General features: G+C 46.8%; 2 protein-coding genes across 3 annotated transcripts; both read left to right on the forward strand.

Moving 5' to 3' along the window:
• Nucleotides 1-36,614: 36,614 nt before the first annotated feature.
• On the forward strand, nucleotides 36,615-51,554 carry LOC137534304 (zinc finger protein 84-like). Its single transcript, XM_068255737.1, has 3 exons — nucleotides 36,615-36,698; nucleotides 39,487-39,592; nucleotides 49,261-51,554. Exons 2-3 carry the CDS (start codon nucleotides 39,496-39,498, stop codon nucleotides 50,709-50,711), a joined length of 1,548 nt encoding a protein of 515 aa, XP_068111838.1. The 5' UTR covers nucleotides 36,615-36,698; nucleotides 39,487-39,495; the 3' UTR covers nucleotides 50,712-51,554.
• On the forward strand, nucleotides 49,360-108,173 carry LOC137534310 (zinc finger protein OZF-like). 2 transcript variants are annotated; one of them, XM_068255749.1, is made up of 3 exons: nucleotides 49,360-49,421; nucleotides 88,952-89,054; nucleotides 106,853-108,173. In XM_068255749.1, the coding sequence occupies exons 2-3, from the start codon at nucleotides 88,961-88,963 to the stop codon at nucleotides 107,794-107,796; spliced, it is 1,038 nt and encodes a 345-aa protein (XP_068111850.1). In that variant the 5' UTR covers nucleotides 49,360-49,421; nucleotides 88,952-88,960; the 3' UTR covers nucleotides 107,797-108,173. The 2 variants fall into 2 exon arrangements, with proteins under 2 accessions (XP_068111850.1, XP_068111849.1); XM_068255748.1 differs by lacking the exon at nucleotides 49,360-49,421 and adding an exon at nucleotides 79,749-79,838.
• The last annotated feature ends 22,947 nt before the right edge of the window (nucleotides 108,174-131,120 follow it).

Consider the following 131,120-nt stretch of genomic DNA (forward strand, 5'->3'; position numbering starts at 1 on the left):
TAGGTACCCCACGTCGGCAAGCATGGCTTATATCAAACTACTTCTCAAAGCTGGCAAGGATTCCCTACTACCAGGATCATATCGGCCGATATCTCTAATTAATCAGGATATAAAAATACTATCAAAAATAATGGCAGATCGATTGGCCAACCTGCTTCCTAAGCTTGTTAGTCCAAACCAAGTGGGATTTGTCAGAAATCGATCAGCAGTGGCCAACGTTAGGAAACTACTCCTGGTCCAGGATTATGCTAAGGCCTATCCCGAAACATGTAAAAATTATGCTATTTTAATGATCGATGCGGAAAAGGCCTTTGATAATGTATCCTGGGAGTGGCTTGAGAGCGTGCTGGATAAAATGAAAATTACTGGCTCGCTACGAAATTTAATAAAAGCTATGCATATAAATCCCAGTGCCCGTATTTACACCCCAGGTTTCTTGTCTGACCCTTTTACGCTTGAGAAGGGCACGAGACGGGTGCCCTTTGTCACCTCTGCTCTTCAATCTAGCCTTGGAGCCTATGACCCGATTTCTCGAGGCAAACATAGCGGGAATCACTATCGGGGGACATAAAGTGTCGCAAGCCATGTTTGCCGACGATATTCTGTTATTCCTACAGGATCCTATGATACAATTAGAACAGGTACTGGGGAAAATTGAGGAAATAGGCAAATTAAGTGGCTTTAAAGTCAATGTATCTAAATGCGAACTAATGTACTTATCAAAATTGGCCCCGAAGATAAATATGACACACCTCCCAGTAAAAGATCTGCTCGCAGGTAACTTATTTAGGAATCAAATTTCCTAGAGACCCATCTCTCACGTAATCAAAAAATTATTACCCCCTGATACTGGATATTAAGCGCCAGCTAGCTAATTGGGAAAACCTGCCCATTAATCTGATGGGACGGGCCGCATTAATCAAATCGGTGTCTTTTGGCAGATTGCTCTACCCCCTACAGACAATACCATTGCTGCTGAGGTATTCAGATGTCAAAGATTTATATAGTGCATTTATACGCTTCCTGTGGAAGAAGGGGAAGGCAAGAATAGCTCTCTCCAAGCTACAGCTCCCTAAAATCTGGGGGGGCCTAGCTATACCCGACATAAGAAGATACAATATAGCTTGTCTAACCCGCCATGTAAGGGATTGGATTAACAACTCGAGCATTTACTCAAATTATGACCTAGAGTCCTCATATGCCGAGCCATGGTCCCTCTCTGGCTTGCTACACACATCATATAAGCATTTACCACCAAAATTTAGAAGTAGCAAAATTTTGAATGATACTATAGTGACTTGGAGAGAGCTGTGCAAAACATTTAACATGCCTTACCTGGTCTCTAAATATATGCCCCTACGCGGCTTGCCGGAGTTCCCGGCAAGTCTTGCCCATGGAGGTTTTTATGAATGGCAGGACAAAGGAATTCACCGGTTGGGGCAATTACTAGATCTGAATGCAGGCAAATTATTATCCTTTACGGGTATGAGGTCAAAATATGGCATTCTGCGCCATCATTTTCTATACTATGGCCAATTGAGATCATTTCTAGAAAGCAAGGGGAACCAATTTAAGAAAATAACTACATTAAACAAATTGGATGAATTCCTAGCCCCGCATATTCCTAAAATATCACTGTCTGCGATCCAGACGGACCTCCAGCAACTAACGGTTGCCAAAAAAGCAGCAAATAATCTAGCCAGCTGGTCTAAACATATATCAAGCGATGACCTTCCACAAAAAATCCTTGAGGGATATGGGGTAATCCATAAACTGATAGTGGGGGAAAACTGGCGAGAGTCCCATTTAAAATTCATCCATAAGGCGAAGTATGCCTTCAATATTAAATATAAGAATCCACCAGCGTATTACACACCTAAATGCCCTAAGTGTAATCAAGCGGAGGCAGATTTATACCATTGTGTGTGGAGTTGTCCAATTGTGGTAGATTTTTGGAAAAAAGTGATGCAATATATTAAACAAATGTGTAAAATCCAACTGGAACTGAGCCCTCTGTTAATGCTGTTTAACTTTGAAGAATCGCATGCAGAGTCAGAGGTCAATCCACAGGTTACCACTAAAGTCTTGAGTAAACTAGCTCATCTGATTCTAATTACAGCTCGAAAGGTGATTTTCAAGTGGATCTATACAAGTCCTCCCACATTGTGGGATGTTAAAGAGGAACTCATGCACCTCCACCAGCTGGATAAAATAGACACACTAAACCACAAGGATAAGAAAACAAAGACATTCTTTAAAAAGTGGAAACTCTTTATTGAAAGGATTTACACACAGCAGGAAATAAGAGACTAGATGGAACACTTCAAGTACACAAAATGGTACCTGACAGAACATTTGCTGGGCGCGCTTGGAAAATTAGACATTTCCTTAGGTCTTTTGGAAATGTATGGTCTGGAGTGACAGGGGAGGGAAGGGTGGAGGGAGGGGGGAGGGAGAAATGGGGGGGGGGGGGGGTGAGGGGAGAAAGGACGATCCAGTTAACCAATTCCTTTAAGCAGTGGCGTACCTAGGGCTTTTGACACCCGGTGCTTGGAATGAAATGAAACCCCCCCCCCCTCCACCAAAAAAGTAAAGCCCGCCCCGACGGGTAATGTCAGGTATGGGTGCCCCCCAGTATAGGTATCCTGGAATTATTGCCCCCAGTATAGGTATAGGTAGTGTAGTATAGCCACAATGTGCAGTGTTTCCATACAAAATACACAATGCAGCAGTGTTTTGCCAAAATATATATAATGTGGCAGCGATTAGGTAGCCAGATAATCCCCCCTTTAGCACAGGTAGCCAGATTAACCCCCCGTTTATAGTATAGGTAGCTAGATAACCCCCCCATTTAGGATAGGTAACCAACATGATACCCAATTACAATATATATAGCCAGATCTCCCTTTAGTATATAGCCAGACTTCCCCTTTAGTATATAGCCAGTGTATATATTCAGATCACCCCTGTATATAGCCAGGGTATATAGTCAGATCCCCCTGTACACAGTCATTGTATATAGTCAGATCTCCAATGGATCCCCCTTGTATATAGTTAGATCCCCCTGTATATGGCCAATGGATTTCTGGCTGAGTGACCCCCAGGTGCACACACGCATACAGACACGAGAGAGAGGAAGAGAGAGAGGACAGGAGGCAGAGACAGAGCAGAGAGAGGCAGAGAGCAGAGAGAGACAGAGCAGAGAGAGACAGAGCAGAGAGAGACAGGGGGGAGACTGAGCAGAGAGAGAGAGACCGGAGGGAAAGACGGAGCAGAGAGAGAGAGAGACCTGGAGGGAGAGACGGAGCAGAGAGAGAGAGAGAGAGACCGGAGGGAGAGACGGAGCAGAGAGAGACAGGAGGGAGAGACAGAGCAGAGAGAGAGACAGAGCAGAGAGAGACAGAGCAGAAAGAGACAGGTGGGAGAGACAGAGCAGAAAGAGAGACAGGTGGGACAGACAGAACAGAAAGAGAGACAGGTGGGACAGACAGAGCAGAGAGAGACACAGGTGGTAGAGCAGAGCGAGAGAGACACCGGAGGGAGAGACAGGAGAGAGAGAGCAGAGAGAGACAGAGCAGTGAGAGAGAGAGACATGTGTGAGAGACAGAGCAGAGACAGGTGAGAGACAGAGCAGAGAGAGAGACAGAGCAGAGAGAGAGACAGAGCAGAGAGAGAGAGAGGAGAGGGACGGGAGAGAAAGAGAAGGAAGAGAGAGACAGGTGGGAGAGGAGAGAGAGACAGGAGGGAGAGAGAGAGACAGAGCAGAGAGAGAGAAGAGAGAGAGAGAAGGAGAGAGAGAAAGAGAGCAGAGAGAGAGAGAGCAGAGAGAGAGAGACAGGAGGGAGGGACGGGAGAGAAAGAGAAGGAAGAGAGAGTGGAGAGAGACAGGTGGACAAGACAGAGGAGAGAGACAGAAGGGAGAGACAGAGGAGAGAGAGACAGGAGGGAGAGAGAGAGGAGAGAGAGACAGGAGGGAGGGTGAGAGAGAGATTGACAGAGCAGAGAGACAGAGCAGAGAGAGAGAGAGAGAGAGACAGAGCAGAGAGAGAGACAGAGCAGAGAGAGAGAGACAGGTGGGAGAGACAGAGAAGAGACAGGTGGGAGAGACAGAGCAGAGAGAGAGAGAGACAGGTGGGAGAGACAGAGCAGAGAGAGAGAGAGACAGGTGGGAGAGACAGAGCAGAGAGAGAGACAGGTGGGAGAGAGAGACAGGTGGGAGAGAGAGCAGAGGGAGAGATAGAGCAGAGAGAGAGACAGGTGGGAGAGAGAGCAGAGGGAGAGATAGAGCAGAGAGAGAGACAGATGGGAGAGAGAGACAGGTGGGAGAGAGAGCAGAGGGAGAGACAGAGCAGAGAGAGAGACAGGTGGGAGAGAGAGCAGAGGGAGAGACAGGTGGGAGAGAGAGCAGAGGGAGAGACAGGTGGGAGAGAGAGCAGAGGGAGAGACAGAGCAGAGAGAGAAACAGGTGGGAGAGAGAGCAGAGAGAGAGACAGGTGGGAGAGAGAGCAGAGGGAGAAACAGAGCAGAGAGAGAGAGACAGGAGGGAGGGACATGAGAGAGAGAGAAGGAAGAGAGACAGAGGAGAGAGAGACAGGTGGGAGAGACAGAGCGGACAGGAGAGAGAGAGAGAAGGAAGAGAGACAGAGGTGAGAGAGAGACAGGTGGGAGAGACAGAGCAGAGAGAGAGAGAGACAGGAGGTAGGGACAGGAGAGAGAGAGAAGGAAGAGAGACAGGAGAAAGAGAGAGGAGACAGGAGAGAGCGAGAGACGAAGAGAGACACTGGCAGCTGGCAGGGTTGTCCAGTGGTGTACTGACCGCAGCGGAAGGTGTCGATCCATCTGTGGTGTTTGCCGATGGTGTGCCTGGGTGGCCCAGCTGGTCGGGTGTTGAGCAGCCGAGAGGAAGCAGGGGCAGCAGTGGCTGACATGGTCTCAGCGGTGGGCCCGCCTTCCGTCTCTGGGATCCCCATGAGCCTGCCTGGAAGGGGAGTAGTGCACTGGCATCGCTTGGCAGCATCTCATTGCCCAAGGTTGCAGCAGGGCAGCCGCGGAGGCGGCGGCAGCAGCAGCATCATCAGGGTAAAATATAGGATCCTCCCCAATCGCGGCTGAAATCCCAGTGAAGCCCAGGGTGGGCCGGCTTCTGCAAAGTTGAACTAGCCGCCGAGTTGACGGAGGTGGGGCAAACGGGGTCTGAGCCAGCTATAGTCGAGCAATGAGGAGAAGGGAGGCGGAGCACTTTCTGCTGGCTTGATCTGAAATGGCTGGGCTGGCCTCTTTGACACCCCTTTCCCCGCCTGTCACCCGGTGCGCCCCGCCCCTGTGCGCTCAATGGACGGTACGCCACTGCCTTTAAGACACTACAGGGGGAGTTTCTCATTGGACTTTTTATGCTTATATAATTTGGTTTGTAAAAGTTACTTCCTGTATGTTATAATCGTTAAGCTCAATACCTCATTGAGGGAATGAAACTTTGCTAGTGTAATTTGTGAAAAGTTAAATAAAATGTTATTTAAAAAAAAAAAAAGCTTTTACTGGATTAGGCTTCCACGTTTTAAAAAAACATACACTATATGCCAGTAACTTTAAAACCTACCTGATCCTATGTTCAGCTGTGGGGTGAAGTGGGAGCAATGACACGCCTGACGAACGTTTCGCTCTACTGAGCATCCTCAGATGCTCTGTGCTGGAAGGGCGGCAGCTCCACAGATTGTGATCGGTTTCAGACTGAAATAGATTCACAATCTGTTTGCAGTAAAGGTGGCCATATGATCCCTCTCTGATCAGATTCGATCAGAGAGGGATCTATCTGTTGGTCGAATCTGATGGCAAATCGACCAGTGTATGGCCGCCTTAAGTAGCAGAAAGCTTTTTCTTTTAAGTTAGTCAATAAATGATATAATCCTGATTAAAAACTTTATGCTTTCAGTGATGGCTAACACAGTACAATACTCTACTGCTACAGGTAATTAAAAGCATCCTAAACTACATACAATGGCATAGATGTATTTGCAGACCAGGTGTTTCTGACAATATTTTCAGAACTGACAAGATTAGCTGCATGCTTGTTTCTGGTGTTATTCAGATACTACTGCAGCCAAATAGATCAGCAGGCCTGCCAGGCAACTGGTATTGTAAATATTGATATAAATATGACAGCCTCCATATTCCTCTCACTTCAGGTGTCATTTAACCCCCCCTCTAACATCCCTAACCCTAATGGCCCATACTCACGGGCTACAATTGTCGCCGCAACATGCGGCGCGCGCGTGTTGCGCGCCAGGTCGCCCGTGAGTATGAGGCGTTGCACGGGCGCGCACCCCGAACCGTCGTTGATGTCGCCAGGCGATTGGCGTGGTCAATCGCCTGGAGACAGTTGCCGCCGCAACTCCGCCGCAACTGTCGCTAGTCCGCGTGAGTATGCGGACTAGCGACAGCAACAAGCAGGGAATACCTTGAGCTTCCGGCCGGGGGGGGGGGGGAACAACAGCGACAGCTTCCGCCACATCAGTTGCCAGGTCCCTCCGCCGTGTGTATGCGGAGGGACCTGGCGACGAGCTGTCGCCGGCCTGTCGCGCACACGCTCCCGTGTGCTAGCGACAGTGCAAAAATGTTGCCCGTGATTATGGGCCATAAAACTAAAAAAAACAAAAGCATAAATATTTACTTTTGGACCCTTTTAAACTTAATCTGTTGCTCTCAGTTATAACTGAAAGAAAACTGATTTTCAAAGTAATGCCCATGTTTTCCTATGGCACAGTTCCCACTATACATGGTTTAGCTGAAAGCTTTAAACAGTGACAATTTAGTGCTTAAAACAGAAACCCAGATCTTAAAATGAGTCAGGAAAGAGTTAACTGAAACGGAGATCACTGCTGCCATAAATATCCCTGGCTAGCAAGAAAAAAAACTCATAAATTAAGGCTTAGATAAGAGGAAGTCTTTAATGGGAGTCATTCTGACAGCTTTAGGAGAGAGGGAGAAGTAACTAGCAGAGCTGAAATTCCTCTGGATGGTGTATCATCCTGATTCAAAACTTCTTGAAATTCCTCTGTAAATGTGTGCATTAAAATTGAATGCAGTTCTCTCCGCTTTACTGTAAACATACAGCCTGGGGCGGATTTGTACTTTCCAGCGCCCTAGGCCGGGTGTCACCAACCCCCCCCCCCCCCCCATTCTGTCCAACTCTGACTAGTGATCAATGGGTTAAATGGGCTCCTGTCTGTTTTGCTGCTTTGCCCTCCCTGTTCAACAAAGAAGCAGTGCATGCTCTGCCCACTCCATGTAATTTTGCACTCCAGCCTGGATGCACAGCAGCCAATAGTGTTCAGGGCTTGCATAATTCAGAAATGATGCTCATATATGAGCAGCACTTGTCAAGTACGCATACCCATAACACTCCCAGCCTCGGCTCCTGTGCACCTGCATACAGGAGTGCGAAATTACAAGAAGCCTGAGAGGACAGAGTATGCACTGCTTCTTTGTCCTCTGTGCCACTTACTGCAGTCAGAGCCACAAACAGGTGATGGCGCAGCACAAAGGAGAGAAACCCATCCAAAACAGAGAACAGGTAAGTAGAAGGATCCGACACTACACATAGATGTAGTGTAATGCTAGGTACACACGATGCAATTCTGACAGATTTACTGTCAGATCGATTATTTCCAATGTCTGATCTGATTTCCGATTAATTTTTCAATCGATTTTCCGTTCATTTCTATGAAAAAAATCATTCAGAAAATCTATCGGATAGCAGATCGGACATGTTGGAAATAGTCGATCTGACAGAAAATCTGTCAGAAAATTGCATCATGCGTACCTAGCATAAGCTCAGGTGTACTTTACACAGTGACAATTTAGCACTTGGGGCAAGTTAAGACAGATCTTAATCAGTCAGCAGGAAGCTTTTACGTTTTGTAATAGAATGATAATATTTATTGGCTAACCAAAAGAAAGCAGTGAGCCTTGGGCTAATGAGCCATCTTCAGACTTTGTTCCTGTATACAAGATGTTAGGACACAGCTATATATACAGTCAGCAGGAGAGGCATACATTGTTTTGTAAATATAAATAAATGTAATACAGTTGTCATTCTGTTTCAAAACATCCTGCTTTCACTGATGGCTAACACAGAACAATGCTTTGCTGCTTCTAAAACATGTCAGGAAAGAGTTAAACTGTAGCACAGAGAATGTTGCTGTCATTCCTTAGGAAAGAAAAACAAACCATAAATCTAACAGGTCTCAGAGGTTTTTAACAGCTCTGACCAAGTAATAAACATCAGTCAGGGGGAGAGGAGAGCTGATAATTCCTGTCCGTGAATGCGTGCATAAAGAAACTAATCTGAACTCAAAAGTTCTACTACTTGAGCCCATATATTTTTCTTCTCACAGCAGCTTGTATGTCCCCACTCATTATACTAAGGACAAGATCCACAGATGACAACAGATGCTGACTGTCATCACACACACTCTGCAGTGAGAGAGATGCAGGGATCTCTAGAATTCAGGCAGAATAGAGCAAAGCAGAAGTGATTTACTTTGACATGTGACCTCTTATATCTCCAAGTCCTGTGCCCTGCTTAACCACTTGAGGACCACAGTCTTTCCACCCCTTAAAGGGACTCTTAAGTCAAACAAAAAAAATGAGTTTTACTCACCTGGGGCTTCCAATTGCCCCCTGCAGCTGTCCGGTGCCCTCGCCGTCTCCCTCCAATCCTCCTGGCCCGGCCGGCAGCCACTTCCTGTTTCGGTGACAGGAGCTGACAGGCTGGGGACGGGATTGATTCTTCGCGTTCCTGGCCACAATAGCGCCATCTATGCTGCTATAGCATATATCATATACCATATAGCAGCATAGAGGGTGCTAATGTGTCTGGGAACGCGAAGAATCACTCGCGTCCCCAGCCTGTCAGCTTCTGTCACCGAAACAGGAAGTGGCTGCCGGTGGGGCCAGGAGGATCGGAGGGAGACGGCGAGGGCACCGGACAGCTGCAGGGGGCTATTGGAAGCCCTAGGTGAGTAAACCTCATTTTTTTTTGTTTGACTTAAGTGTCCCTTTAAAGAGAAACTCTGACCAAGAATTTAACTTTATCCCAATCAGTAGCTGATACCCCCTTTTACATGACAAATCTATTGCATTTCACAAACAGACCATCAGGGGGCGCTGTATGACTGATTTTGTGCTGAAACCCCTCCCGCAAGAGGCTCTGGTACTGTACGGTACTGTGGGCAAACTGCCACAATGTAACAATGTTCACAGACAGGAAATGGCTGTTTACAGCTGTCTGTAAGGCCAGAACAGCTAGAAACAGCTACATAACCTGCCCACAGTAAAAATGTCACCATGTAATACATGTCAGAATGTGAATCTGGGAGAGGAAAGATTTTACAATGAGCAAACACTGACTAAATCATGTATACATAATTATTGTAAAAATGAAGCACTTTTTTTATTACATTATTTTCACTGGAGTTCCTCTTTAAGGACCAGGCACTTTTTTTTTCATTCAGACCACTGCAGCTTTCACGGTTTATTGCTCAGTCATACAACCTACCACCTAAATGAATTTTACCTCCTTTTCTTGTCACTAATAAAGCTTTCTTTTGGTGCTATTTGATTGCTGCTGCGATTTTTACGTTTTATTATATTCATCAAAAAAGACATGAATTTTGTCCAAAAAAATGATTTTTTTTAACTTTCTGTGCTGACATTTTTCAAATAAAGTAAAATTTCTGTATACATGCAGCACGAAAAATGTGGACAAACATGTTTTTGATTAAAAAAAAAATCCATTCAGTGTATATTTATTGGATTGGGTAAACGTTATAGCGTTTACAATCTATGGTGCAAAAAGTGAAATTTTCCCATTTTTAAGCATCTCTGACTTTTCTGAGCACCTGTCAGGTTTCATGAGGTGCTAAAATTCCAGGATAGTATAAATACCCCCCAAATGACCCCATTTTGAAAAGAAGACATCCCAAAGTATTCACAAAGAGGCATGGTGAGTTCATAGAAGATTTCATTTTTTGTCACAAGTTAGCGGAAATGACACTTTGTGACAAAAAAAAATAAATTTCAATTTCTTCTAAATTGTGACAAAAAAAATGAAATCTGCCACGGACTCACCATAGCCCTCTCTGAATACCTTGAAGTGTCTACTTTCCAAAATGGGGTCATTTGTGGGGTGTACTTACTGTCCTGGCATTTTGGGGGGTGCTAAATTGTAAGCACCCCTGTAAAGCCTAAAGGTGCTCATTGGACGTTGGGCCCCTTAGCGCACCTAGGCTGCAAAAAGGGGTCACACATGTAGTATTGCCGTACTCAGGAGAAGTAGTATAATGTGTTTTGGGGTGTATTTTTACACATACCCATGCTGGGTGGGAAAAATATCTCTGTAAATGACAATCTTTTGATTTTTTTTTTTACACACAATTGTCCATTTACAGAGAGATTTCTCCCACCCAGCATGGGTATGTGTACAAATACACCCCAAAACACATTATACTACTTCTCCTGAGTACGGCGATACCACATGTGTGGCACTTTTTTGCACCCTAACTGCGCTAAGGGGCCCAAAGTCCAATGAGTGCCTTTAGGATTTCAAGGGTAATTTTGAGACATTTGTTTTCATTACTACTCCTCACGGTTTAGGGCCCCTAAAATGCCAGGGCAGTATAGGAACCCCACAAATGACCCCATTTTAGAAAGAAGACACCCAAAGGTATTCCGTTAGGAGTACGGTGAGTTCATAGAAGATTTTATTTTTAGTCACAAGTTAGCGGAAATTGAGTTTTATTGTTTTTTTTCACAAAGTGTCATTTTCCGCTAACTTGTGACTAAAAATAAAATCTTCTATGAACTCACCGTACTACTAACGGAATACCTTGGGGTGTCTTCTTTCTAAAATGGGGTCATTTGTGGGGTTCCTATACTGTCCTAGCATTTTAGGGGCCCTAAACCGTGAGGAGTAGTCTTGAAACGAAATTTCTCAAAATGACCTGTGAAATCCTAAAGGTACTCATTGGACTTTGGGCTCCTTAGCGCAGTTAGGGTGCAAAAAAGTGCCACACATGTGGTATCACCGCACTCGGGAGAAGTAGTTTAATATGTTTTGGGGTGTATTTTTACACATACCCATGCTGGGTGGGAGAAATATCTCTGTAAATGACAATTTTTTGCTTTTTTTACACACAATTGTCCATTTACAGAGATATTTCTCCCACCCATCCGATGTGGATGAACAAATCATTGCCAGAGTTCTTTTTTGATACAAAGTGCTTGCTGTGACGCCGGGCGACGCCCAGTCGTCCGAGGATTCGCGGCCGAGTGTCCGATCGCAACCGTGATCGGAAAACTGACATTCTTTATTTTTAAAATAGAAGTTTTTCCTTCCTGCCTTCCCCCCCCCCCCTTTTGCCATGAGGGCTGAATGGGCCTGCGTTAGCATATGGCTAAAGCAACCTGGTTTAGCAAGAAATCCTGTTAAGGCTCCCGGAAAAGCTCTGGTGACACTAATGTGCTAATTGGGCAGAGCTGAAATACCAACAGAGTCTATTCAACAGGGGAAGCTAGCACAGCATGAGGTCTATTGACACCTACATTCCTCCCAGTCTTGACGGCACCGACTAAACTGAGTATGGAATGCATGGTGTTGATAACTTTGTCACATTTTGCAAATACCATCCATGGGAGGAATATGAAAATTACATAATTTTGTTTCCCTAATTCTGTAGAATATGGTGATACTAGACATAGCCAGGTAACCCGAGCAGGGGCTGAGATATGAATAATGGGGTCCCCGTGCGCCCCAAATATTGCAAGTTTGATGTCCTATGAACGTGTATTCTCAGCCCAATCTGAATATGAAATCGGTTTGCATGTGCGACAAAACCCCGGCGGGGTATGAAATTGGACATATTTTGTGGATGGCTGGAAGTTCCTCCCCTGAGAACTCACTGCCTGACACGCCCCTGGGCTGAGCTTGAGACTCCGCCCAGAAATGTCAGTGCTCAAAACTGATTGCATGAGGACCCCCAGCCAATTCCCCCACTTTCCATCATACCGAAAAGACTGCCACTGCTTGGGGAAATAGCAGTGGCCATCTTGCAGGCGGAGCAACGGCCATGTGGTTCGGCCATATTGCGAACTAACTGCAACAAAGGAACTTTGTCTTTTCCCGAACGGACTTTCCACAGAATCATAAGTATTCGTTCTTTTTATCCCTTTTTTCTTTTATGTACTGTGTTATCACTGTCTCTCATCGTTTAATTGTTCACGATTGTCTGTATATATTAATTATTTATATTGTAACAAATAAAGGCTTTTTAAAAGGTCTTTACCTCTCAGTAAAACCTTCTATTCAGTATACACAGACGAGACCTAAACTTCCGAAGGGACGCTACTGTTTTGATAGATAGATAGGAATTGCACAGTTTTAACCGGTTGTTTGTTTCACAGGTCTATAGCCAGTTAGCAGTTATCTCTGGGCTGATAGAAAACAGAGATGGTGGCAAATCTACCCCTGGGTTGGAGTAAAAGTGTATTTTCGTAACCTCACAGGCTCCCTACTGCGTCGTGACGCTCAAACTCCGCCAATTCTACGCAGATTGCGTCCATAGCTCTCAATCTGTGTGCTAGAATCGGATCGGACGGTTTTGCGTGTTCACGGCCAGTGGGGCTCGTGTGACAGTGGTCGGCAGCGTTTGGGATCTGTGTGTGCTGATAGTATCTCAGGTAGGGCTATCGAATTAGCCCTATCGAGAAACGAACTAATTCGTTGGTAGTGACTGAGTGCAATATATTTTTCATATATACAGAGAGACTGTGTAACCAGTACCCCTCCCCTAAGTTTTCTTTTATTTGGCATGGAAATGTCCGGGAATTACAAGGTCATGGTCCTATCCGACCTGCAGAGTCTGTGCGAGGCGAGAGGCATGGACACCCGCGGCAAGAAACAGCAGGACCTGATAACGGACTTGTACCGATGGGATAGCCAGAATCTGCGGACGCTGGAGGTGTCCACTGTGGAGGACACCGGCTCATCTAACGCAAGTCGAGGGGAACCAGAGACTGAAGATCCTGTGCGTACCGAGGTTGAGCAACCCGCGGGCAATGCGGCAACAGATACGCAGGAGGCTGTCAGTGTGATCCCCGACCCCAGAACCCCTGAAAGTACTCGCCTGGAACCGGCCAGTACTGGACTGTCCAGTTATGTTGATCCAGTAATGCAGCAGGCATTGCAAAAGCTGATGGAAACTGATGTGGACAAGTACCTGCAGTACATGGCGGAGCAAAAGCGAGAGGAACGCCAATCTGCAGAGGCGCGGGAGAGACGACAGCATGAGCTGAACATGGCGAAAGTGCAGCAAGCCAGCCGGAGTTCAACGCCCAGCCTCCCTGCTGAAGGGACTGCCGCTCCAGTAAGTGCAAAATTTAAATTTGCTATTATCGAAAAAGACACTGACATTGACTTGTTTTTGAGGTCTTTCGAAAAGGCCTGCCGTCAGTATCGTCTGTCCCAAGACCAGTGGGCCAGACATCTGACACCCTTGCTGCGCTACAAAGCGCTTGATGCTTTCTCAGAGCTGCCTGTGGAAAAGGACAATGATTATACCGCTATAAAGGAGGCTATAATCACTAAGTACCAGCTGACGCCAGAAGCCTACCGGAAAAGGTTCAGGTCCTGGCAGAAAAAATCTACTGATTCTTATCAAGATGTGGTCAGCAGTCTGCTCACCACACTCCGCCAGTGGACGCTAGGCCTCACTAAAGGGTCTTACGGTGTCCTGGAGGACTTAATCGTCCTGGAGCAGTTTCTGAACATTTGCCCGGCTGATGTACGCCAGTTTGTGCTGGAGCGCCGACCGGCGTCAGCGACGGTCGCTGCAGACCTCGCTGAGACCTTTGCAACGACCAGGGTGCCGGAGACCCGCAGGACTGCCCCATCTAGCTGGAGAGGAGGTCAGTCCCACAATTTTGCAGACTCTCCTACCTCTGTGAGCCGTGCGCCCCAGAGGCCCTCCAGCGCAGCTGCTGCGTCCAGGCCTGCAGTAACAGCAAGCATCACCTGTCACTTTTGCCGCAAGCCCGGACACATGAAGTTTAACTGCCCGGAGCGGAGGCAGACCGCGCCAGCTCCTGCACCACCTACACCTCGCCCACGGCAACTGCCGCCAGCCAGCGCACCCCAGCCGGGAGCACCCAACAACGTCATGTTCGCAGGTGGGAGAGGGATCCACTCCGCTACGAGCAACCACCAGCTGGTTAGAGTGAACGACCAGCTTGTTACCGGTTTCCGCGACACTGGAGCGGATGTCACCCTGGTGCGTGCGCACCTGGTCCCGACGGAAAATATCCTCCCTGACAAATACCTTACCCTCACTGGAGTGGGGGGCACTCTTTCTCGCATTCCCCAGGCTCGGGGGTCCATCGATTGGGGGGTGGGGGTTCAAGAGAAGGTTGTTGGGGTCCTGGACCAACTGCCGGTCCCAGTTTTGTTGGGGACCGACCTGGGCAAGCTTGTGTCCTATTATGAACCTGCCCCAAGCCCCTCAGACTGCCAGGAGGGAGACGGACTCTCCGCCCACACTAAGGTACTTTGCACCAAGGGGCAAGAACAGGGGGGAGGTGGGTTGAATGTGCCCAGTCCAGGGGTACCGAGTCCAATAGTACCTGTGTCACAGGTACCTGTGTTTGATATACCGATTGTTTGTGATGAAAATGTTGTTGTACCTGTCACTGTAATTCATGCATGCAGCCAGGATGTGAGTAATGCCAGTATGTGCCAGTCTGAAGGTGTACCTGTACTGGCAGTAACACGCAGCCGCGCTGCTCAGAACCTGGGCTCAGAGCAGGTGGAAGAGGTTCCGGCCTCCTCCCCCTCCTCTGACCACAGGGATGGTAGCCTTCAGCCACTAACTGCATATGCCACGGGCCAGCTGGCTGAGAGCGAGAGTGCTGCATTTGTGCAAGCACTCCAGACTGACCCTAGCCTCGAGGCACTCAAAAGGCAGGCTTCGGAGCCCCTCACGAATGAAGATACCTTCAAGGTATATTGGGAAGGTGGTAAGCTGTACAGCGAGCCTGTACAGCCCACCGAAGGTGAAACAAGTGTGGGTACCAAGTTGCTTGTGGTACCCAGTGCCTTCCGGGGGCATGTGCTGAAGTCCGCACATGACATTCCCCTGGCAGGGCACTTGGGAATCCACAAGACACTTGACCGTATCCAGGGTCATTTCTACTGGCCCAGGATGCGGATCGATGTGACCAACTATTGCCGCTCATGTACTGTTTGCCAAAAGGTAAAACGGGCTGGGAACCCCCGCAAGGCTCCCTTGTGTCCACTGCCAATCATAGGTGAGCCCTTTCACAGAGTGGCAGTCGACATAATTGGACCATTGCCCACTCCCAGCAGCAGTGGCAAAAGGTACATCCTGACGGTGGTGGATTACGCCACCCGCTATCCTGAGGCCATGGCGCTTTCCTCCCTGAGGGCGGACAAGGTAGCAGACGCGCTACTTAACATTTTCTCCCGAGTCGGGTTCCCTGCGGAGATGCTCTCCGATCAGGGATCCCAGTTTATGTCCGAACTCATGGAGGCCCTGTGCAAAAAGATACACATGACGCACATTGTCTCCAGTCCCTACCACCCGCAGACCAATGGACTGTGTGAACGGTTCAACGGGACGCTGAAGCAAATGCTGACCACGTTTGTTGAGTCGCAAGGTGGGGACTGGGAACGATACCTGCCTCATCTGTTGTTTGCGTACAGGGAGGTGCCGCAGGAGTCAACCGGGTTTTCCCCGTTTGAACTCCTGTATGGGAGGAATGTCCGAGGACCCTTACAATTGATGCGGGAGACATGGGAGGGCAAGGGCGACCCCACTGATGTCTCCGTGGTCGATTACGTCCTCAAGTTCAGGGACAAAATGGAGTCCCTGTCCGCAGTAGTGACCAACAACCTGGCCCAGGCTCAGGCCAAACAAAAAGCATGGTACGACCGCACTGCTGGAGAGCGGTCATTTGATGTGGGTGACAAGGTATATGCCCTTCTTCCCGTGAGGCAGAACAAGCTGCAAGCAGCCTGGGAGGGGCCTTTTACTGTAGTGCAGCGGTTAAACCCTCTGACGTATCTAGTGAACATGGGGGGCAGGAAGCAGAAGAGCTTTCATGTAAACATGCTGAAGGCCCACCATGACAGGACCCAGTATGCGCTGCCAGTGTGCAGCCGGTTAGAGCAGGGAGAGGCAGACCCCCTGTTAGACCTGCTGGCTGACGTACGAGATGTGGACGGCGACCTAAACGTCAATCCACAGCTCGCCTCAGCCCAGCAAGAGCAGTTACAGAAGGTGCTGGGCCAGTACCAGCACACCTTCTCCGGTATCCCGGGGCGGACCAGTATGGCGGTGCATGGGGTAGATACAGGTACCCATCCCCCCATCAGGCAATCCGCTTACCGTGTCTCTCCCGAGGTACAGGCGGACATGCAGAAGGAGGTGAGGGAGATGCTGGAGTTAGGGGTGGTTCAAAAGTCCAGTAGTGCCTGGGCAGCCCCTGTTGTCCTGGTCCCCAAGAAGGACCAGACAACTCGGTTCTGCGTAGACTACAGGAAACTGAACGCCATCACCACTACAGACGCCTACCCCATGCCTCGCATTGATGAGCTGCTAGATACACTGGCATCAGCCAGGTACCTATCAATCATGGATCTGAGCCGGGGGTATTGGCAGATACCACTTGCACCTGACGCGAGGCAAAAGTCGGCCTTCATCACCCCTTTCGGCCTCTTCGAGTTCACGATGATGCCCTTTGGGATGAAGAACGCCCCCGCCACGTTTCAGCGGGCCGTGAACGACCTGCTAGAGGGAATGCAAGGGTTCGCTGTAGCGTATCTGGATGACATTGCGGTGTTCAGCCCCACCTGGGAAGAACACCTCAAACACCTGTCCCAGGTACTAGAGAGGCTGGCCATGGCCAATCTGACGGTTAAACCGAGTAAGTGTCAGATTGGCATGACCGAGGTGCAGTACTTAGGTCACCGGGTGGGGGGTAACACCCTGAAACCTGACACGGGAAAGGTGGACGCCATCCTGGCATGGCCTCGACCTATCACGAAAAAGCAGGTCCAGGCGTTCCTGGGGACCGCCGGCTACTATAGGAAATTTGTTCCCGCCTATAGTACACTGGCGAAGCCCCTGACCGATGCCACTAGCAAGAAGCACCCCAAGGTTGTTAGCTGGACCCCCGCTTGCGAGAATGCCTTCCAGGCCTTGAAGCAGGCCCTCGCAAGCGCCCCTGTGCTTCAGGCCCCAGACTTCAGTCGTCGGTTTGTGGTGCAAACCGATGCCTCTGACTACAGTCTCGGCGCAGTCCTCAGCCAGGTGGATGGAAAGGGGGATGAACACCCTATCCTCTACCTGAGCCGGAAGCTCCTGCCCCGAGAGGTAGCCTACTCCACAACTGAAAAGGAGTGCCTGGCGATCGTGTGGGCCCTACAGAAACTGCAGTCGTATCTGTACGGCCGCTCCTTCACGATCGTCACTGATCACAATCCCCTGAGTTGGCTAAACCGTACTGCTGGAACCAACGGCAAGCTCCTACGGTGGAGCCTGTCATTGCAGCAGTACGACTTTACGATCCAACACAAAGCAGGCAGCCGACACCAAAACGCTGATGGGCTGTCGCGGTGTCAGGGGGAACCCGACCCAACAGCGCCAATAGCTGCTACGGAAGGCGTCCTGTTGACACCTCCCTGAGCAGAGCTCGGGAAGGGGGAGGTGTGACGCCGGGCGACGCCCAGTCGTCCGAGGATTCGCGGCCGAGTGTCCGATCGCAACCGTGATCGGAAAACTGACATTCTTTATTTTTAAAATAGAAGTTTTTCCTTCCTGCCTTCCCCCCCCCCTTTTGCCATGAGGGCTGAATGGGCCTGCGTTAGCATATGGCTAAAGCAACCTGGTTTAGCAAGAAATCCTGTTAAGGCTCCCGGAAAAGCTCTGGTGACACTAATGTGCTAATTGGGCAGAGCTGAAATACCAACAGAGTCTATTCAACAGGGGAAGCTAGCACAGCATGAGGTCTATTGACACCTACATTCCTCCCAGTCTTGACGGCACCGACTAAACTGAGTATGGAATGCATGGTGTTGATAACTTTGTCACATTTTGCAAATACCATCCATGGGAGGAATATGAAAATTACATAATTTTGTTTCCCTAATTCTGTAGAATATGGTGATACTAGACATAGCCAGGTAACCCGAGCAGGGGCTGAGATATGAATAATGGGGTCCCCGTGCGCCCCAAATATTGCAAGTTTGATGTCCTATGAACGTGTATTCTCAGCCCAATCTGAATATGAAATCGGTTTGCATGTGCGACAAAACCCCGGCGGGGTATGAAATTGGACATATTTTGTGGATGGCTGGAAGTTCCTCCCCTGAGAACTCACTGCCTGACACGCCCCTGGGCTGAGCTTGAGACTCCGCCCAGAAATGTCAGTGCTCAAAACTGATTGCATGAGGACCCCCAGCCAATTCCCCCACTTTCCATCATACCGAAAAGACTGCCACTGCTTGGGGAAATAGCAGTGGCCATCTTGCAGGCGGAGCAACGGCCATGTGGTTCGGCCATATTGCGAACTAACTGCAACAAAGGAACTTTGTCTTTTCCCGAACGGACTTTCCACAGAATCATAAGTATTCGTTCTTTTTATCCCTTTTTTCTTTTATGTACTGTGTTATCACTGTCTCTCATCGTTTAATTGTTCACGATTGTCTGTATATATTAATTATTTATATTGTAACAAATAAAGGCTTTTTAAAAGGTCTTTACCTCTCAGTAAAACCTTCTATTCAGTATACACAGACGAGACCTAAACTTCCGAAGGGACGCTACTGTTTTGATAGATAGATAGGAATTGCACAGTTTTAACCGGTTGTTTGTTTCACAGGTCTATAGCCAGTTAGCAGTTATCTCTGGGCTGATAGAAAACAGAGATGGTGGCAAATCTACCCCTGGGTTGGAGTAAAAGTGTATTTTCGTAACCTCACAGGCTCCCTACTGCGTCGTGACGCTCAAACTCCGCCAATTCTACGCAGATTGCGTCCATAGCTCTCAATCTGTGTGCTAGAATCGGATCGGACGGTTTTGCGTGTTCACGGCCAGTGGGGCTCGTGTGACACTTGCCAAAGCATATGAAACCCCAACACCGCTCCTCGGCCCATATGCCTCGGCAAACGTATCTTTTTGACTGCGGAGGAGAACTCTCGTCCTGCAGCGCTGCATGCACCGATTTTGTGTAACCTGACAGAAGCACAATGCTTCTGTCAGGATGCATCATCAGTGCTGCAGCTGATTGGTCGGTCTGGATAGAAAAAAAGAGAGAAGAAAAAAGACAAAACAATACAAAAAGGAGGGGAAGGTGTCTGCCTGGACATAGGAGCTGCCGCCCCAAAAATCCAAACCCACCAGCTCGTATGCCCAGGCAAACCAGATTTATCCATTCACACCGATCGATGTGGATGAACAAATCATTGCCAGAGTTCTTTTTTGATACAAAGTGCTTGCCAAAGCATATGAAACCCCAACACCGCTCCTCGGCCCATATGCCTCGGCAAACGTATCTTTTTGACTGCGGAGGAGAAATCTCGTCCTGCAGCGCTGCATGCACCGACTTGTGTGTAATCTGACAGACGCGCAATGTTCTGTCAGGATGCACCATCAGTGCTGCAGCTGGTTAGTCGTTCACTCGGTCCACCTGGAAGGTTATTGGATGGAAAAAGAGAAAAAAAATACAAAAAACCCCCCAAAAAACAAGCAAGCAGCAAAGCAATTACTTCATTAACATTAATAAACTTTGAACTTTTTTAATCAAAACCTTAACACTGCGAACCAAACATTAACTTTTTTGCTTAACTGTTTTTTGTTTCTTTTTGTTTTTTTTAACTTACCTCCCGAGGACAAACCTCTCCTCCCCCATGGAACAATGTGCGAAGTGCAAATCGCACAGAGTTGTGGCGAAGTACATTCCGCATTTTGTCCCAAGTAAAAGGAGAGGTTTCTGGCAGCCCTGTGTATTAGGGTCTCTGGAAACCCGATGTTTTGTTTCACACTGCATATTGACATATCCGGTGGGTCGAGCCCGCCGCACCGTATCGTCCAAAACAGACCTTCAGGGAATACCACAAGAGTAGCATCCGGCCTAGTAATGAACTGCGTCGCCATAGACTAACATGACTTCCGGGCCAACCGAAATTGCCGCAGAAGCCACGCAGTAACGTAGGCATGCACTAGCATTGAGTCAAGCACTTCCGGCGTAGGGGAGGACCGCAAAGTGTGACTTTCGCTAGGCATTTTGCCCTAACGCATCGCAGCAGTGTGAAATAGCACTGAGAGACCCTTGTGTGCCTACCGCTGTGTATGTAGTTCCCTACTCTCTAATAGTGTACCTGCTCGTGGTACCTCTCAAAACACGCCCCTAGGCATAGGCCAGGCTGGTCAGGGCAGCGGGGACAATAAACAGTGGTGTCACGTCTTGTTCCAGCCCTGCTGCAGACACGACAACGTTTTCTTCGGGTGCGTTGACCTGGGGCACACGGAATCGGATAGGCGTAATGCCTTCCATGCAGCCGGCTAGTTGCATCTTGGGGTTGGGCCCGGACACCTCCTGGATACAGGAGTTCCATAGTGATCTGTCTCTGAAATTGAAGAAACGATCCAGTTCTCCCAGCCTTACTGTAGAGAGCAAAGCTGTTGTAAACTGCCAATTGAATTAAATAAAAAGACACTTTCTTATATCAGCGCCTTGTTTTGCGGGAAAGTAAATAGGGCGCTAACCTCTGGTCATTGAAGTCCACCCCTCCCATGTTGGTATTATACTCGTGGACGACAAGGGGTTTTTCAATGACCTCAGTTCGCCGTTGAATTTGGACTGTCGTGTCTGCGTGAATGGTGGACAGAAACTAAACGTCCCTCTTGTCCTTCCATTTCACCGCGAGCAGGTCGTCAGCACTCAATGCGGCCATCTGCCCCCGTTGAAGTTTGGTGGTAATGAGCCGTTGGGGGAAGCCCCGGCGACTAGGCCGCACGGTGCCACAGCATCGGATTCCTTTTAAGTGCTGATAGGGGGCCACACTTGAGTAGTAATTGTCCACATAAAGATGGTACCCCTTCTGGAACAAGGGTGACGCCAAGTCCCACACAACCTTTCCACTGCTCCCCAGGTAGTCAGGGCATCCGACCGGCTCCAATTTGGAGTCTTTTCCCTCATAGACCCTAAAATAAGATGTATAGCCTGTGGCCCTTTCACAGAGCTTATACAGTTTCACCCCATACCGGGCGCGCTTGCTTGGGATGTACTGTTTGATGCAAAGGCGCCCGGTAAAACGTATGAGGGACTCGTCTACGCAGATTTGCTGTTCAGGGGTATAAGCATCTGCAAATTTTGATGACAGGTGGTCTACGAGGGGCCGAATTTTGTGGAGCCGGTCAAAAGCAGGGTGGTCACTTTGATGACAGGTTTCGTCATCATTGAAGTGCAGGAAGCGCAGGATGTTCTCAAATCGTGTCCTGGACATGGCAGCAGAGTACAAGGGAACGCGTTGTGCTGGGTCCGTAGACCAATAAGACCGCAGCACATTCTGTTTCATTAGTCCCATGTGTAAGAGAAGGCCCAAAAAAATTTTAATTTCGGAAACTTGGACTGGTTTCCACCAAAATGGCAGGGCAAGTAAGACAATCGGATTGGCGGTTAGAAATTGTGTGGCTTTACGGTTGGTCTCTGCCACGACTAGGTCTAAGAGATCCTGGGTGATGAACAGATAAAAAAAAGTCTAGGGCCGATCCTAGATTATCTGTCTCCACCTGGACTCCAGACTGGGCGGTGAAAGGGGGCAGTACGGGTGCGGCGGTATCAGGGGATTGCCAATTGGGATTTGCCAGCACCTCTGGTAAGTTAGGGGTAGTATGGGCCCGTCTACTTGGTGGCTGCAACCGGGGTGTTACTGCGCGTGCCACCGCACCAGTTTCAACTTCCATGCTGGTGCTCGCCACTTCACCAGGGTATAAGGAAGCACTGGTGCTAGGTCCAGGAGATGCTGTGCTGCTGGTGCCTGCCCCACCATGAAATCTCAGACCAGCACGAGCACCACTCTGCTGCCCTTGAGGCCGATCCTGCGCCACCTGCGGTCCAACGACATGGGGTGTGGTACGCCTGGCTCTAGCCGGGACCTCAACCTCGTCATCGCTATCGGTCAGTGAGCCACTGCTCAATTCAGGTTCAAACTCTGACCCAGAAGATTCGTCGAATGGTTCATCCCAATCGTCCTCATCCGACAGGGTCATGTACCTGAACACCTCATCATCGGAATACCCCTTTCTTGCCATGGTGGACTGCTAAATTTAGGGGGTATTCCTCTGAGACTACCCAGGAAAAAGAGCACCTACCTAGCGAAAGGGAGTATTTGAGAGGTAGAAAGCTGTGGTCACTGAGTTTTGATTAAAAAAAAAAATCAAAACTGATGTTTACAGTGCACAGCTAGTGTACAGTGGTTTTTGCAGTGATCAAAAAAAAAAATTCTGTTACTGCGGTGGGGTGGGTTGAACGCAAGTGCAGGTGAACGATCAGGCCTGATCGGGCAAACACTGCGTTTTTTTTAGTGGATCCTAGTGACCCTAATAGATCTGACTGCGATCAGTAATGATCACTTACAGATACTATGGGCTTGATTCACAAAAGAGTGCTAACTGTTAGCACGGCCGTTTTCGCGTGAATTTTCGCATTGCGCGCGATCACGAATTTTCGCGCGAAACAATAACGTTAATTTTTGCGCAAAAACGATATCGATTTCGCGGGAAAATTCGCATTTGCGCGCGAAAACGTTATCGTTTTGCGCGAAAATTCGCGAGCGCGCGCGATGCAAAAATTCGCGTTAAAAAACGGCCGTGCTAACAGTTACCACTCTTTTGTGAATCAAGCCCTATATAGTAACAATGTTGAATAGCGACAGTGATGAAGCTAATTAGTGACTGTGGTGCAGTGGGCTGAGCACTAACTGACATTAACAAAGGGGCCTAGCTAACTGGCCTAACTGCTAACACTAGTGATACTAAAAAAGTGACAGTTTTCACTGATCACTGTTTTTAGATCACTAGGATAGTAACAAGGGGGTGGTGGCGAGTGGGGAATCGGAGGCAATCAGAAACAATCACAGGACAATCAAAGCCAATCACGAGAAAACAAAGCCAATCACAGGGCAATCGCGGGATAATCAAAGCCAATCACGGGACAATCAAAGCCAATCACGGGACAATCAAAGCTAATCACAGGGCAATCAAAGCCAATCACGGGACAATCAAAGCCAATCACGGGACAATCAAAGACAATCACGGGACAATCAAAGCCAATCACAGGGCAATCAAAGCCAATCACGGGACAATCAAAGCCAATCACAGGGCAATCACGGGACAATCAAAGCCGATCACGGGACAAACAAAGCCGATCATGGGACAATCAAAGCCGATCACGGGACAATCAAATACAATGTCAGCACAATCAAATACGATGTCAGCACAATCAAATACAATGTCGGCACAATCAAATACAGTTACAGCACAATGAAATACAATTACAGTACAATCAAATACAATGCACTGGGAAGGTGATTGGGGGGGGGGGGGGGGGGGTCTGAGGGCAATCTGAGGGTGAGGGGGGTTGATTAGGTGCCCGCACCAGGCAGATTGGGTCCTGATCTGATGGGTGGCAGACACAGGGGGTGACCGATGGGAGATCACTGAGTGATTACAGGGCAGAATAGATGTAAACAATGCACTGGGGAGGTTATCAGGAGGGGGGTCTGAGGGCAATCTGAGGGTCTGGGTGGGTGATCAGGTGCCCCCAAGGGACAGTTTAGGGTCTGCTCTGATGGGTGGTGGTGACAAGGGGTGATAGACAGGTGATCAGTGGGTAAGGCAGATTGTCACGGACGATTGCGGGGACGCAGGCGCGTCCTGGAACCGCCCGTGAAGAAAAGAACGATCGCACTCGATTCCTGCATCGATTGCGCCTCAGATCAATAAAACCAAGATCTGATGTGCAGTATCCCTCTGCTTAGGAACAGCTGGGAAATCTGTCTTAGCTGAAATGACAGCCTGGGGGGAAGGTGTTAATTAGCTTGGACATATTCCCTGTGGAAGGCCCAATTTCCCTTTTGGCTCTGGGAACCAGGTGACACTTAGCTGATCTCATGGAGATGTTAATTAACCAAAGGATGCCTAGGTGCAGCCAAGCAGGCTACGATTCCACGGGAGGTCTTGACACTCTGTTCTCTGCTAAAGATCAAAGGAAAGTCAGCTGTTAGCAGCTAGAACACAACCTCAGTCTCATGGCATAATCCATAACTTCCCAGATCTGTAATATTTCTGGGGTTCCTGAGATGGCCGCTTCACCAAACATGGGGGAAGTGTAGCATGAGCCCCGGTGCTGGTTCTGAGGAAGTTTCAGAACCTTCGGAGGTAAGGACTGCCAGCTAGGCAGTTTCAAAGTGCCCTGATGATACCACAGGGGTCCCACCCCTCATGTCTGGTATCAGGGCGCTGGATAAATCGAGACAGACCTGAAAATGTTAATAAATCTGCCCTGACCTGTACGGTTCTGTGAGATAGAGCCCATATATGGGTAGATATGATTTCTAGCCCCAGTACAAGGGGAGGGCTCATCTCATCTTTGAAGGGGGTGTATGGCTCCCTGCCCTCACTCCCTCCTACTGAAGCAGGGGCATAAGAATGGCTGAGGACCCAAACTCAGTGTCCTCCACACTGAACCATCTTGCACTCATCAGATGCCAGCTTGAGGATATGCTGGCATCCACCTGGTCTGAACTCTGGACTTTGAAACCAAGAACTTTATGATTCTTCCCACAATAAGGACATCTTTCCAGGAACTAAGTATTTTTCTCCCTTCTTTTATTTTTCATACTGGCTATTACTGTTTTAATAGTTGTTGATTTTCATAATTGTCTGTATATATTAATTATTTATATTGCTGTGAATAAAAGACTTCCTCCAAGTCATTCACTGTTTCGCTACCCTGCTTATCAGCACACACAGAAATGATCCCGGGTCTCTGAAGATACGCTACTGTTTGTTTGTTGTTGGCTAGACAGAATATCGTGTGTTTAACCGTTTTATTCGCAGGATTAGTCAGTCAGTTAGTGGGCCCCACGGTCCCATAGTAACCGCGGTGGTGGCAGTTTACTCTGAACCAGTAGGTGACGTTGTAATTACCCGTGTCTCACAGGCTTCCTTCTGAGTTGTCTGCGGCTAATTCTTAACGGTTCCTGCGCATTGACTGCGACCAGAGTTCGCACGATCTGTGCGCTGGCACCGTTTAGAAGGCTAAGTGCGGTCAGCCACTAGGGTTCCTGTGACAGTGTTAGGCAGCGGTTGGGACCTGTGTTGTGCTGAAAGTATCTACGATAGCGCTAGCGCTATCGAGAAACGAACTAATTCGTTGGTGTAGCTGGAAGGCAATATATTTTTTATATATACAGAGAGACTGTGTAGCCAGTACCCCTCCCCAAAAGTTTTATTTTATTTGGCATGGAAATGTCCGGGAACTACAAGAAAATGGGCCTGGCGGACCTGCAAAATCTTTGCCAAGAGAGAGGCATTAAGGTCGGCCGCAAGAAACAACAGGACCTGGTAACGGAATTGTTTCAATGGGATACCCAGCAACTGCGGGAGCCGGGAGTGTCCGCTGAAGTGGATACCAGCCCATCTGACAATCGAGGGGAACCAGAGACTGAGACTCCTGACCGTACAGAGGTTGTGCATCCTGAGGGCCCTGCATCAACAGTTACGCCGGAGAATGTCAGTGTGGACCCCAATCCCAGAGTTTCTGAAAGTACTCGCCTGGAACCGGCCGGTACTGGACTGTCCGTTTGTACTGATCCGCTAATGCAGCAGGCGTTACAAAAGCTGATGGACACTGACCTGGACAAGTACCTGCAGTACATGCGTGAAGAGCGCCAAATGCGGGAGGAACGGGAGCGGCAAGCTGCTGCTGCTGCTGAACGCCACGCGGAGAGGGATGCCGCTGAGCGGGAACGCCAACGACAGCATGAGCTAAACATGGCAAAAGTGCACCAGGCCAGCCGGAGTTCACCGCCCAGTCTCCCTGCTGAAGGAGCTGCAGCACCCGTAAGTGCAAAATTTAAATTTGCTAATATTGAAAAAGACACAGACATTGACTTGTTTTTGCGGTCTTTTGAAAAAGCATGCCGTCAGTATCGTCTGTCCCAAGACCAGTGGGCCAGACATCTGACACCTTTGCTGCGCTACAAAGCGCTTGATGCCTTCGCAGAATTGCCTGCGGAGAAGGATAATGATTATGCTGCTATAAAAGACGCTATCATTACTAAGTACCAGCTGACGCCAGAAGTCTATCGGAAAAAGTTCAGAGCCTGGCAGAAAAAGTCTTCTGATTCGTACCGAGATGTGGCCAGCAGCTTGCTCACCACACTCCGCCAGTGGACACTAGGCCTCACCAAAGGGTCTTATGATGTCCTGGAGGACTTGATAGTCCTCGAACAATTTCTGAACATTTGCCCTGCTGATGTACGACAGTTTGTGTTAGAACGCAGGCCGGCTTCAGCCACTGTCGCTGCAGACCTTGCTGAGACTTTTGCAACTACCCGGGTGGCTGATACCCGCAGAACTGTCCCATCCAGCTGGAGAGGAGGTCAGCCCCATACCTCGGCAGACCCTCCTGCCCCTGTGAGCCGTCCGCCACAGAGGCCACCCAGCGCAGCTGCTGCACCCAGGCCTGCAGCGCCTGGAGAGGTCACCTGTCACTACTGCCGCCAGCCCGGACACATGAAATTCGACTGTCCGGAGCGGAGACAGACACCACCAGCACCTGGATCATCTGCATCACCTGCACCTCACCCACAGCAGAGGCAACCCGCCAGCGAACCACAGCCTGGATCATCAGATTTTGTCCTGTTTGCACGCGGACAGGAAATCCGCGACCGAACCGACCAGCAGCAACTTGTGAGAGTGAACGGCAAAGTTGTCACCGGATTTCGAGACACCGGAGCTGACATCACGTTAGTTCACTCACATCTTGTGCCAAAGGAGAGCATCAGCTCCAGCCGATCCCTTGCCCTTACTGGAGTAGAGGGCACCCTTTTCCACATAGCCCACGCAAGAGTGAAGCTGGATTGGGGAGTGGGAGGGGTCCACGAAAGGGTTGTTGGGGTTATGAAGGATCTCCCAGTCCCTGTGTTGCTGGGGACTGATTTGGGCAAGCTTGTGTCCTACTATGAACCTGCCACGACCGCCTTGTCGCTCACGGAAGGAGACGGACTCTCCACCCACCACCAGGTACTTTATACACTTGGGGGAGCACCAGGGGGAGGTGGGTTGAATGTGCCCAGTTCAAGGGTACCAGGTTCAATAGTGCCTGCTTCAAAGGCACCTGAGTTTGATGTACAGGCTGTCTGTTGTGATGATGCTGTAACTGTACCTGAGTTTCTTGTACAACCTGTCTGTAATGAAAAAATGTCTATACCTGTCAATGTCATTACTGCATGCAATGATGATTTGAGTAATGCCCGTCTGTGCCATTCTGATAGTGTACCTGTGCTAGCAGTACCGCGCAGCTGCACTGCTCAGAACCCGAGCTCAGAACAGGTGGAGGGGGTTCCGGCCTCCTCCCCCTCCTCTGACCGCAGGGATGAGACCTTTCAGCCGCTGGCCTCGTGTGACATGAGCCAGTTGGCTGAAACTGACAGCGCCATATTCTCAGCCGCACTACAAAGTGACCCAAGCCTGGAGGTGCTCAGGCAGCAAGCCGCTGAGCCCCTCGCAGACGGGGCCGCTTTCAAGGTGTACTGGGAAGGTGGGAGACTGTACAGTGAGTCTGTACAGCCCCCTACAGGTAGATCCCACGCGGATACCAAGTGGCTTGTGGTCCCGAGTGCGTTCAGGGGACATGTGCTGAAATCCGCACATGGTAATCCTCTGACAGGGCACTCGGGTGTCCGCAAGACACTCGCCGGTATTCGGAAACAGTTTTATTGGCCCCGGATGAACAGGGATGTAGCACACTACTGCAGGGCATGTGCCGTCTGTCAGGAGCTGGGAAGGTCCAGGGATTCCCGCGGGGTTCCCTTAGGTCCACAGCCACTCAGCAGGGGAACCCTGCGTGGGCTGGCTGTTGACCTAACCAACCCACTGCCCGTTGTCAGCAGTCCCGGCAGACACCACGTCCGACTGCAGTGGCGCAAACGCCCTGTCCAGAACGGTCCATGTTGGGTCAACCCTGAGGGTAGCAGACCGCGACCGGTCCAGGGGAACCGAGCCACAGGCTCCAATAGGTTTTCCCGCCGTACCAGCAACTCGAGGCCCGTCAGCCAGGTTAGCGGCGCCGCCACACATCTTGCGGATGAGTGGCTAAGCCACGGACAAGGGGGAGGGCTGTCACGGACGATTGCAGGGACGCAGGCGCGTCCTGGAACCGCCCGTGAAGAAAAGAACGATCGCACTCGATTCCTGCATCGATTGCGCCTCAGATCAATAAAACCAAGATCTGATGTGCAGTATCCCTCTGCTTAGGAACAGCTGGGAAATCTGTCTTAGCTGAAATGACAGCCTGGGGGGAAGGTGTTAATTAGCTTGGACATATTCCCTGTGGAAGGCCCAATTTCCCTTTTGGCTCTGGGAACCAGGTGACACTTAGCTGATCTCATGGAGATGTTAATTAACCAAAGGATGCCTAGGTGCAGCCAAGCAGGCTACGAATCCACGGGAGGTCTTGACACTCTGTTCTCTGCTAAAGATCAAAGGAAAGTCAGCTGTTAGCAGCTAGAACACAACCTCAGTCTCATGGCATAATCCATAACTTCCCAGATCTGTAATATTTCTGGGGTTCCTGAGATGGCCGCTTCACCAAACATGGGGGAAGTGTAGCATGAGCCCCGGTGCTGGTTCTGAGGAAGTTTCAGAACCTTCGGAGGTAAGGACTGCCAGCTAGGCAGTTTCAAAGTGCCCTGATGATACCACAGGGGTCCCACCCCTCATGTCTGGTATCAGGGCGCTGGGTAAATCGAGACAGACCTGAAAATGTTAATAAATCTGCCCTGACCTGTACGGTTCTGTGAGATAGAGCCCATATATGGGTAGATATGATTTCTAGCCCCAGTACAAGGGGAGGGCTCATCTCATCTTTGAAGGGGGTGTATGGCTCCCCGCCCTCACTCCCTCCTACTTAAGCAGGGGCATAAGAATGGCTGAGGACCCAAACTCAGTGTCCTCCACACTGAACCATCTTGCACTCATCAGATGCCAGCTTGAGGATATGCTGGCATCCACCTGGTCTGAACTCTGAACTCTGGACTTTGAAACCAAGAACTTTATGATTCTTCCCACAATAAGGACATCTTTCCAGGAACTAAGTATTTTTCTCCCTTCTTTTATTTTTCATACTGGCTATTACTGTTTTAATAGTTGTTGATTTTCATAATTGTCTGTATATATTAATTATTTATATTGCTGTGAATAAAAGACTTCCTCCAAGTCATTCACTGTTTCGCTACCCTGCTTATCAGCACACACAGAAATGATCCCGGGTCTCTGAAGATACGCTACTGTTTGTTTGTTGTTGGCTAGACAGAATATCGTGTGTTTAACCGTTTTATTCGCAGGATTAGTCAGTCAGTTAGTGGGCCCCACGGTCCCATAGTAACCGCGGTGGTGGCAGTTTACTCTGAACCAGTAGGTGACGTTGTAATTACCTGTGTCTCACAGGCTTCCTTCTGAGTTGTCTGCGGCTAATTCTTAACGGTTCCTGCGCATTGACTGCGACCAGAGTTCGCACGATCTGTGCGCTGGCACTGTTTAGAAGGCTAAGTGCGGTCAGCCACTAGGGTTCCTGTGACACAGATGTATACAGTAGTATACAGTATACAGGGGGGGGGGGGTCTGAGGGGATGTGAGGGTAAGGGGGGGTGATCAAGGGACCCTAGGGGGCAGTTAGGGACCTAATCTAAGTAATAGCGTCGGCAGATAGTGGCAGGGGGTGATTGATGGGTTTATTAGGGGGTGCTTGGGTGCAGATACCTGTGTGCTGGGGTGGTCAGGGGGGGTCCTGAGGGCTGAGGTGGGTGATCGGGGGGTCTGTGGGTGCAAAAACCTGTTTTGTGCTGCTCACTACAGGGCTGCCTCCTCCTCGGACGATCCGTGCGACAAAGAGTGCGGAGGAGGAGGCAGCCTGTATAATACACTTTGTCATGTCAACAAAGTGTATTATGCACTTTCATTGGCCCAGATCGTAATTTGAAACCCCGCTGGCACTGCTAATTGGCCGGCGGGGTAAAGGGGCCAGGTGGGCGGGGCTTGATCCCGGCGGCAGCGCGCGTCATAAATGACGCGATCGCTGGCCGGACACGCCTTAAGGACCCACTGCACATCGGCGTATTGCGGTCCTTAAGGAGTCCACTTTGCCGCCGCCCATCGGCTGTGGGCGGTCGGCAAGTGGTTACTTTTATCGCCCTAGGCCTTGACCTTTGTGGCCTTCCCAGAAATCCGGCCCTGCATACAGCAGCATGTACAGTGGGTTGCAAAAGTATTCGGCCCCCTTGAAGTTTTCCACATTTTGTCATATTACCGCCACAAACATGAATCAATTTTATTGGAATGCCACGTGAAAGACCAATACAAAGTGGTGTAGATGTGAAAAGTAGAAAGAAAATCATACATGATTCCAAACATTTTTTACAAATAAATAACTGCAAAGTGGTGTGTGCATAATTATTCGGCCCCCTTTGATCTGAGTGCAGTCAGTTGCCTATAGACATTGCCTGATGAGTGCTAATGACTAAATAGAGTGCACCTGTGTGTAATCTAATGTCAGTAAAAATACAGCTGCTCTGTGATGGCCTCAGAGGTTGTCTAAGAGAATATTGGGAGCAACAACACCGTGAAGTCCAAAGAACACACAAGACAGGTCCAAGACAGGTCAGGGATCAAGTTATTGAGAAATTTAAAGCAGGCTTAGGCTACAAAAAGATTTCCAAAGCCTTGAACATCCCACGGAGCATTGTTCAAGCGATCATTCAGAGATGGAAGGAGTATGGCACAACTGTAAACCTACCAAGACAAGGCCATCCACCTAAACTCACAGGCCGAACAAGGAGAGTGAAGATCAGAAATGCAGTCAAGAGGCCCATGGTGACTATGGATGAGCTGCAGAGATCTACAGCTCAGGTGGGGGAATCTGTCCATAGGACAACTATTAGTCATGCACTGTACAAAGTTGGCCTTTATGGAAGAGTGGCAAGAAGAAAGCCATTGTTAACAGAAAACTTAAGAAGTCCCATTTGCAGTTTGCCACAAGCCATGTGGGGGACACAGCAACCATGTGGAAGAAGGTGCTCTGGTCAGATGAGACCAAAATGGAACTTTTTGGCCAAAATGCAAAACGCTATGTGTGGCAGAAAACTAACACTGCACCTCCCCCCGAACTCACCATCCCCACTGTCAAATATGGTGGTACATACATCATGCTAGGGGGTGCATCTCTTCAGCAGGGACAGGGAAGCTGGTCAGAGTTGATGGGAAGATGGATGGAGCCAAATACAGGGCAAACTCGGAATAAAACCTCTTGGAGACTGCAAAAGACTTGAGACTGGGGCGGAGGTTCACCTTCCAGCAGGACAATGACCCTAAACATAAAGCCAGGGCAACAATGGAATGGTTTAAAACAAAACATATTTTTGTGTTAGAATGGCCCAGTCAAAGTCCAGATCTAAATCCAATTGAGAATCTGTGGCAAGATCTGAAAACTGCTGTTCACAAACGCTGTCCATCTAATCTGACTGAGCTGGAGCTGTTTTGCAAAGAAGAATGGGCAAGGATTTCAGTCTCTAGATGTGCAAAGCTGGTAGAGACATACCCTAAAAGACTGGCAGCTGTAATTGCAGCAAAAGGTGGTTCTACAAAGTATTGACTCAGGGGGCCGAATAATTACGCACACCCCACTTTGCAGTTATTTATTTGTAAAAAATGTTTGGAATGATGTACGATTTTCGATCAACTTCTCACATGTACACCACTTTGTATTGGTCTTTCATGTGGAATTCCAATAAAATTGATGCATGTTTGTGGCAGTAATGTGACAGAATGCGGAAAACTTCAAGGGGGCCGAATACTTTTGCAACCCACTGTATGTCCATCATACAGAGGACAGGATTATCATCAGACGCGCAGGGATTGGGGAACTCTGGAATTTAGACATCAATGCAGAGCAGGGCACTGCGCTGTGGACCAGAAGAGATGATTTACTTTAACGCCCTTGCCGTTGCAATTACTGCGGCAAGGGGGCAGCGTAGCACTTTTTTTTTTTTTTAAATCATGTAGCTAGCCTAGCGCTAGCTACATGATAGCCGCTGACAAGCGGCATCCCCCTATCTACCGTCGGGACGTCAGAGGGAATCCCGATCCACCCCTCAGCGCTGCCTGGCACTGATTGGCCAGGCTGCGCAAGGGGTCTGGGGGGGGGGGCGCGGCGCGACGGGTAGCGGCGAATCGGCGGCGATCGACTTATGCACGCAGCTAGCAAAGTGCTAGCTGCGTGTAATACATTTTTTTGGTGAAAATCGGCCCAGCGGGGCCTGAGCAATCCTCCTGCGCAGGTTACCCCGAGCAGATAGCTCAGCAGGGCTGCCAGGTAACTGGTATTGCTTAAAAGGAAATAAATATGGCAGCCTCCATATACCTCTCACTACAGCTCTCCTTTAGGCTGCTTACACACAGGGACGTTACAGGCGCACATTAGTGCAGCCTGTAACGCTCCCCCAACGCACAGCAATGTAACACAAGTGGGCTGTTCACACTGCCCACGTTGCGTTACATGTAAAGCTGCACGTTCTTCCGAAAGTGCAGCATACTCTAGCGTTACAGTGGCTTAAGCCGTGTTAGACTGTTTGCACATGCTCAGTCATGTTGGGGAGGAGCGGAGAGCGTCCAGGCACATGGCTAATTAATATTCACTGCACGTTGTGACGTGCAGTGTTTACTTCCTGGTGCGGCCGCTCTGTGCGGCGATTGGCCGGCGGGACCACGTGATGCCGCATGCGTCCAAGAGTACGCATCACGGACGCCAGAGTGAGCTGCACAACGCGACTCACTCTGACGTCCACATCTAAGAGCACCAGACCTTGCGTTAGGTGCACGTTATGCGACCTTAACGTAGCACCTAACGCAACGTCTTGGTGTGCAAGTAGCCTTAAGGGAGCCATCTAGCTACCTATACTGGAGGTAAAGGGGGGAGGGGGTCATCTAGCTACCTATACTGAAGGGGGGCGGCTGGTGACAGTGGCCTAGGGGGGTAAAGAGTACAAATCCGGACCTGGTAATGTCCACCATTCTGCCCATGCTTTTAAATGCTTGCCTTGAATGTGTGTAAACTGTAAGGGCCCGTTTCCACTATCGCGAATCTGCATGCGTTTTCTGCACGCAGATTCGCACAACCAATACAACTTAATTAGCCTGTTTCCACTTGTCAGGAAAACAGAGCGTTTTTCTGTGCAGGAAAAACCTGCACAGCAGAGCCATCAGAATTCGTACACCGCAAGGCGGTGTGTGATTACATAGTTACATAGTTATTTTGGTTGAAAAAAGACATACGTCCATCGAGTTCAACCAGTATAAAGTACAACACCAGCCTGCTCCCTCACATATCCCTGTTGATCCAGAGGAAGGCGAAAAAACTCTTACAAGGCATGGTCCAATTAGCCCCTAAAGGGAAAAATTCCTTCCCGACTCCAGATGGCAATCAGATAAAATCCCTGGATCAACATCATTAGGCATTACCTAGTAATTGTAGCCATGGATGTCTTTCAACGCAAGGAAAGCATCTAAGCCCCCTTTAAATGCAGGTATAGAGTTTGCCATAACGACTTCCTGTGGCAATGCATTCCACATCTTAATCACTCTTACTGTAAAGAACCCTTTCCTAAATAAATGGTTAAAACGTTTTTCCTCCATGCGCAGATCATGTCCTCTAGTCCTTTGAGAAGGCCTAGGGACAAAAAGCTCATCCGCCAAGGTATTATATTGCCCTTTGATGTATTTATACATGTTAATTAGATCCCCTCTAAGGCGTCTTTTCTCTAGACTAAATAAACCCAGTTTATCTAACCTTTCTCGATAAGTGAGACCTTCCATCCCACGCATCAATTTTGTTGCTCGTCTCTGCACCTGCTCTAAAACTGCAATATCTTTTTTGTAATGTGGTGCCCAGAACTGAATTCCATATTCCAGATGTGGCCTTACTAGAGAGTTAAACAGGGGCAATATTATGCTAGCATCTCGAGTTTTTATTTCCCTTTTAATGCATCCCAAAATTTTGTTAGCTTTAGCTGCAGCTGCTTGGCATTGAGTACGATTATTTAACTTGTTGTCAATGAGTACTCCTAAGTCCTTCTCCAAGTTTGATGTCCCCAACTGTATCCCATTTATTTTGTATGGTGCTAGACCATTAGTACGTCCAAAATGCATGACCTTACATTTGTCAACATTGTATTTCATCTGCCATGTATGTGCCCATATAGCCATCCTATCCAGATCCTGTTGCAATATGACACTATCTTCCTGAGAGTTGATGATTCTGCACAATTTTGTATCATCTGCAAAAATAGCAACATTGCTCACTACTGCATCTACTAGGTCATTAATAAATAAATTGAAGAGCACTGGACCCAGAACAGACCCCTGTGGGACCCCACTGCTAACAGTCTCCCATTTTGAGTACGATCCATTGACCACAACTCTTTGTTTTCTGTCCATTAGCCAGTTCCCTATCCATGAACACAGACTCTTCCCCAGTCCTTGCATCCTCAACTTTTGCACCAGACTTTTGTGGGGAACAGTGTCGAAGGCCTTTGCAAAGTCCAAGTATATCACATCTACAGCATTCCTAATATCCATATTAGCATTCACTACCTCATAAAAGCTGAGCATGTTAGTCAAACAGGACCTGTCTTTAGTAAACCCATGTTGATGCTGAGAAATAAGATTATTTTCTACTATGAAGTCATGTATAGTATCTCTTAGTAACCCCTCAAATAGTTTGCATACAACTGATGTTAAACTTACAGGTCTATAATTTCCTGGATCAGATTTTTTGCCCTTCTTAAATAATGGGAAAACGTGGGCTGTACGCCAATCCACTGGGACTCTGCCAGTTGCAAGAGAGTCACAAAAGATAAGATAAAGGGGTTTATCTATAAATGAACTTAATTCCCTTAGGACCCGAGGATGCATGCCATCCGGGCCAGGTGCCTTGTCTATTTTTAATTTATTTAGTCTTGCCTTCACTTCTTCCTGCTTTAAGTATTTAATATTACAGTTAGAAGATTGAGACTCTTCTGCCTCTGTAGTTTGCAACAGTGCTGTTTCTTTTGTGAAGACAGAAGCAAAGAAAGCATTTAATAACTCTGCCTTACCTGGGTCCTCCACCATTGAGTTCCCATCCTCATCCTTTAGGAGTCCTATACAGTCAACCTTTCTTTTTTTAGAGTTAATGTACTTGTAAAACTTTTTTGGGTTAGATTTGATATCCTTAGCGATTTGTTTTTCAGCTTCAATCTTTGCCTGCCTAATTTCTTTTTTACAATTTTTATTGCACTCCTTATAATTGCTTAGTGCAGCCTCGGTCCCCTCCGATTCACATACAATGTAATTAATAGGAAACTTGCATGCGTTTTCGGATGCAAATTTTACAGCGACTTCGTGTACGTTTTCGGCTAAAATCAACGTAAAAGCACACATGCACTGACATAGTTAAATTTGCATAGTTAAAAAAAAGTGAAACCGTATGCACATTCGCGGTAAAATTCACATCTGCATGCAAATTCGTTTTCGCGTTTTCTGCAACGAATTCGCACCGCACAAGTGGAAACGAGCCCTAAACCCATATGATAAATCAGACAAACAGGTGATGGGGAGGGGGGCATGTATTTAGAGGAAAACCTAAAAAAAAAAAAAAAAAGTAAGGTTGGGCTCTGTCACTTCAATATATTGTCACTCTAACAGAACATAAATGGAAAAAGATAAAATTAAATGGTACATATGTGCACATGCCAAAATATTATGTGCACCGAATGTACATACATCTGCAATGGCCTGCCGTCTATATATGTCTATATGTCAGAGACCAGGGTAAAAGTATACAGTAAGTATACTGCATAGATTATTTTCCACCTTTCTTACTGAATTCAATCATGACATGCAAGTTTTCTTGAGGGCAATGTCATTCCGAGTCCAAATGCTAGAGGGCGCCAACTCCAAACCCATAATACAATAGCCAGGTACCTGAAAGGCAAACTAACATAATATCTGCTAATGTACCATAATAACACATAGGTAGGCAAGTATTTTTAGCAAATTTTTTGATGTTAATGCGACTAATAATATATATTGCTTATGTCACTGAAATTAACATAATATAGCTATAGAATGTGTCCTCAGCGCAGGAGGCGGCCATTTTGCTGTAGACTAGAGGAAGCGAGAGAGGGCTTCTTGTGCTCTAAGCTGAACAGGAAGTCCTGGCAGGGTGTGAAACTGGACAATAGGAGAGCTGCTGCATATAGGTGACTGCAGGCTTGTAGATTCATACTCTCTCCAGATCACATCCAGGTGAGCAATGAGTGTGGGAGATGGGTATACTGCAATTTATATTACATATGCATGCATGCATGCATGCATACATACATAATATATAGTAAATAAAAAAAAATCTTGCTGCAATTGTGGAAGGATACTAGATGGCAGACTTTAGGGAACCCAGCAGGAAACATCATAGAGAATACACTCACAGCACCCTCTACAGCACAGAGTTGTGAATGACTAAATAGTGTGAGTGTAGTGTACTACAACTTATTGAAAACCTAGCAGAGAGGGTGCTAGTTTCTACACCAGGGGTATCCACACTTTTTCAGCTTACAAGCTACTTTAAAGTTTGCCGCAGCCAAGAGATCTTCAAGTATAGGTAGCTAAGTAAAGGTGCCTAGTATAGGTAGCTAAGTATAGGTGCCCAGTATAGATAGCTAAGTATAGGTGCTTAGTATAGGTGCCCAATATATGTAGCTAAGTATAGGTGCTCAGGCAGTACAGGTAGCTAAGTATGGGTGCCCAAGTACAGTAATCACTTACCTCCCTCCAGTTCCAGCGTTGGTGTCTGCAACCAGATCTCCCCTCCTTTAGCCTCTACAGGAGGGCGGACGAGACAGCGGCCGTTCGTTCCGGTGGAAGTCAAATGTGGCTGCGTCCCATCAGATTCTACTGTTGCTGCTCGTGGCCAATCAGGGAAGGGATGGGGAGATGCGCGGCTGAATAGAGAGGCCCTCCCCTTTAGCCACGTATCTCCCCATCCCTTCCCTGATTAGCAGCGAGCAGTGGCAGCAGAATCTGATGAGATGCGGCCAACAGCTGTGATCTACAGCAGCCGGCTGCCAAATTTGATGGGACGTGGTAATGTGGCCCTGATCTACTGGTAGATAGTGATCAACCTATTGGGCAGCCCTGGTCTACACAATCAAGTTAGCTGAATTTCGCAATGAGGTGTCTTGCTGGGTCCCCTAAAGTAGACTAGTGCTGATTAAAGAGTTGTTGTTGTTATTGATTAATAAAGCGCCAACATATTCCGTGAGTTGCTACATATCTGCCTAACTCATACATGACAAACTCCAGCCTGCGGTCTAAATCTGTCCCTGCAATTACATTTAGCCCCAACTGGTTTCCTTAATTTGGATTATGTTAAGCCCACTCTAGACCACCAGGGAAGCTATATTGTAGGTGAATCCCTAGAACCCCAGGGGAGTCAAATGGGGGAGGTGGGGAAAGCACTAAACACTAGGGAATTGTATAGCAGAGATTGGGGCCACTAGACACCAGGGAACTGTATAGGGGAGGGAGGAGGAGCACTAGACACCAGGGAACTGTATAGGGGTTGGAGGGTGGCCATTATAAAACCAGGGAACTTTATTTAACAAGGGGGTGGCCAGTAGACATTGAGGTTGGCCCGCGACTAGGTCCCAGTGTTCAATTTCGGCCCACGTTGTATTTGAGTTTGACACTCCACGCTTAACCCAATACTGATAAGACAGCTCTTTAGGGCTGATACAGGTAGAAGCAATACTGTACCAATTAAATTTATTTACAATTAGACATAAGCGGAAACTTCTGAGTCTGGGCAGCAAGCTGGTGTCACACACCAAAACTTCCCTTCCCCCGGTTTGGTGTTCAGAAGCATATTGTAATGTGGAGAGTGATTTGAAGATATGACTCCGCTCTTATCCCATACTATTGCTTTCCAAACTTAAAAGAATGCTGTAAAGGGGTAGGGGGGAAAAGATTTGAACTTACCCGGGGCTTCTAATGGTCCCCTGCAGACGTCCTGAGCCCGCGCAGCCACTCACCGATGCTCCGGTCCCCGCCGCCGGTTTTCTTTCCGGAATTTGTGATTTTAAAGTTGTAAACCACTGCGCCTGGGTGGCCGCATCCTCGGTCCCGCTGACGTCAGCAGGAGCGTACTGCACAGGGGCGACAGGTGACGGGGCGCGAAGGCCCCATTTGTGCGGTAAGCCCTGGCTCCCGAACTTACCAGGCCAGATTGCAGAGGGACAAGGCGGAGGTGGAGGATGGTGAGGGATGGATCAGCCTGAAGGGGGCTAGACGAAGCTCCAGATATGTATAAAACCTTTTATCCTTCGTAAATGTGAAGTGACTGTAAAAACGAAAGTCAGACACCCACCTATGGAGAGGGTGGGTATATACCCAGCATGGAAGCGCAATCACCCAAAAAATTGTGCAGGACCCGAATTTGACTATTGCCTGTGTCCTTGAGTGACCCTCCTTGCCCGGCTATATGCAGAGTAAGTGGTGAGCAGAGCTGCCAACTTGGTGCGCCGGGGACCTCTTCACCCTGTCGCACAGTTCCTCCGTCTCTGCTCTATAATGACTCCTAGTGGTGACTCTCAGTATGTGCACCACTGGAGGAGTCGGAGACGAGACTGTGTGACAGGGTGAAAATTCTGACAGTGCTGAGACAGGTAGCAATTCTAGCTCGCTCCGCTCCCTGATTACTCTGCATATGGTGGGAGGCTGCCTTTACTGAGGAGGTGAGGCTAATTAATTCAGGGTATACTTCTGGCTGTACTGTAGAGGCAGCTACCTAATACTGGGGCACATTTGCTAACTGTACTGGGGTGGGCACAATTTGGTGGTGGGGGGGGGGGGGCGCACTTTCAAATCTCTGCCTCCAGTGCTGAAAAACCTTGTCCCGTTCCTGCTGAATGTGGTTATGCTTGGTGAAGCATTTTCTCTGTATTCCTAGGATTCCACACTAGGACATTTTGCACCATTATCATGTTTTCATCATGAACTTAATTCTCAAAAATGTGTTTTGTGCTTTGTATGTTTTTAGTAAGAAAGGATGATTCGTGTTAAAACTAAAGAAGAAGAAGAAGAGGTGTTTGTGAGGGGAGATGAGCCATGTAAGGAGGAGGAAATTCCTGTACAGATCAGCTCAGGTGAGGGATAAGCACTAAATACAGGAAAACCTCATACTTTCCTCTTGTTAACGCACTGCAACCATCTCTACTTACCTGTTCTCTGTCAGTGAAGAAAAGTAATCAAGAGACCATATGTGCCCTCAGATAGCAAAGCAGGAGACATCAGCCCCTATTCGCAGTAATGGGGAGATAGTATGTGCCCAGTGGGGGAGTCAGGCGTCATCAGCCAATATTAGAAGTAATGGGGAGACAGTGTGTGCCCAGTGGGGTAGTCAGGAGTCATCAGCCCCTATTAGAAGTAATGGGGAGTATCTGCCCAGTGGGGGAGTTAGGAGTCATCAGCCTCTATAAAAGGAGCAATGAGTAGACAGTATGTGCCCAGTGGGGGGTGGCTAAAAGGTCAGTGAAGTCGTTTGTTAGTAGTGGTGAGCAAAAAAACCTCTACTCGCATTGAAATTGTCACTGACTCAGGCAGGGGATCACATGTAACCAATCCACCAATCAAAGCCTCTGTCTGCTAGTTAAAGGACACAGTATAAATTGCAAAATGACTGGGTCTCCACCTGGATAAGAGCAAATGCAACTTAACCTTTAACCACTTTGTCCTCCTTGACGTATAAAAACGTCAAGGAGGACAGGCGCGCTCCCGCGGCCGATCGCGCGTGTGCACGCGCACTCCCGGCCGTGGAGTCGGTAGCCACGGAATCAATGTATCGGGCTGGGGAGCCCGATCATTGATTCCTCTCCCCCGCTGAAAAAGCGACAGCTTCTCTCGGAAGCTTCGCTCTTTCTGAAGCTGTGTCCCTCTAAGCGTACATTGTACGCTTAGAGTGACGTCATGTAAAAAAAATCGAGATTGCCATCTTGTGGCCAAAAAGTAAAACTACATGTAAATGCCCAAAAACATTACAATACACAATATTTCCCCAAATAAAACACTTTTAAAACCCACCCTCCCAAAAATGCCCACATAAAATGTTTAATAAAAAAAAACAAAAAAAACATTACTATAAAAAAAACAAAAACACATAAATATTTACCTAAGGGTCTAAACTTTTTAAATATCTATGTAAAGATGAAATATTTCTCTCTATTTTTTTTTTATAAGCTTGTAAATAGTGATGTATGCAAAACGGAAAAAATACTCTTTTATTTCCAAATAAAATATTGTCGCGATACATTGTGATAGGGACATAATTTAAATGGTGAAATAACCGTGACAAATGGGCAATAACAATACGTGGGTTTTAATAATGGAGGCATGTATTATTTTAAAGCTATAATGGCTGAAAACTGACAAATAATGAATTTTTTCATTTTTTTTCTTATTCTTCCTGTTAAAATGCATTTACAGTAAAGTGGCTCTTAGCAAAATGTACCCCCCAAAGAAAGCCTAATTGGTGGCGGAAAAAACAAGATATAGATCAGTTCATTGTGATAAGTAGTGATAAAGTTATAGGCTAATGAATGGGAGGTGAACATTGCTCGGATGCATAAGCTGAAAACGACTGAGATGTTAAGTGGTTAATATACCATACTAGCAAAAACACAACGTTTCGGCCAGAGGTGTTTCCCAAGTGTAGAAAGGCCTCTGGACAGAACGTTGTGTTTTTGCTACTATGGTATATCAAAGATTAACTTGCATATGCACTAATCCAGGTGGAGACCCAGTCATTTTGCAATTTATACTGGGGACTGTATACACCCTTCAGGGATCCGGGTGTGGACTGACTGACCCCCTGGTTCTTTTAATTATGCAGCAGTTTGAGGCTCCAGGCTGTTATGCTGGGTACACACTATGAGATTTTCTGTCCGATTTACTGTCAGACCGATTATTTCCAACATGTCCGATCTGGTTTCCGATCGATGTACGAGCATTTTCCAATCGATTTCCTATTAAAGTGAACGGAAATCGATCAGAAAATGCTCGGAAAGCAGATCGGACATGTTGGAAATAATCGATCTGACAGTAAATCGGCTAGAAAATCTCATAGTGTGTACCCAGCATTACTGTCTTTTCTGCTAGTTAAAGGAAAGCTGTAGTGAGTAGACTATGCTGGCTGCCATATTTATTTCATTTTAAACAACACCAGTTGCCTGGCAGCCCTGCCTATCTATTCGGCTGCAATAGTGTCTGAATAACTCTAGAAACCTCCAGCCCCTTTCGTCCTAATTACTCCCTCGTCACCATCCTCCACCTCCGGGATCCTCCGTTATTGTTTCCGGTAACTTCGGCCAGTCGGCACCGTGCAGCCTTGCGCAATCCTGTAGTACTGCACAGATGCGGTTATGGCCGTGCCACGCATGAGCACGCAGGAGGCGAAGGACGCCGGCGAGGGACGGATAGGGCTGAAGGGGCTGGAGGAAGCCCCAGGTATGTATGAATTTGTATTTAATCTCAGGTTTACTTTAAGCCTTTTATTTTTTTTTAAATGCATAAAAAAGTAAATTTGCATTTATCAAGAATGATCGGTGTTTTATGCTTTGCACCCGTGTGTGTTGTAATAAATGTATTGAAAGTACATGACTGGCTGGGTCCTGTGATTCCTTTTCATATTAAAATTTGTGTACTCTTGCAGAACCCCCATCGCTGGATGTTGTCCACTCATCCCTTTATTCCTTCAGCAGTCATATGGGGTATTGGGGAGTAGCGGTCAGAATTGTCACCATCACTGGCCTCCACCTGACACTACCCGTCCTCTCCTGCAGCATTACCTTCCTATTGGCTAAGCCAGGCATGGGCAAACTTGGCCCTCCAGCTGTTAAGGAACTACAAATCCCACAATGCATTTGCCTTTATGAGTCATGACTGTGGCTGTCAGACTCCTGCAATGCATTGTGGGACTTGTAGTTCCTCAACAGCTGGAGGGCCAAGTTTGCCCATGCCTGGGCTAAGCTCTGGCTCCCAAATTATTCACTGGGTTCTGCTATAGCCACATTTAACATTGCAGTCTATGACAATGCCAAAATTACCAGGCACCACTCGGCACAAAAATGATGTGCCTGGATCCATGCAGCAGACAGCTTTCTGAAAGCATTCTTGGGCACACAATTTTTTTTTCCAATGTGAATTTATCTGAATTGGCTGCATCAAATATGAAAATTGTGCAAGTAATGACCTAGTGACATAATGATCTCTATTCAGCTGTACTAACCTTAAAAACTCTGGGAAAGTGATCTCAAAACACACGGGGGAAAAATTACTTTTCAAGATATACCGTAGATATAAATTCCCAGTAATAAATACCACCTAGAGACTTGACACCACCAGCTGTATAATATGCCTGCCCTCTAATCTTGTCCTAGAATTGTTATATCTGAGAGACCTCTAAGCCAAGATCATAATCCTGAGGAAGTGAACGATACCTTTTCTAAGGTTCACGAAATGGGTTGAGTCCTAAAAATAACTTCGCTCTGGTCATACTGACATTTATATACAATAATTTTTGTGTACTATATGAGAGTACGTCTCCTGCTTATAAATGCAGAGGAGGTGTAGTATTTGTGTGTATGCCCTTCAAAAATAAGGGAGAAGGTGCCCTGTCCCCTCCCCATACTAAGGGAGGTATTTAGGGGGATCCATGAAGTATTAAAGGGAACCTTAACTGAGAAGCATATCGTTTTTTTTTTTCCTTTTACAATAATAATACCAGTTGCCTGACTCTCCTGCTGATCCTGTGTCTCTAATACTTTTAGCCACAGCCCTTCAACAAGCATGCAGATCAGCCACTACTGCAGCCAAATACATCAGCAGAACTAACAAGCAACTGGTATTGTTTAAAAGGAAACATCCATATCCCTCTCTGTTAAGGTTCCCTTTAACCACTTGAGGACCACAGTGCTAAAGACCAGGCCATGTTTTACTAAAATGGCCACTGCAGCTTTAAGGGCTCGCTGCAGGGCCGCACAACACAGCATACAAGTGATTTCCCCCCCCCCCTTTTTTTTTTCTCCCCACCAACAGAGCTTTCTGTTGGTGGGGTCTGATCGCCCCCCGGATGTTTATTTATCTTATGACAATTATTTTTTTATTTTTTTTATAAAAAAGTGCATTTTACTTAAATTTTTACCACCCTCCCCATTTCCTTTATGAGCAGGAAATGGGCGTGCAACCTTTGCGCACGATCTCCTGCAGTAGCCGGCCCCAGGACGTGATGCCAATTGGCATTAGGTGGTCCTGGGGCTGCCGCCACGGTCCAGCGTGAGGCGGTCTTAAGGTAGTTAAGTACACAAGACAAAAAAAAAATCTGTGTTTTTTTTATCTTGTAATATCAGGTTTGTACATTTTTAGCATGGTGAGATTCTGAGGACAACAGAATATAGCAGAATGTGTTAGCAAATTGAGGGGCTTATACACACCATGCAATTTCCCATCAGATCAACTGATCGATTGACAATTTTCAGCACTTCTGTTCTGCTTCTGATCGAAAAAGTTATGGATTTTGCACAAAATTGGTCTATTTCTGGATCGGTAGCAGATTGGACATGCTGGAGATTATAGATTGATCAGTTGATCAGAGTTGAAAATGACATGGTGTGTATAAAGCAGGGCTGTGGAGTCGGTCCAAAAATCCACCGACTCCGACTCCTCAGTTTAGGATTCCACCGACTCCGACTCCTCGACGCCGACTCCTCTAATTTGCATATTACAATTTTGTTGATTAAAAGTATGCAGTGTTCTCCCCAGGCTCTTTTAGCCGGGTGCTCCACCCGGCTAGATTTGGTGACCACCCGGCTGTCATTTGCTCACGTTCTCACCACCTCTTATGCTGTAAGCAGAGTTGCCCTGCATTTTCATCTCTCCCCACCCGGCTGTTTTTTCATGCCACCCGGCTACAATTTTATGCCACCCGGCTGGAAAATAGTTCTGGGGAGAACACTGAGTATGTAACATGAAATTCGTCTCTTAACTGCCAACGCTTAGGAATTTTACATAGTTACATAGTTACATAGTTATTTTGGTTGAAAAAAGACATATGTCCATCGAGTTCAACCAGTACAAGACAACTGAAGTGAGAAGAATATGGAGACTGCCATATGTATTCCCTTTAGGCTAAAACTAGTCCTTGGTAAGAGTACTTGTAAAAGGTACAAACCGGAACAAAGAACATCTATCAGGCCCTAGGCAATGTAACTGTGGGTACATGTAAGAATGATGTGCAGGTACTCTGCAGGGGAATGAGGAGATTGTAAACAGACAACACCTCTGTGTTCAATGTGCACAGCATTCTCAGTGGATTCCCTGCAGCTCTGTGGGGAGTGCATGTGTAGAGTATAGTACTACTGTGTAACAAAGTAAACCTGAGACTGATGAAATTAAAGTTTTATACATACCTGGGGCTTCCTCCAGCCGCCTTCAGAATAATCAGTCCCTCATTGTCCTCCTCCACCACCTGGATCTTCTGCTATGAGTCCAGGTACTTGAGCCAGTCGGGCGTAGTGTGCATGCACACACTACGCCGCCAGGAGCATACTACACCTGCGCAGCACTATTGCGCAGGTGCAGAATGTTCCTGGCTGTGGGAGCGGCATGCGGCCGGACAGCGCTGACTGGCTGAATTACCAGGACTCATAGCAGAAGATCCGGGTGGTGGAGGACAGCGAGGGACTGATTAGCCTGAAGGGGGCTGGAGGAAGCCCCAGGTATGTATAAAACTTTACTTTTCATCCGTCTCAGGTACCCTTTAATTTGCAGTCACTAAACCAAATTTAACATATCAAATTATTTCATTTCATCAGCAAAGGGAGTGCATACATTTGCAAAAATCAGCATCAATGCAGAATTATTTCCATCTCATTGACCATCTCTATTAGTGACACAGCTACACATCAGGCTTTATTCTTACAGCATAGATGTTATTTAGTATATATAAGAGATTCCTGTGTACACATCATATATACAGTCAAATCAGATATGTATATCTGACCTTAAAAATACGGGGACTGCTTTATTGAAGCAGCACAAGTAACTAATTTTGATTGGTTTATTTCATTTTTGTGGACTAAGCACAGCTATTACTGTATATATACTGTATATATACATTATTTTTAATGACTATTATCTGAGAAATAGAACATTTTATCATATTTTCTATTTTAATTACAGTTACAAATTCATTAGGAGTCGGAGTCGGTGCATTTTTTCCCGACTCCGACTCCAGGCACCCAAAATTGCCCGACTCTACGACTCCGACTCCACGACTCCGACTCCACAGCCCTGGTATAAAGGTGGCCACACACCATACAATTAAGAGCCAATTTTACACCAATTCGATAATTAGGATCGGTTGTCCCGAAAAATTGAAAGCTTTTTATCACAGGCCCCCTAGTGGCTGGACCGCACCATGCCTTCCAATATATTTCAGTCCACAGACCATCCAACCTCTGGACACAATCGATGAGCTGAAACCGATGGAATTGTGGCAGCAGACAGACTAGAAGGAGGCATGCGAACTATAAAACCAAACTATTTGGCTGCCACCATCTCTTTTTAAATGGGAAAGAGAAGCCCACTGACTGACTCTAAGACCTGTGGATAAAAATGGTCAACAGGCTATTCTGGCTAATAACATCACTTCTTGGTAGCGAATCTTCAGAAATCTAGGATTCGTTCTGTGTGGCTGAATAGTAGGTGTATCTGAGAAATAAGTGACTTTTAGAAGTCGTTTATTATAAATGCAATATAAATAATTATTGTATTCAGAAAATCATTAAAATCAACAATTAAAGAGACAAGTAACCCAGTATAAAAATAAAAGGGAAAGAAATAAACAAATACTTAAAGAGAATCTGTATTGTTAAAATCGCACAAAAGTAAACATACCAGTGCGTTAGGGGACATCTCCTATTACCCTCTGTCACAATTTCGCCGCTCCTTGCCGCATTAAAAGTGGTTAAAAACAGTTTTAAAAAGTTTGTTTATAAACAAACAAAATGGCCACCAAAACAGGAAGTAGGTTGATGTATAGTATGTCCACACATAGAAAATACATCCATACACAAGCAGGCTGTATACAGCCTTCCTTTTGAATCTCAAGAGATCATTTGTGTGTTTCTTTCCCCTGTTCTCATGCACTGAACTTTCAGGCTGCTTGTTTCTTCCTGCAAACAGCTTTGCCCTTGTCTGTAATTCTTCAGTATGTGAAAGCCCAGCCAGCTCAGAGGACGATTTATCCAGCTTGTAAAAGATAAGAGAGAAGAGAGAAGCTGCCCTAATCTAAATAATACACAGGCAGTGTGCAGAGAGGGGCCTGGAAGGGTGAGTTCATAGCAGAACCACAACACTGAAGAACTTGGCAGCCTTCCAGACACTGGCCGACAAGTCTGACAGGGGAAAGATACATTGATTTATTACAGAGACAGTGATAGTATAAAGTGCTGCAGTAAGCCAGAACACATTAGAATAGCTTTTTGAACTTGTAGGATGATAAAAAACAGGATGCAATTTTTGTTACGGAGTCTCTTTAAGGTTCCTATGAAATATGTCCTTATTGTGGGAAAGCAAGTTAAGTTCCTTTGTTTCCGGACCAGGGGACTCGGCATGAAAGTCCAAACAGGATGGATGCCAGCATGTCCTCAAGCTGGCAATATGTAATCTGGATTATGTTCAAGGTGGAGGACCACTCCTCCCTGCCTGAAGCTTGGTTTTGTTGAAGCTAGTTTTGGGGTGGGACCAAGCCTGCACCGGTTTACAACCAATCACAGTTCACCTCCCTGGAGAGAGATTTTTAGGTTTAACTTTGGACCACCAAACGATAAATGCCATATTTGGGCTAATGACAGATTCAAAATCCTCAGGATATAACAGTTCATATGACATCAGACGTGGCTTCCATATTATGTTCTGTACCGGAGAAGTTTAATAACTTTGTTGTGGCTTATCCTGGCCCCCCGCAAGACTGGTATCAAAATGTTCCACAAGACACCACAAATCAAATGATATAACTCCCATAACTGTCCTGGGTACGGTATTCCTTAGACACACAAAAATCATACATTGCGTTTATTTTTCCTCTGCCCCCAACGGAGTCAGGAAGTCTGATCTCCTGCTGGGTCTATCCTGTCCATAAAGGGAGCCAACAACCCCTTTGCCATTTGGGTTTGCTGCTGGGAAGCTTTCACACCTATAGGTGTCATTCTCTGAAGGAACTTCTTTTGAACAAATTATTTAAACAAACCTTCCTAATCAGAGAGCAAACGTATCTCATGAAAAGAAGCTCTGCCAGCAGCTATGAAAGGCAGAGACTTCAGGCTCGGCAGTCTGCTATCCCTTAACATACAATTTGTGGTTGTAACGTTTACTAACAATCGGTGTATAAAACTGATTGCGATGGCGTTTTCTCACGGCTCTTCCGTGTTTTTTTTTACAGTCGTTCGAGAAATCTGATTTCCTGCTTTTATTTGATAAAAGAAGATCAGGAGTGTTGGATTTTTCTGATCAATTCTTATCAAAATTGTATGGTGTGTGTGTGTGTGGTAGAGTGCCAATTACTTGATGTACAGACCCAATCAATTTTTTCTGAGTTTTCAATCATTTTTTTTTTCATAATTGGGGAAAGAATTTACGTGTATTTGGTACATTGATCAGATTGTATGTGTGTGGTACATTAATTAGATTGTATGTGTGTGGTATATTGATTAGATTGTATGTGTGTGGTACATTGATCAGATTTACAGTCCTCTTTAAAGGAGAACTGTAGTGAAAGGTATATGGAGGCTACCATATTGATTTCCTTTTAAGCAATACCAGTTACCTGGCTATCCTGCAGATCCTCTGCCTCCAATACTTTTAGCCATAGACCCTGAACAAGCATGCAGCAGATCTGTTGTTTGACACTTTTGTAAGATCTGACAAGATTAGCTGCATGCTTGTTTCTGGTGTGATTCACACTACTGCAGCCAAATAGATCAGCAGGGCTGCCAGGCAACTGGTATAGCTTAAAAGGAAATCAATATGGCAGCCTCCATATACCTCTCACTACAGTTCTCCTTTAAAGGGAACCTGAGGTGAGAGGGATATGGAGGCTGCCATATTTATTTCCTTTTGAACAATACCCATTGCCTGGCAGTGCTCCTGATCCTGTGTCTGATACTTTTAGCCATAGACCCTGAACAAGCATGGAGCAGATCAGGTACTTTGACTCAGGTTTTACTGGATTAGCCATATGCTTGTTCCAGGGTTATGACTTAGACACTAGTTATGCCAGAAGATCAGCAGGGCTGCTGGGCAACGGGTATTGTTTACAAGGAAATAAATATGGCCGCTTCCATATCCCTCTCACCTTGGGTTCCCTTTAAAGTCCTAACTAGTCTATTTTAACTAATTCTTATATGTCACTCATTTCCTTTTGAACAATACTAATTGCCTGTCAGTGTCTGAATCACGCACCTGAAACAAGCATGTGGCAAATGCAGTCACACTTAAGTCAAACATCTGATCTGCATGCTTGTTCTGGGTCTACCTCTCAAAGTATTAGAGGTAGAGGAGCAGCAGGACAGCCAGGCAATGTGCATTGTTTAAAAGGAAATAAATATGGTAGCCTCCGTCTCCCTCTCAGGTCAGATGTCCTTTAAGACCATCACATATTTCAGTGTGTCATAGGGTTGTCTCTTTTTGTTATTTTAGAATTGTTCAAATATTACCAATGTACCCATTCCTATTACTACACATTTTATATTCTCGGCAGATGGACGGTACATCCGCAGTAACACTGGTGAGCATCCTGGTGACTCCCCAAGTAGTGACAGTGATGATGACACATCCAGTGATGGTGAGACAACAGAAGAGGATGGAACATCCAGTGATGGTGACAAAACAGAAGAGGATGAAACATCCAGTTCTTCAAATGTAAACTCCACAACCCCATCAACCTCATTATCATGTTCTGTGTGTGGGAAAAGCTTTGCATCAAAACCCGTTCTTTACAGACACCAAGCATGGCACTTCCGTGATGATAAGTGGATTACATGTTTTACATGTTGGAGAAGTTTTGCGCTGGAATCTGAATGTGTCCTTCATGTGAGGAAGCACTTACAGGAAAAGCCATTTTCATGTGCTGAATGTGGGAGATGTTTTGCCTACGAGAGTGATTTTAATCAACATCAGAAAGTTCATACAGAAAAGAAGACACTTTCATGTTCCATTTGTGATAAGCGTTTTTCTAGAAGAAGTCATCTTGTTATACATGAAAGAGTGCACACCGGGGAGAAGCCATTTTCATGTTCCAGTTGTGATAAGCGTTTTCCTACAAAAGCACGTCTTGTTTCACATGAAAGAGTGCACACCAAGGAGAAGCCATATTCATGTTCTGAGTGTGGGAAATGCTTTGCCCAAAAGAGCGCTCTAAATACCCATCAGCGTCTTCACTCAGGGGTGAAGCCATTTACATGTTCCAGTTGTGATAAGCGTTTTCCTACAAGAACACATCTTGTTAAACATGAAAGAGTGCACACCACAGAGAAGCCATTTTCATGTTTAGAATGTAGGAAATGTTTTGCCAACGAGAGCTATTTTAATCAACATCAGAAAGTTCATACAGGAAAGAAGCCTTTTTCATGTTCCATTTGTGATAAGCGGTTTTCTAGAAGAAGTCATCTTGTTATACATGAAAGAGTGCACACCGGGGAGAAGCCATTTTCATGCTCCAGTTGTGATAAGTGTTTTCCTACAAAAGCACATCTTGTTTCACATGAAAGAGTGCACACCGGGGAGAAGCCTTATTCATGTTCTGAATGTGGTAAATGCTTTGCCCAGAAGAGCTCTCGAAATACCCATTGGCGTGTTCACGGAGGGATGAAGCGATATTCATGTTCTGAATGTGGGAGATGTTTTGCCTACGAGAGTGATTTTATTCAACATCAGAAAGTTCATACAGAAAAGAAGCCACTTTCATGTTCCATTTGTGATAAGCGTTTTTCTAGAAGAAATCATCTTGTTATACATGAAAGAGTGCACACCGGGGAGAAGCCATTTTCATGCTCCAGTTGTGACAAGCGTTTTCCTACAAAAGCACGTCTTGTTTCACATGAAAGAGTGCACACCAAGGAGAAGCCTTATTCATGTTCTGAATGTGGGAAATGCTTTGCCCACAAGAGCGCTCTAAATACCCATCGGTGTGTTCATGAAGGGATTAAGTGATATTCATGTTCTGAATGTGGGAGATGTTTTGCCAACAAGAGCTATTTTAATCAACATCAGAAAGTTCATACAGAAAAGAAACCTTTTTCATGTTCCACGTGTGATAAGCGTTTTTCTAGAAGAAGTCATCTTGTTATACATGAAAGAGTGCACACCGGGGAGAAGCCGTATTCATGTTCTGAATGTGGGAAATGCTTTGCCCGGAAGAGCACTCTAAATAACCATCAGCGTGTTCACACAGGGATAAAGCCATAGTAATGCTTTGAATGTGGAACGCGTTTCATCAGAGAAAGTTACCTTGTCAAGCATAAAGAGGATCATATCAAGGCAAAGCAATGTTGGTGGCAGCAAATGTTTTAGCCACTGAGGCCATCTTACTGCACATCAGCAAAACCATATTGAAGAAAAGCCATGCTGATTACATGGGGTGAAAGAAAGACATGTTACTCGGCTTCAACAAGGGAAAACACGTGTCCAGAAATCCCAGATGATGTAGAGGAAGGCATAAATTCTTCTAAATTATTGTCTAACTTGCTTTAACCTCCTGAGCGGTATGCCTGACACGGTGTTGGGCATGCAGCTCAGGATGTTTTAGAAGGCACAGGTGTCCGCCAGTATGTTTTCTAGTACTATGTAGTCGGCAAAAGGCTAGCTAGTATAGGTGCCCCCTCGATCCAGCCGCTCTTACTCACCAAGCCTCGTTCCAGCGATAGCAGCAGCCTCTCTGCCCAGCTCCAGTATTCCCTGGTATGGGGCGGATCAAGACTGCTCAGTGCAGATCCTCCCCATAGAGAGTACCACAGCTGTGTGAGGAGGCTGTAGCGATCGATGGACAGAGGCTTGGGGAGTAAGAGCAGCTGGATAGGGGGGTGGCAGGCACCTATACTAGCTAGCCTATTGCTGCTTACATGGTACTGGAGCCCATACACCTAGAAAACTTATTCTGGGAAACGCCTGTGCCTTGCTCACCTATACTGGGGACACCTGTACCTACCTAGCCTATGCTAGGGACACCTGTACCTACCAAGCCTATGCTGGGGGACACCTGTACCTACCAAGCCTATGCTGGGGGACACCTGTACCTACCAAGCCTATGCTGGGGGACACCTGTACCTACCAAGCCTATGCTGGGGGACACCTGTACCTACCAAGCCTATGCTGGGGGACACCTGTACCTACCAAGCCTATGCTGGGGGACACCTGTACCTACCAAGCCTATGCTGGGGGACACCTGTACCTACCAAGCCTATGCTGGGGGACACCTGTACCTACCAAGCCTATGCTGGGAGACACCTGTACCTACCAAGCCTATGCTGGGGGACACCTGTACCTACCAAGCCTATGCTGGGGGACACCTGTACCTACCTAACCTATGCTGGGGGACACCTGTACCTACCAAGCCTATGCTGGGGGACACCTGTACCTACCAAGCCTATGCTGGGGGACACCTGTACCTACCTAGCCTATGCTGGGGGACACCTGTACCTACCTAGCCTATGCTGGGGGACACCTGTACCTACCTAGCCTATGCTGGGAGACACCTGTACTTACCTAGCCTATGCTGGGGGACACCTGTACCTACCTAGCCTATGCTGGGGGACACCTGTACCTACCTAGCCTATGCTGGGGGACACCTGTACCTACCTAGCCTATGCTGGGGGACACCTGTACCTACCAAGCCTATGCTGGGGGACACCTGTACCTACCAAGCCTATGCTGGGGGACACCTGTACCTACCAAGCCTATGCTGGGGGACACCTGTACCTACCTAGCCTATGCTGGGGGACACCTGTACCTACCAAGCCTATGCTGGGGGACACCTGTACCTACCAAGCCTATGCTAGGGGAAACCTGTACCTACCTAACCTATGCTGGGGGACACATGTACCTACCTAGCCTATGCTGGGGGACACCTGTACCTACCTAGCCTATGCTGGGGGACACCTGTACCTACCTAGCCTATGCTGGGGACACCTGTACCTACCTAGCCTATACTAGACAAGACAAGACAAATAACATTTATATCGCGCTTTTCTCATGGCGGACTCAAAGCGCCAGAGCAGCAGCCACTAGGACGCGCTCTATAGGCAGTAGCAGTGTTAGGGAGACTTGCCTAAGGTCTCCTACTGAATAGGTGCTGGCTTACTGAACAGGCAGAGCCGAGATTCGAACCCTGGTCTCCTGCGTCAGAGGCAGAGCCCGCCTTAACCATTACACCATCCAGCCACCACTATACTGGGGCACCTAGACCTACCTACCTACAATAATTTGCTGGGGTATTCCGAAGACAAATGGGCACCGCACGGTGGGCGACATAGGACAGGTAATGTATAAATGCACACATGGGGGTACATTTATACACTGGGAGGCAGTGCCAAGGCAACGAATGTGGCCAATTCCCAAGCAATGTCAAGTTGAAATCGAGCGGAAATCGGCCTGTGGAGTATGGGCAGCCGACAGATCTCTCTCTAATCCGATTCAATCAGAGAGAGATTTGTCCCTTGGTCCAATCTGCTCATCATCTCTAGATGTATGGCCACCTTTACATTCCTGTTGGTGCAGGCTGAGCAGCTGCAGCTTGGAAGTATAAATAGAGAGATTTTGGGGGTAATTTTGAAATTCAGTTTAGATTTTGTGCATATCATTTAATTGATAAGATTTTAATTGATCATCTATGGTATTGTTGGTTGACTGTAGGATACCATAGTTGATCAATTAAAATCTTATCAATTAAATAATATGCATATGCATAATTTTGTGATTTTATTATTGATAATCATATGCTAACCATATACAATTAAGGAAATCATTTTTATTGTGTTTGTGCACAAATAAATGTACTGAATTGATTATTTATTCATTTATTTATATTGATTTTATTCAAATTGCTTGTCACCAGCTAATTATAGCAGAAATCCTAATTTAAGCGCGGTTTGATATCTGAATTAGCCTTAATTAGCTGGCTAAGTCTTGTTACCCGACGGCTATGAGAAACTCATATGATTTGCACTGAGGGAAATCCTAGGAGGGAAATGGTCAAAATTAGGGCTATGCTGAATCTTGGAACTTTTGATTATATACCTGTCATTCATATGTTTCTATTTGCAGAATGACTGAAGAAAACAATATGTGGAGTAGGGTCAGGATAATGTGTTCTCTGATAACTTGGAGAATTTTCTTAAAGTTGTTCTGAATAATGTTTTGTGTGCTATTCACATTATTTAGTATGATGCATTACTGTTAATGTTGATTTTGGCTTTCCTCAATGTAAGCTGTAAAGTAGTCTGTTTTGTTTTCAATAAACATTTCTTCTGAAACTGAAAAAACAGTCCTCCCATAAGCAGCTTCAGGCAGTGCATTCAGTGCCCGTCAGCTGCCCCAGCACCAAGTGGGTGCTTGCAAGCTCTCGCCACAAGCAGTGCGGAGGTGTTTGTCCTATGGATGCACATTTGAGCATGGCTGTAGAGACATGAGGCTTTTTTGCTGCTGTGTAACTGCACCATAAGTGCTGACATGCACGTGGCCATTTGCTTCCTTGAAATTACAGCTGGTAGGTGTGCACTGGCCAACAAGATGGAGGCAGAGCTGTGCAGCAAGCAAACACTCCAGCTGTCCATGCGAAATATGCCTAATACAGCTTTTTGTGTGTAACTGTCTTCAACCATCTTGCTTAAAGAGACTCTGTAACAATTTTTTCAGCCTTAGTTCTTCTATCCTATAAGTTCCTATGCCTGTTCTAATCTGCTCTGGCTTACTGCAGTCTTTCCTAACTGCACTGTCTCTGTAATAAATCAATGTATCTTTCCTCTGTCCTGTTTGTCGGGCTAAAGCTTGATTGTGTGGAATGAGCAGGGCTGCTTGTGATTGGTAGAAGCGATACACACCCTCTGCAGGCCCCCTGCATACTCTGAATGACTCATACACTATGCTTAGCTGAGCCTATTAGAAGCTGGTTAGTTTGTTTGTAAACACTGCCTAAAACTGTTAATTACAAGCCAGGATTGCAGCAGAGAGTGGCAGAAACAGCACAGAGGGGCACAGGAGAAAATAATGAATAGAATGGTATGCTTTTTATTGTAAGAATATTAGAGTACAGATTCTTTTTAACCACTTTGCATCCAAACTTTGTTTCCCTCCTATGGACCAGAGCAGTTATGATGTTTTATGTTTTAGCTATGTCCCTATTTATTATGCAATAACTTTATCCCTACTTTGAACAACTAAATGATATATGTCACAAGGACCCCTCGTGGCCAGACCGCAAATTGCCTTCCAATCGGTTTCAGCACACAGACCATGCAAGCTGTGGTCGCGATCTTTGCGCAGAAACCGAGGGAATTTGGGCAGCAGCCCAACTAGGAGGGAGCCTGTGAGGTACGGTAATTACAACTTACACACTATTTCAGGGTATAACTGCCACCACCTCTGTTACCATGGGACAGAGGAGCCCACTGACTGTCTGAACCTAGATCTACAAATAAAAACGGTTAAACACACTCTATTCTGTCTAGCTAACAACAATACAATAGTAGCGTCTCTTCAGAAGTCTGGGTTCAGTTTCTGTGTATAGCTGAATAATAGGGTAGCTGGAACAACAACTGACGATAGCGTCGGTTTATTGAAAGCAATATAAATAATATATACAGAAAATTATTAAAATCAACAATTATAGAAACATTAATAGCCAGTATGAAAAGAAAAGGATAAAATACTCAGGTTCGTGGAAAGATGTCCGTTATGGGAAAACTTGTAAAGTTCTTTTGTTTCAGTTCAGTTCAAAGTCCAAACAAACCAGGTGCCAGCATGTCCTCAAGTTGGCAAGGATATAATCAGCATGATGTTCAAAGTGGAGGACACTGAGTTTGTCTCCTCTGCCATTCTTATGCCCCTGATCCAGTAGGAGGGAGTGAGGGCGGGAGCCACACACCCCCTTAGAATATGAGATGAGTCCTCCCCTTGTCCTGGGGACCAGAAATCATATGTAACCATATATGGGCTCTATCTCACAGAACCGTACAGGTCAGGGCAGATTTACTAACATTTTCAGGTTTCGATTTACCCAGCAGCCTGATACCAAACATTAGGGGTAGGACCCCTGTGGTATCATCAGGGCACTTTCGAACTGCCTAACTGGCAGTCTTTACCTCAGAATGTTCTGAAACGTTTTCAGAACCAGCACCAGACCAGGCCCAGCATGCTCTGGGAGTTTGGGGAGCCTGCCCACCTGGCAATACAGGAAATATGACACTTATAGCAGTTTATGGAATATTATATACATCTGGGATTTACAGCAGGTCATTCCCAGGCGAAGGCTCTTTTGAAGCTTGGGGGCAGCAAGCTACGTGTCAGCTCCCCTGCTGGGATTGTAGCCAGAGAGTCTGACTTTATCCCCAATAAATTGGTTCTGCCACCCTGCTTATCAACTCCATCTGATGGATGGGCCATTAGCACAGCTTGATGCCGGGGACACTCTGCAGCAGGCTCCTGCCTTTTGGTGGGAGGAGGGAAAGAACTGTCTTTTAAAAAAAAAAAAAAAAAAACAGGAATGTCAGTTTCTGATTACTGCAATGGCTGGCAAATCTGACCAAGAAATCGGAAAAATCGATGGCGAATTCCTCCCGGCTGTTCTGTGACAGCTGGGAGAAAGAGAAACTCCAGGTTGCTACAGGTAGCCCCTACACAACCAATCCAGATTCTATTGATCTGAATCGCAATCGATGCAGAGAATCGATTGCGATCGCATTTTCTTCACAGGCGGTTCTAGGACGCGTCTGCAGCCACACAACCGTCCGTGACAATATATATCATTTTTTTTCGACACAAACCAGACTCATTGAATGTCATTTTTTCCCAAAGAACAATATTGGTTTTTATGCATTTTAACCAATTATAGATTTTCATACAGTATATCCCGGGGAGACTTTATCTTAACTCCAGGGGTGTAGATATACATACCTCCTGGCGATCGCCACTGCAAACACTCTCGTGCGCCTGCGCATGTTCATGTCTCCGCCCATTAGTAGACTTATCGGTGAATGGGAACGCATGTTCCCATTCACTGACCAAAGTGCCTTAGATCAATGATCTCCAGCATCAATGAGATGCCGGTGGTCATTGTCAAAGTGAAAATAAAAACATACACTATTTCCTTTTGTACTGTTAACAGAACCAAGAATATAAAGGGGGGCATCTAGTGCCCAAATAGTAAAATGGTACTCTAGTACATTAAACTAAATTATTAACTCCTTACCTCTCCCGCTCTCCCATAGTTACCAAAAGAAAATGTTTGTATATTAAAAAAAGTGAAATTTAAAAAAAATACATAAATAGGGACCTTAGGGACTCAACTTTTTTAATATGTATGTCATGAGGGTATATTACTGTCTATTTTTTCAAATAAGGGCTTTTATTTTGTGATGTATACAGAGCTGAAAAGATGCAACTTTATTTCCAAATAAAATATTGTAACCATACATTGTGCTAGGGACATAATTAACACGTTTGGGTCAAATGGGCAAATAAAACGTGAAATTATTTTTTTTTCCATTATCTTATTATTATTCCCCTTACAGTGCATTTAGCATAAAATAATTCTTAGCAAAAAGTACCACTCAAAGGAAGCCTAATTGGTGGAGAAAAAAAGACAGCTATGGATAATTTCATTGTGATAAGTAGTGATAAAGTTAGGTTAGACTAGTGTGTGAAGGAGGAGCAATGAGCGAGCCATGAATGAGGGTGTATAGGATACCACGGGAGGTCTTGTTATCTACATGGAGCACTGATCCGGAGCAGTGTATAGGGGAGAGCCCGGGCAAAACTCTATGCTGTGAAACTAGCACCATACTAGTGAGTGTTTTTACCTTTTAAACAGATTTTGTGAAACTTTATTGCACCATGAGAGGCTGTATTATTTTCATTTGAGGAAACGGAACCTTGCAGCAGCAGTTTGTTCCTCTGTAGTGGGGGAATACTCTAAGGTTGGGACCAGTAGTCGGATATCCTCTGTACGGGGGACCGTTGTGGATGGGAGTGGCTGAACAGCAGCTGAGAGCCACATAGCCTGGGAAGGGGGCTGAGACCCTTCATAGACTGACTCATGTAATTAAACTAAACCTAAACCGATTCAAATAAAAAAAAGTTTAACTTACCTGGGGCTTCTACCAGCCCCCTGCAGCTGCCCTGTGCCCCCTCCGTCACTCACCGATCCTTAGGTCGCCCACCGCGGCTCAGTTTGATTTTAGAGCGACTGACCAGCCGATGGCCAGTGCGCCTGTGCGGTCCTGGCTGCGCGCTCCTCTGTTCACAACCCTGTTGCCGGGAGCTTCCTGCACATGCGCAGTACTAAAAATTGTGTACTATGCATGCGCAGGAAACTTCCGGTGACAGGAGCGTGAACGAGGATGTGCTTGGCCAGGGCAGCGCAGGTGCACTAGCCATCGACTGGCCGGTCGCTCTGAATCTAAACTGAGCCGCGGCAGGGGACCGGAGGATTGTTGAGTGATGGAGCGGGCACAGGACAGCTGCAGGGAGCTGGTAGAAGCCCCAGGTAAGTGAAACTTTATTTATTTGATTTTGTTTAGGTTTCCTTTAAAGAGAAACTCCGACCAAGAATTTAAAGAGAATCTGTATTGTTAAAATCGCACAAAAGTAAACATACCAGTGTGTTAGGGGACATCTCCTATTCCCCTCTGTCACAATTTCGCAGCTCCCCGCCGCATTAAAAGTAGTCAAAAACAGTTTTAAAAAGTTTGTTTATAAACAAACAAAATGGCCACCAAAGCAGGAAGTAGGTTGATGTACAGTATGTCCGCACATAGAAAATACATCCATACACAAGCAGGCTGTACACACCCTTCCTTTTGTATCTCAAGAGATCACTTGTGTGTTTACCTTCTGTCCCCTTCAGCTCTCATCCACACTGAATACTAGTTACAGGCTGTGAGGCTGATCCTTTCTTCCTGTCTGTAATTCCTCTGTGTCAGCCCAGCTCCTTTCACAGCCTAACAGAGGAGGATTTTTATCCAGCTCTCTTCTATCACTGATAAGATAGCAGAGAACGCTGCTGGCTTATGTAAATAACACACACACTGGAGTGTGCATAGAGGGGGAAGTGCATAATAGACCAGCACGGAAGAGTTGGCAGCCTTCCAGACACAGGCCGACAAGTCTGACAGGGGAAAGATACATTGATTTATTACAGAGACAGTGATAGTACAAAGTGCTGCAGTAAGCCAGAGCACATTAGAATAGGTTTAGGAACTTGTAGGATGGTAGAAAAAACGTAATTTTTGTTACGGAGTCTCTTTAACTTTATCCCAATCAGTAACTGATACCCCCTTTTACAGGACAAATCTATTGCATTTCACAAACAGACCATCAGGGGGCGCTGTATGACTGATATTGTGGTGAAACCCCTCCCACAAGAAGCTCTGGTACCGCGGTACTCTGGGCAAACTGCCACAATGTAACAATGTACACAGACAGGAAATGGCTGTTTACAGCTGTCTGTAACGGCCAAAACAGCTAGGAACAGCTACATAACCTGCCCACAGTAAAAATGTCACCATGTAATACATGTCAGAATGTGAATCTGGGAGAAGAAAGATTTTACAATGAGCAAACACTGACTAAATCATGTATACATAATTATTGTAAAAATGAAGCACTTTTTTTATTACATTATTTTCACTGGAGTTCCTCTTTAAGAGACAAAGGAGCTGGTGAGTTTGTTCCCTTATCATTTACATCAGAAGCAACCAACAGTCACAGTACAGCGGAGATACTGAGAACAGCTAATTGTGAATTGAGAACTGTGGGCAGACTTGGGTTATTTGAGAATCTTTTGTGGGTGCATATTGGCAGCGCTGTTGTAATTATTTTCTAACATACAGACAGCCTGTTTTGAACTGTTGGTCCTCCTCGGTGCATGGCAGGGATTGTGGTGGTAACGCTACTACAGTGGGATGCGAAAGTTTGGGCAACCTTGTTAAAAGTTGTGATTTTCCTGTATAAATCGTTGGTTGTTAAAAAATGTCAGTTAAATCATATAGGAGACACACACACAGTGATATTAGAGAAGTGAAATTAAGTTAATTGGATTTACAGAAAGTGCGCAATAATTGTTTAAACGAAATTAGGCAGTTGCATAAATTTGTCATTTTATTGATTCCAAAACCTTTAGAACTAATTATTGTAACTCAACTTGGCTTGGTAAGCTCAGTGACCCCTGACCTACATACACAGGTGAATCCAGTTATGAGAGAGAGTATTTAAGTGGGTCAATTGTAAGTTTCCCTCTTTTAATTTTCTCTGAAGAGTAGCAACATGGGGGTCTCAAAACAACTCTCAAATGACCTGAATACACAGATTGTTCACCATCATGGTTTAGGGGAAGGATGTAGAAAGCTGTCTCAGAGATTTCAGCTGTCTGTTTCCACAGTTAGGAACATATTGAGGAAATGGAGGCTCAAAGTGGCAGACCAAAAAAAATCTCGGATAGACAGAAGCGACGAATGGTGAGAACAGTCAGTCAACCCACAGACCAGCACCAAACACCTACAACACATCATTTTGCTGCAGATGGGGTCACTGTGGATCGTTCAACCATTTGGCGTGCTTTACACAAGGAGTGGCTATATGTAAGAGTGATGCAGAGGAAGCCCACAGCACAAACAGAGCCGCTTGTGGTATGCTAAAGCACATTTGGACAAGCCAGCTTCATTTTGGAATTAGGTGCCGTGAACTGATGAGTTATTTGGGCATAACAAGGGGCGTTATGCATGGAGGACCCGCTACCTACAGTAAAATATAGTGGTGGTTCCATCATGCTGTGGGGCAGTGTGGCCAGTGCAGGGACTGGGAATCTTGTCAAAGTTGAGGGACGCATAGATTCCGTTCAGTATCGGCAGATTCGGGAGACCGATGTCCAGGAATCAGTGACAAAGCTGAAGCTGTGCCGAGGCTAAATCTTTCAACAAGACAACGAACCTAAACACTGCTCAAAATCCACTAAGGCATTCATGCAGAGGAACAAGTACAACGTTCTGGAATGGCCATCTCAGTCCCCAGACCTGAATATAATTGAAAATCTGTGGTTTGAGTTAAAGAGAGCTGGCCATGCTTGGAAGCCCTCAAACCTGAATGAACTAGAGATGTTCTGTAAAGAAGAATGGTCTAAAATGCCTTCAACCAGAATCCAGACTCTCATTGGAACCTACAGGAATAGTTTACAGGCTGTAATTTCTGCAAAAGGAGGATCTACTAAATATTGATTTCATTTCTTTTTTGTGGTGCCCAAATTTATGCACCTGCCTAATTTTGTTTAAAGGAATACTGAAGGGCTGTCAGGGGAAAATTAGTTGAACTTACCCGGGGCTTCTAATGGTCCCCCGCAGACATCCTATGCACGCAAAGCCACTCACCGATGCTCCTGTCCCCACCTCTGGTTCACTTCTGGAATTTCAGACTTTAAAGTCTGAAAACCGTTGCGCCTGCGTTGCCTTGTCCACGCTTCCACAGATGTTACCAGGAGTGTATTGCACAGGCCAAGTATGGTCTGTGCCTGCGCAGTACGCTCCTAGTGACATCAGCGGGAGCGAGCACATGGCAACGCAGGCGCAGTGGTTTTCAGACTTTAAAGTCTGAAATTCCAGAAGAGAATCGGAGGCAGGGCCGGAGCATTGGTGAGTGGCTGCGCGGGCACAGGATGTCTGCGGGGGACCATTAGAAGCCCCGGGTAACTTCAACTCATTTTCCCTGGACCCCCTGCCCCCTACAGTATTCCTTTAAACAATTATTACACACTTTCTGTAAATCCAATAAACTTAATTTGACTTTTCAAATATCACTGTGTGTGTCTCCTATATGATATATTTAACTGACATTTTTATCGTAACTACCAACGAATTATACAGGAAAATCATGACGATTAACAAGGTTGCCCAAACTTTCGCATCCCACTGTATATTACATGTGATTCTGGCGGTAACACTGCAATATTATGTGTGGTTCTGGTGGTAACACTGCAGTGTTATGTGTGGTTCTGGCGGTAACACTGCAATATTACATGTGTTTCTGGAGGTAACGCTGCAATATTACGTGTGGTTCTGGAGGTAACGCTGCAATATTACGTGTGGTTCTGGAGGTTACGCTGCAATATTACGTGTGGTTTTGGAGGTAACACTGCAATATTATGTGTGTTTCTGGAGGTAACGCTGCAATATTACGTGTGGTTCTGGAGGTTACGCTGCAATATTACGTGTGGTTCTGGAGGTAACACTGCAATATTATGTGTGGTTTTGGAGGTAATGCTGCAATATTACGTGTGGTTCTGGAGGTAACGCTGCAATATTATGTGTGGTTCTGGAGGTAACGCTGCAATATTATGTGTGGTTCTGGAGGTAACGCTGCAATATTGCGTGTGGTTCTGGAGGTAACGCTGCAATATTGCGTGTGGTTCTGGAGGTAACGCTGCAATATTGCGTGTGGTTCTGGAGGTAATGCTGCAATATTACGTATGGTTCTGGAGGTTACGCTGCAATATTACGTGTGGTTCTGGAGGTTACGCTGCAATATTACGTGTGGTTCTGGAGGTTACGCTGCAATATTACGTGTGGTTCTGGAGGTTACGCTGCAATATTACGTGTGGTTCTGGAGGTAACACTGCAATATTATGTGTGGTTCTGGAGGTAACGCTGCAATATTATGTGTGGTTCTGGAGGTAACGCTGCAATATTACGTGTGGTTCTGGAGATAACGCTGCAATATTACGTGTGGTTTTGGAAGTAATGCTGCAATATTACGTGTGGTTCTGGAGGTAACGCTGCAATATTACGTGTGGTTTTGGTGATAATGCTGCAATATTACGTGTGGTTCTGGAGGTAACGCTGCAATCTTATGTGTGGTTCTAGAGGTAACGCTGCAATCTTATGTGTGGTTCTGGAGGTAACGCTGCAATATTACGTGTGGTTCTGGAGGTAACGCTGCAATATTACGTGTGGTTCTGGAGGTAACGCTGCAATATTATGTGTGGTTTTGGAGGTAATGCTGCAATAGTGTGTGTGGTTCTGGAGGTAACGCTGCAATATTACGTGTGGTTCTGGAGGTAACGCTGCAATATTACGTGTGGTTCTGGAGGTAACGCTGCAATATTACGTGTGGTTCTGGAGGTAACGCTGCAATATTACGTGTAGTTCTGGAGGTAACGCTGCAATACTACGTGTGGTTCTGGAGGTAACGCTGTAATATTACGTGTGGTTCTGGAGGTAACACTGCAATATTACGTGTGGTTCTGGAGGCTACGCTGCAATATTACATGTGGTTCTGGAGGTTATGCTGCAATATTACATGTGGTTCTGGAGGTAACACTGCAATATTACGTGTAGTTTTGTGAATGTATAGGCGTTTCAGGGTCACTTTGCCTAATAATGTTTGGCGAGAAAACGTGGGACTGTTATCTTACAGGTGTCCCCGCCCACATTTGTCATGACTACACCCATTAACAGCAGTTTGCAAAAGTAGGGGTGAGATTTAAGGCCTTGCAGGGGTGTCCCTCTTTCTCATCAAAAGTTGGGACGGATAGCAATGGAGCATCAACCTGTGCACCAACCTGTACTGTATACCACAAAACTGCTCACAGCAAAGTTTCATGTGTATTGGGGGATACCCAGGCCAGTGGGTGAGGTTAGAGTGTTGGGGGGGGGGGGTGGCAGCTCCAAACAGCTGACTTGCTGAAAAACAATGCTTGCTTGCAGCTTTTGCCAGTTTGGGCAGGAAGGGCAAAGATGCCCCCTCCTCCCTAGTGTTTCCAGCTTGATTATGCAACCTTACTGACAATCGCCCCTCTCATGGACTAGAACAGTCTCTATTTTGACCTATGACACAAGCAAGCATTGTTTTTCGGCAAGTCCTTTAGATTGTAAGCCTCTGGCAGGACCATGGGCATCCGCAGAAAATTTTCCAGGGGGGGGGGGGGGGAGGGCTAAAATTGGGGGTACGATGTGTGGCACAGGGAGCGCGCCAAAAACTGGGGCTACGTCATGTAGCGCGCCGCACCGAAAAATGGGTTTGGTCATGGACCAGAATGTGGGTGTGGTCGTGGGTGGAGACAAGTTTACATGAATTTAGCAATGGTGGGACATTAGATTAGGACAGTGGTGACGAACCTTTTGGAGGTCGAGTGCCCAAACTGCAACCCAAAATTCACTTATCTATCGCAAAGTGCCAACAGCAATTTAAACTAGATACAAATGTTTTAACTCGTACATGAACATTCTGGAAAATCCAAGTTGAAAATAAACTGTGAAGATAAACAATTTCATCCATCCTACTCTTGAAAAATGTATTCATTTTTTTTTTAGAACCTCTCAGTTTAATTTTCTGTTTTAAAAAGCTGAAAAAGTAGGTTTAATGCTATTGTCTCATATGATGATGATTCAGATTTTTCCATAGTCTTGCAGTTAGCAATCATGTGACCCCCAACAAGACAAATTCAGCAATCATGAGGCCCCCCCCATCAAGACAAATTCAGCAATCATGAGGCCCCCAACATGACCAACTCAGCAATCATGAGGCCCCCCATCAAGACAAATTCAGCAATCATGAGGCCCCCAACATGACCAACTCGGCAATCATGAGGCCTCCAACAAGACAAACTCAGCAATCATGATGCCCCCAACAAGACAAATTCAGCAATCATGAGGCCACAACAAGACAAATTCAGCAATCATGATGCCCCCAACAAGACAAATTCAGTAACCATGAGGCCCCCAACAAGACAAATTCAGCAGTCATGAGGCACATAAATAGACAGCATTTCACATAAATAGGCAGAATGCCCCCTTAATATGGTAGACACCTCTCACCTGGCTTCTGAATCCTCCTCTACTGGCTGCTGTGCTTGGCTGGCCTGGCAATACTGTTTTTGGCTGGCTTGGGGATGATGTGTGTGCCGAAAGGCCTGGCGGTGATGCTGGGCTGGCCTGGCTGGCGGTGATGCTGAGCTGGCCTGACTGGCGGTGATGCTGGGCTGGCCTGGCTGGCAGTGATGCTGGCCTGGCTGGCGGTGATGCTGGGTTGGCCTGGCTGGCGGTGATGCTGGGCTGGCCTGACTGGCGGTGATGCTGGGCTGGCCTGGCTGGCGGTGATGCTGGGCTGGCCTGGCTGGCGGTGATGCTGGGCAGGCCTGGCTGGCAGTGATGCTGGGCTGGCCTGGCTGGTGGTGATGCTGGGCTGGCTGGCCTGGATAGTTTAGGTAGTGACAGGGCCCCCCAGTTTAGGTAGTGACAGGTGCCTCCTAATTTAGGTAGCGCCAGGTGCCCTCCAGTTTAGGTAGTGACAGGGCCCCCCAGTTCAGGTAGTGACAGGGACCCCACAGGTCAGGTAGTGACAGGAGCCCCCCACCCCAGTTCAGGTAGTGAAAGGGACCCCACAGTTTAGGTAGTGACAGGAGCCCCCCAGTTCTGGTAGTGACAGGAGCCCACCAGTTCAGGTAGTGACAGGGACCGCCCCAGTTCAGCTAGTGACAGGGACCCAACCAGTTCAGGTAGTGATAGGGACCCCCCCAGTTCAGCTAGTGACAGGGACAGTGGGGGGAAGTTGTGACGGGCGGGAAAGGGGGGAAGTCTCCCCCCCTTCCCTCACCTTGGGGCTCACCCTTCTGAGGTCCCCCCTCCATAATGCAGCAGCTGGCAGGCGGCAGTAGAGCGGAACACTTCCTCTATTCCCCTGCGCGAGGGAGATCTGTTCGTCGCTGGTCTGACGTCACTGACTAGACCAGACCAGCTGCACACAGAACCTTCCTCGCGAGCAGGGAATGGAGGAAGTGTTCTGCTGCGCCCGCCGCTGCATTATGGAGGCGGGGGGAGCGAGTAAGGGGGAGCCCCAAGGTGAGGGAAGGGGGGGATGTCCCCCCCCTTCTCCACCGCTATGCCTGCTGCTCCCCCTTCACTGCGCTGAGTTGGGTGGGGGTAGCGAGGGGCGCCGTCACTGATTCGGCCGGGTCGGCCAGGCGGGGCAGCGGGCGGCCAGGGGGAGGCAGCCGCCCCAATTTGCCATACGTGCGGATGCCCATGGGCAGGGCCCTCCTCCCTAGTGTTTTCAGCTTGATTATGCAATCTTACTGACAATTACCCCTCTTGTGGACTAGAACAGTCTCTATTTTGACCTATGACACTATTGTTATCAAATCATTTGCATGATCTTGTTTTGTTGTGAGGTTTCTGTATGTTCTACCTGTATGTTAACCCATTTATCTATTGTGCAGCGCTGCGTAATATACAATACAATACAATACAATAACATTTCTATAGCGCTTTTCTCCCATAGGACTCAAAGCGCTTAGGCTCTCTCAGATTCAGTAATTAGTAGGATGAAGTATTCACACAACAAAAGTTATATTTCTGCAAATGCCAGACTGAACAGGTGGGTTTTCAGTCTGGATTTAAACACGTCCAGGGATGGGGCTGTCCTGATCTGTTGAGGTAAGGAGTTCCAAAACGTAGGGGCAGCATGACAGAAGGCTCTGGGACCAAAAGTTTCTAAGTGGACTCTGGGTATGACTAGATTATTAGAACCTGTGGATCTGAGAATGCGGGGATTGCTTCGCAGCTGTAACATATCTTTCATGTATCCAGGGCCCAGATTATTCAGGGATTTAAATGTCAGTAGGCCGATCTTGAATAGGACCCTCCATTCTATAGGTAGCCAGTGAAGGGAATGCAGGACTGGCATTATGTGGCAGTGACGGGGTTGGTTGGTTAGCAGTCTGGCAGCAGTATTCTGTATCAGCTGTAGGCGGTACAAGGCCTTTTTTGGAAGGCCAGTGTAGAGAGCATTGCAGTAGTCCAGTCGGGATGTGATGAAGGCGTGGACTAAGGTTGGCAGATCTTCTGGGGGTATGAGGTGCTTGATTTTTGCAATGTTCTTCAGGTGAAAATAGGATGATTTCACCACAGCAGAGATTTGAGTTCTGAAGTTTAAATCCCCATCAATTAGAACTCCCAGGCTACGCACATGATCAGAGCTGCGTAGATCCGTGCCTCCTATTCCCAGTGGTGAAGACTGCAAGTTAAGTTGTTTTGTTATCATGCTCTGCCCTCCAATCAGAAGGACTTCAGTTTTGTCTGCATTTAGTTTCAGCCAGTTGTCATTCATCCATTGCTGTAGTTCACGTAAGCAGGCGTTTATAGTTAGAGTTGGGTCTGTCACACCAGGCTTGAAGGAAAGATATAGTTGGGTGTCGTCTGCATAGCAGTGGTATGTCAGGCCATGTTTTTGGATTAGTTTTCCCAACGGTAGCATGTAAATCGTGAAAAGCAGGGGAGAGAGGATTGAGCCCTGGGGCACCCCATACTTAAGTGTTACAGGGGTGGACAGGAAGGGCCCCATAGACACTTTGTGGGTTCTGCCACTCAAGAAGGATTGGAACCACTGAAGTACTATGCCATCAATGCCGCAGTATTCCTGTAGCCTGTTTATCAAGATGTCATGGTCAACTGTGTCAAAGGCTGCAGAAAGGTCTAGCAGTATGAGGATCGAGCACTCTCCTCTGTCTCTTGCCATGAGCAGGTGGTTGCATATTTGGATGAGGGCAGTTTCAGTGCTGTGGTGTTTCCTGAAGCCAGACTGGAATGGGTCATAACTGTTATTTTGTAGAATTCTGGCTTCTAGCTGGAGGTATACAGCTTTTTCAATTAGCTTTCCCAGAAAGGGGAGGTTAGAGACAGGTCTGTAGCTGGTCATTGCATCTGGGTCCAGGGAGGGTTTTTTGAGGAGAGGCCTGATGATTGCTTCCTTCAGTAAAGCAGGAAATATCCCTGATTGTAAGGAACAGTTAACAATTTTGAGGAATACCGGTACGAACAGGTCGGGGCAGTTCAACATGAACTGTGTTGGGCCAGGATCCAGGTCACAGGTAGTTAGGCGGACGTGAAGGAGGATGCTTGATGTGACTTCTTCATCAATTTCTTTGAAGTTTGACCAAGGTGTTACGTTGTCTCTGCTAATGGTCTTCGGCGCTATATTAGGCTCAGATGCTGCTGTAAGTTGGATGGCGGACCTTATAGCGGAGACTTTGTCTGTGAAGAAATGGGCAAATTGGTCACAGAGGTCCTTTGAAGACTCGATATTAAGTTTTTGACATGCTGGGTTGCAGAGTTTTTCCACTGTGCGGAACAGTTGGGCTGGTTTGTTAACTGCATTTGCAATCTCTTGTGATAGAAAGGATGATTTTTTTTCCCGTGATTACCTTTTGGTAGCTCTTCAAGTGGAAGATTAAGGCATGTTTGTCTTCTGGGGACTGAGATTTGCGCCACAGCCTCTCAAGTTTTCGGCCTTGTCTTTTCAGCTCTTTTATAGCGTTATCAAACCACTGTGCATGATGGTGTGGAGTAAGATATTTGGTGCGCAGAGGAGCAATGGTCTCAAAGGTGGAGGACACACATTTGTTGTATTTAAACACCAGAGTATCAGGGTCCAAGCTGGAGTCAGTCAATTCATCAAAGCTAAGGTTATCTCGGATATGTTGAGGTGTTAGCCCTTTTAAGCGGCGATATTTTATTTGATTCTTGACCTGGTGTTTGACGGCTGGTATTGACAGGGAGAAGTGGATAGTGTGATGGTCTGACCAGGCAACAGGATTAATTTCCACATTGGCTATTGACAGCCCAGTATGGAATATAAGGTCCAGAGTGTGACCTTTCCTGTGAGTAGCAGAGCTGATTGATTGGAGGAAGCCCAGTTCATGTAAGGCACGAGGTAGCTCTTTTCCAAATTGTGAGGAGGAGTCGTCCACCCATGTATTGAAATCTCCAAGAACAATCCATCTGGGGTGTTCCAGTGTTAGGTTGCATAGGAGGTCTACAAGTTCCTCAAGGAAGTCTGAGTATTTTTCTGGTGGGCGGTAGATCAGCAATATGTTGGCACTTTATAAATACAATAAATAATAATAATATTTATATATCACCAACATCTTCCACAGCGTTGTACAGAGTTTATAGTGTTGTCATTCACTGTCCCTCAGAGGAGCTTACAATCTTATTCCTACCATAGCGATATGTAATGTTCACCGTTCTGCCCATGCTTTTAACTACTTCAGGATCCTTGCTATGCATATCTACGCCCCTGTTTACTTCACTTGTGGATCAGGGGCGTATTTATGTGTATTGTTTACTTACCACCACGTTTGCGACACCCACGCAGTTTCAGTTCACCTCACCATCGCAATCCGCTCCGTCTGTGATTGGGGTATGATAAACAGCTGTTCCCAACCCTTATCACTGTGCCTGTGATGACTCATAGCCTGTAGCAATGAGGTGCAGGCTCTGAGTAAACCGCACCCACACCCCATGTTTCAGTGTTTATTGTGGCCAAAAAGTAAAAATACACCCAAACACACCAGTATACACTTTTAACATAGACAAATTATGTTTTTTTTTAATTATTATTATTATTATTATTTAACCCCTTCTGCCCATGCCCCCATAGTTACCAAAATAATAATAAAAAAAAGTTACATAAATAGTAACTTTAGGGATGTTTTTTAATATGTATGTCATGAGGGTATATTACTGTTAATTTTGCTAATAAAGTCTTGTAATAAGTGTTATAGTATTAAAAATCACTAAAAAAAAATCACTAAATGGAAAAATACACCTTTATTTCCAAATAAAATATTATCGCCATATATTGTACTAGGGACACAATTTAAATGTTGTAATAACTGGGACAAATAGGCAAATAAAAAGTGTGGGTTTTATGTATCCAAGTATATTTTATTTTAAAACTATAATGGCTGAAAACCGAGAAATAATGAATTTTGTTTTTCCAGTTTTTTCTTATTATTGAAATAAATAAAATAATTCTTAGCAAAAAGTACCACCCAAAGAAAGCTTAATTTTGTGGCAAAAAAACCCCAATATATATAGATCATTTCAGTGTGATAAGTAACAATAAAGTTATCTGAATGAATGGAATGGAATGAATGGAACAGTCGCTGAAATTTGAAATTTGATTAGTTTTTTAAGGGAAAAAAAACTGTGATCCTGAAGTGGTTAAATGCGTGCCATGAATGTGTGTAAACAGTAAACTTATACTTATATGATGTACTAGCTGATGACCCGGTGTTGCCCGGGTATGTATTTGTCTGGTGTCGGCTCTGCCCACTTTTTCCAACCCTAACACACAAACACTCAATGACTAAGTTTGTGAGCTTTGGCATCAATATTTGGTTTATTCCCATAGAAATAAACTGCTTGCCGACCGCGTCACGGGCCAATGGGCGTGGCCGCAGCAGCAGCCCCAGGATCGCCTAACGCCGATTGGCGTAAAGTTCTGGGGCTTCAGTTTGCAGGAGATTGCGCGCAGGCTGTGCACGCATCTCCTGCTTGGTAGGCGGAGCAAAGCTCGGAGACTGTTAGACGGCGGAATCGCTGTCTAATTAGGGTGTACAGCGCTGCGATCTACAGCAGTGCTGTATTGGCGACAGCTGTGTGACACGGCTTTCCTCTGCTGAGGCTCAGGGGTGATCAGCTGATCACAGGGATTGGCTGACGGGGGGAGGGAGGGAGGACTGGGGAGGTAAAAAAAAAAAAAAAGACAAATTTATTGAAAAAATAAACATATAAATATAAAAGAAAAAATTGGGGGGGTGATCAGACCCCACCAGCAGAGAGCTCTGTTGGTGGGGAGAAAAGGGGGGGAATCACTTGTGTGTTGTGTTGTGCGGCCCTGCAGCTTGGCCTTAAAACTGCAGTAACCAATTTTACAAACAATGGCCTGCTCTTTAGGGTGGGTAAAGCCCGTGGTCCTGAAGAGGTTAAATAAATCAGATTGGCGGTTTGTGACTCAGCCTCTCTCCAGCATTTGAACCCCAGTCACCCAATGACCAACTGTAGCAGGTTTGAGGCATCTGCTATTAACAGTGTAAAAATGGCATCAATTTAAATATTCCCCTTGAAAATCAACAGGTGAATTTTGATTAACTATTATAGGCTCCACCCACTTCCCTGAATATTAATTTCAGTCACATAGTGACAATTTGGGCAAACTTTGAAAACTCTGCCATTAACAGTGCAGTTTATATTTTCCCAGTGAAATTTTCTTTTGGCTCTGCCCACTTTTTGTAACCTGGACACAACATCACTTAATGACCAAGTTTGTGAGCTTTCGGGTCCTTGGCATCAATAAAAACAAATCTGGCTGTTTGTGGTTCCGCCCCCTTTTCTGAATTTGAGCCCCAATGACCAACTGTACCAGGTTTGAGGCTTGTGTCATTAAGAGTGCAAGAATGGCAGCAATTTTAATATTCCCTTTGAAAATCAACAGGTGAATATTGATTGGCTTTTTTAGGCTTCACCCACTTTTCTGAATATTAATCCCAGTCACCCAGGAACCAACTGTGCAAAGTTTGAGAACCCTGCCATAAACAATGAAGAAGGGCTGCAGTTTACATTTTCCCAGGGAAATTTGTTTTTGACTCCACCCAGTTTTTTGTAACCTTGACACACAGTCACTCAATGACTGTGAATGGAAGCAGTTTATCCAGCAAATAAATCTGATTAACTGTTTGTGGCTCCGCCCCTTTAGTTAATTTGAACTCCAATCACTTTATGACCGACTGTAGCAGGTTTGAGGCCTCTGCCATTAACAGTGTAAGAATGGCAGCAGTTTCAATATTCCCCTTGAAAATCAATAGGTGAATTTTGATTGGCTGTTGTAGGCTCCACCCACTTTCCTGAATATTAATCCCAGTCATCCAGTGACCAACTGTGTCAAGTTTGAGAACCCTGCCAATAACCGAATGACTGAAATCAATCTAACAAATCTGATTGGCTGTTTGTGGCTCCACCCCTTTAGTGAATTTGGACACCAGTCACCCAATGACTGACTGTATCAGGTTTGAGGCCTCTGCCATTAACAGTGTAAGAATGCAGCAATGTAAATATTCCCCTTGAAAAATCAATAGGTGAATTTTGATTGGCTGTTGTAGGCTCCAACCACTTTCTAAATATTAATCCCAGTCACCCAGTCAAGTTTGAGAACACTGCCATTAACAGTGTAAGAATGGTTGCAGTGTATATTTTCCCATGTAAAAAATTTAGTTGTTGGCACCGCCCACTTTTTCTAACCTTGACATACAGTCACCCAATTACCAAATTATGAGATTTGGTGTCCTAGTATCAATTTGTAAATTCCCATTGAAATTAATCAAATCTGATTGGCTGTTTGTGGCTCCGCCCCCTTTTTGAATTTGAACCCCAATCTCCCAGTGACCATCTGTATAAGGTTTGAGGCATCTGCTATTAACAGTATAAGAATGGCAGCAATTTAAATATTCCTCTTGAAAATCAACAGGTGAATTTAGATTGGCTGTTGTAGGCTCCACCGATTTTCCTGAATATTAATCCCAGTCACCCAGTGACCAACTGTGCAAAGTTTGAATGGCTGTAAGAATTAGTGTAAAAATGGCTGCAGTTTATATTTGACCAGTGACTTTAGTTTTTGGCTCCACCCACTTTTTGTAACCTTGACACACAGTGACTCAATGACCAAGTTTGTGAGCTGTCAGGTTCCTGGCATCAAAAATTAGTGAATGGAAGCAGTTTATCCAGCAAAGAAATCTGATTGGCTGTTTGTGGCACCACCCCTTTAGTGATGAATTTGGACCCCAGTCACCCAATGACCGACTATATCAAGTTTGAATCCTATGCCATAAACAGTGTAAGAATGGCAGAAGTTTAAATATTCTCCTTAAAAATCAATAGGTGAATTCTGATTGGCAGTTGTATGCTCCACCCACTTTCCTGAATCTTAATCTTATTCACCCAGTGACCAAGTGTGCCAAATTTGAAAACCCTGCAATTAAAAGTGTAAGAATGGCTGCAGTTTACATTTACCCATTAAAAATTGATGGCTGAAATTTGATTGGCTGTTTTTATGCTCCACCCAATTTTCCTGGATTTGTAACCTCGGTCACCAAGTGACCAACTGTGCCAAGTGTGTGGACTCTGGCTTGATTACTGTGAGAATGGCAGCCTTTTCCATTCTTTCTATTGACACGAATGGGTGAAATCTGATTTTCTGTTTGTAGCTCTGCCCAGGTGGGCAGGGGGGGCGCGAGACCCCCAGAACATATCATCCCAGGTAGTAAGGGAGCTGTATACCAAGTTTCGTTCAAATCGGTCAAGCCGTTTTCGAGTGATCGCGGCACATACATACACAAACACATACATCCGATTTTATATACAGGATCTTCTCAAAAAATGAGTATATTGTGATAAAGTTCATTATTTTCTGTAATGTACTGATAAACATTAGACTTTCATATATTTTGGATTCAAATACACACAACTGAAGTAGTTCAAGCCTTTTATTGTTTTAATATTGATGATTTTGGTATACAGCTCATGAAAACCCAAATTTCCTATCTCAAAAAATTAGCATATTTCATCCGACCAATAAAAGAAAAGTGTTTTTAAAACAAAAAAAGTCAACCTTCAAATAGTTATGTTCAGTTATGCACTCAATACTTGGTCGGGAATCCTTTTGCAGAAATGACTTCTTCAATGCGGCGTGGCATGGAGGCAATCAGCCTGTGGCACTGCTCAGGTGTTATGGAGGCCCAGGATGCTTCGATAGCGGCCTTAAGCTCATCCAGAGCGTTGGGTCTTGCGCCTCTCAACTTTCTCTTCACAATATCCCACAGATTCTCTATGAGGTTCAGGTCAGGAGAGTTGGCAGGCCAATTGAGCACAGTAATACTATGGTCAGTAAACCATTTACCAGTGGTTTTGGCACTGTGAGCAGGTGCCAGGTCGTGCTGAAAAATGAAATCTTTATCTCCATAAAGCTTTTCAGCTGTGTGTATTTGAATCTAAAATATATGAAAGTCTAATGTTTATCAGTACATTACAGAAAATAATGAACTTTATCACAATATACTCATTTTTTGAGAAGATCCTGTATATGTTGCTTCCAGAACCCGAAGTGTGTCCACTTTGCGTTCTGGCCAGCCACTTCGGGTTCTGGCCGGCCAATGTGCGAAGTGAAGCCGGCGGCAATGTAATAGATGAAGCCTCCGGCTTTCGCACTGCCTCCGGCTTTCGCATCAGAAATACACAAAGACGTAAGAAGAGAAGGTGGAATACAGGGGAAAGTGGTGGCAATGACCTTTCAGGGGGAGAAACAGACACCTCAGTTGAGTCAGCATCTAGTAAAAGGTCAGTTACATTTTTAGGGCGTGATGTCATCATTGAAGACACGCGCCGGGGGAAGAATCAAAAACAGAATAAAGAGACTAAAAAACATCAATATAAGAAATCAGACAAATCGAGAGATTCAAAAAACGAGGAGAGATTGGACAGTTCAGAAGGAGAGGAGGAGGATGTAGAGGAAGAAGGAGTGGTGACCCGCAGGGGACAAGCACAGAGACAGAAATAGGCCTGCAGGAAAGTGGATCAGGGGTGGTGATCAATTTATCAAGTTTCGCCTTGAGTGACTCCCATGTGCAAGTCTTGGAAAAAGGCCTCTCTTTTTCACCTGTGTCTAGGGGTGATGCGTTCAATGTATATAAGGATATCTATATGTTTGTGAGGAAAATTATGTCAACTCACATATGGAGATGGGAAAGAGGAAATGCGAACCGCACCGGTTTATACGGGACTCACGTTGAGTGAAAGGGAGGCCTTGGCAGCACTGGCGTCACTATGGGATGGAGCAGGTAATATTCCAGAAGATCTATTGCCACAAGCACCTGATAATGTTGAGGAAAAGCCACCCCCCAATACCAATCTTAAAGTTAAATCTACCTATATCCCCCCGATAAATAATAATAAATATCTATCAATCTTTCTGGAGTCAGTGGAGAGGGAACTACGTGAGGGGAATTGGTCTGCCTCCAAGCTGCATGGTAATTTGAACCCCAATGAAATTAAAGCCCTGGAAGAACTAAAAAACGCTCATGGAATTATTATAAAACCCAGCGATAAAGGTGGGAACATAGTCCTATTTAATGAAGAGGACTATGTAAAAGAAGCCCATAGACAGTTGGATGACTTGGAGACATATCAAAGGATAGATGGGAACCCTTTCCCACAAATAAAACATAGGGTTAATGATCTACTTGATGAAGCCCTCTATACAGGGGTAATAGACCATAAAGAGTGGGAATATTTGAGAGTAGTGGAATATAATGAACCAACTATTTATTTTATACCAAAGGTCCACAAACAAAGTAAAAATCCCCCAGGTCGCCCAATTATGTCTGGGAATGGTGGCCCAACCGACCGTTTGGGACAATATATTGACATTAGATTGAAACCAATTGTCATGTCACTCCCTTCCTTTGTATTGGATACTGGAGACGTCCTCCGGACGTTGTCGGGCTTTAAGGTGCCGGGTGGGTCCCTCCTGGTGAGTATTGACGTTGAATCATTGTATACGTCTATTCCTCATCGGGAGGGACTAAAGGCGTTTGAGTTCTATACATACCAACACTACCCCCAAGCATATGCTCATAATGCCTTTGTAGTGGAGGCGATGCACCTTATCTTGGGTAACAACTACTTCTCCTTCTCTGGACAATACTATAGACAAAAACGGGGGACCTCGATGGGGGCGGCATGCGCTCCGATGTATGCCTGCCTCCATTTAGGTCTCTGGGAGCGGCCAGTGGTATACCTCGATCCAACATTTCTTGATGGGGTGGCGTTATGGATAAGGTATATAGATGATGTGCTGGTGGTGTGGAGGAAAGGCATTGAGGAACTTGATCAATTTGTGAGACGTTTTAATTATAATAAGCGTAATATAAAGCTTACCTATAATTTTAGTCGGGAAAATCTTTCGTTTTTAGATTTGTTATTGACTATTGAAGGTGATCAGATTTGTACGTCGTCATATCGAAAACCTACGGCAGGTAACAGCCTCCTCCACGCCACCAGCCATCACCCTGGTCACCTCATTAAGGGCATTCCATATGAATCCAGAGAGATGTATAGGAGGTTCCGTGAGCGAGGATACCCACACAAGATCCTTAGACGAGCTTTAAAGAAGGCTTGGGATAAGAACAGGAGGGATCTTCTGTTTAATGGGACGCAAGATATGTATGGTGGGGATAGTGTACCGGATGAGGGAAATAGTAGATCAGTGGAGGATAGGGTTAGATTGATCACCACCTATGGAGCCCACTGGGACAGACTACATCAACTATTGAGTCGACATTGGCACATACTCACAGGGTCAGCTGAGATCGCAAAAATGATAGATCCAGTACCAAAGATAGTGGCTAGGAGGGCCAATAATTTGAAAGATATGCTAGTTAGCAGTGAATATAGGAAAAGCCCACCCCCAACAACATGGCTTAATAAAACCCCAATTCAGGGGATGTACAAATGTGGGAAATGTAAGGCATGGCCCTATGTACATAAGGCCAAAACTTTTTGGGATAGTGGAGGTGCTAATGAATTTCAAATAAGATCTTTCATTAACTGCGACACTGAAAATGTTGTATATATGATATCTTGCCCATGTGGCCTTATGTACATAGGGATGACTGAGAGAGCCTTGAAGACCCGTATCCTTGAGCATATGTGTCATATTGTGAATGGAGATATAGACATGACGTTGGGTAGACACTATGCCCAAAATCATGGGTGTAGGTTACAGGGCACACTTTTTAAGGGTATTTATAAATTAAATATGTCAAGGCGGAGAGGGGATGTGACTAATGAACTATTATGTAAAGAAGGAATGTGGATCTTTCGATTGCAAACCTTGAATCCCTATGGCCTGAATAATGACTTTAGTTTAAAACCATATTTGAAAAAACAGATCTATACTAGAAGGAAATAGACATGTATTAGGCAGTGGGAAACTCCAGTATAGTATAGATGATTGAATGTGTGAGCCTCTGAATGGATGGAATAAGAGGTTATGGTGGACAAGATGCATGCCCGAAAAATATATAATGGGTGTGCATACTATATGTTACCTGTGAAAGACTGCCTCATTGCATCCTGCTCCTTGTACTGTGAGCCCCTTCTCTGAGATATAATGCTGACACGGAAGTGTAAAAATACAGATGAACTGGCCTGGAAAAAGTTGTAATACTTGATGCAATAATGGAGAGTGGACTGTCTCTGTGTCCGTGTGTCTGGAATTCAGGAATATATAATTATATATGGGACTATTGATGTGGCTGGGATCTCTGCTACAATGCCCCGGAACTGTATGTATACTAGCAACAGTTGTTAGGTGGGAGGCGGAGTAGAGACAGGAGTGTTGTATAAGAGAGAGAGAAAACACGCCCAGTGTTACATCCTGACGAATCGCCTGTGAGGGGTGGGAAACGCGTCGATGGGCGGAGTCCACTGTGTCATGGCAACGTCATACTCGCGCCAATCGATGGATTAGCCTCTGGAGTTCTAGAGACGCTGCTCCGGTAAAGTGCCGCCATCAAAAGTTTGATACCTGAGCCGTGCGAGTACAGCTGGTGTTGGATTTCGTGCGCAGCACTAAGACGCCGCTCTGGCAGGACATAACTGGTTCTGCTGTCTCAGTGAGCTGAGGGAAGATTGGTGGATGCAAACCTGAGTCCTATCCCGGAAGCTGTGTCCGCTTTACCCATATTGGAACTCCACCTGACACAGGCATGAAGTGGGTACCCACGTGATACGCTGCATCGGAGATGGTAAGAGTGACTTTTCTTCCTTGGAAGCACCTGTTTATCCCTGTGGAGATGACCTATTATCCATAGCATTACAACATCGCTGCTGTGCAGGTGGATTTATTGCCCCCTATGGGGATTGCATTCTCAGGCACTGTCATCCTGATGGATTAAGGCAATACTTAGGAGTGCATGGGCGCCATTGTGTGGATGTGTGACTAGACGTATGATGCCGGCTTAGGTTAGATAGCTATACTATCAGGCATTGAGCATCTATTATGACAAGTGGATCTCCCGCAAGTTTTTACTGGTAATTTTTAATAAGCTAATTTTTGCATGCAATCAAGCTATATTGTCTGTGTCCTTGGTGAATTATTGAAATAAATTTCTACTATCTGATTTAATATATCATGAACCCTAGCCCCCTTTTCTTTTACTAGTGACTATTATGGAGGGTGATATATTACTTTAAATTGTTAGTTCAGGAGTAGTGTGGTAGGTTTAATTACTAATTGCTTATGCCGCCACAATATGGAGGTAACAACTTTTTTCTTATTTTCGTAATATATATATATATATATATATATATATATATATATATATATATATATATATATATATATATATATATATATATAAATAATTTAGAGAAAAAAAATAAGGATGGGCACTGTCATTTCAATATACACTCACCTAAAGGATTATTAGGAACACCTGTTCAATTTCTCATTAATGCAATTATCTAATCAACCAATCACATGGCAGTTGCTTCGTTCCACTTCTCACGTGTACACCACTTTGTATTGATCTTTCGCATGAAATTCCAATAAAATTGATTCATGTTTGTGGCAGTAATATGACAAAATGTGGAAAACTTCAAGGGGGCTGAATACTTTTGCAAACCACTGTAGGGGTGTGGTCCTGGTCAAGACAATCTCCTGAACTCCAAACTGAATGTCATAATGGGAAAGAAAGGTGATTTAAGCAATTCTGAGCGTGGCATGGTTGTTGGTGCCAGATGGGCCGGTCTGAGTATTTCACAATCTGCTCAGTTACTGGGATTTTCACGCACAACCATTTCTAAGGTTTACAAAGAATGGTGCAAAAAGGGAAAAACATCCAGTATGCGGCAGTCCTGTGGGCGAAAATGCCTTGTTATTGCTAGAGGTCAGAGGAGAATGGGCCGACTGATTCAAGCTGATAGAAGAGCAACGTTAACTGAAATAACCACTCATTACAACCGAGGTATGCAGCAAAGCATTTGTGAAGCCACAACACGCACAACCTTGAGGTGGACGGGCTACAACAGCAGAAGATCCCACTGGGTACCACTCCTCTCCACTAGAGTCAGAATTTGGTGTAAAGTGTAAACAGAATGAGAACATGGATCCATCATGCCTTGTTACCACTGTGCAGGCTGATGGTGTGGGGGATGTTTTCTTGGCACACTTTAGGCCCCTTAGTGCTAATTTGGCATCGTTTAAATGCCACGGGCTACCTGAGCATTGTTTCTGACCATGTCCATCCCTTCATGACTACCATGTACCTATCCTCTGATGGATACTTTCAGCAGGATAATGCACCATGTCACAAAGCTTGAATCATTTCAAATTGGTTTCTTGAACATGACAATGAGTTCATTGTACTAAAATGGCCCCCACAGTCACCAGATCTCAACCCAATAGAGCATCTTTGGGATGTGATGGAACGGGAGCTTCGTGCCCTGCATGTGCATCCCACAAATCTCCATCAACTGCAAGATGCTATCCTATCAATATGGGCCAACATTTCTAAAGAATGCTTTCAGCTCCTTGTTCAATCAATGCCACGTAGAATTAAGGCAGTTCTGAAGGCGAAAGGGGGTTGAACACCGTATTAATATGGTGCTCCTAATAATCCTTTCGGTTAGTGTATTGTCACTCTACCAGAACATTAATGGAAAAAGATAAAATGGTACACATGTACACAAGCCAAAATATCACGTGCATGTACATACATCTGCAATGGCCTGCCATATACATGCAAATGTCAGAGACCACAGCAAAAACATAAGTATACTGCATAGATTCATACATTACTTCCTTTCTTACTGAATTCAATCATGCATGTTTGAAGTTCTTGAGGCAATGTCATTCCAAGTCCAAATGCTAGAGGGCGCCAACTCCAAACCCTCATACAGCAGTCAGAATATCTGCTAATGTAATATAATAATACATAAGCGTGCAAGCATTTTTAGCACGTTTTATGATGTATATTGCATATTTCACTGAAATTAATATAGATGAAGAACGTGTCCTCAGCGCAGGAGGCGGCCATTTTGCTGTAGACTAGAGGAAGCGAGGAAGGGCTTTTTGTACTCTAAGCTGAACAGGAAGTCCAGACAGGGTATGGAACAGGAGAGCTGCTGCATAAGTGACTGCAGGCTTGAGGCTTGTGGATTAATTCTCCCTCCAGATCACATCCAGGTGAGTGTGGGAGATGGGTAAACTGCATTTTACATTACATATATATACTGTACATACCATACATGATATATTCTCTATAATAATCAGCAAGTGTCTCTGCGTCCTATGTGCTTGTGTGTGTTTTTTTGGTGTGCGCATGTGCAGGGAGGGACACAGAGACACAGGAGAGCTGGGGAAAGACGAGCGGCTTGCAGGGGAGGACGGGGCCAGGAGGGGCGGGCGTGTGCGTTATAGTGTTGTCCGGATCATGAACGATTCGGATCCGAATCTATTTTATGAGTCGATCATCCGAATCATCAAAATGAGTGATTCGGATCGCAAAAAGGGCGGGGCCAGGAGCGACACGCCCCCTCTCAGCGGGTAGCAGCGGGGTCCTGGAAGCAGAGCAGAGATGGATCGCTCTGTTGGAGGGGACTCAGGGGAGCCAGCCTTGCAGGGACAGGTAGAGGGGACATGGGTGCCACTGCCAGATATGTGTAGAGCACACATGCTGGCTATAACGTGCTGCTCAGTCATTACAGGCTGTCTGTTCTGTAGTTGTGCACAGTGAACACATTGGCAGCTTTTGGCTCAGCACAGCTCAGTAACTTTGCAGGCACTGTGATTGCAGCGCAATATGATCCTCCTGCACTCGGCACTAAACAGCTGCACTACACTTCTGGGAATGGTTTCTTTCACTGTGCGACCTTTTCTTTCAAAGTGTACAGATGAGCATATAGGTGAAATATATGTAAAGCATATGACTTCAGCATGTGGGTATTACGTGCAAACATTTCTGCTCTCTGCTCGTCCCTCCTCCCTTCTCTGTCCACTCCCTGCCCTCTGTCCATCTTCTCCCCTTCTCTGTGTGTCCACCCCCCTCTCCTTCTCTTGTCCACAGACCTGTCCTGCTAGTCATTTCACCCCCGAATGCTTCCGGTAGTAAAATGATCCGAGATTCGGATCAAAGATCCGGATCTCTTCAATGATCCGATTCGAATCATCCGGATCATTGAAAAGATCAGAACTTCCCATCTCTAGTGCGTTAGTGATGGGAATTCCGGCTCTTCTCGGAGAATCGGCTCTTCTGAATCGGCTCCCATTAAAGAGCCGGTGTTCCAACATTTTAGCATACCCGACAGAATAGCATACAAATGCTACTGAGCATGTGCAAAGTCATGCAGGGCAGACATTAACCCCATAATACCCATCAGCAGCATTAACCTTTTCAACCCCAGTTAGCTGCCTGTGTGCTGATGTGCAATCTCCACTATCCAAGTGGACATAGAGTTAGAATAAAAAGTTGTCCGACCGGCTCTTACGGCTCTGAATCGGCTCTTCATTAAGGGCTCTTTTCCACTATGAAATGCGATCGCAATCGCGTTTCAATTTCCACCTTGCGATTGAGCTACTATACTCATCATAGTACAGCTCAATCGCATACAAAACGCGGCAGGATGACGATTGCGCTTTTACCAAAATCGCATCGCAATCGGATCGCAATCGGATTCTTGATTAACCTCCCCGGCGTTCTATTGAGATCGCCAGGGAGGCTGCGGGAGGGTTTTTTTTTTAATTAAAATTTTTAATTAAAAAAAAACTATTTCATGCAGCCAACTGAAAGTTGGCTGCATGAAAGCCCACTAGAGGGCGCTCCGGAGGCGTTCTTCTGATCGCCTCCAGCGCCCAGAATAAACAAGGAAGGCCGCAATGAGCAGCCTTCCTTGTTTGGCTTTCCTCGTCGCCATGGCGACGAGCGGAGTGACGTCATGGACGTCAGCCGACGTCCTGACGTCAGCCGCCTCCGATGCAGCCCTTAGCGCTGGCCGGAACTGATTGGTCCGGCTGCGCAGGGCTCGGGCGGCTGGGGGGACCCTCTTTCGCCACTGCTCGCGGCGGATCGCCGCAGAGCGGCGGCGATCAGGCAGCACACGCGGCTGGCAAAGTGCCGGCTGTGTGTGCTGCTTTTTATTTGAGGAAAATCAGCCCAGCAGGGCCTGAGCGGCAGCCTCCGGCGGTGATGGACGAGCTGAGCTCGTCCATACCGCTCAGGAGGTTAATAAAGCGCCAACATATTCTGTGAGTTGCTACATATCTGCTTAAAGATACACTGTAACATCAAAAAGTTCCCCTGGGGGGTACTCACCTCGGGAGGGGGAAGCCTCAGGGTCCCAATGAGGCTTCCCATGCCGTCCTCTGTCCCACAGGGGTCTCGCTGCAGCCCTCCGAACAGCGGCGTGACAAATCCGACAGCTTGTTCTATATTTACCTTTCCAGGCTCCAGCGGGGGCGCTGTTGCGGCTTTCAGCTCCGAAGTAGACGAAAATACCCGATCTCAGTCTGGTCCGCTCTACTGCGCAGGCACCGGAGACTTGCGTCTGCGCAGTAGAGCGGACTCGACGGCGATCGAGTATTTCCGCCTATTTCGGAGCCGAGAGCCGCCACAGCGCCTGCGCAGGAGCCAGGAAGGTAATTATTTACATCGCCGCTGTTCGGAGGGCTGCAGCGAGACCCCCGAGGGATGGAGGATGGCGTGGGAAGCCTCATTGGGACCCTGAGGCTTCCCCTCCCGAGGTGAGTACCCCCCAGGGGAACTTGTTGATGATACAGGTTTTCTTTAACCCATACATGACAAACTCCGACCCGCAGGCCAAATCTGGTCCTCAGAGCCATTAAATGTGGCCCCAACTGGTTTCCCTACTTTGCATTATGTTTAGACCACCAGGGAAGCTATATTGGAGGTGAAGCCCTGGGAAGCAAACGGAGGAGTTGGGGAAAACCACGAAACACTAGGGAATTGTATAGGAGAGGTTGGGGGCCACTAGACACCTTGGAACTGTATAGGGGAGGGAGGAGGACCACTAGACACCTGGGAACTGTATAGGGGAGGGAGGAGGACCACTAGACACCAGGGGCCATATGCAATTCACTTTTTCTCCTGACTTTTCACCTAGGTGATATTTTTACACCTTATCATAAAATGCCTTTTAAGTCGCCAACAAGCAAAAAAATACTCAAAATAGATTTGATAGTACTTTTTCACCAACGTTTGGGTACTTTTTCAATTGTAAAATGCTGAAAATTTAGTTTACAGGGAAGATGAAAATTATCTCCTAGGAGATAACTCAGGTGAAAAACTGAATTGCATATGGGCCCAGGGATCTGTATAGGGCAGCGAGGAGGACCACTAGACACCTGGGAACTGTATAGGAGAGTGAGGAGGACCACTAGACACCTGGGAACTGTATAGCAGAGGGAGGAGGACCACTAGACACCAGTGAACTTTATTAAACGAGGGGGTGGCCAGTAGTAGTGTTTCCGAAGCCTTCTGAGGATCAGCAAAGGCATAGTCAACCAGTTGGCTGAATACCTGCAACAGGGGTGACTGTGCCGGAACAAGGACACCGATATAGGACCAGGAAGGCTCTACAAGATCCAGAGACTTCCCTCTTTAAGGCCTAGTTCCACTACAGTTCACAAGCACTAGGCACTTTTGTGAGCAATTTAAGCAATTCCTGGCATTTTTAGAGTGCTTTGCGTTTGGTTTTTTTGACAAGTGATTTTGTTTGCATTTTGTGATTTGTGATTTTGTGTGCGGAGACAAACAGGAAGTGCACTCTGACCCGGGACTGAAAGTCTGTTAAAACGAATTTGCTTGATAAATGCTCACCAAATCGCTGTTCAAACTGATTTGCAACTTTTCTTTGCCCCCTATACCTTGCATTTAAGCGCAATTACCCAGAAAATTGTGCAGAACCCGCATTTGCAATTGTAACAGAAAAAAAATAATAGAAAAGAAAAAAAAAGCCCATCGCTTCTGTGAGAACACTCATATAGGATTTCATTACACAAGTGCTTTTACAGTGCTTTTAGAAACTAGTGATTTTAAAAAAAAAAATTGTATCTTTTTTTTTTTTTTTTAATTTTCTTTTTTTTACAGTGCCTTTAGAATTACTCTAACATATCTTCTTAGTGCCTAATCAAAACCCCATCCTTCAAAATTTAACTACCTAACGACCACGTCACGCCAATGAGTGTGACCGCGGCAGTAGCCCCAGGACCGCCTAACACCAATTGGCGTCAAGTCCTGGGGCCAGCTAATGTAGGAGATCGCAGGCAGGCTGCCTTAAAGCTGCAGTGGGCAATTTAACTAAAAGTAGCCTGGTCTTTAGGTGGGTTAAAATAACACACAACAACACCACTGAAAATGCTGCATTGGCCTCCAGAAGACTGACCATGTATCCCAGGTTTAGAGCATTGCTCCTCAGTGACCAATGCTGGCCTCAACTCACTATGACCGGTTTTGTATTAATCCTTCTTTAGAAGAAATACCAATTTTTTTTCCTTTGCAATGTTTTTTCCCCATGCAGGCGTCTGTCAAAACCGTTCGGATAGGATGCGGCCCCAGAGTGCAGGATTCTGGTCATATTCATGCATTCATATATAAGACATGAATAAACATCTGTGTAAGCCTATTGTGAGAGGCTACATGGTCAGGCAGATATGCGCAGCTCTGTGCCCTGCTTTGTACCCCTGCTGCCTCTACATACATGGATCAGTGTCTCCGTTCCCCCATCCCATGTCCTATTAGCTGGCAAGCTTCCTCTAAGTTCTGGTGCTGCCTGGATGTCTCCGAGAGACGAGAGGTGGGCTGTGACTGCAGCATAGCAGGGGACTGTGACCCGAAGGGGGCGTGTGCTTGTTGCGTGGGATCTGTGTAATGTGCAGGTGACAGAAGGGGCCACATGTGGACAGGATGAGGAGAGAGGGGGATGAGAAGGACAACTAGAGCATGGGTGGGGGCATGTGTGTCTCCACCTGTGAATGTCACCAGGGGCATCCCATGCTTGGTGTGTCACCTACTATTAACAACAATGAAACATTTGTAAAGCGCTTTTATCCCGTAGGACCCAAAACACATAAGCTTGTCTCAGATCAGTGCATAGTGATCTGTCTATGTATGGGGGTACATGTTATGTGATCATAAATGCCAGACTAAACCGATGGCTTTTCTCTTTTGATTTAAATGTGTACAGGTTTGGCCTATTATAGTGGTAATTGTCAGTTACCATCAGCTCCAGGAAGGTCTTAAAATACTGAACAGCTCACTTGTTTTATGGAATGCTGTAATCTTAGTGAAATGACATTTGGTAATTTCCTTCACTAGTGTGGTCACAGCCTGTGACTTGTTAATGGCCTTGCCCGGCTATATGCAGAGTAAGTGGTGAGCAGAGCTGCTGTCTTGGCGCCGTCTGGGACATCTCCACCTTGTCGCACAGTCCCTCCGCCTCCACTCTATGATGCCTCCAGGAGCACCACTCAGTATGCGCACCACTGGAGGAGTCTGAGAGGAGACTGAGTGACAGGGTGAAGATCCTGACAGTGCTAAGATAGGTAGCTAATCCAGCTTGCTCCACTCCCTGATTACTCTGCATATGGTGCGAGGCTGCCTTTACTGGGGGCACGCCTGGGTATACTGTGGAGGGGGCTAGCTAATACAAGGGACAAACCTGGCTATAATAGGGAGGGGGTTAGCTAATACAGAGGGCACACCTGGGTATACTGGGGAGGGGGCTAGCTAATACTGGGGAGCACACCTGGGTATACTGGGGAGGAGGCTAGCTAATACTGGGGGGCACACCTGGGTATACTGGGGAGGGGCTAGCTAATACCGCCAGCTGCTAGCGGCTTCTCCCCCCACCTCCTCCCCTCTGCGATCCTGTACCCGCAAGCACCCTTCGCCCCCACTTCCCTAACATGGCACCAGTCCTCACCTCCTTGTTCAACCTCTCCCTTTCCACAGGCACCTTCCCCAAAGCCTTCAAACAGACCACTGTACTTCCCCTGCTGAAAAAAACCCTCACTCAACCCATCCCTACCCTCAAACTACCGCCCAATCTCCCTTCTTCCCTATGCCTCTAAACTCCTCGAACGCCTGGTCCACCAACGCATTACCCAATACATCAACACCAATACCCTACTTGACCCCCTACAGTCTGGATTTCGACCTGCACACTCAACTGAAACAGCCCTTGCCAAGGTGGTCAACGACCTTACCCTTGCCAGGGCCAAAGGCAGTTATTCCATCCTGCTCCTCCTTGACCTTTCTGCAGCATTTGATACTGTAGACCACCCCCTCCTCCTCCATTCACTACAGTCCATGGGCATCCATGGTCTTGCCTTGGCCTGGATCATCCTCCTACCTATCCAATCGCTCCTTCACAACTTCCTTCAACGGCTCCTCCTCAACCCCTGCCCCCTCTCAGTCGGGGTCCCTCAGGGCTCTGTACTGAGCCCTCTTCTGTTCTCCATATACACCAGGGCTGTGGAGTCGGAGTCGTGGAGTCGGGCAATTTTGGGTGCCTGGAGTCGGAGTCGGGAAAAAATGCACCGACTCCTAATGAATTTGTAACTGTAATTAAAATAGAAAATATGATAAAATGTTCTATTTCTCAGATAATAGTCATTAAAAATAATGTATATATACAGTATATATACAGTAATAGCTGTGCTTAGTCCACAAAAATGAAATAAACCAATCAAAAATAGTTACTTGTGCTGCTTCAATAAAGCAGTCCCCGTATTTTTAAGGTCAGATATACATATCTGATTGTGACTGTATATATGATGTGTACACAGGAATCTCTTATATATACTAAATAACATCTATGCTGTAAGAATAAAGCCTGATGTGTAGCCGTGTCACTAAAAGAGATGGTCAACGAGATGGAAATAATTCTGCATTGATGCTGATTTATGCAAATGTATGCACTCTTTTTGCTCATGAAATCAAATAATTTAATATGTTGTTAAAATTTGGTTTGGTGACTACAAATTAAAGGGTAACTGAGACGGATGAAAAGTAAAGTTTTATACATACCTGGGGCTTCCTCCAGCCCCCTTCAGGCTAATCAGTCCCTCGCTGTCCTCCACCACCCGGATCTTCTGTTATGAGTCCTGGTACTTCAGCCAGTCAGCGCTGTCCGGCCGAATGCCGCTCCCACAGCCAGGAACATTCTGCACCTGCGCAATAGTGCTGCACAGGTGTAGTATGCTCCTGGCGGCGGAGTGTGTGCATGCGCACTACGCCCGACTGGCTCAAGTACCAGGACTCATAACAGAAGATCCAGGTGGCGGAGGAGGATAACGAGGGACTGATTATCCTGAAGGCGGCTGGAGGAAGCCCCAGGTATGTATAAAACTTTAATTTCATCTGTCTCAGGTTTACTTTGTTACACAGTAATACTATACTCTACATATGCACTACTCACAGAGCTGCAAGGAATCCACTGAGAATGCTGTGCACATTGAACACAGAGGTGTTGTCTGTTTACAATCTCCTCATTCCCCTGCAGAGTACCTGCACATCATTCTTACATGTACCCACACTTACATTGCCTAGGGCCTGATAGATGTTCTTTGTTCCGGTTTGTACCTTTTACAAGTACTCTTACCAAGGACTAGTTTTAGTCTAAAGGGAATAAATATAGTAGTCTACATATCCTTCTCACTTCAGTTGTCTTGTAAAATTCCTAAGCGTTGGCAGTTAAGAGACGAATTTCATGTTACATACTTTTAATCAACAAAATTGTAATATGCAAATTAGAGGAGTCGGAGTCGGTGGAATCCTAAACTGAGGAGTCGGAGTCGGTGGATTTTTGGACCGTCTCCACAGCCCTGATATACACTTCCTCAATTGGCAAATTTATCTCCTCCCTGGGCTTCAAATACCACCTTTATGCCGATGACACTCAGATTTACCTCCATACCCCCGATTTCTCATCCACCACCATAAACAAGGTCTCCTCGTGTCTCTCAACAATTTCCTCCTGGATGTCTGCTAGGTTCCTGAAGCTTAACCTAGACAAAACTGAGCTCCTGATCTTTCCACCCCATGCTGCTGCACCCCTCCCAGATTTCCACCTCACAGTCGACAACACAACCATTCGTCCTACCTCCCACACCCGCTGTCTGGGTGTCACCTTGGACTCTGACCTCTCCTTCATCCCCCACATCCAAAACATATCCAGAGCCTGCAATTTCCACCTCCGTAATATCTCCAAGATCCGCCCCTTCTTAACCCCGGACACGACCAAACTGCTCATCCATGCCCTCATCATCTCCCCCGCCTTGATTACTGTAACTCCCTCCTTTCTGACCTCCCCTTGAAATGCATTGCCCCCTTTCAATCAGTGATGAATGCGGCTGCAAGGCTCATCCATTTTTCGCACCGCTCCGCATCCACATCTCCCCTCTGTAAATCCCTGCACTGGCTCCGTTTCAGGATAAGTTTCAAGATTCTATGCCTGGCGTATAAATCTGTGCACAAAACCTGCCCTACCTACATCTCGGAGCTTGTTCACAGATGTACACCAGGTCGTCCCCTCCGATCCTCCAATGACCTTCGCCTCACCGCCCCACGCATTTCCCACTCCCATGCACACCTGCAAGATCCGCCCCCACACTCTGGAACGCCCTTCCACCGCCCATCAGACTTGCTCCCTCCTTCAACACATTCAAGCAAGCCCTCAAAACCCACCTCTTTAAGATGGCCTACCCACCCCCTACCACACAGTAACTCTCAACCTAGTGTTTCCACCCTACCCCTTTAGATAGTAAGCCTCTGGCAGGGTCCTCCCTTCCCTAGTGTAATCTACAGGATCGTGTGCTCCTGTCCTATGACAGCCTGTACTTGTATTACTGGGCCTACCTAACCAGCCCATATTGCATGATCATGTATTTTGTACAATTTGCCTTGTATAACTTTTTGTTCTATGTTGTATAACCTTGTTATGTCTGTCATCCTTGTATCATTGTATATATTTATTGTCTAGCGCTGCGTAGTATGTTAGCGCTTAATAAATACAATAAATAATAATAATAATAATACAGAGAGCACATTTGCTACCTGTACTGGGGTGGGCACAATTTGGTGAAAGGGGGCGGGGCGCACTTTCAAATCTCTGCCTCCAGTGCTGAAAAACCTTGTCCTGTTCCTGCCCAATGCGGTAATCCTTAGTGAAGCATTTTCTCTGTATTCCTAGGATTCCACACTGGAACATCTCACACCGTTATCAAGTTTTCATCATAAACTCAATTCTTAAAAATGTGTTTTGTGCATTGTATCTTTATAGTAAGAAAGGATGATTTGTGTAAAAACTGAAGAAGAAGAGGAGGTGTTTGTGAGGGGAGATGAGCCATGTAAGGAGGAGGAAATTCCTGTACAGATCAGCACAGGTGAGGGATAAGCACTAAATACAGGAAGACCTCATACTTTCCTCTTGTTAACTCACTGCAACCATCTCTACTTACCTGTTCTCTGTCAGTAAAGAAAAGTAATCAAGAGACCATATGTGCCCACAGAGTGCAAATCAGCAGCCATCATCTCCTGTTAGAAGTAATGGGGAGACGTTGCTAGCCCCAAAGATCAGTGGCATATGCCCCAGATATATTCTGGGGTGCCCCGGATGTCACCCAGGCAACGGGCAGCAGTACTCACCTCCAGCCGCTTGGTCTCTAGATTCTGCAGACATCTTCTCTTCCAGGCTTCTCCCCTATAATTAGACGCTAGAGCACCTAGCGTCTGATTCTCGGATGCTAGAGGGAGAATTGCCAGCTACAGAGGATGCCTTCAGACTTGGAGAGTGGATGGAGGAGATGAATAGTTCCTTCTGCTGTGCTACTCTGCTGGGGGTTCAGGGGGAGGAACAGTGAGGACACACACAACAATGCATGCTCCCTATGGAGGCTCCAGGCACCACAGCTTCCAGCATGTCATCACAACAGCCAGCATGCATCATAGAGGTACCACAGCACCTAGCATGGCACCACATAGCACCCAGCATGCATCATAGAGGTACCACAGCACCTAGCACGGCACCACATAGCACCCAGCATGCATCATAGAGGTACCACAGCACCTAGCACGGCACCACATAGCACCCAGCATGCATCATAGAGGTACCACAGCACCTAGCACGGCACCACATAGCACCCAGCATGCATCATAGAGGTACCACAGCACCTAGCACGGCACCACATAGCACCCAGCATGTCCCATATGTTTAAGTGACACTGCCTTTTTATGTGATGTGCTGCATTTCATATTTTTCTGTATTAATGGAGAGGGAGCTTCATCCAACATTTTTCTTGACAGGCCTACTTAAATCGCTGTAAATTTCATGTAAATGTTCCCCCAACCATGGCCACAACCACATTCTGGTGCATAGCCACACCCATTTTTTTCAGGTGGAGTATGCAAAAATTCCCCGGATCTCTTAGGATCCTAGCAACACCTCTGGGAGACAGTATGTACCCAGTGGGGGAGTCGGGAGAAATCAGCCACTATTAGAAGTAATGGGGAGACAGTATGTGGCCAGTGGGGGAGTCAGGAGACATCAGCCCCTATTAGAAGTAATGAGGAGACAGTATGTGCCCAGTGGGGAGTCAGGAGACATCAGCCCTATTAGAAGTAATGAAGAGACAGTATGTGCCCAGTGGGGGAGTCAGGAGGCATCAGCCCTATTAGAAGTAATGAGGAGACAGTATGTGCCCAGTGGGGGGAGTCAGGAGACATCAGTCCCTATTAAATGTAATGGGGAGACCGTATGTGCCCAGTGGGGGAGTCAGGAGACATCAGCCCCTATTAGAAGTAATGAGGAGACAGTATGTGCCCAGTAGGGGAGTCAGGAGTCATCAGCCCCTATTAGAAGTAATGAGGAGACAGTACGTGGCCAGTGGGGGAGTCGGGGGACAGCCCCTATTAGGAGTAATGGGGAGACAGTATGTGCCCAGTGGGGGAGTCAGGAGTCATCAGCCCCTATTATAAGAAATGGGGAGACAGTATGTGCCCAGTGGGGAAGTCAAGAAACATCAGCCCCTATTAGAAGTAATGGGGAGACAGTATGTGGCCAGTGGGGAAGTCAGGAGACATCAGCCCCTATTAGAAGTAATGGGGAGACAGTATGTACCCAGCGGGGGAGTGAGGAGTCATCAGCTCCTATTAGAAGTAATGAGGAAGACAGTATGTGGTCAGTGGGGGAGTCAGGAGACATCATCCCCTATTAGAAGTAATGGGGAGACAGTATGTGGCCAGTGGGGGAGTCAGGAGACATCAGTCCCTATTAGAAGTAATGAAGAGACAGTATGTGGCCAGTGGGGGAGTCAGGAGACATCAGCTCCTATTAGAAGTAATGGGGAGACAGTATGTGCCCCATGGGGGAGTCAGGAGACATCAGCCCCTATTAGAAGTAATGAGGAGACAGTATGTGCCCAGTGGGGGAGTCAGGAGTCATCAGCCCCTATTAGAAATAATGGGGAGACAGTATGTGCCCCGTGGGGGAGTCAGGAGACATCAGCCCCTATTAGAAGTAATGAGGAGACAGTATGTGCCCAGTGGGGGAGTCAGGAGTCATCAGCCCCTATTAGAAGTAATGGGGAGACAGTATGTGCCCAGTGGGGAGTCAGGGAGACATCAGCCCCTATTAGAAGTAATGGGGAGACAGTATGTGGCCAGTGGGGGAGTCAGGATACATCAGCCCCTATTAGAAGTAATGGGGAGACAGTATGTGCCCAGTGGGGGACTCAGGAGACATCAGTCCCTATTAGAAGTAATGAGGAAGACAGTATGTGGTCAGTGGGGGAGTCAGGAGACATCAGCTCCTATTAGAAGTAATGGGGAGACAGTATGTTGCCAGTGGGGGGTCAGGAGACACCAGCCCCTACTAGAAGTAATGAGGAGACAGTATGTGCCCAGTGGGGAAGTCAGGAGACATCAGCCCCTGTTAGAAGTAATGGGAAGACAGTATGTGGCCAGTGGGGAAGTCAGGAGATATCAGCCCCTGTTAGAAGTAATGGGGAGACAGTATGTACCCAGTGGGGGAGTCAGGAGTCATCAGCTCCTATTAGAAGTAATGGGGAGACAGTATGTGGTCAGTGGGGGAGTCAGGAGACATCAGCTCCTATTAGAAGTAATGGGGAGACAGTATGTGCCCAGTGGGGGAGTCAGGAGTCATCAGCCCCTATTAGATGTAATGGGGAGACAGTATGTGCCCAGTGGGGAACTCAGGAGACATCAGTCCCTATTAGAAGTAATGGGGAGACAGTATGTGGTCAGTGGGGGAGTCAGGAGACATCAGCTCCTATTAGAAGTAATGGGGAGACAGTATGTGGTCAGTGGGGGAGTCAGGAGACATCAGCTCCTATTAGAAGTAATGAGGAAGACAGTATGTGGTCAGTGGGGGAGTCAGGAGACATCAGCCCCTTATTAGAAGTAATGAGGAGACAGTATGTGCCCAGTGGGGGAGTCAGGAGTCATCAGCCCCTATTAGAAGTAATGGGGAGACAGTATGTGCCCAGTGGGGGACTCAGGAGACATCAGTCCCTATTAGAAGTAATGGGGAGACAGTATGTGGTCAGTGGGGGAGTCAGGAGACATCAGCTCCTATTAGAAGTAATGGGGAGACAGTATGTGCCCAGTGGGGAGTCAGGGAGACATCAGCCCCTATTAGAAGTAATGGGGAGACAGTATGTGCCCAGTGGGAGAGTCAGGAGTCATCAGCCCCTATTAGAAGTAATGGGGAGACAGTATGTGCCCAGTGGGGAGTCCGGGAGACATCAGTCCCTATTAGAAGTAATGGGGAGACAGTATGTGCCCAGAGGTGGAGTCAGGAGCCATCAGCCCCTATTAGAAGTAATGGGGAGACAGTATGTAGCCAGTGGGGGAGTCAGTAGACATCAGCCCCTCTTAGAAGTAATGGGGAGACAGTATGTAGCCAGTGGGGGAGTCAGGAGACATCAGCCCCTATTAGAAATAAGGGGGAGACAGTATGTGGCCAGTGGGGGAGTCAGGAGACATCAGCCCCTATTAGAAATAAGGGGGAGACAGTATGTAGCCAGTGGGGGAGTCAGGAGACATCAGCCCCTATGAGAAATAAGGGGGAGACAGTATGTAGCCAGTGGGGGAGTCAGGAGACATCAGCCCCTATTAGATGTAATGGGGAGACAGTATGTGGCCAGTGGGGGAGTCAGGAGCCATCAGTCCCTATTAGAAGTAATGGGGAGACAGTATGTGCCCAGAGGTGGAGTCAGGAGCCATCAGCCCCTATTAGAAGTAATGGGGAGACAGTATGTACCCAGTGGGGGAGTCAGGAGTCATCAGCTCCTATTAGAAGTAATGAGGAAGACAGTATGTGGTCAGTGGGGGAGTCAGGAGACATCATCCCCTATTAGAAGTAATGGGGAGACAGTATGTGGCCAGTGGGGGAGTCAGGAGACATCAGTCCCTATTAGAAGTAATGAAGAGACAGTATGTGGCCAGTGGGGGAGTCAGGAGACATCAGCTCCTATTAGAAGTAATGGGGAGACATTATGTGCCCCGTGGGGGAGTCAGGAGACATCAGCCCCTATTAGAAGTAATGAAGAGACAGTATGTGCCCAGTGGGGGAGTCAGGAGTCATCAGCCCCTATTAGAAGTAATGGGGAGACAGTATGTGCCCAGTGGGGAGTCAGGGAGACATCAGCCTCTATTAGAAGTAATGGGGAGACAGTATGTGCCCAGTGGAAGAGTCAGGAGTCATCAGCCCCTATTAGAAGTAATGGGGAGACAGTATGTGCCCCGTGGGGGAGTCAGGAGACATCAGCCCCTATTAGAAGTAATGAGGAGACAGTATGTGCCCAGTGGGGGAGTCAGGAGTCATCAGCCCCTATTAGAAGTAATGGAGAGACAGTATGTGCCCAGTGGGGAGTCAGGAAGACATCAGCCCCTATTAGAAGTAATGAGGAGACAGTATGTGCTCAGTGAGGGAGTCAGGCGTCATCAGCCCCTATTAGAAGTAATGGGGAGACAGTATGTGCCCAGTGGGGGACTCAGGAGACATCAGTCCCTATTAGAAGTAATGGGGAGACAGTATGTGCCCAGTGGGGGACTCAGGAGCCATCAGCCCCTATTAGAAGTAATGGGGAGACAGTATGTAGCCAGTGGGGGAGTCAGTAGACATCAGCTCCTATTAGAAGTAATGGGGAGACAGTATGTAGCCAGTGGGGGAGTCAGGAGACATCAGCCCCTATTAGAAATAAGGGGGAGACAGTATGTGGCCAGTGGGGGAGTCAGGAGACATCAGCCCCTATTAGAAATAAGGGGGAGACAGTATGTAGCCAGTGGGGGAGTCAGGAGACATCAGCCCCTATTAGAAATAAGGGGGAGACAGTATGTAGCCAGTGGGGGAGTCAGGAGACATCAGCCCCTATTAGATGTAATGGGGAGACAGTATGTGGCCAGTGGGGGAGTCAGGAGCCATCAGTCCCTATTAGAAGTAATGGGGAGACAGTATGTGCCCAGAGGTGGAGTCAGGAGCCATCAGCCCCTTTTAGAAGTAATGGGGAGACAGTATGTACCCAGTGGGGGAGTCAGGAGTCATCAGCTCCTATTAGAAGTAATGAGGAAGACAGTATGTGGTCAGTGGGGGAGTCAGGAGACATCATCCCCTATTAGAAGTAATGGGGAGACAGTATGTGCCCCGTGGGGGAGTCAGGAGACATCAGCCCCTATTAGAAGTAATGAAGAGACAGTATGTGCCCAGTGGGGGAGTCAGGAGTCATCAGCCCCTATTAGAAGTAATGGGGAGACAGTATGTGCCCAGTGGGGAGTCAGGGAGACATCAGCCTCTATTAGAAGTAATGGGGAGACAGTATGTGCCCAGTGGGAGAGTCAGGAGTCATCAGCCCCTATTAGAAGTAATGGGGAGACAGTATGTGCCCCGTGGGGGAGTCAGGAGACATCAGCCCCTATTAGAAGTAATGAGGAGACAGTATGTGCCCAGTGGGGGAGTCAGGAGTCATCAGCCCCTATTAGAAGTAATGGGGAGACAGTATGTGCCCAGTGGGGAGTCAGGGAGACATCAGCCCCTATTAGAAGTAATGAGGAGACAGTATGTGCTCAGTGGGGGAGTCAGGAGTCATCAGCCCCTATTAGAAGTAATGGGGAGACAGTATGTGCCCAGTGGGGGACTCAGGAGACATCAGTCCCTATTAGAAGTAATGAGGAAGACAGTATGTGGTCAGTGGGGGAGTCAGGAGACATCAGCTCCTATTAGAAGTAATGGGGAGACAGTATGTGCCCAGTGGGGAGTCAGGGAGACATCAGCCCCTATTAGAAGTAATGGGGAGACAGTATGTGCCCAGTGTGAGAGTCAGGAGTCATCAGCCCCTATTAGAAGTAATGGGGAGACAGTATGTGCCCAGTGGGGAGTCAGGGAGACATCAGCCCCTATTAGAAGTAATGGGGAGACAGTATTTGACCAGTGGGGGAGTCAGGAGACATCAGCCCCTATTAGAAGTAATAGGAAGACAGTATGTGCCCAGTGGAGAGTCCGGGAGACATCAGTCCCTATTAGAAGTAATGGGGAGACAGTATGTGCCCAGAGGTGGAGTCAGGAGCCATCAGCCCCTATTAGAAGTTATGGGGAGACAGTATGTGGTCAGTGGGGGAGTCAGGAGACATCAGCTCCTATTAGAAGTAATGGGGAGACAGTATGTGGTCAGTGGGGGAGTCAGGAGACATCAGCTCCTATTAGAAGTAATGAGGAAGACAGTATGTGGTCAGTGGGGGAGTCAGGAGACATCAGCTCCTATTAGAAGTAATGGGGAGACAGTATGTGCCCCGTGGGGGAGTCAGGAGACATCAGCCCCTATTAGAAGTAATGGGGAGACAGTATGTGCCCAGTGGGGAACTCAGGAGACATCAGTCCCTATTAGAAGTAATGGGGAGACAGTATGTGCCCAGTGGGGAGTCAGGGAGACATCAGCCCCTATTAGAAGTAATGAGGAAGACAGTATGTGGTCAGTGGGGGAGTCAGGAGACATCAGCTCCTATTAGAAGTAATGGGGAGACAGTACGTGACCAGTGGGGAAGTCAGGAGACATCAGCCCCTGTTAGAAGTAATGGGGAGACAGTATGTACCCAGTAGGGGAGTCAGGAGTCATCAGCTCCTATTAGAAGTAATGAGGAAGACAGTATGCGCCCAGTGGGGAAGTCCAGAAACATCAGCCCCTATTAGAAGTAATGGGGAGACAGTATGTGCCCAGTGGGGGAGTCAGGAGTCATCAGCCACTATTAGAAGTAATGGGGAGACAGTATGTGGTCAGTGGGGGAGTCAGGAGACATCAGCTCCTATTAGAAGTAATGGGGAGACAGTATGTGCCCAGTGGGGAGTCAGGGAGACATCAGCCCCTATTAGAAGTAATGGGGAGACAGTATGTGCCCAGTGTGAGAGTCAGGAGTCATCAGCCCCTATTAGAAGTAATGGGGAGACAGTATGTGCCCAGTGGGGAGTCAGGGAGACATCAGCCCCTATTAGAAGTAATGGGGAGACAGTATTTGACCAGTGGGGGAGTCAGGAGACATCAGCCCCTATTAGAAGTAATAGGAAGACAGTATGTGCCCAGTGGAGAGTCCGGGAGACATCAGTCCCTATTAGAAGTAATGGGGAGACAGTATGTGCCCAGAGGTGGAGTCAGGAGCCATCAGCCCCTATTAGAAGTTATGGGGAGACAGTATGTGGTCAGTGGGGGAGTCAGGAGACATCAGCTCCTATTAGAAGTAATGGGGAGACAGTATGTGGTCAGTGGGGGAGTCAGGAGACATCAGCTCCTATTAGAAGTAATGAGGAAGACAGTATGTGGTCAGTGGGGGAGTCAGGAGACATCAGCTCCTATTAGAAGTAATGGGGAGACAGTATGTGCCCCGTGGGGGAGTCAGGAGACATCAGCCCCTATTAAAAGTAATGGGGAGACAGTATGTGCCCAGTGGGGAACTCAGGAGACATCAGTCCCTATTAGAAGTAATGGGGAGACAGTATGTGCCCAGTGGGGAGTCAGGGAGACATCAGCCCCTATTAGAAGTAATGAGGAAGACAGTATGTGGTCAGTGGGGGAGTCAGGAGACATCAGCTCCTATTAGAAGTAATGGGGAGACAGTACGTGGCCAGTGGGGAAGTCAGGAGACATCAGCCCCTGTTAGAAGTAATGGGGAGACAGTATGTACCCAGTAGGGGAGTCAGGAGTCATCAGCTCCTATTAGAAGTAATGAGGAAGACAGTATGCGCCCAGTGGGGAAGTCCAGAAACATCAGCCCCTATTAGAAGTAATGGGGAGACAGTATGTGCCCAGTGGGGGAGTCAGGAGTCATCAGCCACTATTAGAAGTAATGGGGAGACAGTATGTGGTCAGTGGGGGAGTCAGGAGACATCAGCTCCTATTAGAAGTAATGGGGAGACAGTATGTTGTCAGTGGGGGAGTCAGGAGACATCAGCTCCTATTAGAAGTAATGAGGAAGACAGTATGTGGTCAGTGGGGGAGTCAGGAGACATCAGCTCCTATTAGAAGTAATGGGGAGACAGTATGTGCCCCGTGGGGGAGTCAGGAGACATCAGCCCCTTATTAGAAGTAATGGGGAGACAGTATGTGCCCAGTGGGGAGTCAGGGAGACATCAGCCCCTATTAGAAGTAATGAGGAAGACAGTATGTGGTCAGTGGGGGAATCAGGAGACATCAGCTCCTATTAGAAGTAATGGGGAGACAGTATGTGCCCAGTGGGGAGTCAGGGAGACATCAGCCCCTATTAGAAGTAATGGGGAGACAGTATGTGCCCAGTGTGAGAGTCAGGAGTCATCAGCCCCTATTAGAAGTAATGGGGAGACAGTATGTGCCCAGTGGGGAGTCAGGGAGACATCAGCCCCTATTAGAAGTAATGGGGAGACAGTATTTGACCAGTGGGGGAGTCAGGAGACATCAGCCCCTATTAGAAGTAATAGGAAGACAGTATGTGCCCAGTGGAGAGTCCGGGAGACATCAGTCCCTATTAGAAGTAATGGGGAGACAGTATGTGCCCAGAGGTGGAGTCAGGAGCCATCAGCCCCTATTAGAAGTAATGGGGAGACAGTATGTGGTCAGTGGGGGAGTCAGGAGACATCAGCTCCTATTAGAAGTAATGGGGAGACAGTATGTGGTCAGTGGGGGAGTCAGGAGACATCAGCTCCTATTAGAAGTAATGAGGAAGACAGTATGTGGTCAGTGGGGGAGTCAGGAGACATCAGCTCCTATTAGAAGTAATAGGGAGACAGTATGTGCCCCGTGGGGGAGTCAGGAGACATCAGCCCCTATTAGAAGTAATGGGGAGACAGTATGTGCCCAGTGGGGAACTCAGGAGACATCAGTCCCTATTAGAAGTAATGGGGAGACAGTATGTGCCCAGTGGGGAGTCAGGGAGACATCAGCCCCTATTAGAAGTAATGAGGAAGACAGTATGTGGTCAGTGGGGGAGTCAGGAGACATCAGCTCCTATTAGAAGTAATGGGGAGACAGTACGTGGCCAGTGGGGAAGTCAGGAGACATCAGCCCCTGTTAGAAGTAATGGGGAGACAGTATGTACCCAGTAGGGGAGTCAGGAGTCATCAGCTCCTATTAGAAGTAATGAGGAAGACAGTATGCGCCCAGTGGGGAAGTCCAGAAACATCAGCCCCTATTAGAAGTAATGGGGAGACAGTATGTGCCCAGTGGGGGAGTCAGGAGTCATCAGCCACTATTAGAAGTAATGGGGAGACAGTATGTGGTCAGTGGGGGAGTCAGGAGACATCAGCTCCTATTAGAAGTAATGGGGAGACAGTATGTTGTCAGTGGGGGAGTCAGGAGACATCAGCTCCTATTAGAAGTAATGAGGAAGACAGTATGTGGTCAGTGGGGAGTCAGGGAGACATCAGCCTCTATTAGAAGTAATGGGGAGACAGTATGTGCCCAGTGGAAGAGTCAGGAGTCATCAGCCCCTATTAGAAGTAATGGGGAGACAGTATGTGCCCCGTGGGGGAGTCAGGAGACATCAGCCCCTATTAGAAGTAATGAGGAGACAGTATGTGCCCAGTGGGGGAGTCAGGAGTCATCAGCCCCTATTAGAAGTAATGGAGAGACAGTATGTGCCCAGTGGGGAGTCAGGAAGACATCAGCCCCTATTAGAAGTAATGAGGAGACAGTATGTGCTCAGTGAGGGAGTCAGGCGTCATCAGCCCCTATTAGAAGTAATGGGGAGACAGTATGTGCCCAGTGGGGGACTCAGGAGACATCAGTCCCTATTAGAAGTAATGGGGAGACAGTATGTGCCCAGTGGGGGACTCAGGAGCCATCAGCCCCTATTAGAAGTAATGGGGAGACAGTATGTAGCCAGTGGGGGAGTCAGTAGACATCAGCCCCTATTAGAAGTAATGGGGAGACAGTATGTAGCCAGTGGGGGAGTCAGGAGACATCAGCCCCTATTAGAAATAAGGGGGAGACAGTATGTGGCCAGTGGGGGAGTCAGGAGACATCAGCCCCTATTAGAAATAAGGGGGAGACAGTATGTAGCCAGTGGGGGAGTCAGGAGACATCAGCCCCTATTAGAAATAAGGGGGAGACAGTATGTAGCCAGTGGGGGAGTCAGGAGACATCAGCCCCTATTAGATGTAATGGGGAGACAGTATGTGGCCAGTGGGGGAGTCAGGAGCCATCAGTCCCTATTAGAAGTAATGGGGAGACAGTATGTGCCCAGAGGTGGAGTCAGGAGCCATCAGCCCCTATTAGAAGTAATGGGGAGACAGTATGTACCCAGTGGGGGAGTCAGGAGTCATCAGCTCCTATTAGAAGTAATGAGGAAGACAGTATGTGGTCAGTGGGGGAGTCAGGAGACATCATCCCCTATTAGAAGTAATGGGGAGACAGTATGTGGCCAGTGGGGGAGTCAGGAGACATCAGTCCCTATTAGAAGTAATGAAGAGACAGTATGTGGCCAGTGGTTGAGTCAGGAGACATCAGCTCCTATTAGAAGTAATGGGGAGACAGTATGTGCCCCGTGGGGGAGTCAGGAGACATCAGCCCCTATTAGAAGTAATGAAGAGACAGTATGTGCCCAGTGGGGGAGTCATCAGCCCCTATTAGAAGTAATGGGGAGACAGTATGTGCCCAGTGGGGAGTCAGGGAGACATCAGCCTCTATTAGAAGTAATGGGGAGACAGTATGTGCCCAGTGGGAGAGTCAGGAGTCATCAGCCCCTATTAGAAGTAATGGGGAGACAGTATGTGCCCCGTGGGGGAGTCAGGAGACATCAGCCCCTATTAGAAGTAATGAGGAGACAGTATGTGCCCAGTGGGGGAGTCAGGAGTCATCAGCCCCTATTAGAAGTAATGGGGAGACAGTATGTGCCCAGTGGGGAGTCAGGGAGACATCAGCCCCTATTAGAAGTAATGAGGAGACAGTATGTGCTCAGTGGGGGAGTCAGGAGTCATCAGCCCCTATTAGAAGTAATGGGGAGACAGTATGTGCCCAGTGGGGGACTCAGGAGACATCAGTCCCTATTAGAAGTAATGAGGAAGACAGTATGTGGTCAGTGGGGGAGTCAGGAGACATCAGCTCCTATTAGAAGTAATGGGGAGACAGTACGTGGCCAGTGGGGAAGTCAGGAGACATCAGCCCCTGTTAGAAGTAATGGGGAGACAGTATGTACCCAGTGGGGGAGTCAGGAGTCATCAGCTCCTATTAGAAGTAATGAGGAAGACAGTATGTGCCCAGTGGGGGAGTCAAGAAACATCAGCCCCTATTAGAAGTAAGGGGGAGACAGTATGTGGTCAGTGGGGGAGTCAGGAGACATCAGCTCCTATTAGAAGTAATGGGGAGACAGTATGTGCCCAGTGGGGGAGTCAGGAGTCATCAGCCCCTATTAGAAGTAATGGGGAGACAGTATGTGCCCAGTGGGGAACTCAGGAGACATCAGTCCCTATTAGAAGTTATGGGGAGACAGTATGTGGTCAGTGGGGGAGTCAGGAGACATCAGCTCCTATTAGAAGTAATGGGGAGACAGTATGTGGTCAGTGGGGGAGTCAGGAGACATCAGCTCCTATTAGAAGTAATGAGGAAGACAGTATGTGGTCAGTGGGGGAGTCAGGAGACATCAGCTCCTGTTAGAAGTAATGGGGAGACAGTATGTGCCCAGTGGGGAACTCAGGAGACATCAGTCCCTATTAGAAGTAATGGGGAGACAGTATGTTCCCAGTGGGGAGTCAGGGAGACATCAGCCCCTATTAGAAGTAATGAGGAAGACAGTATGTGGTCAGTGGGGGAGTCAGGAGACATCAGCTCCTATTAGAAGTAATGGGGAGACAGTTCGTGGCCAGTGGGGAAGTCAGGAGACATCAGCCCCTGTTAGAAGTAATGGGGAGACAGTATGTACCCAGTAGGGGAGTCAGGAGTCATCAGCTCCTATTAGAAGTAATGAGGAAGACAGTATGCGCCCAGTGGGGAAGTCCAGAAACATCAGCCCCTATTAGAAGTAATGGGGAGACAGTATGTGGTCAGTGGGGGAGTCAGGAGACATCAGCTCCTATTAGAAGTAATGGGGAGACAGTATGTGGTCAGTGGGGGAGTCAGGAGACATCAGCTCCTATTAGAAGTAATGAGGAAGACAGTATGTGGTCAGTGGGGGAGTCAGGAGACATCAGCTCCTATTAGAAGTAATGGGGAGACAGTATGTTGTCAGTGGGGGAGTCAGGAGACATCAGCTCCTATTAGAAGTAATGAGGAAGACAGTATGTGGTCAGTGGGGGAGTCAGGAGACATCAGCTCCTATTAGAAGTAATGGGGAGACAGTATGTGCCCCGTGGGGGAGTCAGGAGACATCAGCCCCTTATTAGAAGTAATGGGGAGACAGTATGTGCCCAGTGGGGAGTCAGGGAGACATCAGCCCCTATTAGAAGTAATGAGGAAGACAGTATGTGGTCAGTGGGGGAATCAGGAGACATCAGCTCCTATTAGAAGTAATGGGGAGACAGTATGTGCCCAGTGGGGAGTCAGGGAGACATCAGCCCCTATTAGAAGTAATGGGGAGACAGTATGTGCCCAGTGTGAGAGTCAGGAGTCATCAGCCCCTATTAGAAGTAATGGGGAGACAGTATGTGCCCAGTGGGGAGTCAGGGAGACATCAGCCCCTATTAGAAGTAATGGGGAGACAGTATTTGACCAGTGGGGGAGTCAGGAGACATCAGCCCCTATTAGAAGTAATAGGAAGACAGTATGTGCCCAGTGGAGAGTCCGGGAGACATCAGTCCCTATTAGAAGTAATGGGGAGACAGTATGTGCCCAGAGGTGGAGTCAGGAGCCATCAGCCCCTATTAGAAGTAATGGGGAGACAGTATGTGGTCAGTGGGGGAGTCAGGAGACATCAGCTCCTATTAGAAGTAATGGGGAGACAGTATGTGGTCAGTGGGGGAGTCAGGAGACATCAGCTCCTATTAGAAGTAATGAGGAAGACAGTATGTGGTCAGTGGGGGAGTCAGGAGACATCAGCTCCTATTAGAAGTAATGGGGAGACAGTATGTGCCCCGTGGGGGAGTCAGGAGACATCAGCCCCTATTAGAAGTAATGGGGAGACAGTATGTGCCCAGTGGGGAACTCAGGAGACATCAGTCCCTATTAGAAGTAATGGGGAGACAGTATGTGCCCAGTGGGGAGTCAGGGAGACATCAGCCCCTATTAGAAGTAATGAGGAAGACAGTATGTGGTCAGTGGGGGAGTCAGGAGACATCAGCTCCTATTAGAAGTAATGGGGAGACAGTACGTGGCCAGTGGGGAAGTCAGGAGACATCAGCCCCTGTTAGAAGTAATGGGGAGACAGTATGTACCCAGTAGGGGAGTCAGGAGTCATCAGCTCCTATTAGAAGTAATGAGGAAGACAGTATGCGCCCAGTGGGGAAGTCCAGAAACATCAGCCCCTATTAGAAGTAATGGGGAGACAGTATGTGCCCAGTGGGGGAGTCAGGAGTCATCAGCCACTATTAGAAGTAATGGGGAGACAGTATGTGGTCAGTGGGGGAGTCAGGAGACATCAGCTCCTATTAGAAGTAATGGGGAGACAGTATGTTGTCAGTGGGGGAGTCAGGAGACATCAGCTCCTATTAGAAGTAATGAGGAAGACAGTATGTGGTCAGTGGGGGAGTCAGGAGACATCAGCTCCTATTAGAAGTAATGGGGAGACAGTATGTGCCCCGTGGGGGAGTCAGGAGACATCAGCCCCTTATTAGAAGTAATGGGGAGACAGTATGTGCCCAGTGGGGAGTCAGGGAGACATCAGCCCCTATTAGAAGTAATGAGGAAGACAGTATGTGGTCAGTGGGGGAATCAGGAGACATCAGCTCCTATTAGAAGTAATGGGGAGACAGTATGTGCCCAGTGGGGAGTCAGGGAGACATCAGCCCCTATTAGAAGTAATGGGGAGACAGTATGTGCCCAGTGTGAGAGTCAGGAGTCATCAGCCCCTATTAGAAGTAATGGGGAGACAGTATGTGCCCAGTGGGGAGTCAGGGAGACATCAGCCCCTATTAGAAGTAATGGGGAGACAGTATTTGACCAGTGGAGGAGTCAGGAGACATCAGCCCCTATTAGAAGTAATAGGAAGACAGTATGTGCCCAGTGGAGAGTCCGGGAGACATCAGTCCCTATTAGAAGTAATGAGGAAGACAGTATGTGGTCAGTGGGGGAATCAGGAGACATCAGCTCCTATTAGAAGTAATGGGGAGACAGTATGTGCCCAGTGGGGAGTCAGGGAGACATCAGCCCCTATTAGAAGTAATGGGGAGACAGTATGTGCCCAGTGTGAGAGTCAGGAGTCATCAGCCCCTATTAGAAGTAATGGGGAGACAGTATGTGCCCAGTGGGGAGTCAGGGAGACATCAGCCCCTATTAGAAGTAATGGGGAGACAGTATTTGACCAGTGGGGGAGTCAGGAGACATCAGCCCCTATTAGAAGTAATAGGAAGACAGTATGTGCCCAGTGGAGAGTCCGGGAGACATCAGTCCCTATTAGAAGTAATGGGGAGACAGTATGTGCCCAGAGGTGGAGTCAGGAGCCATCAGCCCCTATTAGAAGTAATGGGGAGACAGTATGTAGCCAGTGGGGGAGTCAGTAGACATCAGCCCCTATTAGAAGTAATGGGGAGACAGTATGTAGCCAGTGGGGAAGTCAGGAGACATCAGCCCCTATTAGAAATAAGGGGGAGACAGTATGTGGCCAGTGGGGGATTTAGGAGACATCAGCCCCTATTAGAAATAAGGGGGAGACAGTATGTTGCCAGTGGGGGAGTCAGGAGACTTCAGCCCCTATTAGATGTAATGGGGAGACAGTATGTGGCCAGTGGGGGAGTCAGGAGCCATCAGTCCCTATTAGAAGTAATGGGGAGACAGTATGTGCCCAGAGGTGGAGTCAGGAGCCATCAGCCCCTATTAGAAGTAATGGGGAGACAGTATGTGCCCAGAGGTGGAGTCAGGAGCCATCAGCCCCTATTAGAAGTAATGGGGAGACAGTATGTGGTCAGTGGGGGAGTCAGGAGACATCAGCTCCTATTAGAAGTAATGGGGAGACAGTATGTGGTCAGTGGGGGAGTCAGGAGACATCAGCTCCTATTAGAAGTAATGAGGAAGACAGTATGTGGTCAGTGGGGGAGTCAGGAGACATCAGCTCCTATTAGAAGTAATGGGGAGACAGTATGTGCCCCGTGGGGGAGTCAGGAGACATCAGCCCCTATTAGAAGTAATGGGGAGACAGTATGTGCCCAGTGGGGAACTCAGGAGACATCAGTCCCTATTAGAAGTAATGGGGAGACAGTATGTGCCCAGTGGGGAGTCAGGGAGACATCAGCCCCTATTAGAAGTAATGAGGAAGACAGTATGTGGTCAGTGGGGGAGTCAGGAGACATCAGCTCCTATTAGAAGTAATGGGGAGACAGTACGTGGCCAGTGGGGAAGTCAGGAGACATCAGCCCCTGTTAGAAGTAATGGGGAGACAGTATGTACCCAGTAGGGGAGTCAGGAGTCATCAGCTCCTATTAGAAGTAATGAGGAAGACAGTATGCGCCCAGTGGGGAAGTCCAGAAACATCAGCCCCTATTAGAAGTAATGGGGAGACAGTATGTGCCCAGTGGGGGAGTCAGGAGTCATCAGCCACTATTAGAAGTAATGGGGAGACAGTATGTGGTCAGTGGGGGAGTCAGGAGACATCAGCTCCTATTAGAAGTAATGGGGAGACAGTATGTTGTCAGTGGGGGAGTCAGGAGACATCAGCTCCTATTAGAAGTAATGAGGAAGACAGTATGTGGTCAGTGGGGGAGTCAGGAGACATCAGCTCCTATTAGAAGTAATGGGGAGACAGTATGTGCCCCGTGGGGGAGTCAGGAGACATCAGCCCCTTATTAGAAGTAATGGGGAGACAGTATGTGCCCAGTGGGGAGTCAGGGAGACATCAGCCCCTATTAGAAGTAATGAGGAAGACAGTATGTGGTCAGTGGGGGAATCAGGAGACATCAGCTCCTATTAGAAGTAATGGGGAGACAGTATGTGCCCAGTGGGGAGTCAGGGAGACATCAGCCCCTATTAGAAGTAATGGGGAGACAGTATGTGCCCAGTGTGAGAGTCAGGAGTCATCAGCCCCTATTAGAAGTAATGGGGAGACAGTATGTGCCCAGTGGGGAGTCAGGGAGACATCAGCCCCTATTAGAAGTAATGGGGAGACAGTATTTGACCAGTGGGGGAGTCAGGAGACATCAGCCCCTATTAGAAGTAATAGGAAGACAGTATGTGCCCAGTGGAGAGTCCGGGAGACATCAGTCCCTATTAGAAGTAATGGGGAGACAGTATGTGCCCAGAGGTGGAGTCAGGAGCCATCAGCCCCTATTAGAAGTAATGGGGAGACAGTATGTAGCCAGTGGGGGAGTCAGTAGACATCAGCCCCTATTAGAAGTAATGGGGAGACAGTATGTAGCCAGTGGGGGAGTCAGGAGACATCAGCCCCTATTAGAAATAAGGGGGAGACAGTATGTGGCCAGTGGGGGAGTCAGGAGACATCAGCCCCTATTAGAAATAAGGGGGAGACAGTATGTTGCCAGTGGGGGAGTCAGGAGACTTCAGCCCCTATTAGATGTAATGGGGAGACAGTATGTGGCCAGTGGGGGAGTCAGGAGCCATCAGTCCCTATTAGAAGTAATGGGGAGACAGTATGTGCCCAGAGGTGGAGTCAGGAGCCATCAGCCCCTATTAGAAGTAATGGGGAGACAGTATGTAGCCAGTGGGGGAGTCAGGAGACATCAGCCCCTATTAGAAGTATGCCCCCCCCCCCCCCATACTAAGGGAGTTGTTTAGGGTAATCCGTGAAGTACTAAGTACACAATACAAAAGAAAAATCTATATTCTAACTAGTAGGTTTGTGCCCTTTGGGAACAGTGAGATTCAGCGGACAACAGAATATAGCAGTATGTGTTAGCAAATTGAGGTGCTTATACACACCATGCAATTTCCCATCAGATCAACTGATCGATTGACAATTTTCAGCACAAAATTTGTCTCTTTCTGCATCGGTAGCAGATTGGACATGCTGGAGATTATACAGTGTGGGCCATTTATATGGATACACCTTAATAAAATGGGAATGGTTGGTGATATAAACTCCCTGTTTGTGGCACATTAGTGTATGTGAGGGGGACACTAGTTATGCCAGAAGGGCTGCCGTTGTTTGCAAGCAAATAAATATGGCCGCCTCCATAACCCTCTTACCTTGGGTTCCCTTTAAAGTCCTATCTAGTCTATTGTAACAAATTCTTATATGTCACTCATTTCCTTTTAAACAATACTAGTTGCCTGGCACCCTGCTGATCTGTCAGTGTCTGAATCACATACCTGAAATAAGCATGCAGCAAATGCAGCCACACTTTAAGTCAAACATCTGGTCTGCAGTCTTGTTCTGGGTCTATGACTAAAAGTATTAGAGGTAGAGGATCAGCAGGACAGTCAGGGAATGTGCATTGTTTAAAAGGAAATAAATATGGCAGCCTCCATCTCCTTCTCAGGTCAGTTGTCTTTTAAAACCAGCATATATTTCACTGTGTCAATGGCCTGCTTCTTTTGTCATATTAGAATTGTTCTCACATTATCAATGTACCCATCCCTATTACTACACATTTTATATTCTCGCCTAGATGGACAGTACATCCGCAGTAACACTGGTGAGCATCCTGGTGACTCCCCAAATAGTGACAGTGAGGGTGAGACAACAGAAGAGGATGACACATCCAGTGATGGTGAGACAACAGAAGAAGATGGAACATCCAGTTCTTCAAACGTAAACTCTGTAACCCCATCAACCTCATTATCATGTTCTGAGTGTGGGAAATGCTTTGCATCAAAACCTTTTCTCTACAGACACCAAGCATGGCACTTTCGCGATGATAAGTGGTTCACATGTTTTATATGTTGGAGAAGTTATACGCTGGAATCTGAATTTGTCTTTCATGTGAGGAAGCACACAGAGAAAAAGCCATTTTCATGCTCTGAATGTGGGAAATGTTTTCCCAACAGGAGCATTTTAAAACAACATCAGAAAATTCACACCAGAGAGAAAAAACATTTTTCATGTTCTGAATGTGGGAAATGTTTTGACAGGAGGAACAATTTAAAACAACATGAGAAAATTCACACCAGAGAGACAAGAACTTTTTCATGTTCTGAATGTGGGAAACATTTCTTCAGCAAAGGCAATCTTAATCGACATCAGAAAATTCACACCAGAGAGAATGGGCCATTTTCATGTTCTGAATGTGGGAGAATTTTTGCCTACAAGAGCATTTTTAATCAACATCAGAAAGTTCATACAGAAAAGGAGCCATTTTCATGTTCCACTTGTGATAAGCGTTTTTCAAGAAGAAGAGATCTTGTTATACATGAGAGAGTGCACACCGGGGAGAAGCCATTTTCATGCTCCAGTTGTGATAAGCGGTTTTCTTCAAGAGCACATCTTGTTTCGCATGAAAGAGTGCACACCGGGGAGAAGCCATACTCATGTTCTGAATGTGGGAAATGCTTTTTCCACAAGAGCACTCTAAATACCCATCAGCGTGTTCACACAGGGATAAAGCCATATTAATGCTCTGAATGTGGAAAGGGTTTTATCAGAGAAAGTTACCTTGTCAAGCATGAAAAGGATCATATCAAGGAAAAGCACTGTTAGTGGCAGCAAATGTTTTGGTCACTGAGGCCATCTTACTGCACATCAGCAAAACCATATTGAGGAAAAGCCATGCTGGTTACATGGGGTGAGAGAAAGACATTACTCTGCTTCAACAAGGGAAAACACACTTCCAGAAATCCCAACTGATGCAGAGGAAGGCATAAATTCTTCTAAATTATTGTTTAACTTGCTTTAAAGAGAACTCATGGCTGGTATTTTAAATCCTAAGAGGACACAGAGGAATGTTTTATGCACAATCACATGCCTCTGTGTCTCTCTATTGTCGCCTCCAGTCCCCCTGGGGTCTGCTTTGCCGCTCTGAAAAAAGCGACAGGCTAGCGATAATCTGCTTATCGCAAGGCTTGTATTTACATGCATCTTGTCATTCAGTCAGTGCTCCCCAACCTCTGTCCCCGCCGCTGCCCGCCTCCGTGAGCTTCCTCCAATCAGAAGGTAAGCCACGACCCAGGAAGTACCTCCTAGGTCGCGGTTTAGCTTCCGATTGAGGAAACTCATGGAGGTGGGCAGCGGTGGGGACAGAGGTTGGGGAGCGCTGACTGAATGACATGATACATGTAAATACAAGACTAGCAACAAACAGATTGTCGCTAGCATGGCGACTTTTTTTTTTTTTTTAGAGGGGCAAAGCAGACCCTGGTGGGACTAGAGGCGGCAATAGAGAGACTCAGAGGCATGTGATTGTGCACAATCACACAGAGGCAGAGGAGGTTTTAGTATCACACAGAGGCACAGGAGGTTTTAGAAGGCACAGGTGTCCCCCCTGTATGTTTTCTAGGTGTACAGGCTCCAGTACTATGTAGTCAGCAATAGGCTAGCTAGTATAGGTGCCTTCCCCCCTCCCGATCCAGACGCTCTTACTCACCAAGCCTCGTTTCAGCAGTAGCTGCATCCTCTCCACCCAGCTCCAGTAGTCTCTGGTATGGGGCGAATCAAGACTGACGTCACGACATGCTCAGTCCCGATCCTCCCCATAGAGAATACCTGAGCTGTGTAGGGAGGCTACAGCGAGCGCTGGACAGAGACTTGGGGAGTAAGAGCAGCTGGATCGGGAGGAAATTGGGGGGTCTGGGTGGAAGACACCTATGCTAGCTAGCCTATTGCTGGCTACATTATACTGGAGCCCATACACCTAGAAAAAATATTGTGGGGAACACCTGTGCCTTGCTCACCTATACTGGGGGACACCTGTACCTACCTAGCTTATACTGGGGGACACCTGTACCTACCTAGCCTATACTGGGGGACACCTGCACCTACCTAGCCTATACTGGGGGACACCTGCACCTACCTAGCCTATACTGGGGGACACCTGTACCTAGCTAGCATATACCGGGGGACACCTTTACCTAACTAGCCTATACCAGGGGACACCTGTACCTACCTAGCCTATACTGGGAGCACCTAGATCTAGCTACCTACCTACAATAACCTGCGGGGGCATCCTGAAGACAGATGGGCACTGCACAGTGGGTGACATAGGACAGGTAATGTATAACTGCACACATGAGGGTACATTTATACACTTGGGGCAGCAGCGAGGCATTGGACGCGGTCGATTCCCGAGCAATGTCATGTTGACATCGATCGGAAATTGGCCTACGGAGTATGGGTAGTCAACAGATCTCTCTCTAATCAGATTCGATCAGAGAGAGATTTGGCTCTTGTTTAATTGGTCCAATCTTCCCATCATCTCTAGATGTATGGCCACTTTAAAGGGACTCCGAGCAGTGCAGAAACTATGGAAAGATGCACATCATTTTAAAGCTCTCTTTCTCCTCTTTTCAATGATATATAAACCGCCACCCTTTCGCCATTTAGTTTTCGCTATTTTCGCGATTGAAATTGCCGCGGCCGCGATTTCGATCGCGAAAATAGAGAAAACTAAAATGCGTAGGGCAACGATTTAGGTGTCGTCAGAAAGAGGAGAAAGAGAGCTTTAAAATGATATCCATCAAGCCATAGTTATATTGTATTACACAGGGCGACTTTTTGTCAAAGTCAGCAGATGCATTCAGCAGAATGGAGCTGCTGACACTGGGGAAAGTGTCGTCCTGTGTAATACAATATAACTATGGCTTGAGGGATATCATTTTAAAGCTCTCTTTCTCCTCTTTCTGACGACACCTAAATCGTTGCCCTACGCCTTTTAGTTTTCTCTATTTTCGCGATCAAATCGCGGCCGCGGCAATTTCAATCGCGAAAATAGCAAAAACTAAAAGACGTAGGGTGGTGGTTTATATATCATTGGAAAGAGGAGAAAGAGAGATTTAAAATGATATGCATCTTTCCATAGTTTCTGCACTGCTCGGAGTCCCTTTAACATTCCTGTTAGTGCAGGTTGAGCAGCTGCAGCTCGGAAGTATAAATAGAGAGATTTTGGGAGTAATTTTCAGAGATTTTGGGAGTAATTTTGAAATTTAGCTTAGATTTAGTGTTTCAAGCGTTTATTAAACTCAAATGTATACTAGACCCTTACTAGACACATTTAGGTAAGTTACAGGATAAAAGGTTATGAAAATTAATTGGATCACTTTTTGCACAGAAATCCAGCAGAAACTGAACGCCAAGGAGGTTAAAGTGTACTTGAGCCACAGCTCAGGTACAAAATCAGATAGCTTAACTTAAGAGAGGGAAGCCTCGGGATCCTATTGAGGCTTCCCTCGCTACTCCGTTGTTCCCCGTCGCTGAGCGCGGCCCCCCGGAATATTAGCGGCATCATACTGACGTATGATGCATGCGCCCACTCACTTTCCACTATAGCTGGATACAGAAAACGAAGGGGCCAAAAAAAGATACTTACTGTAACAGATGTTCTAATATATCAAATTTTCTATACTAGGTGTTACTCTCATATACTTATAATGGGGCTTTTTTTAAGGATTACTGTAGGGGGCAAAAGAGTTGAACTTACCTGGGTCTTCTAATGGTCCCCCACAGCCACTTGCCGCCCTACCGCCGGTTACTTCTGGAATTTGCGTCTTTAAAGTTGCAAATCCACTCCAAATCTCGGAAGTGGACCGGCAGCGGGGACCGGAGTATCGGCGAGTGGCTACGCAGGCACGAGCAACCTGAAGTGAAATAGATATGTAGGCTTCCATATTTATTTTCCTTTAACAGTACCAGATGCCTGACTGTCCTGCTGATCTTGTCAGATTTTTATCAAACACCTGATTGGCATGCTTGTTCTGGGTCTATGGCTAAAAGTATTACAGGCAGGGGGTTGGCAGGACAGCCAGGCAGTGTGTATTGCCTACCTCCCAACTTTTTGAGATCAGAAAGAGGGACATTTAAGATTTATTTATAAAGAAAAAATGTTGCTTTATAATTCAAACCACACTGGTCCTTTCTATCCTGGTTCAGATTAACATTTGAAAATAAATATATCATGTAGAGATAATGACTAAGTACTCCACACGAGCAGCTTCAGGCGGTGCATTCAGTGCCCGTCAGCTGCCCCAGCACCAGGTGGGTGCTTGCAAGCTCTCACCACGAGCAATACGGAGGTGTTTGACTTTGACCTATGGCTGCACATTTGAGCATGACTGTAGAGACATGAGGCTTTTTTGCTGCTGTGTAACTGCACTATGTGTTCTGAAATGCGTGTGGCCATTTGGTTCCTTTAAATTGCAGCTGGTAGGTGAGCGCTGGCCAGCAGGATGGAGGCAGAGCTGTGCGGCAAGCACACACTTCAGCTGTCCATGCAAAACTGGCGAAACAGATTTTTGTGTGGCTGTCTTCACCCATCTTGCTTAAAGGGAACCTAAACTGAGAGGGATATGGATTTTTCCTTTTAAGCAATACCATTTGCCTGGCAGTCCTGCTGATCTCTTTGGCTGCAGTAGTGGCTGAATTACACACCTGAAACAAGCATGCAGCTAATCCGGTCTGACTTCAGTCAGAACACCTGATCTGCATGCTTGTTGAGGGGCTGTGGCTGAAAATATAAGAGACACAGGATCAGCAGGACTGCCAGGCAACTGGTATTATTTTAAAAGGAAAAATCCATATCCTTCTCAGTTTTAGGTTCCCTTTAACCTCCCTGGCGGTACAATAAATCCGCCAGGGGGCAGCGCAGCACTTTTTTTTTCAATTTTTTTTTTAAAGCATGTAGCTAGCCTAGCGCTAGCTACATGCTTCCCCCCCTCCCTTCACTATCCCTCCCACCCCTCCGATCGCCGCCGGCGCTTTTACCCTGCAGGGAATCCCGTTCTGAACATGATTCCCTGTATGGGCTTCCCCGTCACCATGGCGACGATCGCGATGACATCATCGACGCCGTGACGTCAGCGGGTGCTCCGATCCACCCCTCAGCGCTGCCTGGCACTGATTGGCCAGGCAGCGATGGGGGTCTTCTGGGGGGGCGGCGCGGCGGATTGGTGGGTAGCGGCGGCGATCGTTATGCACACGCAGCTAGCAAAGTGCAAGCTGCATGTAGCAAAAGAAAGATTATGTAAATCGGCCCAGCAGGGCCTGAGCGGCACCCTCCGGCGGCTTACCCCGTGTCACACACGGGGTTACCGCCAAGGAGGTTAAAGGAAACCAGAGGTGATGTATTAAAAAAAGGAACATAGCCTAGTTATTTGTGTGCTTGGCACTGAACATACACATGTCTATCTCATCATGTCACTTGTCACCTTGTGTGTCCTTTAAAGTGTATCAGAGACGGCTTATTAAAAAGATTTTTTACTTACCCAGGGCTTCCTCCAGACCCATAAGCACGGATGCACCCCACGCCGTCCTCTCGAGTGCCTCTGTTCAGCTACAATCACTCCCGGTAATTTAGCTAAGTTGTACCTGTCAGCTCTTCTGCGCACGCACGGAAGGCCTGTGCATGCGCAGAACAGCCGACTGGCGTGACGGATCCAGATTACCAGGAATGATTGCGGCTGAACGGAGGCACTCGGGAGGACGGCAAATGATTCATCCGTGCTCATGGGGCTGTAGAAAGCCCTGGGTAAGTAACTAATCTTTTTACTTTCTCTGCCTGAAAGAGGTAAAAGTCGGGTATGGAAGTGACAGATTCTGTCTGGGTTAGAACCGGGTCGGACTGTAGTGTAACCCTCACTGATTGAATTACAGCCACAAAACACTTTCCTGGCAGAAAATGGCTTCTGACAGCAGGAAAGAGATAAAAAGGGGCAAAAGTTCATAAATTTTTAGCTCTGGCATACTTCAGTGAATGTGTCAATAAGAGTCCATGAAACAGTAAAAACTTAAAAATTTGATTTAAACATAAAATAAAACTGTGTAATAACTAATAAATTGTCATTTTAAGGAGAAAGAAGAATTGTTTATCGCATCATTTTCTCACCTCGGATGTCCTTTAACCACTTCGCATCCAGACCTTGTTTCCACTTTATGGACCAGAGCAGTTATGATGCTTTAGCTATGTCCCTATGTAATTAGCAATTACTTTATCCCTACTTAGGACAACTAAATGATATACAGTATTGTTTTTTTTTTTTTGTTTGTTTGTTTTTTTTTTACACAAACCAGACTTTCATTGAGTGGCATTTTTTCCCCAAGAACAATAATGTTTTGTTTGCATTTTAGTAGGGTTTTTTTTTTTTTTAAACTGCATTATTTCTGAAGTTTTACTTGTTACCGGTAAAAATAAAAAGCGCTACTGTACATAAAAAAGGCAAATTTGATTTGGCTATTTCTCCCGATTATCACAAAACTTAATTTATGTTCCTTTCACAATTTATGGTGATGATACTTGATTCTGAAATACAAGGGTTTTTGCTATAGCGTATGCTTTTCACTTTGAACTGAGAAAATAATCGAAGTATTTTTAATGGTAATAATTAGGGAGAAAATGTTAATAGAAAAAGTTACTAAATCATTTTGAGGCAGGCCTCAAAGGTGGGCGTGGACAAACAATATATTTTATTGTAATCGTAATCAGTGCATCCTCATTATAACGTTTTACCCTATTTCATTTTCCCGTTTGAACCATGGTCTCCCTCCCTTTAATTTCCCTGGTAGTCTGTCATCCCCATATGCTCCCTTGGCAGAGCTGGCCAAGGTTTTCCAGCACCAGAGATTTCAGAGTGCGCTCCCCTCCCCCCATTGTGTCTGCTCCAGTATTAGGTAAGTTCCAAGGCCCCCCCCCCCCCCCAGTGTAAATAGCTAGATGCACCCCCAGTATTAGCCCCTCTATAGGTAGCCAGATGTTTCTCGTATTAGGTCCAAACTGCATAGTCAAAGTGCCTTCAGCTTAAGTAGCCAGATGTGCCCCTAGTATTAGGTCCCCCCACCAGAAAAGCCAGAAGTGCCCCCAGTATAAATAACTAGATGTGGCCTCCATTACTATGCCCCCCACAAGTATAGATAGCCAGTTGTGCCCCCAATATTGTCCCTCCCCCATTACATATAGTCAGCTGCACACTTAGTATTTGTGTGTGCCCCAAAGTATAGCCAGATGTGCCCCTCAGTATTAGATGTCTCCCCCAGTTTAGATAAAATCTCTCACCTCTCCTGATTCCAGTGTTGATCCTGCAACCAGAGCTTCTGTGTACAGCTCTGCACTCTGCAGGTCCACGGCTTGATGACGTCATCGAGATGGGACCTGTGTATTCAGCACAGAAGCACTGCAGCATAGGCTGCAGGATTTCCACTGGAACCAGGAGGCAAGAGATTTTTTTGTGAGCAGCTTTTTCAGTACCAATCTTTTCAGTGGGGGAGAGATGAATGATTACTGCAGTTGGCTACAGCAGTGATCATTCATCTGTGGGAGTGTGTCACTAATTGGCTAAAGGAACATATGTTCCCTTACACCAATTTGTGTTGTAGTAGAAAGTGACGGGCACGCACGGGAGCACACTCAATAGAACACAGCTGAGCCCCAGCTACAAAAACTATATTTACATCCTTGTGGTTTAGATGAAGTCACTGATGACGCAGATATACTGTAGCTGGGGCTGAAGTGGTTGCACACCTTAATTAATGAGGAGCTGTAGGGTGGAAATGAACTCACAACCAGTGTGAAGATGATGGCAGGTTTTTCTGAGATACCCAATTCTCAGAAGAGAAAAAGTCCTGCAGCCAATGTAAATCCAGCTGATAATGTAAAATCCACTCATGACACATACCTCCCAACTTTTTGAGATGAGAAAAAGGGACACTTAATCCACGCCCCTGCCACACCCCTGGCCAAGTCCTCACCATGCCTCTAGTCACGCATACCATAAAGATTTAATAAGAAAAATATGTTGTTTTATAACTCAAACCACACTGGTCCTTTCTATCCTGATTCATTTTCCTTCATATTAACATTTTAATATTAGAAATATATTAATTTAAAGGTTGTAAATAAAGTTTAGAGTCAAACACATTTTTAGTAGAGAAATATATATATTTACATAGAAAGAGGGACAAAGTCCTGAAAGAGGGACAAATGAGGGTGACAGGGCTCCCAAAAAGGGACTGTCCCTCCGAAAAAGGGACAGTTGGGAGCAGGCCCGGCCCTAGACTTTTTGCCGCCTGAGGCAAGCTTGAAAGAAATCGCCCGCAGGAAGTGACGTCAGTGGAGCGCACGCTGGAACAAGGAAGAGGTGAGTGATCCCCGCCCGTTGTCTCTTATAGCTGCAGCCAGCGACGTAACTTTTTAAAGCTGGAGGGGAGCGGAGGACGGGGGACCCAGACGAGGGAGGGGGGGGGGGGGGTCTGACCCCCCTCCCCGCCACTAGGCCCAATAACCCCTTCCTGCCCGCTATCCCCTCCAGCTCGGGTGGCCCCCCACACCCACGGACGTATAGTGTAGTGTAGTAGGTACACAGTGAAGTGTAGCAGGGTGTAGTAGGTACACAGTGAAGTGTAGCAGAGTGTAGTGTAGTAGGTACACAGTGAAGTGTAGCAGGGTGCAGTGTAGTAAGTACACAGTGAAGTTTAGCAGGGTGCAGTGTAGTAGGTACACAGTGAAGTGTAGCAGGGTGCAGTGTAGTAAGTACACAGTGAAGTGTAGCAGGGTGCAGTGTAGTAGGTACACAGTGAAGTGTAGCAGAGTGTAGTGTAGTAGGTACACAGTGAAGTGTAGCAGGGTGTAGTGAATTGTAGGTACACAGTGAAGTGTAGCAGGGTGTAGTAGGTACACAGTAAAGTGTAGTAGGTACACAGTGAATTGTAGCAGAGTGTAGTGTAGTAGGTAAACAGTGAAGTGTAGCAGGGTGTAGTGAAGTGTAGCAGGGCGTGGTGTAGTGTAGTAGGTACACAGTGAAGTGTAGCAGTGTGTAGTGAAATGTAGCAGGGTGTAGTGTAGTAGGTACACAGTGAAGTGTAGCAGAGTGTAGTGAAGTGTAGCAGGGTGTAGTGTAGTAGGTACACAGTGAAATGTTGAAGAGTGTAGTGAAGTGAAGCAGGGTGTAGTGTAGGTACACAGTGAAGTGTAGCAGGGTGTAGTGAATTGTAGCAGGGTGTAGTATAGTGTAGTAGGTACACAGTGAAGTGTAGCAGGGTGTAGTGAAGTGTAGCAGGGTGTGGTGAAGTGTAGCAGGGTGTAGTGTAGTGTAGGTACACAGTGAAGTGTAGCAGGGTGTAGTGTAGTAGGTACACAGTGAAGTGTAGCAGGGTGTAGTGTAGTGTAGTAGGTACACAGTGAAGTGTAGCAGAGTGTAGTGTAGTAGGTACACAGTGAAGTGTAGCAAGGTATATAGAAGTGTAGCAGGATGTAGTGTAGTAGGTACACAGTGATGTGTAGCAAGGTGTAGTGAAGTGTAGCAAGGTATATTGGGGTGTAGTGTAGTAGGTACACAGTGAAGTGTGTCAGGGTGTAGTGAAGTGTGTCAGGGTGTAGTAAAGTGTGTCAGGGTGTAGTAAAGTGTGTCAGGGTGTAGTAAAGTGTGTCAGGGTGTAGTAAAGTGTGTCAGGGTGTAGTGTAGCAAGGCTGAGTAGTTTAGACAGGGACAGCTTGGTGGGGGAAAGGAGCATAATATGCCCCTGCACTATAGACGCACCAGGTTAATATTTTTTCCCCTTATTTTTGTCTTCTAAACCTAGGTGCGTCTTTTAGTCCGGAGCGTCTTATATTAAGAAAAATACGGTAATTCCTAAGGCATTCCTTATTATACTGTATGTGAGCATAGAAAGACAAACTCCGTATTTACTTAGTTTAGCCCTAGCTAGCCCATCAAACGTTAATGTTACCATACATTGACATTCTCTTATTTTATGATGCCCAGTCAGGTTTTTTTTTTATTAAATAGCATTATTCACCATAAACATTTTTATACAACGCAAAAAAAATCATATTTTGTATTTATTCATGACAGAACTCCTTTAAGGTGAACCTCCAGACTAAAAATCTACTCAGCACAGCAGCACTGGAAAAGGCTCGGTGTTTTTTTTTTAACAGTTTCACAGCATTAGAACTTTGTTTTTCTTACCCAAGCCTCATTTTTTTGGCTGCAGAAAAAAACTGCCCAGGCATTTTTCCCCTGATGCTGTGCAAAGCATGATGGTAATTCTGATGTTGTTGTTCTCGTTCTTTTTTGAGATTTGAAGCCTAGCGCGCAGCTGGGAGGGGTGATCAGGACACAGGACAGTTGGAACTGTGTCTCATGCTCCCTGTCACCTCCTTTCAACCAAAAAGATGGCTGCCCCATGAAACCACATTTGCCTGTTCTTTTAAAACAGGGTGGGTAAGAGATAAAGAAAAATTATTTAAATTAAACACATGACGTAGCTGCAAATAAATATTACATACTTACCTTGCCGTCAGTTCCTCTCAGAAGCTCACTCTTTTCTTCTTACATTGATCCCTTCCAGTTCTGACAATATTTTGTCAGAACTGAAATATACCAGTTGCTGTCAGGTATGTATCAGCAGCTGTCAGTTACAACTGAATATGCAAGGTAATGTCCATGTTTGCCTATGGTTCAAGTGGGCGATATTACAGTTTAACAGTGTGCTGACCAGGAAGCTGTTATGGGGTAAATGCCCATTTTTAAAATGGAGGATGGAGAATGCCATTGATCATAGTGGACAAATGGGACGCAGGAGGAGAGGAGAAAGAGATTGATGAGTAGACTACACGGGAGGTAAGTATGACGTGTGTATGTTTATTTTGACTTTTTATTTTCAGTTCAGGTTCTCTTTAAGGATTCCATTTCCATAGTGTTGAGGATTTTCTCTCAACTTACCGCTGTTGCTACAGCAACACATATTTATTAGCAATTCCCCAACAACATCCAGTAGTCTCATAAAAATCTTAACCCATCAAAAAGGCGGCTGAAATCACAAATGTAGCTTAGCCCAACAACTCCAGTTCAGTTTCAAAGAAACCTTCAGTCCTCTACTTCCTCTTTGATGGACAGTTCTGGATCTGCAGGGATTGCAGCTTCTCACCAAAGCGTTTCCCACAGTCCGAGCACTCAAACTGCTTCTTCAAATTCAACCCAAGAAAGATCGTTGTTGAGAATAGTCTGGGAGGTTAACGCCTTCCCACAACCTGAATATGAAAGGTCTTTCTCCCGTATGTTTTATGTAGTGGAGGAGCAGAGCTTTATTTTTTTAGCATTTTGCCACATTCAGAACAGGTGAGGCACTAGCGTCACTAGGGGGGTGCGGGGGATGCGATCCGCACCCCACTTGACACTATGACAGGGGTGACAGGCTTGCCAATGCCAACCTGTCTATTATGCCTCCTTACACTAAAGCTCAATGCCGCCTGCAATAACAAGAGCGCATCGCTCTAGTTAGTTACAGGCCCTCAGGCAGAGGATCTGGGCCACAGCAGAAGTAACATTTCCCTTCTCTTTCCGCCCTCCAATCAGTAAAGCCCTTTACCACGCTGGTGCCTCTCTCCAACCAGTGAAACTGAGGCAGCCACCGCACCGGGTGTCAAATACCCTAGCTACGCCACTGATTGAGGTCATTGTCACATTGATGAACTCGAACGTGACGGTGCACATGAGAACTGCTTGAAAGTCGAACACACTTAAAGCAGCGAAAAGGTTTCTCAGGGATCACTGATTTTTCCTTGATATACGGCTTCATTGGACATTGCCCTCCAGGGTCTGCACTGTTTATGTGAAGGCACAGAAGGATCATTAGTGGAAGGGTCAGATATTATTCTCGTCCAGAGGCGGCCTTTGGGGGTGGCAAGTGGGGCGATCGCCCCAGGCCCCGCACATGAAGAAGGCCCCGCATGTCATGCCCACCATACCATGCTCATTTTGGTGGTGGTGAAGGAAAGGTCTACAGAAGTCTAGCTGTTTGTGTTCTGAGCAGTGTGTCATTTACAAATACTCAGATTTTCCTATTTTGTTTTACACACCTTATATTTTGCACCAACCCCCCCTTTATTGTTCAGGTTTTTCTCTTCAGCAAGCTGTACTGTACTATGCCGTTTGCATTTTTGTAATGACATGAAGCTTGCCAAATGTCAGATTAAGGTAACGTGCAAGAGCCTCAGCCTGAGGGCCCCAGGGGCATTTAGGTCAGTCAAGCATGGACTGGAGCTAGAGGGGGCTCAGGCTGGAGCTTCCAGACTGGCTAGGGATTGGTGCTAGATTTCCTGGGGAGCTAGGGATAGGTAAAGGCTTGCTGGGGAGCTAGGGGTAGGAACAGTTTGATTACATTACGCATTGTAATTGTTCCTATATTGGTTGGCTTAGTTTTCAAACAATAATAAGGCATACTGCTTTAGAGGTGGACAAGCCCGTGACTGTGGTGGTACGGTACATGGCCTTCACTTATGGCTCTAGGCCCCGCATATGACACTCGCCCCAGGCCCCGCGTACTCTAAGGCCGCCTCTGTTCTCGTCACTGTTAATTCTGCCATGGCCAGCCTGATGGGAGTGGTGATCTTTTTTAATCATTGAAAGAAACTCTGAATATTGTATTGTTCTTCAAGAGCAGTCTTGCTTGTTGAGTCAGCTAAAAAAAAGCAGGACAAAGGATGGGGAGTCTCTCCAGGAAGGAATTTAAAGGGAAGCTTAAAGGACATCCGAGGTGAAAAACTGATGAGAAAAACAATTGTATCTATCCTTCTTCTCCTAAAAATGACTTTTTTAGATATCCCACAGTTTTATATTTAACTCTAGTTTTTAAGTTTTTACTGTTTCATTGTTCTGCTCAATGACACCTTCAACGAAGTATGCCAGAGCTCAAATCTATGAATTATTGACCCTTTCTATCTCTTTCCTGCTCTCAGAAGCCATTTACTGACAGGAAAGTGTTTTATGGCTGTAATTACATTTCAGTGAGGGTTATGCTATAGTCTGACCCAGTCCCAAACTGGGACTGTCACTTGTATACCTGATGTTTAACTTTTTCATGCAGAGAAAGAAAAAAAAGGAACACAGCATAGTTATTTGTGTGCTTGGCACTTTACATACACAGGTTTATCTCATCAAATCACGTCACCTCGGTTGTCCTTTAAAGAGACTCTGAAGTCTCTTTTATACCTTATTTTGTCATAAAATCCTCTTCAGCATTAATTTCCAAGTGGAATCGCCTCCCTGCGGCAGATGTGTGATTTATTACTGGGAAATAAACCTGCAAAGTTCCACGACTTTGCATGTCGCAGATTATGCTGCCCTGGGGAGGCAGAGCTTAGTGCTGTAGCTCTGCCTCCTCCGCAAGCAATCTCCGTGGATCTCTGCCTCCTCCCCACCCCTCTCAATGAAAGAAGACTTAGAGGGGCGGGGAGAGGCGGTGATCGGCGGAGATTGACTGCGGAGGAGGCAGAGCTACAGCACAAAGCTCTGCCTCTTCCAGGAAGAAAAGCCCTGCGCCCCTGCAAGTCCTGAAACTTTGCAGGGCTGTTTCTCAGTTATAAATCACTCATCTGCCGCGGGGATGCAGAGATTCCACTTGGAAATTAATGCTGAAGAGGATTTTATGACAATGTAAGGTAAAAAAAGAGACTTCATAGTCTCTTTAAAGAGACACTGAAGCGACAAAAAAAATATGATATAGTGAATTGGTTGTGTACTATGAATAATTACTAGAAGATTAGCAGCAAAGAAAATATTCTCATACTTTTATTTTTAGGTATATAGTGTTTTTTCTAACATTGCATCATTCTATAATATGTGCACATTACACAACACTCAGCATTCAAAATGAGTCTTTCAGAGCAGTCTGTGAAGTAATGACCTCTCCTCTAGCAGAGGAAAAGTAAATAGTCCAGGAACAGTTGAGATAATAAAAGTCAGATAACAGCCCTCTCCACCACTAGTGGAGAGGGCTGTTATCTGACTTTTATTATCTCAACTTAGTCGGAGAGCTTAATGGCTTGTTTGCATAGAGATAACAACTGGAGTTTCTCAACTCTTCCTGTACTGGAAACAATTACACTGATGTATCTGATCTTAAAGAGACACTGAAGGGAGACTAAATCTCGCTTCAGCTCTCATATATAGCAGGGGCACGTGTGCCCCTGCTAAAATGTCGCTATCCCGCGGCTGCATGAGGGTCGCTTCACCCCCAACCCACCCCCCGCAAAAGATGGTCAGAAAGTTGGTCGTACATTTCTTTCTTCCTGGAGGCAGGGCTAACGGCTGCAGCCCTGCCTCCAGTCACGTCTATCAGACGCGCATCGCCGCCTCTCCCCCGACCCTCTCAGTGAAGGAAGACTGAGAGGGGCGGGGGAGAGGCGGAGATACGCGCTGACAGACGCACGTGGGGCAGGGCTGTGGCGGTTAGCCCTGCCCCAACCAGGAAGCGCTCCCCTGCTGTACGGAGGGGATTTGGGGGGACAGAGACCCCCGTTAAGCCGCGGGATAGCGGCGTTTTAGCAGGGGCACAAGTGCCCCTGCTATATATGAGGTCTGAAGCGAGATCTATTCTCGCTTCAGACTCTCTTTAATGTTTTATTTCTTAGCTGTGCTACACATACAAATCATAATATCATCATTTTTTTTCACTTCAGTGTCTCTTTAAGTAACCTGTGACATGATGAGATAGACATGTGTATGCACAGTGCCAAGCATACAAATAAGTAGGCTGTGTTAGTTTTCTTTGTACTCCGTCTAAAAGAGTTAATATTCAGCTTTACACTTGACAGTTTTCCTCTATTTGGGACTATAGTCGGACTATAGCACCCCTCACTGATAAGTAATTACAGCCATAAAATACTTTCCTCGTAGCTCCTATTCACCAATCTAAGTTCCCCTGTCAATGATAGCCGGCATCAATGAGTATAAGTACGCACAGGAAGAAAAAGTATGAGGACATCTTGTGGCTAAATAGTAAAATTACACCTACATACATTTTTTTAAATTAATCAGTTGCCGCCCGCGTCACGCCGATGAGCGTGGCCGCGGCGGCAGCCCCAGGACCGCCTAATGCTGATTTGCGTAAAGTCCTGGGGCTCTGTTTTGCAGGAGATCGCGCGCAGGCTGCGCACGCATCTCCTGCTTGGAGGGGCGGAGCTCCGCCCGCCTTCAGTCTCCGAGCGGCTATTGCAGCTCGGGAGACTGTTAGACAGTGTAATAGCCGTCTATTTACATTGTGCATCGCTGCGATCACCAGCCTTGTCCTGGGGGACAAGAGAGCGATCGGCTCTCATAGGCAGAAGCCTATGAGAGCTGATCGCAGTAATTGGCTGGCTGTGGGGAGGGAGGGAGGTAAGGGATTTAAAGAAAAAGTGTTGTTTTTTTTTAAAAAAAACAACAACAATAATATTTATTAAAAAAAATAAACATGGGGGGAGCCATCAGACCCCACCAACAGAGAGTTCTGTTGGTGGGTAGAAAAGGGGGGGAGGGGATCACTTGTGTGCTGTGTTGTGCGGCCCTGCAGCTTGCTGCAGTGGCCAATTTCACTAAAAATGGCCTGGTCACTAGGGGGGCTTAGCCCTGCAGTCCTCAAGAGGTTAAACCACTTATAGTGGCTATTAAAATTAACCATTTATCAGCCCCACTTTCCCAAAGTTACACAAATAAAACAATTGCATTTAAAAAAAAAATGACAATTAAAAAAAAATACATAAATAGTTACCCTAGGAAAACTAAAGAGATAAATAAAGAAAAGTTTGTTTTGCAGGAAAAGTTCTAACAGGTTAACAGAATTCACTTATTTGTATCTCTTTATGCCTGTACTAACATCGCTATTTAACCTATCCCTCTCCACTGGCATCATTTCCTCTGTCTGCCTGTGCCTCCCTCTGTCCCCTTGTGAATCCTTCTGTCCCCATGTGTTACCTCTGCCCCTTATGCATCCCTCTGTCCCACTGTGCCTACTTTGGTCTCCCTGTGGCTCTTTCTGTCCCCCTTTTTGACTCCTTTCTGGCCCCGTGCCTCCTTCAGTCCCCCTGTGCCTCCTTTGGTCCCCTTGTGCCTCCTTGTTTGGCCTTAATGCTACCTCTTCTTCCCTGTTCATCTTTGTCACACTGTGGGTTCTTCTGTCCCACTTTGTGCCCCCCTCGGTTTCCCTGTACCTCCTTTAATCCCATTTTGCCGCTATATGTCCCTGTCGCTCTCCGGGCTCTCCCAGCCTAGTGTGTAAATGTAGAGCATAGCACAGCAGAAGCTGTGCTCTCACCTCCTAGCCAGAGTCCAGCACCATGCAACCATCCTGTCTGTTTCCTGCTCCCTCTAGTGCTGGCACCTCACTCTCCTTATGTCGCGTGTAATCATGCTACATGCTGTAGGAGATACCGGGCACTAGGCCGAGTGGTGAGCGGAGAGGCAGTAGTACTGGACTCTGGTGGAAAGGTGAGAGCACAGCTTTGGCTGCGCTATATTCTGCATTTACACACAGCCGGGGGAGTGCAGGAAGGGGGTGTGCAACGAAATCAGGATCAGCAAGCTGTTTATATCTCAGGGACTGTGCCTCTGTATATGGAACATGATTTATATTCTCTAGTGTGTGCATCTTGTTTTGTTTTTTGGAGGGGGGAGTGACACAAGACTTCATGCCTGTAGTGCCAAAAAAAACTAGAAATGGCCCTGTCTTCAGTTGTCCAAAATTATATTTATCTCTATAGGAGGGATGTCAAACTCGATCACATAAGGGGACACGATCTGAATCGCATCTTAGTCCAGGGCCGCATTGCTTATTAAAATGTAATGGGGGGGGGGGGGAGGGGGTAGAAAACGTGTGTGGTCTTCCAATGGGCACCCTGAAACCATCAGCTGTATCTGTTTGTGGCCATTGCACCAGCGTGCTCCTCTAGATGAGAAGGTAACGTGCTCTCATCTGCAGTAAAATAAAGGTGGCAATGGCAGACGCTCTCAACCATCCCAATTTCAGCGTGACAGTCACAGGTTAGGAGGTATGTCCCACTGTCCCGCGGCAGCCCCCTTGTGTTCCATCTGGGCAGCGGAGTTATTGCAGCTGATTCATCACCATCTACATTGTCTATCACAGCTCTGCACTATACCGGGATAGCTCATCCTCAACGTGAGATGGATTGCGCTCTCCTCTGCAGTGTAGTTCTGGAGGTAACACTGCCATGTTATGTGTGGTTCTGGAGGTAACACTGCCATGTTATGTGTGGTTCTGGAGGTAACACTGCCATGTTATGTGTGGTTCTGGAGGTAACACTGCCATGTTATGTGTGGTTCTGGAGGTAACACTGCCATGTTATGTGTGGTTCTGGAGGTAACACTGCCATGTTATGTGTGGTTCTGGAGGTAACACTGCCATGTTATGTGTGGTTCTGGAGGTAACACTGCCATGTTATGTGTGGTTCTGGAGGTAACACTGCCATGTTATGTGTGGTTCTGGAGGTAACACTGCCATGTTATGTGTGGTTCTGGAGGTAACACTGCCATGTTATGTGTGGTTCTGGAGGTAACACTGCCATGTTATGTGTGGTTCTGGAGGTAACACTGCCATGTTATGTGTGGTTCTGGAGGTAACACTGCCATGTTATGTGTGGTTCTGGAGGTAACACTGCCATGTTATGTGTGGTTCTGGAGGTAACACTGCCATGTTATGTGTGGTTCTGGAGGTAACACTGCCATGTTATGTGTGGTTCTGGAGGTAATGCTGCAATATTACATGCGGTTCTGGAGGTAACGTTGCAATATTACGTGTGGTTCTGGAGGTAACTCTGCAATATTACGTGTGGTTCTGGAGGTATCGCTGCAATATTACGTGTGGTTCTGGAGGTAACGCTGCAATATTACATGTGGTTCTGGAGGTAATGCTGCAATATTACGTGTGGTTCTGGAGGTAACGCTGCGATATTACGTGTGGTTCTGGAGGTAACTCTGCAATATTACGTGTGGTTCTGGAGGTAACGCTGCAATATTATGTGTGGTTCTGGAGGTAACTCTGCAATATTACGTGTGGTTCTGGAGGTAACTCTGCAATATTATGTATGGTTCTGGAGGTAACGTTGCTATATTACATGTGGTTCTGGAGGTAACTCTGCAATATTACGTGTGGTTTTGGAGGTAACGCTGCAATATTACGTGTGGTTCTGGAGGTAATGCAGCAATATTACGTGTGGTTCTGGAGATAACATTGCAATATTACGTGTGGTTCTGGAGGTAATGCTGCAATATTACGTGTGGGCAATATTACGTGTGGTTCTAGAGGTAACGCTGCAATATTATGTGTGGTTCTGGAGGCAACGCTGCCATATATTATGTTTGGTTCTGGTGGTATTACTGCAATATTATGTGTGGTTCTGGAGGTAACGTTGCAATATTACGCGTGATTCTGGAGGTAATGCTGCATTATTACATGTGATTCAGGTGGGTAACGCTGCAATATTACGTGTGGTTCTGGAGGTAACGCTGCAATGTTATGTGTGGTTCTGGAGGTAACGCTGCAATATTACGTTTGGTTCTGGAGGTAACACTGCAATATTACGTGTGGTTCTGGAGGTAATGCTGCAATATTACTTTTGGTTCTGGTGGTATTACTGCAATATTACGTGTGGTCCTTGAGGTAACGCTGCAATATTATGTGTGGTTCTGGTGGTATTGCTGCAATATTACGTGTGGTTCCGGAGGTAACGCTGCAATATTACGTGTGGTTCTAGAGTAACGCTGCAATACTATGTGCTGTTCTGGAGGTAACGCTGCAATATTACTTGTGGTTCTGGAAGTAACGCTGCAATATTACGATTGGTTCTGGTGGTATTACTGCAATATTACGTGTGGTTCTGGAGGTATCGCTGCAATATTACGTGTGGTTCTGGAGGTAACGCTGCAATATTAAGTGTGGTACTGAAATGAACGCAGCAAGTGCCATTTACTAAGTGCTTATGAAATTAACCAGCTGAGCGGTCTGGACGAGCTCAGCTCGTCCAACACCGCCAGCGGCTGCCGCTCAGGCCCTGCTGGGCCGATTTTAACGAAATAAAAAGCAGCACACGCAGCCGGCACTTTGCCAGCCGCGTGTGCTGCCTGATCGCCGCCGCTCTGCGGCGATTCACCGCGAGCAGCGGCGAAAGAGGGCCCCCCTAGCCGCCTGAGCCCAGCGTAGCCGGAACAAAAAGTTCCGGCCAGCGCTAAGGGCTGGATCGGAGGCGGCTGACGTCAGGACGTCGGCTGACGTCGATGACGTCACTCCGCTCGTCGCTATGGCGACGATATAAGCAAAACAAGGAAGGCCGCTCATTGCGGCCTTCCTTGTTTATTCTGGGCGCCGGAGGCGATCGGAAGATCGCCTCCGGAGCGCCCTCTAGTGGGCTTTCATGCAGCCAACTTTCAGTTGGCTGCATGAAATAGTTTTTTTTTTATTTAAAAAAAACCCTCCCGCAGCCACCCTGGCGAATTAATCAGAACGCCAGGGTGGTTAAAGAAAACCCTGATAACCCCCCATGAGGATATGGGCTAGTTCAAAACCTGTCAGTTCTGCCAGATTTCTACTTCCTACTGTAAATCACAGCAACATAGGAGTAAATTAATTTATTGTTCTTTTTAATATGGAAGAATTGCACTTCTTATTTGTATGTGTTTACATGTATTGTTAAAGTGTTATAATTGTCACAATAGTGGTCCTTTGAAACCTTACGGGGGCGTGGCTTAAGTCTCCTTCTTTCTCATCTTCAAAAGTTGGGAGGTATGGCAACAGAGAGCATCAACTAGTATACTGTATTCCACAAATCTGCTCACAGCAAATCATAAGTTACATGTGTATTGTGGGATACATAGGCCAGTGGATGAGATTGGAGTGGAGGGGAGACAGCTAATAACTTTCTTGCTTAAAGGGAACCTAAAGTAGAGTAACTAGACGTCCCGTATTGCCCGGGACGCGTCCCGGATTCGGGGTCTGCTGTCCCAGGCAGCATGAGGTCCCGGGAAACGTCCCGCTTTCAGCAGCGGGACGTCCCGGCCTCGGGACTCTGGCCACTCTCTCCTCGTGAACTGGCAGCGGCGTCTATAGACTCCAGCCTCCTGCTTCTTCCGGTGTTTTGACACCGGCAGGCGAGCAGGGCTACGGCAAGATGGCTGCCGAAGCCCTGTACTGGAGACCTATTTGTGTCTCCAGTACTGGGCTTCGGGCGCCATCTTGCCGTAGCCCTGTCAGCGCGGGAGACCAGAGAGAGCAGGAGGAACAAGACGGTCCCGGGACGGAGCAGCGCGCCAGAGGAAGACTTCTGCCAGGTGAGTAAATGGTTTTTTTCCAGGTGTACTTTGCCCGCATTGCGTTTCATTTGTGGTGAAATGTTTGCCCACATTATGTTTCATTCCTGGTGAAATGTTTGCCCGCATTGCGTTTCATTCCTGGTGAAATGTTTGCCCGCATTGCGTTTCATTTCTGGTGAAACGTTTGCCCGCATTGCGTTTCTTGTCTGGTGAAATGTTTGCCCGCAGTGCGTTTCTTGTCTGGTGAAATGTTTGCCCGCAGTGCGTTTCTTGTCTGGTGAAATGTTTGCCCGCAGTGCGTTTCTTGTCTGGTGAAATGTTTGCCCGCAGTGCGTTTCTTGTCTGGTGAAATGTTTGCCCGCAGTGCGTTTCTTGTCTGGTGAAATGTTTGCCCGCAGTGCGTTTCTTGTCTGGTGAAATGTTTGCCCGCAGTGCGTTTCTTGTCTGGTGAAAAGTTTGCCTGCAGTGCGTTTCTTTTCTGGTGAAATGTTTGCCTGTATTGCGTTTATCTTCTGGTGAAATGTTTGCCCGCAGTGCGTTTCTTTTCTGGTGAAATGTTTGCCCGCAGTGCGTTTCTTGTCTAGTGAAATGTTTGCCTGCAGTGCGTTTCTTTTCTGGTGAAATGTTTGCCCGCATTGCGTTTCTGTTCTGGTGAAATGTTTGCCCGCATTGCGTTTATTTTGTACTGACATGTTGCCCGCATTGCGTTTATTTTGTACTGAAATGTTTGCCCGCATTGCGTTTATTTTGTACTGACATGTTGCCCGCATTGCGTTTATTTTGTACTGAAATGTTTGCCCGCATTGCGTTTATTTTGTACTGACATGTTGCCCGCATTGCGTTTATTTTGTACTGACATGTTGCCCGCATTGCGGTTATTTTGTACTGACATGTTTGCCCGCATTGCGTTTATTTTGTACTGACATGTTGCCCGCATTGCGGTTATTTTGTGCTGACATGTTGCCTATTGCGTTTATTTTCTGGTGTCCGGGGTAACTGTTACTGCACTTATTATTTAATGGTCATAGATGGCTATGTTTGCTGTTTTGTGGTTACGGTATACTATTAGCATCACACAGTTTCTGCACACCCATGATGCAAAGTCTCGTTTGTCCACATCATGGTGTAAACACTGCTTTCTTATGCCTCGCTGTTACATCATTACGTTAGCTCCGCCCATACAATGTCATGGCCACGCCCATTTTTCGCAGCGGCGCAGCCCCCCTCCCAGTCTTCGTCGCTGCGCGCTCCTCAGTCCTCCCCACTTTTTGCCACGGCGCGCTAAGCGCGCCGCCCCCCCCCCCCCCCCACGCCCCCCTCCCCGTCCCAGGTTGAACCCACAAAAATATGGTCACTCTACCTAAAGTAACCAAAAAAAAAAAAAAAAAAGTTTAACTCGCCTGGGGCTTTTTCTGGCCCCATGCAGCTGTTCTGTGCCAGCGCCGACTCTGAACGATCCTCCTGTGCAGTGGAGTGACTAAGTTTTGATTTCAGCACGGCCCTGGTCATACGCATCCTTGGTCACTCTCTGTAGACGGGAGCATCCTGCGCATACACAGTACGAGATTCTTTTTTTGTACTGTGTATGCGCAAGATGCTTTCAGTGGTGGGAGCATGATCAAGAGCTGCACAGGCGCAGCGGCCATCGGCTGGCTCAGTCGCCAAAATCTAAACTGAGTCACTGCGGGAGACCATCATCGTTCCGTGATGGCGAGGGCACAGGGCAGCTGCAGGGGATCAATAGAAGCCCCAGGTAAGTTAAACTGTTTTTTTCTTTTTTTTTGCTTTAGAATTCCTTTAAAAAGAATGCTTGCTAGCAGCTTTTGCCAGTTTAGGCAGGAAGGGCAAAGATGCCATGCTTTTAAATGCATGCCTCAAATTTGCGTAAACAGTAAATCCATATGATAAATCACACAGACAGGTGATGGGGAGAGGGCATGTATATAGAGAAAAAAACTAAAAAAAAAAGTAAGTGTTGTCACTTAAATATATTGTCAGTCTACCAGAAAATTAATGAAAAAAATAAAATAAAATGGTACATGTGCACAAGCCCAAAACTTATTTGCACGTACATACATCTACAGTGACGTCACTGGGATCTGGAAGGTCAGGAGACAGGCTGCCACGAGGAGCGGGGAAGTTCGGGACGCCGACACCGCCAGCAGAGAAGCTTTATTGCTAGGCTGCAATGCCTGAAATGCCTGTTATCTTCCTACACAAGTGAGTGCGCTGATATTGCGCAGGCCATAACTTTTAGCCCAACGGTTTTATGCTATGTGTGTTCTTATATGTTTTTCATGTGGAACTTGTCATTAAATATGGATCATCCAACTGTGAACTAAACTATCGTGGAAGTGTCATTGGAGTTGGCCGCTCTATAGGCTAAGCGCTAGACCCACCTGGACTGTGAGGTGGTGTCAATCTGGTGAGCTGCTAGTGTGGAGGGGCTGTAGAGACCATGAGTGATGCACAATTGAGCACTTATGCACGTGTGGGGAACTGTACTTTGTGATTCACAGTAATGCACTATGTGCGATTGTTTTTTCTATGTTTAAATTGTAGAAAAGAAGAGGAGCGCTGTCACAGCACTATAGACATGTGCACAAGCCCAAAACTTATTTGCACGTACATACATCTACAGTGGCCTGCCATCTCCATGGAAATGTCAAAGACCACCAGTACAAACATACGTATAGAACATGGATTAATTTCCTCCTTTCTTTTACTGCTTTCAATCACGCAGGTATGAAACTCTTGAGGGCAACATAAAATGGTGTGTGGGTTCAGATTTGGCCCACGCGAGCGCTGTAATAACAGCGAAGGAGATTTGGGCACAGCTGGCGCCACCATAGACCGTAATAGGAATTACGGCTATTGCGGTGCACAGTTAGGGTTGCCAGGTGTCCGGTTTTACACCGGACAGTCCGGTTTTTGTGCGCTGTGTCCGGTGCAAAAAGGCATGCTAAACCAGACAATTAAGTTGTCCGGTTTAGAGCCCCCCCCCCCCCGCAGCGCAGGAGGAGAACAGCGCAGCAGAGAGAGAGCTGGGAGCAGCGGTGGAGAAGGGGGGCAATCTCCCCCCCCCCCCTTCCCTCACCTTAGGGTGCTCTCTCTCCCCCGCTGTCTCCTCCAGGATGATGTGCAGGCTGGCGAGTGGCTGCAGGCGGAACTTACCTCTGTGTCGCTCCAGCGCCGGAAGTTCGGGTCCCGCAGCCGCTGAGATTCGACTCAAAAAAGATCCGGATCAAAGATCTGAATCATTCATGAGCCGGACAACACTAATCAGTCTGAATAGTGTTGTCTGGCTCATGAATGATTCGAATCTTTGATCCGGATCTTTTTTGAGTCGAATCTCAGCGGCTGCGGGACCCGAACTTCCGGCGCCTGCAACACAGAGGTAAGTTCCGCCCGCAGCCACCCGCCAGCCTGCACATCATATTGGAGGAGACAGCGGGGGAGAGAGAGCACCCTAACCTATTCTGGGCACATATAGCCCCTGGCTACCTATTCCGGGCACATATACCCCCTGGCTACCTATTCTGAGCACATATAGCCCCTGGCTACCTATTCTGGGCACATATACCCCCTGGCTACCTATTCCGGGCACATATAGCCCCTGGCTACCTATTCCGGGCACATATAGCCCCTGGCTACCTATTCTGGACACATATAGCCCCTGGCTACCTATTCTGGGCACATATAGCTCCTGGCTACCTATTCTGG

This window comes from Hyperolius riggenbachi, chromosome 10, assembly GCF_040937935.1.
Source record: "Hyperolius riggenbachi isolate aHypRig1 chromosome 10, aHypRig1.pri, whole genome shotgun sequence".
Lineage (NCBI taxonomy): Eukaryota > Metazoa > Chordata > Amphibia > Anura > Hyperoliidae > Hyperolius > Hyperolius riggenbachi.

Coding starts and splice junctions, on each gene's coding strand:
- LOC137534304 (XM_068255737.1), top strand. CDS start 39,496: ATGATTCGTGTTAAAACTAAAGAAGAAGAAGAAGAGGTGTTTGTGAGG. Junction 39,593..49,260: donor TCCTGTACAGATCAGCTCAG/GTGAGGGATAAG, acceptor TATTCTCGGCAG/ATGGACGGTACATCCGCAGT.
- LOC137534310 (XM_068255749.1), top strand. CDS start 88,961: ATGATTTGTGTAAAAACTGAAGAAGAAGAGGAGGTGTTTGTGAGGGGA. Junction 89,055..106,852: donor TCCTGTACAGATCAGCACAG/GTGAGGGATAAG, acceptor ATTCTCGCCTAG/ATGGACAGTACATCCGCAGT.